This window comes from Mytilus trossulus, unplaced genomic scaffold, assembly GCF_036588685.1.
Source record: "Mytilus trossulus isolate FHL-02 unplaced genomic scaffold, PNRI_Mtr1.1.1.hap1 h1tg000460l__unscaffolded, whole genome shotgun sequence".
Lineage (NCBI taxonomy): Eukaryota > Metazoa > Mollusca > Bivalvia > Mytilida > Mytilidae > Mytilus > Mytilus trossulus.
The window spans coordinates 76,501-220,679 of NW_026963371.1; the positions used below are offsets into that span (position 1 = coordinate 76,501).

At 33.4% G+C, this 144,179-nt stretch overlaps 1 protein-coding gene across 1 annotated transcript; it reads right to left on the reverse strand.

The window, feature by feature from the left end:
• Nucleotides 1–43,552: 43,552 nt before the first annotated feature.
• On the reverse strand, nt 43,553–114,285 carry LOC134702429 (uncharacterized). The gene is made up of 14 exons (XM_063563334.1): nt 114,166–114,285; nt 113,730–113,828; nt 112,749–112,856; nt 109,646–109,714; nt 79,495–79,516; nt 74,310–74,519; nt 67,923–68,465; nt 67,213–67,319; nt 63,743–64,196; nt 61,843–62,618; nt 58,589–58,625; nt 57,481–57,749; nt 50,303–50,330; nt 43,553–47,660 (listed from the first exon to the last, which is right to left on the reverse strand). Exons 1-14 carry the CDS (start codon nt 114,283–114,285, stop codon nt 47,272–47,274), a joined length of 3,231 nt encoding a protein of 1,076 aa, XP_063419404.1. The 3' UTR covers nt 43,553–47,271.
• Between the last annotated feature and the right edge of the window lie 29,894 nt (nt 114,286–144,179).

Here is a 144,179-nt window from a genome sequence, read left to right on the forward strand (position 1 = left end):
TGATAGTAAACATGCATATTTAAAGTAAAAATATGGAATGCTAGTATATATATGGTACAAATAAGTGATATATATAAAACATTCTGAGATTTATGATAATAAAGGGGGAGGGACTATGGGGGGCTCATTACAGGATCCTGTCCTCAAGCACCTATGCTTTGAACATGTATTTCACATGCATGGCAAAAATGGATTGCAATTGCAAAAAAAAGTGATTACGTAATCGGGAAATTTATTAAAGCTTTCGTACATCTATCCTATCAAAACATGCTCTTTTCATAAGGTTTTTATAGGCAGGCTACAGTTTGTCTTCTTTCCTAGTTGTTGTTCCCCTTTGGAAAATATCTTAAATAGGAAACAATTTAGAGTGGGCAAATGAAAACAAAATGAATCATTCTCGTAAAAATAAATGTCTTGGTCACATGGTTTAATACACGTAGAACTTCCTTCACATTTTATTATATGGACTTTGCAATTTACATATCTTGTAGTCTGATATGACCAAATTAACTAGTTTTTTCCGTTTCAAGCTAAACAGTAACTATTCATAAGTAAGTCGAGGAAATGATGATATATTTATTATATCCTAGTTTCATTGTTATTTGGAATATAATCACAATACACATGAATATAGGTGAACTCATATCGTTAATATGTTTCTTAGATAAAGGCAACAGTAGTATACCGCTGATCAAAACTCGTAAATCGATGGACAAAAAAACAAAATCGGGGTAACAAACTAAAACTGAGGGAAACGCATTAAATATAAGAGGAGAACAACGACACAACATTAAAATGTAACACACACAGAAACTGATTAAGCATTATACAAAATCCGATGAACAAAATATAACATCAAAACCAAATACATCTTAATCGTGTTAATACGTAACGGAGAACGCATCAAATACCAACGATTTTTATTATTATCTAATATTTTGTGCGCTTGCAGACAAACTAAATTGATATTATTATCCAATTTATTTATAAATTGTTACAAGTGTTATCGAATACTGTATAGTACCATTTAGAAGAGATATATTTTTGTTGCAACGTAATCTTTCAGGTGGATTTTTTTTTATATTTTAACATTGTTTGCATGACCTTCTCACGATATTTTGCGCCTTGTGTTTGAAGATAAATTATCATTGATAACTTTTAGCAGCTCTTAATTATGATTTAAGAAATTTAAGTAAAATGTCAAATTTAAATTTGTAGGATAAACAAGAAAATCTACTTACTTCAAGGCACCTAGAATATGCGTCTTCAAATATTGGTGGGTAAGTAACAAATGAGGAAAATTTTCAATAACGCCTCAAGTTTAAAAGTCCAAATTACACTTAAATAAGTCCTGTTACTTAATTGTTGATGCATGAGATGGGCTTTTGAAATTAAATTATGTGTGCTAAAGTAGATATAAAGGCAATCAGTTATCCAGAAGTATCTAAAATATTTGTATCATGCATTGTCAATAGGACAAATGGAAGGTAATGATATATGACTGCTGCAATCCTACACATGAAACCATTGCGGAAAAAACTTAGGTAATTTACAAAAATGAAACAAACAAAAACAGAAAACTCCAATGTCGGTCTTGAAGGATCTGTTTCGAAAATGCAAAAAGAAACAGCAACAAGAAATAAAACCAAGATAATGTAACTTTAGGGGTTAAGTAAAAATGTGTAGTAATAATGCAATAACCTTGCTATTCTACAGCAAAGCTTGACAACCTGTTTAAATTTATTTTTGTCACCGATGACGTCCATAATTTAACGATATATTTGCACAAGTGCAATATCATATAAAGTTGCATGCTAACTCTTCGCTACGTTTAATATTTAAATATTACGATATACAATAATCAACTTAACTTCCTACAATATTTCGGTTTTGGTTATGTAGGTCGTTTATATACTTTTGCATTTAAAGATAAATACATGTACTAAAAATTTGCCAAATTCTGTAAAAATTGCAGTCTTATGCTATCTCCTGGCGTTTATAACTCAGTCAACTGTTTAGAATAAGTCAATCTCAAAATGGTCAATGAAGCATTGAAACTGCATTTATTTCAATCGTTCATCATCATTTGTGTTTGTTTGTTGAAACCTTTCAAATTTTTCCTCAACACCGTGTTGTTTTTACAAATGGACATAATACCACAACTAACCTCCTTTTAAAATGAGCCCCGCCTTCTAACCCAATATGATATATACACGGTCACCACGCGGTAGCTTTTAACAAATGATATTCCTAGAAATGTATAGGAGGTACATGTAAGATAAAGTTACATATGACTTTTTTTCTAACACTTATCAGATTAAGAGACGAAAATGACGGAAAAAATCTTTTAGCGGCAGTTTGACTGAAAGGAGTAGCTAACTAAATAACACATATATAACATGGTATAAATTGAAATAAAAACCAATTTGCATAAAAAGGTCTAATCAGAAGTATTCTCCTTCAGTCGAGTGTTTGATATCACTTTAAAGCATGTAATAAACTTCCGAAGTCAAGCAAACCACGATGTGTTTCAATATCGATTAGCTATATATTTATATACAACTTGTGACCACTGAACCATAACAATTGCATGAGAGATCAGTAGGTCGTCGGATTGTAAAATCAATGCATCATTCAACTTATGAACACTGGATTGTAAAATGAGAAGCGACATCAAGAGTTCTTCCCATGCATGATTAAAACTGGACCATAACAAATTATGTAACGTTCATAGTAAATGTTGGATTTTAGTTAAAACTGAACACTTTCATAGTAAATGCACTCTGCTTCTTATGTTCAAAAACCTAGCAATATGCCTAATTAAAATAAAAAATAAGAAACCTTTTGTTTAAAACACAACAGGAGATATGCAAATGAGACATCAACCGTACAACACAAAAAATGCGGTTATCATGCATATGTCACCGGGGAAAATGGGTGACTTGTAGGATTTGTGTAACAAGAGTCTGACTGCATGAATGGCCTCTTGTTAATGAAACTGTGCGATGCTCCTGATCACACAACGAACGAATACCAGTACTCCGAATGACAATAACAGGCTGGGTGACTGACTGAGTTGGTTTTCTGGAACTCTGAAAATGAAAAAATCGTATGAAAAATAACTACTGAAACTCTGGAATACGTGATGCATAATTAATAATTCAGCATGGAATACTTTTATTTCAGGTGGACAAGTGTTCAGTGTAAAGTCTTGAGTCCAAATCTTGTTCATAAAAATTATCAACAAGTATTTATACAAAATTAAATAAACAAAAATAAACATAACACACTTCTCTCAATTTGAGTGATATTGTTCACTGTCAAGGATTACACTATTTTTAGTACTTGAAAAATAAAGTTGAATTTCTAATCTGATTATGATATTTAAAACATACAATTATGAAAAAGGTAAATTATCACTTATTAGTTAACAGAGCAAAACATGTCACTGAATGACCAGACTGATAATTAAATTGCAGATCTGATTGAAGTCCCGAATATGAAAGGCAAAGAGAAACGAAAATATAAAATAAAATAAATTACAAAACACAGAAACATAAAGTCTAAAATATCTAAATTGAGAATTTGACATTAAAGTCCTAAATAATAAATGATTTCCCTGGTCACACAACTGTTTAGCACTTACCAACATCACTGCAGTTATTAGGCACATTGGTAAGACTTGACTGTTTCAGTATTATTTGAACTGCATCGTGGTCTATCTTAATTCAAGTGTCCAAAAGGTCGTATCAAAAGTACTTTGCAAATGTTTTGTCAGCTCCTGCGACTCATTTTTCAATAAATTTTAAGAGAAAAAATTCATGAACAATTATGGACATTGCATTAAGCAATAGGTGGTTATGATGTAAAAATATTCGAAAATAGCATAATTTATGTTTCATTAAGATTAAAAGACATAAACCACTTTAATATCATTTTCTTAGCTCATTCAAGTCATGATTTGTAGCAAATACTATTAGTATGGAACGACACATCTGCCTTATAATGACGATTATCATAATGTTGGCGATGTTGGCGATGCCAACAATAGACAATGACTAGGATCTAGTTAATTGACTGAGAATACTCGCTTTAATTCCACTTGTAGAATAAGACACAAGTCCTTTGCAGTAGTTAACAACTTAATGATTCAGGATGGAATACATGTAGTTTACAAAATGATACAAATTGAGCGGATGTTGCCAGTACGATTGCCTGGCTGTCACTGAAGAAAGAACTTCAGAAAGCATATTTAAATCAAGAATGGTGACAATATCATAATAGAAACGAGATTGCAGAATGACAATGAAATAATTCAATTAGCACTTAACGAAATAATACAAGTTTGAGAAATAAAACAAAAGTCTTCGAGTTTTAGGCTAAATAGCGCTAATTGAAATGACTAAAGAATTAATCATTCTTAACATAAGAAAACTTTAAAAGAACTATGTAAAGCTGTCACTTTATCTTGTATTTACATAAAGAATTCTCTTGAATCAAATGTCCGACTTTGAGAAATATACTGACATATTAATTATAACACAAAAAGCTCTATAAAGAAAAATAGTTACATCATAATGGAATTACTTTGACTGACAAATGTTGCAAATAAAATGATTTCAATAAAATAATGAATAGTTAAACAATATAATGACAATTTATGACCGAACAGTTTGTCAGTGAAAGTTCAAAAGTATCAGATTTATGAAGAATACACTTTTCATATAGTTCCAAATGAAGATGCATAATTTTCACAAAGTATCGCTATCACAATATTATTAAGGGTTGATATATAACATGAAGCAAATTTTCTATACTATTACGCCATTTGACTATACTATTCTGCCAATTTGCTATATCACAAATGTTATGATATTGTAATTATTATGTTTATTTATGTTGGCCTAATTTGTGTTGTATGGCCTGATAGTTGTTTACCAAATAATCTTATAACTGTGCAGTTTAGAAATCACTGGAACAATCACAGATACTTATGGAATGATTGGAACTTTCTATTTGACGATTCTAGAATGATCCTTATAAAAGATGCGTAATTTAAACTTCTACGTTATTCCAGAAACTTCCGTTGTAACTTTCCAGGATTTTCCACAATGTTCCGTTCTAGCGTGTTCTAGAATAATCCGTCACAACTATATATATACAAACACTAAAGTTAAACTCTCATATTTAAACTTGGACATAGACATTGATAGACATTAGTATTCACAGCATTTGGATTGACACTTTTATTCTACAAACAACATCATACTAGATTGTGACCTTAATAGTGAACATTATATTCAGATTGGATTCCGAAAGATTTCCGGATACAGATAAAAGAGTGGACTCATATTTTGACAGTTAAGTTAACATTTATATTTGTAAAATACTTCTTGTAAACTTTTGTATAATAAATATTGTTAAATTTTACTATTGATTTGTGTCTTTTGTTGGCTACAATTTAAAGGCGATTTCTGGCCGTAACAGAAATTGGGGGCTCGTCCGGGATCTTAAAAATATTTTATTCAAAATTTGTTTAGTATTTTTATTATAACTAGCCAACAAAATTCTACAAAATGACATTTGATGCTGGTAATTTTTTGAAAACGCCAGACCTGGAGAGTTTTGATAATTCAAAGAAAGAGGAACTAGTGTTGCTTGCTAAACAACTGAAATTAGTTTTTAAAGTATCTATGAGAAAACAAATTATAAAAAATTTGGTTATAGACAAATTAGTTGACGAAGAAATTTTAGGTGAAGAGGCTCTTGATCTTAAGGTTGAAAATGTTGACGCCTTTAAGTTAAAACAGCTTGAATTAGAACATGAACTTAAATTAAAAGAAATGGAAATGAAGGAGATGGAGAAAAGAAAAGAAGATGAATTTAAATTAAAACAGGCAGAACTGGAAATGAAGGAAAGGTTAGAAATGGAGAAAAAAGAAAAAGAAGATGAATTTAAATTAAAAGATAAATATATACTATAAAGACGTTTTGATATAACATTGAGCTACATTTTCATACTATTTTGTTATTTTACTATACAATAATCTGATATTGCTTTAAGCCCAAGTCCATCTAGACCACGCTCACCGCGATCTAAAAATAAATTCAGATCATGATGAGGTCGCGGTATGAGCGGAATGAAAATGTAAATTTTCGTTGCTTTCACGATGCTAGTACTACGTCCTCTTTACGCTTCTACAACGATCCCGCTACGATTATACCACGTTCTCACCACGCCTTTTCTACGATTATCATGATCGTACTACGCACATCACGTTCACTCTACGACCATACCACGAGTTATCCGATTGCAAAACGATCTTACCACAGTTCTTCTGCGATTATAGCACTTTCTTACCTACATTATACTACGTTCATACCGCGATCTTACTACGTTCTCAGCAATAACGTCAACACCGTGCTCCATATAAATACTGTCCTATTCCTGATTGATACGTAGATTTATCGGAAACAACACAGTCATGCCACCAAAATATACAAGAACACGTGGGCGTGGTGGTAGTAGTAGACGCAGAGGCAAAGGGAGCTCTAATAGTAACGAATCCTGATCTAGCAGAGATTTCGGACCGACCAATGCAACCTGAATCACAACTAATTGCTGGTCAATCAATCTCAAATGACGATGTTTTAGTAAACGATAGCAGGGATGATACAGATGTCTCAAGCATGATTGCGCCGTTGGATAAAAGGACAAGAGTTACAAAAATTCATACCGACATACAAAATATGTAGAGCTTTTATATATTTCATGTGAAAATGACAATGAGCATGCTGGTCGTAGTATGAATGTAGTCAGGTCGTAAGGATAGCGTGATGAGGACGGCATGGGGGTGCTAGAATCGTACAACGGTCTTGAACAGCGTTGACGTTACGCATGATAATGGTGTCACTTTTGGTAACGTCGTATGTTAACGTCAAAGTCGTGACTTTATTGACGTGATGTTTTATTGCATTCTAGTAAAGTCTTTATATTTAAACACATTGGAGGTTTTTGTGAATAAAAGGAGATAAGGGTTAACACCATGTTCTCTGTAGGACAAAAGAAAGTATAAGGTATACGTAGTGTGTTCTATGAACGAAAATATGTTGGATATTCAGTAAATGGACATAAGGATTTGTCGCCTACGATTTGTTGTTATATATTTTATGTAAATCTATGTTTTTTTCTTAAAAAATATTCAGGGACTATTTCGTATTGGGGGTTAAAATCAAAATTGGTACCAATAGATGCAGAACTCTCATAGGCTTGTTTAGGTTTTTTTTTTGGTAATTTATTTGTTGTGAAGCGTTAATTTCAATTTCTGATGATACACACAAAATTGATTTTCATCCTAAAATTTGCTTTATATTCCAACTAAGTTAATTTAAAAATAAAACGTGGTATAGTCGTAATGGAAGCGTAGATGGGTCGCAGTGAGAACATGGTGGCCGTAGTGTGGTCGTGGTAACGTCATTGTGAGATCGTAGCGCAGTCTCTCTGAATAGAATCACGCTTTTGCTACGCGCTCGCTATGATGGTACAGCGACCTTTGCGATTTTACCAAGACCTTACTGCGCTCTTACTACGCTTCTATTACGACATGATTTCGCCACGACTGCACCACGATTGTTTTGAACATGTTCAAAGTATGCAAAGCTCATCACGATCTTGAAGACCTCACCACGACCGTATTACGACCTTACTGCGATCTACACGATTGGCCAAGTGGAACTGCGGTTTTATAAAAAAATATATATTTTATAGTATGAAAACATCTTTATATAACATAGAGCAAGTTTTTCATACTATTGTGTCACCTCACTATACTAGTGTGTCATGTTACTATCTTTTTACGATAACTTTGGAGCATTGTTTTTCATATTACTATCTTATGAAGACATATTATAATATCAAGCTCTAATTTCTTACACCTCGAGGTGTCATTTATATACCAGTCGACTTTTTGATTACAATACAAGACCATTTCGTCATACTTTCAGAAGACAATTCTATAAATAACTTTTTTTTCATTTTTTTTCTTAATCTGTATTTTCAGTTAATTCTAGTATGGCCACATTAAGCTAATTTTAGATGATAATCCACCTGTTTTAATCAAGTTGGGCGGGTTGTAAAATTCTATATATGCCTAGCGACAATTTTGCGCCTGTCCCTAGTCAGGAGCCTCTGGCCTTTGTTAGTCTTGTATGATTTTCAATTTTAGTTTCTTGTGTATAATTCGGAGTTTAGTATGACGTCCATTATCACTGTACTAGTATACATATAAAAAAGAAGATGTGGTATGATTGCCAATGAGACATTCCACAATAGACACAGAAATTAACAACTATAGGTCACCGTACGACTTCAACAATGGACAAAGCCTATACCGCATAGTCAGCTATAAAAGGCCCCGAAATGACAATGTAAACAATTCAAACGAGAAACCTAACGGCCATGTTTATGTACAAAAAATGAAAAAAACATATTTGTTTAGGGGCCAGCTGAAGGACGCCTCCGGGTGCGGGAGTTTCTCGCTACATTGAAGACCCATTGGTGGCCTTCGGCTGCTGTCTGCTCTATGGTCGGGTTGTTGTCGCTTTGACACATTCCCCATTTCCTTTCTCAATTTTATTTTAATTATATATGGTTTATTTAAAAGCACTCCGTCACATTCACATGTGTAACAAGAAGTAAATACAAACAAAATAATAAAGAATAAGGCAGCTGTGGCGTTCCATATAATTGTATTGTATCACGATCCACAGGGCTGAAGACATGTCATCTGCAAAAAGCCTGCAATGACAATTGAGTTTTTTCCGCAATATCATTTATGCATATATTATAAAAAAAGCAAGGATCCGAGAACAGAACCTTTACGAACCTCAGCTGACACATTGCAAAGTTTTAAAGAAGACTGTTATGTAAACACTTTTTTCTATTATTAAGATATATCTAAAACTATGTCAAAATATCACTATTTATACTATAAGCCTTCATTGTATGCCAAACTTTATGAAAGGCTTTTGGAAAATCGCTAGAAACAAAACAACTCATTTCCTTCTTTTCCAGGGAGTTATATATTTCTGCTAATTAATGAACAATTGAACATGTTAGTATTATATTTATTAACAAAAGCACAAAATCTAACAAATCATTAATACATATTATTCTACCAAAGACGGCTAACAGTTATTTAAAGCGAGGTGAACGTAAGGAGCATGCTGGTATGTAATTATGGCTTAATCGGTGGCTATACTTTACAGTAGAATTTATCATTGTTAATAAATCTACGTCATAAATAGTGTGAATAGCCACGATGACCTTATATCTATACACGATTAACAAACCTGTATATAATTCTCATGCAGAACAAAATGGAGCTTTTTACTTTTTCAAGTATACATTCGCCTTTTCTTTTCCTTAGCTAAAAAGCGTTTTGCCAAAATCAAAATATTTTTGCATCAGTAGTTCAACCAATAGTGCCATACTATTTTTATTTGTTTTCTTTGTTTGTTTGTTTTTGAATTGATTTAATTTTGACTGCTGTACATCTAATCTTACCGCGCTATAGTACGTCAGTAGCAATGTCGGTTCAGTTTTGCCCCCCCCCCCCCCCCCCCAACAAAAAGACAGGGCACTAGGGCGCACACATATATGAGCATGCACCGCCCTTAATTTTATGTATGCCCTAATGACGAACCGGTAGTAAGGAAGGTGAATCACAACGAATGCATGTTGACCGTATTTGGATATGAATATAACAGTATCATGAGTATGACAGAGAACCATTCCTATAATGCCGACACGTCCTGATGTTTCGGGAGTGCATTCAGGTTGACTAATAGAATTTGCATATGGTTCTACGTCATACTGTTATATTCATATCCAAATATGGTCAACATGCATCCGTCGTGATTCATTTTCCTTACTTTCGGTGACGTCATTAGGGCCATATATAATATTGGGGCGGGGCATGCGGGGCATGTCCATATATGTATATGTAAATGTGTGCGCTCTGGCGCCCTGGGTTTTTTTTCGGGGGGGGGGGGGGGCAAACTGAACCGACACTACTTCTGACGTCCATTATTCATTATTCATTTTTCATGACTCAAAATCCAATAAGGCAGCAACCATTTGATTTTCTGTAGGGGGGGGGGGGGGGGGGGGGGCTATTTTTTTTCTCCAAAAACTGGAAACAAACTTTTCCAAAAAAAAACATAGCCATTTTTTCATGTATGGATGACCTGAATAACAAAAACATATATACATTCATTACAAAAGTCAAAAAGTCTGAAAAGACCAGTTTTTGTCTTGATTTGCATGAACTTTTACTTGACATTCTCCAAAAGTATGACTCGTGTCTTAATTTTTCTTGACAAATTCTCATTTATATCAAATTTGTATGAAATTTACTCGACATTTTCTTGACATTCTGAATATGGTCTTAAAATTTCTTGACAAATTCTTGACATTTGAATACTGTCTTGAAATTTCTCGACATATTCTCGACATTCTTATTCTTTCTCAGTTTGGCTTGACATAGTCTGAACATTTTGAATTGTGTCTTAAATTTACTTGACAGTTCTGAGTTTTACAAATCATGACCAATATTCATAATATAACCTTAATCTTTATTTCTTTTTACATAATATACTGTTGTTTTTAAGTTACATTCCTTACAACAAATATGAAGTTTGGCATGTAAAACAATTGAAAATTTGGGTATTTAAATAGTTTCACAAATGTAAATATGGCTACGAAATCTATTGTATAAAATAATTTAAATGAGGGTGTGTTGATATTTAACAATTTAAATGTGTTTTTTTGTAAAAAATACAAATTTTTATTCCTAAATTTTAATTATTAATTACATTATTAAAACCAATCATATGGTAGACATATTTCACTCTACATTCATAATATCCAATGTTAATATGGTAAATAATTATTGTACAAAAATGTGGTTTATAGAAATAGCAAATTATGATGATATAAAATCATTCATTTAACAGAAGAAAAATTTGTGTAATGCCATCTGTTGGAATATATATTAAGTATTATACATGGACAGGATGTTCCCCATGAAATTAAGTTATAACACACCCCAGAATACACGCAACTGTCAAATAGAAATTACTGATTTACCTGTAATCAGCCATACAACTTATCAGTTGACCTGCCATAAACATTCCAAAGATTAAAAGAAAATTATTATCTACTCCAGGAATAATAATAAAAAAAAGTATTCATAATGGGTCCCATCAATGATTTCTATTTACAATTCAAATTTGAGTGTTGAATTTTATAATTTTTAATCAATAATTTCATTGGTCTCAAACAAACATACATAATATAGATCTAAACATTTTTTTTCAGGAAGGAGCCTGTTATCACAATTTTTTGTTGACAAAAAATTATAAAACTCAACACCCAAATATAAAACAAAAATGTTTTGGGGTTGTTCTAAAAATATAGAGTTTGAATCAAGACGAGAACAAATTCTTGGACCAACACGAAAGCCCCCCTCCTCTTTTTTTAGCCACACAAACCCAAAAGATTTCATAAACCGTTCAGGCGAAATTTATACTGTTGAGATAGTGTCAAGACATATTTAATACTGTCAAGAATGTGTCAAGACATATTCAGACATTATTAAGAATGTCAAGAAAATGTCAAGACAATTTCAGACATTCTTAAGAATGTCAAGAATATGTCAAGACAGATCGAGACAAATTTAAGACAGTCAAGAATTGGTCGAGACTAATCCAGACTCTTATCAGATGATACAGGAAGTGTCGAGAAATTTTAAGACAATGTTAATACTGTCAAGACACTTGTCAAGAAAAATCAAGAACCTTTTTAGACAAACTAATACTATGTCAAGAATTTTCAAAAATTATGCAGACAAATTAAGAATGTCAAGTAAAAATTCATGCAAATTCAGACAAAAAATGGTCTTTTCAGACTTTTTGACTTTTGTAGTGATTGTAAGAATAACAAACCTAAACATTCGATTTTTTAAAAATTTTATACATTATTTGTAATCCTTCGTACCCTGTTATAGATATAACATGTCAATTGTGTGGCAATGGCGATTAGAGGAGATATCGAGAACCTTAATGCCAAAATTCGCGAGAACATTAAGAGATAGCCAATTTTGAATAATGGAATGGACTGCTGCAACCCGTCAGCCCAATTACAGAAATGCCTTATACGTCATTCGAAAGCTTATCGATAGTGGAAAAAAATTTACATATATAATCAATGTGTGCCACAATGCTGATTAGAGGGGTTAAGAAGGTCCTAAATACATTATATTATGAAGTAGCCTTTTTTGAAGAATGGAATTGCTATTTTGAATAATGGAACGGACTGCTGCGAGCCTTCAACCCCTTATTACAGAAATACCTTACACACCATTCGCAATCTTATCGATTAAGAAACAAAATGTGTAAAATTAATATGTGCCGCGATGGTCATTAGAGGGGTTACGAAGGACCTAAATGCCAAAATACGCCTGCACATTATATAAGTAACACATAACTGAGAGAGAGTGATAGAGCAGATTGTTACCCCGAAAAGAACATTGTCAACAGAGACAATGAAAGTAATGCATAGTGAGTTCTTAAACCTGGTCGTGTCTTTATTCATGAATACGGAGTGAGTTCTCAGATCTGCTCGTGTTTTCATTCAGGAATTCGTTCGAAGTGTGTTCTGAGACATGGTCGTGTTTTCATTCAGTAATGCGGAGTGAGTTCACAGACCTGGCCTCACGGTCATAAAACTTTCGAGCATGATTTTTGTACTCAGACTCGAAAATCAACCAATCAAATTGCTGGATTTCATGTTTCGAGCATGATTTTTGTTCTCCGAGCACTGAGCAAAGTTTTATGCCTTCAAGGCCTGGTCTTGTTTGCATTCAGTAATATACAGTGTGTCCACTTATATATAAAGGGTCGAATTAAAACAAATTTCAAGTAAAATCGATATTCAAGCGTTTCTTGTCTAATTGCTAGAATAGGAATTCATGCGTACAAGGGCAAGGTTTCCAAACAGAATATTTTATGTGAGCCCTTTAGAAGTTTTACGGACAAAACCATAAGTTGTTTAATCGTTGTACAACTAATTGACCATTGAAATGTTCACTTATCATAGAAACAATGTCACCCTCTTTTTAGCAATTGTGACAAACCTCTTGCCCCAGGTAAGGGTGGGGTTAAGTGCTCATTAATATATTTAACCCCGCCAAATGCTTCATGTGCCTGTCGTCAGGTCCGGATCCTGTAGTTCAGTGGTAATCGTTGGGTCATGTCTGTCATATGTGTTATTCGTATAATTTTTACTTTTTTCAATTTAATTGTTTCATATTTTTCATGTCGGGACCTTTTATAGACGTGAAATTTAGTGGATAGTTATCTCATTGACAACCATGCCATATTTCCTTATTTTCATATAGGTAGATGTTCACCTTAACTTGTGGGTAACATCATTTGGTCTATGGTAGGTTCAAACAAAACTTGAAAAATTAGTTATTATAATCGATTGTCACCGAAAGCAAATAATCACTAAGATTTTACTTACAATGAACGACACGACGGGTGTCACTAGTGGAAAAATAATTTATTATATTTCCGTAGGTCAATCTTCAGCTTTCTGTCCTGTGCATTGAGCATCGTTGTTTGTCTGCTCGTTAAACTGTTGTATTTTTTTTGCATTGTCTTTCTTTGACTTATGCAACTTGGTTGACATCTCTTAATTCCTTCTGAAGAACCAGTCTATTGTTCTCGCAATGGATATGCTTGAAATATTTCCTACTGAACGTGTAAAGAACAATCATTTAATCAACATTTCTTTTGTATTTTTTTTTCGCTTTTTCAGCTCACGAATCCATGTCAGCTCCATCTGCATTAGGAACATATCTTGTTACTGTGTGGTTTATTTGTCTTTTCCATAACTGCTGCATATGTATAAGGAACACAGCGTGTTACTGTATGGATTGTTTGTCTCATATGTGACAACTAAAACTGCATTAGGAACACATAGTGATACTCAAGTGGTTGTTTGTCTCATATGTGACAACTAAAACTGTATTAGGAACACATAGTGGTACTCAAGTGGTTGTATGTCTCATTCATGACAGCTGAATGTTCATTAGGTAAACATCGTTTTACTGTATGGATTGTTTTCTCACGAATCCATGACAGCCCCATTTGCATTAGGAACAACACTGTGCGAGTTGTTTGTATCACAAACCTACGATTGATAAAGATAAAGATAAAGATATTTTATTTCCTAATCATAGGGCTCATAACAAGCATGTAATCATATAAAGTAAAAATAAAAAGCCTTTCTCTCCCGCTCGCATACACTCACACATACAACTATCGTTCTGATTAAGGATGATTGATTTAACAGTGCAACATGTAAATGAAAAATGAAATACAGTAAAAATACAGATACAAATGGTTTTTTTTTTAATTTTATGAGGAGAGTCAGTTGCCTACATTGTATATATGGGACGAAGGATAAACTCTTACTGTTCTGAAAAGAAAAGAACACAATTCAAATAATGTGACAATGAACTGGTGAAGACTATAAATAAGTTTTATAAGTTTCAGTTAAGCAAAGATTTAGTTTCTCAATGTGTAAAATGAGGATAGTAATTCACATAATTTAGAGTTAAAATTAAGGCTATCGTTTGACATGAACCAAATAAGCAGATTTCTATCGGATATTTGGGATAAATATGGGTATTTGTAAAGAGTTCATCCAGAAAGGTTTTTCTTTCCTTATTATAAAGGGTACATTTTAATAAAAAAAAATCTTCGTTTTCAACCGAGTTCATTGTAATACAGCTCCATCTACATAAGCAAATCATCGTGTTCATGCATAGGCTGTATAGTCTCACGAATCAATGACAGCTTCATCTGCATAAAAAAATGCATCGTACTACTCTCGTACTACTGCATGGGTTGTTTGTCTCATCAATGAGAGCACCCCTCGGTATAAGGAACACATCGTACTACTGCATGGGTTGTTTGTCTCATCAATGAGAGCACCCCTCTGTATAAGGAACACATCGTACTACTGCATGGGTTGTTTGTCTCATCAATGAGAGCACCCCTCTGTATAAGGAACACATCGTACTACTGCATGGGTTGTTTGTCTCATCAATGAGAGCACCCCTCTGTATAAGGAACACATCGTACTACTGCATGGGTTGTTTGTCTCATCAATGAGAGCACCCCTCGGTATAAGGAACACATCGTACTACTGCATGGGTTGTTTGTCTCATCAATGAGAGCACCCCTCTGTATAAGGAACACATCGTACTACTGCATGGGTTGTTTGTCTCATCAATGAGAGCACCCCTCTGTATAAGGAACACATCGTACTACTGCATGGGTTGTTTGTCTCATCAATGAGAGCACCCCTCTGTATAAGGAACACATCGTACTACTGCATGGGTTGTTTGTCTCATCAATGAGAGCACCCCGTGTATAAGGAACACATCGTACTACTGCATGGGTTGTTTGTCTCATCAATGAGAGCACCCCTCTGTATAAGGAACACATCGTACTACTGCATGGGTTGTTTGTCTCATCAATGAGAGCACCCCTCTGTATAAGGAACACATCGTACTACTGCATGGGTTGTTTGTCTCATCAATGAGAGCACCCCTCTGTATAAGGAACACATCGTACTACTGCATGGGTTGTTTGTCTCATCAATGAGAGCACCCCTCGGTATAAGGAACACATCGTACTACTGCATGGGTTGTTTGTCTCATCAATGAGAGCACCCCTCTGTATAAGGAACACATTGTGTTACTACATGGGTTGTTTGTCTCATCAATGAGAGCACCCCTCTGTATAAGGAACACATCGTACTACTGCATGGATCGTTTGTCTAATCAATGAGAGCACCCCTCGGTATAAGGAACACATCGTTCTACTGCATGGGTTGTTTGTCTCATCAATGAGAGCACCCCTCTGTATAAGGAACACATCGTGTTACTACATGGTTTGTTTGTCTCATCAATGATAGCACCCCGTGTATAAGGAACACATCGTGTAACTACATGGGTTGTTTCTCTCATCAATGAGAGCACCCCTCTGTATAAGGAACACATCGTACTACTACAGGGGTTGTTTGTCTCATCAATGAGAGCACCCCTCGGTATAAGGAACACATCGTACTACTACAGGGGTTGTTTGTCTCATCAATGAGAGCACCCCTCTGTATTAGGAACACATCGTACTACTGCATGGGTTGTTTGTCTCACCAATGAGAGCACCCCTCTGTATAAGGAACACATCGTGTAACTACATGGGTTGTTTGTCTCATCAATGAGAGCACCCCTCGGTATAAGGAACACATCGTGTTACTACATGGGTTGTTTGTCTCATCAATGAGAGCACCCCTCTGTATAAGGAACACATCGTACTACTGCATGGGTTGTTTGTCTCATCAATGAGAGCACCCCTCTGTATAAGGAACACATCGTACTACTACAGGGGTTGTTTGTCTTATCAATGAGAGCACCCCTCTGTATAAGGAACACATCGTGTAACTACATGGGTTGTTTGTCTCATCAATGAGAGCACCCCTCTGTATAAGGAACACATCGTACTACTACAGGGGTTGTTTGTCTCATCAATGAGAGCACCCCTCTGTATAAGGAACACATCGTACTACTGCATGGGTTGTTTGTCTCATCAATGAGAGCACCCCTCGGTATAAGGAACACATCGTACTACTGCATGGGTTGTTTGTCTCATCAATGAGAGCACCCCTCTGTATAAGGAACACATTGTGTTACTACATGGGTTGTTTGTCTCATCAATGAGAGCACCCCTCTGTATAAGGAACACATCGTACTACTGCATGGATCGTTTGTCTAATCAATGAGAGCACCCCTCGGTATAAGGAACACATCGTTCTACTGCATGGGTTGTTTGTCTCATCAATGAGAGCACCCCTCTGTATAAGGAACACATCGTGTTACTACATGGTTTGTTTGTCTCATCAATGAGAGCACCCCGTGTATAAGGAACACATCGTGTAACTACATGGGTTGTTTCTCTCATCAATGAGAGCACCCCCCTGTATAAGGAACACATCGTACTACTGCATGGGTTGTTTGTCTCATCAATGAGAGCACCCCGTGTATAAGGAACACATCGTACTACTGCATGGGTTGTTTGTCTCATCAATGAGAGCACCCCTCTGTATAAGGAACACATCGTACTACTGCATGGGTTGTTTGTCTCATCAATGAGAGCACCCCTCTGTATAAGGAACACATCGTACTACTGCATGGGTTGTTTGTCTCATCAATGAGAGCACCCCTCTGTATAAGGAACACATCGTATTACTGCATGGGTTGTTTGTCTCATCCACGACAGCTCCACATGCATTAGGAACACGTCGTGCTACTGAATTAGTTGTATGCTTCACGAATCCATGACAGCTCCATCACGAAAAGGAACACATTATTTTGTTATTGGTTATTTGGGTAATACATGACAGCTCAATCTTCATATGGAACACGTCATGTACTTATTTATTATTGTTGACATAGGAACTCCTTTGTTGTCCCTCCATTGATAAATTTGACTTGGTATTTGACCATGGCATGAGTCAGTGGTGCAATTCAAACCCACTTGTTTGAGGGTCTGTTTGGGTTTATAGAATAGAGAATAATGAACAAAAAGGACAGAATACATGGCAAATAGTATTTAGAAAAAAAGACAAAATAGACCAAATAATAAAGAATAGAGAATAATAGGCAAATAGGTTGTATCTCACATGATTCCGTGACAGCTCCACATTTATTTGGAACACATTTGTGGTTGATCTCGTCCATGACACTTTTATGTGTAAGGAACACATCGTGTTACCGCATGAGTTGTTAGTCTCATCTATGACAGCTTCGTCTCTTTTGAGAACACAATGGAGATGTCATGGATGAGAGAAATAACCCATGCAATAACACGTGTGTTCTTTTTGCAGATATCGATGTCATATAGACAGAACGGAGTGCAGTTGTAAGGTTTTGTATTAATAAGACAACATCATGATACTGCATGAGCAGTTCGTCTCATCCATGACAGATCCATTGTGTTCTCATCATTTAACTGCATAGTTGTCTGTTTCAGGAACCAATGACGCTCCTTCTGTATCAGGAACACCATTGAGCTATCATGGATGAGACAAACAACTCGAGTAGTAACACGATGTGTTCTTAATGCAGATGGCGATGTCATGAATTCGAACGCAGTTGTAAGGTTTTTCCCGTACAGTATCATGATGTGTTCCTAATTCAGAGGGCGTTGTCGTGGATACTAACGCAATGCAGTTGTTATGTTCTTCCCATGCAGTAATGCAATGTGTTCCGAAAACAGAGTTATCAATCATGGACGAGACAAACAACCCGTGCAGTAACACGATGTGTTACGGTCCAAATGCAGCTGAAGCTGTCATGGATTCCTGAGATAAACAACCGATAAAGTCTAAACTGAGAAATGTTAACTTGAAAGTGAGCAATGACAACTTCTAACTGACAATGTCCAGGTGAAAGTAAGAAATATCACAACGTAAAAGAGAAATGTAAAAAAAGATTGTTCTAACAAGTATTTCGTAAAATTTAAAAAAAAATCTTGTGCATACATATACCTGTGTGTACTTCAAATCTAGAAAGAAACACATTTTCGCATTTTACCCTTTTAAACAACAGTCAATGACTGATTGAAAGTTAATCTCGCTAAATGTAAGAATCAATGATTTTAGAATTAAAATACGATGTTGACCGTTACATATTATACATACAAGTAAGAGTTTGGTGAAAGTTAATAAGACAGCAACCACGCGACCAAACAAACTCAGACATCTAGAGGTCAACGTACGATCTTCATCACTGGTCCTGAAACTAACGAACATCTGCCGAATATGAAATATGTTTATCACTTCTATTATAATGTTCATATAGTTTGCCATGATTTATTACTGATGTTTATTATCCATAAGCTTATGTTACAAAGGATCAGTTCAATTTTTAAGTTTTAGACCACTACTAATCTTAGTTTACAAAGAATTGTCCAACATTCAAGAAGACATCCTCCCAGAAATCTAGTTTGTCCTTGGATAAGAAAAATATCTAAACTTCATTTAAGTTACCTTTTTTAACAGTGGACTCGGACTTCTTTAAAACTGAGTTATACTGTGCGTATTGCTGTGCGTTTGTTGATTCCACATTGGATAGAAGTATAGAGAAGGGTAAAGATCTCACACAGCATGTTTAAAACCGCCACACTTTGGCGCCTGTCCCAAGTCAGAAACCTGTAGACTTTGTAAGTCTTGTGGGTTTTTTGTTTGTTTGTTTTTTTGTATGTTTCGGAGTTTAGTGTAGCGTACTGAACTAGTATACATTATTATTTAGGGGCCAGCTGAAGCCCAATCTAATTAAAACCCGATCTCTCATCGCTCCCTTTTTCTGATATGTCGCGTGGGAGATCTAACGAAACCCGCTTTGAGGTCACATGTGAGTGAACTAGAAGTTATGAATTTATAATGATATGCAAATGAGTTGACGACCTATTGATAAGCCAATCAAAAATAGTTTTTGAATTATTTTGACAGACGATATCGTCGTATATAAAATGAGTTACATCCCTTTACCTTACGATAATTTTTCAAGATCCTGGAAGACTCAATGTCATTGATCGAAAAAGACACACCTACGAGGTCACTCACATGTGACCTCAAAGCGGGTTTCGTTAGATCTCCCACGCGAAATATCAGAAAACGGGAGCGATGAGAGATCTGTTTTTAATTAGATTGGCTCAAGCCCGCCTCAGGGTGCAAGATTTTCTCGCTGTGTCGAAGAATCATTGTTGGCCTTGGGCTAATTTTTGCTCTTTGTTTTTTTGTCTTTTTGACATATCCCCCGTTTCAGTTCTCAATTCTACACATGGCTCACACATGATAATCTAGAGATCAAAATACGGACTTAAAACATTAGACACAACTACATAGAAATTAAACCAATCTATAGATCAAAATACGGACTTAATCGCAGATCAAATTTATTCGTTCATTGTGTAATCATACGTTTTTTGATTGAGTTAAGTCTGCCAATTGATATTTTATCGTGTGTTTTTCTATGTTGTGATGTTATGCTATTGTTTCAGAAAAAGGGAGAAGGTTTGGATCCATTAAAACGTTTAATCCCGCTGCAAATGTTTGCACCTGTCCTAAGTCAGGAATCTGATGTACAGTAGTTGTCGTTTGTTTATGTAATATATACGTGTTTCTCGTTTCTCGTTTTGTTTATATAGATTAGACCGTTGGTTTTTCCGTTTGAATGGTTTTACACTAGTAATTTTGGGGCCCTTTATAGCTTGTTGTTCGGTGTGAGCCAAGGCCCCGTGTTGAAGGCCGTACTTTAACCTATAATGGTTTACTTTTTAAATTGTTATTTGGATGGAGAGTTGTCTCATTGGCAATCACACCACATCTTCCTATATCTATTAAAACATTAGACACAACTGCAAAAATTTTAGACATATCTAGAGATCAAAATATGAACATAAAACATTAGACACAGCTACAAAGAAATAAGACCAATCTTGAGATCAAAATAAGGACCTAAAACATAAGACACAACTACAAAGAAATAAGACCTTTTTAGAGATCAAAATATGGACTTAAAACATTAGACACAACTACAAAGAAATTAATTTCATCTAAAGAGATCAAAATGTGAACTTAAAACATTAGACACAACTACACAGAAATTAGACCAATCTTGAAATCAAAATACGGACCTAAAACATTAGAAAAAACTATATAGAAATTAGACCAATCTTGAGGTAAAAATACGGACTAAATACATAAGACACAACTACAAAGAAATTAGATCAATCTTGAGATGAAAATACGGACTAAAACATAAGACAAAACTATATAGAAATTAAACCAATCTTGAGGTAAAAATACGGACTTAATACATAAGACACAACTACAAAGAAATTAGATCAATCTTGAGATCAAAATACGGACTTAAAACATTAGACACAACTACAAAGAAATTAGACCAATCTTGAGATCAAAATACAGATTTAACACATTAGACACAACTACACAGAAATTACACCAATCGTAAGAAATCAAAATATGATCATAAAATATTAGACACAACTACACAGAAATTACACCAATCGTAAGAAATCAAAATATGATCATAAAATATTAGACACAACTACACAGAAATAAGAGCTTTCTAGAGATCAACATATGGACTTGAAACATTTGACACATGCAACTACACAGGAACTTAACCATTCTAAAGATAAAAAAAATGAACATAAAACATTAAACACAGCTACAAAGAATTAGACCATTCTAGAGATCAAAATATGGACCTAAAACATTAGACAGAACTATAAAGAAATAAGACCAAATTTGAGGTCAAAATACGGACTTAAAACATTAATCACAACTACAAAGAAATTAGACCAATCTTGAGATCAAAATACGGACTTAAAACATTAGACACAACTACACAGAAATAAGAGCTTTCTAGAGATCAACATATGGACTTAAAACATTTGACACATGCAACTACACAGGAACTTAACCATTCTAGAGATAAAAAAAAAATGGACATAAAATATTAAACACAGCGACAAAGAAATTAGACCATTCTAGAGATCAAAATATGGACCTAAAAAATTAGACACAACTACAAAGAAATTAGACCAATCTTGAGATCAAAATACGGACTTAAAACATTAGACACAACTACAAAGAAATTAGACCAATCTTGAGGTCAAAATACGGACTAAAAACATAAGACACAACTACAAAGAAATTATACCAATCTTGAGATCAAAATACCGACTTAAAACCTTGGACACAACTACACAGAAATTAGACCAATCTTGAGATAAAAATACGGACCTAATACACAAGACACAACTACAAAGAAATTATACCAATCTTGAGATCAAAATACCGACTTAAAACATTAGACACAACTACACAGAAATTATACCAATCTTGAGATCAAAATACCGACTTAAAACATTTGACACAACTACAAAAAATAAGTTTAATCTAAAGACATGAAAATCTGAACTTAACTCATTTGACACAACTACACAGAAATTAGACCAATCTCGAAATCAAAATACGGACTAAATAATTCAACACTACTACACAGAAATTGGACCAATCTATAGAGAATAAAATATGAAATTAAATCATCAGACACCACTACACAGAAATTAGACCAATTTCGATATCAAGATATGGACTTGAAACATTTGACACAACTACACAGAAATTAGACCAATCATTAGATAAAAATAAGGACTTTAAACATTAGACTCAACTACACAAAAAAATAAACCAATCAAGAGATCAAAATACAGACTTAAAACATTAGACACTACTACACAGAAATTAGACCAATATATAGAGATCAAAATAAGGACTAAAACGCAAGACATTAGACATAAACCAAATCAATATAAAAATATAAAAAAAACGGACGTAAAACTTTTGGCAGAGTTCTCTTCAATATGTGGAGTATTTCATTGCCTCGAGTCTTGAATTAACTAAAAATCATTTGATAATGCGCCAAAAAGATGACTTACAATAGTAATAACAGTGTATAGTGTTACATCACCATATGTGTACTTGTGGTTCACACTGTAGTGTCCCACATATAAGTTTCTAGTTGACATACTGATGATACGAGGTATTAAGGATTGATGAAGTTGACCTTCATTTAGTAAGCTGATATCACCAAACGTTCCATGAAATAATTACGTTGTTATATTGTAAGAAATACAACAAAATGTATAAAACATTTGACTAAAAGGAGATCTAGGGTATACGTCACTGATTGTTTGATTGTTTTGTGTTTGCTTAATGTCCAGTGGCATCCAGGATGAAGGACAAGACATACTAATATTATAGGTAGGTGCTGCAAGGTACATGTAGGTAGACTAAGATAAAGAGCGGGAAATTTAGACTGCCACTGAAAAATGACGGGAATGTTTGAAACAGACAAAAATGCTGCTTTGTAACAGGTCATTGTAGACCTGTCAGACAGTTTATTATACCTGAAGGAGACAGCAACTCAACAATACAAACAATGAACAGACAGATAGTATGTCTTAGAAAAACGACGTTGATCTTTGGCGTATATCTGTATTAAGGTAAGTTTCTATTAAAAAAAAAATCAACTGAATATTAAAATTATGAAGTAAATTATCATATAAAGAGTCAACTGATGATTTGTTCCATGTGATTTTTTGTAGATTTTTCCTGCTTAATTTAGTTTTTTACACTTTTCTCTACATCTACAATAGTTTTCCTAAAAATGGTAAATGATTATCAATTATGTGCAATCATTGACTTCCAGGAGATGCCGGACTATTTCAACCTTGTTGACACATAAATAGGTCTTTACTTTCTTTTTATAATCATCATACCGACCATACCGACCGTGCAAGGACTGAAAAGCCAGTCAAGGTCGTTAAACACTTCCATATATATTTATAGTCATCTGCAAACAAAATCCCAAAACTACTGGAAAAAAATATCATTCAAGGATAAAAGTCCAAACCTATGAGCTGAATGAATATTAAAGCTACGTTGACTTATTTGTACATCTAGTTTTGCCGATTATTTTTACTTTTTTCAGTTTCTAGCCAAAATAAAATCATCTTTTAAAAGCCATCTCTCTTATAATGATGACTGAAGTTTCGCGTTAACCAACGAATAGATCTTCTCCTGATGATAATATTTTTACAGTTTTGCTCTATCTGATAGTTACATGTACCACGAAAATACGAAAAATAGATAAAAATTGTCATTCAGGGGCAAAATGAAGTCGACAACCGATTTTAGTCTTTTGACTTTTTGATAGATGTTGTCCTGTTGCTCATTCTTGTTTCTTGCACTTGTTCTAATACAGTTTTCAAAAGTACACGTGTGCATGCAAATCTGTCAAAAATGGTAAAAAGGTATTAAAGGAAAATAAGTGGTCTGACAGCTTTTGTCTGAGATTTTCTTATCATCTCTGCAGTTTGCTAGGTAATAGACAACACTCCTGTTAACACATATCTTCTATTGTTAACCTTGTCATTGAATATAGGACAACTTGGACAAAGAATCTACTAATAAGACCATTCAGACAGCCAACTCGGACAAAGTATCTACTAATAAGACCATTCAGACAGCCAACTCGGACAAAGTATCTACTAATAAGACCATTCAGACAGCCAACTCGGACAAAGTATCTACTAATAAGACCATTTAGACAGTCAACTAGGACCTTCTATAAAGAGACGGGTTAAGGGGGAGCAGGCTCCCTTATAGAGCTACATATATGGCTAACGCATAGACGTTTTGCATGTCCCATCAATACGTTGGCCCCTTTCAAAATCGTGCATCAGCATCTGAATATAATCCTGATCTTCTGGTGCCATGAACTCCTTTAAACAAGTGGTGGAACTAGCTGCTCCACAAGTTACATGAACTAGTTTTAACCTGTGGAGGAAATACTGATCCACAAGTGACACGAACTGGATAAATCCAGTATAGGAACGAGCTGCTCTACAAGGAACATGGACGCCATTAAACTAAACCTGTGGAGAAACTAACTGCTTTGCTTGAAACACGAACTCCCTTAAACCCGTAGACGGACATGCTGCTTCAATCGGGATATGCACTCTATTAAACCTGTGTAGGAACTCTCTGTTTCAAAAGTGACATGAACTCCCTGAAATAAGAGGATCAACTAGCCATTCCACTAATGACATGAACTCCTCAAAGAGGAACTAGCTGTCTCACAAGTGACATGAACTCCCTAAAACCAATTGACGAACTAACTGTTCCACTAGTGACATGTTTTCTCTGAAATAAAATCATTATTAATAAAATGCTTCGCCGAGCGCAGCCTGATACGACAGGAGAGGTCGAACCCTGAACAGTTAGGGCAAATTTGGACACAATATGCAAGCTTTAGGGGCCAGCTGTAGGACGCCTCCGGGTGCGGGAGTTTCTCGCTATATTGAAGACCCATTGGTGGCCTTCGGCTTTTGTCTGCTCTATGGTCGGATTGTTGTCGCTTTGACACATTCCCAATTTCCTTTCTCAATTTTATTGATACTGTCTGAAATTGGATTGTGATCAAATTTTTGACATAATATAGGTTTCTGAAACAAAATAAATGTGGTCAAAGATCTTACAAATCCATTGCGCAATACTGTGCAATTGAAGGTTTCTTTTTTTCTTTTTGAAACTTTTTAAACATTGGAAATTTGAAAAATAAAAAAAAATATGAACCCCTTAAAAAAATTGGAACCCTCCAAACTTATTGTATCCCTCCTTGGCACAATAACCCCCAAATTCAATCCCAGTCTTTCCTTTATAGTATGGAACCTTGTAGTACAATTTCAGAGAGATCCATTCACTTAATTATCTACAGGAAACTAGAAAAAATGCGTTTTTGGCCCTTTTTGGCTCCTTATTCCTGAATGTTTTGGGTAATTACACCAAACTCAATCCCAGACTTCCCTTTGTGATATAGAGCCTTATGGTACAATGTCAAAGAGATCCATACACTCAAACACAAGTAAGTGTCCGGAAACTACAAAAATGCTTGTATTTGGCCCCTTCTTTGGCCCTTTTAATTCCTAAGGTAGCAATAAACAGTTAGGAAAAAATACTAAAATTTGCCATTATGAATTTTATCATTCCCTTTTCATTGCTTTCTTGCAATATAAAGCTTACTGTTTGTGTCATATATGGGCATATGTATGTAATCAGAATCTTCCATAGATTTTATTTCCAGTTTATAAAATGGTAAAATATAATTTCTTTTTGGTGTATCCATGGCAACAATCTGCATTTATTGGTTATAAAATATTGCAAAAAGGGGGGGAAAGATGTCACATATTTTCCCCAAAATTTGACTAAAAGTAGAATTTCAATTACTTGAAGTAATACCTTTTCTGAAACTGTGTACATATATAATTCAGCAAATCCAATGAAAATCATATGTCTTTCATCTCATTTTTTTGTAAAATTGCGTCAAAAACTTCGTGTAGAAAAAGAGTGTTTGTAAACAGTACATTAATTTCTGGACCGATGGCCGGTCTAGCTATGAAAATACGGACTGTCAAACAGAAAACAGCCCATAAAACATGTAAAAAATAATCTTGATGCTCTTATAAACCACCTTTGAAGGCTAAATTAGCACTCATCTGTCTAAAAATGAATTTTATTTCACAATAACTTTCCTATTTGAAAAATCCACAAGGGCCATAATGCGAAACTAAACTCCTAACTGTGTATTGCTACCTTAATAGTAATTTTTTTTTTCAAATTCTCCCTTTTAACTTATTTTCTGAGTTCTGCTAGCTAAAACGAGTAAATTGACCTTTTATTTTTGAAAATTGGTTGAGTAATGAATATTTTATGAAGGTTAGCAGTTGACACTGAAACGCGACAAAAACTGATTTTAAGAAAGGTGCCAAGTCAAAGTGTAAAATCTTGTCTCTACCTCAATTTTTAGCCAAATCTTAAAAATTGTACCTCTTTTGTCAGTTTTTCAATGTTGAATATCATAATAAGATCTCTGATGATGCACCATTGTACAATATTGAGCAATTTTAAGCATAAAAATGTTAATCTTTATGCTTATTGAATACCAAAGACTTGATTAAAAAACTTGATGGTAGCGAATCAATTTCTTACATCTGATATAACTATACATATAATATATGCCAAAATGTAACATGAAATCTTGATAAAAACAATAATATGATATATTCGCAAGAAAAAAACCAACGCGTACAATACTTGGGCTACTACATGCAGCCCAATCAATCAGAAGCAAGCGTTAAGCCGATAGAGAACAAATAAAAGCTTAGTGTCAAAATGTCTAATTTTGGTTGCTAAGGACTGTAAACAATAAAATTGACACATATTGTCATTGTTAAACACTTAATTTACTCAGAAGTTGATTTTGAATCTAAATATCAATAGATTTGTGGCATGAAAAGTCTTAAATTATACAATTCTGAGCTTGGTAAGTATGCTATAAGGTAGCAATAAACAGTTAGGAAAAAGTACTAAAATTTGCCCTTATGAATTTTACCATTCCCGAATATCAAATATGTTTATCACTTCTATTATAATTTTCATATAGTTTGCCATGATTTATTATATGGTTTCTGCACTTTGAAACATAAATATTTTAACTAGTACAATTTTGCATAGAATTTTCACAAAATCCAAGATGGTTAACCATCTGCAACCCATATGATGAAGACTTAATCTGTCGATTCGTTTTCTTAACGTCTGAAGATGGCATGTCAGTAACTGCCATTAGTCTTTTGTTAATTCATGTTTATCATTATAATTTTGCTTAGTTTCTTCAGTTACTTTTGTTAACATCGGACTCGGACTTCTTTAAAACTGAGCATTGCTGTGCATTGGTTTATTCCACATTGAATAAAAGTATAGAGAAGGGTTAAGATCTCGGCACAAAACATGTTTAAAACCGACGAATTTGTGCCTGTCCCAAGTCAGGAACCTGTATAGACTTTGTTAGTCTTGTGTTTTTATTTGTTTTTTTTTTGTTTATTTGTATGTTTCGGAATTTAGTGTAGTGTCCATTTTGCTGAACTAGTATACATTATTATTTAGGGGTCAGCTGAAGCCCGCCTCTGGGTGCAAGATTTTCTCTCTGTATTAAACACCATTGTTGGCCTTTGGCTATTTTTTGCTCTTTGGTCTGGTTGTTATCTTTTAGACATATTCCCCGTTTCAATTCTCAATTCTACACCTAGCTCACATATGATAATCTAGAGATCAAAATACAGACTTAAAACATTAGACACAACTTCACATAAATTAAACCAATCTCGAGATCAAAATACGGACTTAAAACATTAAACACAACTACACAGAAATAAAACCAATCTAAAGAAATCAAAATATGGACTTAAAACATTAGACACAACTACAAAAAATTTAGACATATCTAGAAATCAAAATATGGACCTGAAACATTAGACAAAACTATACAGAAATTAGACCAATCTTGAGATCAAAATACGGACATAAAACATTAGACACAACTACACAGAAACCAAACCAATCTCGAGATCAAAATACAGACTTAAACCATCAGACACAAATATATAGAAATTAAACCAATCTTGAGATCAAATAACCGAGTTGAAATATTAGACACAACTACACAGAAATTAGAGCAATCTTGAGATAAAATTACGGCCTTAAAACATTAGGCACAACTACAAATACATTAGTTGAATATAAAGAGATCAAAATACGGACTTAAAACATAAGACACAACTACACAGAAATAAGACCATTCTTGAGACCAAAATATGAACTTAAAACATTAGACACAACTACACAGAAATAAGACCATTCTTGAGATCAAAATTTGAACTTAAAACATTAGACACAACTACACAGAAATTATTCCATTCTTGAGATCAAAATATGAACTTAAAAAATTAGACACAACTTCACAGAAATTAGACCATTCTAGAGATCAAATATGGACTTAAAACATTAGACACAACTACTTAGAAATTAGACCATTCTAGAGATCAAAATATGAACTTAAAACATTAGACACAACTACACAGAAATTAGACCATTCTAGAGATTAAAATATGAACTTAAAACATTAGACACAACTACACAAGAATTAGACCATTCTAGAGATCAAAATATGGACTTAAAACAATAGACAAAACTACACAGAAATGAGACTAATCTTGAGATCAAAATATGAACTTAAAACATTAGACACAACTATAGAGAAATGAGACCATTCTAGAGATCAAAATATGGACTTAAAACATTTAAGACAAAACTACAAAGAAATTATACCATTCTTGAGATCAAAATATGGACTTAAAACATCAGACACAACTACACTGAAACCAAACCAATCTAGAAATCAAAATACGGACTGAAAATTAAACACTACTACACAGAAATTATACCAATTTTGATATCAAAATATGGACCTGAAACATTAGACACAACTACACAGAAAATAAACCAATCTAGAAATCAGGTACGTACTAAAACATTAGACACTACTACACAGAAATTAGACCAATCTATAGAGATCAAAATAAGGACTAAAACGCTAGACACTAGACATAAACCAAACTAATAAAAAAAAAAAAAACGGACGTAAATTTTTTGGCAGAGTTCTCTTCAACATGTGGAGTATTTCATTGCCTCGAGTCTTGAATTAGTTATACATCATTTGATTATGTGTCAAAAAGAGGACTTTCAATAGTAATAACAGTTTGTAGTGTTACATCATCATGTGTGTACTTTCAGGTTGACACCATAGTGTCCCACGTGACATATAAGTTTCTAGTTGACATACTGATGATACGAGGTTACATCATCATGTGTGTACTTTCAGGTTCCTACCATAGTGTCCCACGTGACATATAAGTTTCTAGTTGACATACTGATGATACGAGGTATTAAGGATTGATGAAGTTAACCTTCATTTAGTAAGCTGATATCATCAAAACGTTCCATGAAATAAGTACGTTGTTATATATGTATAAAACATTTGACTGAAAAGAGATCTAGGGTATACGTCACTGATCGTTTGATTGTTTTGTGTTTGCTTAATGTCCAGTGGCAAATAGTTCATCCAGGATGAAGGGCAAGACATACTAATACTATAGGTAGGTGCTGCGAGGTACATGTAGGTCGACTAAGATAAAGAGCGGGAAATTTAGACTGCCACTGAAAAATGACGGGAATGTTTGAAACAGACAAAATGTTTCATTGTAACAGGTCATAATAGACCCGTCAGACAGTTTATTATACTTGAATGAGACAGCAACTCAACAAAACAGAGAATTAACAGAGAGATATTCTGTTTTACAAAAACGGTGTTGATCTTTGGCGTATATCTGTATTAAGGTAAGTTACTATTTAAAAAAAACTAAACTGAATATTAAATTATGAAGTCAATTATCATATAAAGAGTCAACTGATGATTTGTTCCATGTGATTTTTTGTAGATTTTTCCTGCTTATTTTTGTTTTTTTACACTTTTATCTACATCTACAATAGTTTTCCTAAAAATGGTAAATGATCATCAGTTATGTGCAATCATTGACTTCCGTGAGGAGATGCCGGACTATTTCAACCTTGTTGACACATAAATAGGTCTTTACTTTCTTTTTATAGTCATCATCATACCGACCATACTGACAGTACGAGGGCTGAAAAGCCAGTCAAGGTCGTTAAACACTTCCATATATATTTATAGTCATCTGCAAACAAAATCCGAAAACTACTGGAAAAAAATATCATTCAAGGGATAAAGTCCAAACCTATGAGCTGAATGAATATTAAAGCTACGTTGATTTATTTGTACATCTAGTCTTGCCGATTATTTTTACTTTTTTCAGATTCTAGCCAAAATAAAATCATCCTTTAAAAGCAATCTCTCTTATAATTATGACTGAAGTTTCGCGTTAACCAACGAATAGATCTTCTCCTGCTGATAATATTTTTACAGTTTTGCTCTATCTGATAGTTACCACAAAAATACGAAAAATAGATAAAAATTGTCATTCAGGGGCAAAATGAAGTCGACAACCGATTTAAGTCTTTTGACTTTTTGATAGATGTTGTCCTGTTGCGCATTCTTGTTTCTTGCACTTTTTCTAATACAGTTTTCAAAAGTACACGTGTGCATGCAAATCTGTCAAAAATGGTAAAAAGGTATTAAAGGAAAATAAGTGGTCTGACAGCTTTCGTCTGAAATTTTCATACCATCTCTGCAGTTTGCTAGGTAATAGACAACACTCCTGTTAACCCATATCTTCTATTGTTAACCTTGTCATTGAATATAGGACAACTTGGACAAAGAATCTACTAATAAGACCATTTAGACAGTCAACTCGGACCTTCCATAAAGAGACGGGTTAAGGGGGGAGCAGGCTCCCTTATAGAGCTACATATATGGCTAACGCATAGACGTTTTGCATGTCCCATCAATACGTTGGCCCCTTTCAAAATCGTGCATCAGCATCTAAATGTAATACTGATCTTCTGGTGCCATGAACTCCTTTAAACAAGTGGTGGAACTAGCTGCTCCACAAGTGACATGAACTAGTTTTAACCTGTGGAGGAAATACTGATCCACAAGTGACACGAACTGGATAAATCCAGTATAGGAACGAGCTGCTCTACAAGGAACATGGACGCCATTAAACTAAACCTGTGGAGAAACTAACTGCTTTGCTTGAAACACGAACTCCCTTAAACCCGTAGACGGACATGCTGCTTCAATTGGGATATGCACTCTATTAAACCTGTGTAGGAACTCGCTGTTTCAAAAGTGACATGAACTCCCTGAAATAAGAGGATCAACTAGCCATTCCACTAATGACATGAACTCCTCAAAGAGGAACTAGCTGTCTCACAAGTGACATGAACTCCCTAAAACCAATGGACGAACTAACTGTTCCACTAGTGACATGTTTTCTCTGAAATAAAATCATTATTAATAAAATGCTTCGCCGAGCGCAGCCTGATACGACAGGAGAGGTCGAACCGTTAGGGCAAATTTGGACACAATATGCAAGCTTTAGGGGCCAGCTGTAGGACGCCTCCGGGTGCGGGAGTTTCTCGCTACATTGAAGACCCATTGGTGGCCTTCGGCTTTTGTCTTCTCTATGGTCGGATTGTTGTCGCTTTGACACATTCCCCATTTCCTTTCTCAATTTTATTGATACTGTCTGAATTTGGATTGTGATCAAATTTTTGACATAATATAGGTTTCTGAAACAAAATAAATGTGGTCAAAGATCTTACAAATCTATTGCGCAATACTGTGCAATTGAAGGTTTCTTTTTTCTTTTTGAAACTTTTTAAACATTGGAAATTTAAAAAATTATATAAAAAAAATATGAACCCCTAAAAAAATTGGAACCCTCCAAACTTTTTGTATCCCTCCTTGGCACAATAACCCCCAAACTCAATCCCAGTCTTTCCTTTATAGTATGGAACCTTGTAGTACAATTTCAGAGAGATCCATTCACTTAAACACAAGTTATCTACAGGAAACTAGAAAAAATGCTTGTTTTTGGCCCTTTTTGGCTCCTTATTCCTGCATGTTTTGAGCAATTACCCCAAACTCAATCCCATACTTCCCTTTGTGATATGGAGCCTTATGGTACAATGTCAAAGAGATCCATACACTCAAACACAAGTAAGTGTCCGGAAACTACAAAAATGCTTGTATTTGGCCCCTTCTTTGGCCCTTTTAATTCCTAAACTGTTGGCACATAACCCCAAAAATAAATCCCAACCTTCTACTTGTGGTTTTAAACTTTGTGGTACAATTTCAGAGCGTTCAAAAAACTTATACACAATTTATTACCCTGAAACTAGAATTTTTTTTGTTTTGGACCTCTTTTAGGCCCTTAATTCCTAACGGTTGGGACTACTAAATTAATGTGTCTTTGGACGACGACGCCGCCGACGACATCATACCATTATACGATCCCAATTTTTTTTTGGGGTCGTATAAAAAGCAATCTCTTTGTTAATCTTTTCGGTCGTATAAAAAGCAATCTCTTTGTTAATCTTTTCGGTCGTATAAAAAGCAATCTCTTTGTTAATCTTTTCGGTCGTATAAAAAGCAATCTCTTTGTTAATCTTTTCGGTCGTATAAAAAGCAATCTCTTTGTTAATCTTTTCGGTCGTATAAAAAGCAATCTCTTTGTTAATCTTTTCGGTCGTATAAAAAGCAATCTCTTTGTTAATGATAGTTGCAGTTTCATTCTAACTAAGCTAGTAGATCTTCTCCTGCTGAAATGTTTTTTTTACAGTTTTTCTCCATTCTCTTATGCTACATCTATCATTCTATGGTTAAAACATAGATGTTTTATACTTCCCACTACAAATATTGCCTAGTTTGGGGACCCAGACCATTTGAAAATCCTCGATCCGCATCTTGAAAGTTAACTTTTCTGTAATATCAACTCAGACAAAGTATATCAAGTTGGTTCCGACAATTTAAATGATAGTTACTTTTTTTTTCATTTTATAAAAAAGTATCCTTTATAGTTACTTAATTCATAAAACGAAAAGTTAAGGCTGAATTTTTTTTTAAATACTAATTTTTTGAAGCGTAATTCATTACCTTTTATGCATTTAAAAAAAAAATCTCATTGCAAACTTATTTTGTATTTTACCAACAGTCATAACCATTCTTTTCATTGGGTTCGTGTTGCTAAATCTTCAGTTTGCTGTGTTGTATTTGAAGACTGTGGTTTTCGTTTTGTTTGTTTTACTTTTGTATTGTTTTGTTGACTCGAATTTTTCAGCTGGACTAAGTACTATGTAAACCAACAACAGAAGAACATGTTTTTATTTTAATGACACAATTAGTCACACGAGATAATTATAAATATGTGAGCAATCTACAACAATGATGGAATTAACAAATAAAATGAAATCAGAGGAGAAACAAGAGATTGGAAACATGTTGCTCCATCATGACTTGAACACCCTGAAATAAGAGGGGGAATTAGCTGCTCCACCAGGACATGAACTCTCTAAAATCAGAGGAGTAACTAGCTGCTCCACAAGTGATATGATCTCCCTAAATCAGAGATGTAACTTTCTATTCCACAAGTGACATGGATTCTCAAAAACTCAGAGGAGTAACTAGCTGCTTCAACAGAACATGAACTCCCTAAAATCAGAGGAGTAACTAGCTGCTCCACAAGTGATACTATTTCTCTAAATTCAGAGGAGAAATTAGCTGCTCTACCAGGATATGATCTTCTAAAAATCAGACATGTAATATATTCTCAGCAATTGATATCAACTCCCTTAAATCAGAGGAGTAACTAGCTGCTCCACTAGTGCTATGATCTTCCTAAAGTCAGAGCAGGAACGGTATCAAGTCCGTTCGCGCCTAATATACTTTCGAACCCTACACGTTTACACCTCGCACGTTCGCACCCAAGGTCCGTCCGCACTCTACACGTTCGCGCCCAATTCTAATTCAAATTCCAGTTGAATAATTGGAAAATCATAATTGTTGTTTTTAATTGCTTTGATGTAAATACTGAATGTATTTATAGCTTTTAGTCCAGTCAATCTAAGTGAAATTTGGCCCAACCTTAAACAAATTGCAACAGAAACAAATTTGGTATCATTTGAAAGCTATACATGTCCTTTATCAAATATCAAAAGTCCTAAGAAATCGTAGTTGCCGAAAACCCCTTTTTTGGGGGGAAAAACTCAATTTTAATGAAAAATCGCTGAAAACTGGATTTGTTGTATTTAATGAAATTATGAAAAAAATCTTCAACTGACATGATTTCAAATAGTTTTAACTTCTTAAATCATGCACTATCAGCGAATTGAAAGGCATTAGACCTAGTCAAGCCAGTTTTGGGGTAAAAATTGATGATTTTGTCCAAAAATCGCTGAAAACTGGATTTGTTGTATATAATGAAACAATGAAATAAATCTTTAACTGACATGATTTCAAATAGTTTTAAATACTTAAATCATGCAATATCAGCATATTAGAAGACAATAAACCAAGTCAAGCCAATTTTGGGGTAAAAATTGATGATTTTGTCCAAAAATCGCTGAAAACTGAATTTGTTGTATATAATGAAATTACGAACAAAATAATTAAATGATATGATTTCAAATAGTTTTAACGTCTTAAATTATGCCATATCAACTATTTAAAAGGTATTATACCCAAGTCAAGACATGTTGGGGTAAACATTGGTTATATTGTCAAAAAAGCATTGAAAATGGATATTTTCTAGTTAAAATGAAATTTTGAAGCAAATTTTTACAGCATATCATTTTATTATGTACACACATAGTTTCTCAAAGTCAAAAGGCTGTTCAATTGTCTTTGTATAAATAATGTTTTTCAAATAAAGATATATCATTTTATTTGAACTGTTAGTATTTCAATATTTACGTTGAAGTTAAGTCACACTGTGTAAGATTTGGTGAATTTGTACAGTTTATACCTCGACATTCACCACAGCCTATTGAACAGTCAATTCCATGTTTCCTGCAAGTACATCGCTTGCTATCACAATTCTGCTTACAATTACAACGAATAATTTTCAATAGTTTGTCTGGTGCAGGTGGTAATGTTGACCGAATTGGAAGCAGTTTATTTCCTGATGTATACCAACCCCATTCGATTGGATGAATTTCTACATCATCTTGAATCCAGATTTTACTTTGGTAGAACGTTCTTAGAGAATGAAATTTAGCTGCATTGGATGTAGGCGGCAGAGAGTGTACTTGTACGTAAATGTTCCCGACTAGAACCTTGGAGGCAAATTTCCTATATCTGAGCAGATCCAAACTTTCTAACTCTAATCCTCCATACAGATGAAGGAATATTTCCTCTCCCGCTTTTGCTATTTCGTTATGACTTGAGTCGTTCAAAAATGTCATAGCTTTCTCTTGCAGGTACTGAGATGACATGAACTTTTTCAAAACTGCACCCTTTCCGTGTCCAAATATATGTGACACGGTGTCACAGCCAGTGAATGCATGAATTACAGGCAAAATGTTGCATATAGTCTTCCCTAATGTTTCCTTTGTTTTCTTTATGTCCCATATTGAATTTCGTATTCTGAGGGTGTTTTGTTTAGGCTCAGATTTGAAGTAAATGTTATGATGATCGGATTGTGACCTGGAACAGAGTATCACTAGCAAATCGGTGTCTTCTCCAATCACTATTACCTGGCTATGTTGTGAATGTTGTACAGCTGTCTGAACGATGGTTACATCAGCATCATCTGGCGCATGTACTACTTTATAATTGCTATCTTCTAATTTCAAGCTAAGCATTTTAATAAATCTCTGTTTGTTATATGAATTTGACAAGAAAACCTCCTTTTTCGACCTACATGGCATATCATCAGTGAATTCCACCTTTGGAGCCAAGATTCCCTTTGTACGGCGCACATGTGTTACATCTTTTAATGTTGGTGTATCGGGGTAACCATCAAAAACGATGGTTGCATCTGCATAATATTTGATGACATATTGAACATAGGACTCACAAATGCTACTGAAAGTCTGTCCCTTTACCCATGGTATGCGGTGTATTAGCGATCCACCATCTAAAACATACTTAACATGTTCTGTGTTTATTTCTGTAGTTTCACCTTTTACCAAATTCCAAATTGAGTCAGAAAGAACAGATTTATGTGCTTCTCTTGGGAGTCCGTTGCTATCGAAAAGGGAAGAAGGAACGCTACAAAGCTCATATTGGAAGATGACAGATATGTCGTCGAAAAGCGTATTTGCAACTGCCGTGCATCGTTGAAACAATAATTGTGGGTCCACCTCTACAAGATCACCATCTATTTTGACGCTTGTTTTGTTGCCAAGTGTAATAATCTGTTGTTTTTTACGGAAGGTATAGTCCATTATGTTTTTCCCTACTAAAGACTGTATAATTCCTTTCCCAACTTCTTCTGCTCTATCTGCATTTACAGAACTGTCTGCTGTAATACCATTTTCAATGTTCCGTAGGGAATCATCCCCTTTAAATGGGTCCCGATCTTTTATGAAAGAAAGAACAGTTAGTATGTCATCCTTATCTCGTTTTTGTCTAGCCTGAGATTCTTCTTTGTGTTGCTCACTTGTGTGATATCCTATATCTGTTAGATCTTGCACAGCTTGGTTCATTTCTCCACATGCTGGCATCGACAACAACCATTGTGACCTCTGAACATCACCCATACCACGACCTCTTGTTAGACCTCCTGCAGTTTTTACACTTCGCATAAGTACTTGCTCGATCATTAAATCGGAGGACAGTCCAGCCCAATACCTTTCGCTTCTACGCATGACGTGATGCCCTTTTTGAAATGCTGCAAATACTTCTGGATGATCTTTTGGTAGTTGTTGCATTTTCATCAAATATACATAAGCAGATTTTGTGTACAAATTGTGACCTGAAGCTGCTAGATAAGGTAACATTGCACTTATAGCGTCCAAATGCAAGTTCCAATCACCTGTCCTTTCAGCTTTAATGAATTTTCTCAGAATTTGTACCATTGTTATGTACTGGATCCAAAGCTTTGATGTTCTATTTTTCTTCTTTGACTCAAGTTGTGTAACCATAGTATTCTCTATTGTTTCCAAAATTGTACTGTTACATGCCTCAGATGTTGTAATGTCTCCTTCCAATAACTCTGTATGTAAATCAGCTGCTTTATGTAGTATTTCACTTCTGTTTTCGTTAACTTGATCTAATTCATCATCCTCTTGGCCAGGGATCTGAATGCCAAAAATATCGGATGTCAAAATGCAGTGTAAAGCTGTGTCAATAAGCATGTGTGCTCTTAATGCACGTGCTACAGCTTTGCCGTTGAGTATGTGTGAGACAGCATTTGGAGCGTAGATCAGTTCAAGAATTTCTTGAATCCCAGAGTTATTCATAATATGACCGATACTTCCAAGAAAACTCATTTCTGTATGAAAACCGCCTAACCTCAAGACTAGTGACTTCAGTTGACTGTTTGGTTGCTCATTTTGCACAATGGTCAGTGCTTTCCAATATAGTGGTTGGTCGAATGTTAGTACAGGTGATATATCATATCGAGTTGCTAGATTGCAAACGAATGTCAATGTTGAGTAGATACAGGACATATCTGTTGCGCTCATGTCTATCATTGGGAGAAAGGATACCGTAGATTTTCCTGGATATTCTCCTTTATGTACCATTTGCATCGTTCCGGACCATCCTGGAGTAGGATTTTTCAAAGGCCACACTACAAGTGATAATAAATCTAGACGAGCTGTTTTATCTATAGTTTTGATTTTTTCTAGCTCAGAATATGACATTTTTGCCATAAAGTCATTTTGGGGTTTGTAATATTGGATGTTGATTCTCGCTGCTGCCTTGATATCTTCTGCAGAAACATCCCTTCTAAGAATAGCATCAGTTTTCATAGTTCCAGGTGTAATTCCTGCAATAATCCCCATACCATGAAAAGTATCATTACCGACCAATGTTCTAATATTGTGATCAACATTGTCTGCAACAAACTGAATAAAACTATTGCTTACATCTCCTGGCAGGTCAATTCCCTGAGAAATAGCGGCAGATGATTCAAATCTTTGAATCTCGGAGTATGATGTACAAAACCCAAGACTGTGTATGGTCGACACAAGAAAGCGGGAGGCAAAATTATGGTGAAGCTGTATGCCAAGCCCGAGCTGTAAAGGTGTAAGAAGAATGCGAGGTCTAGACGCTTGCATAACTGCCTGTCCAATTGATGCAATCTTCAGTTTTGAGTCTTTTTCAACAAAAATTGTTTTCATAAGGAGTCTTAAACTATCTGGGACATATTGCAAGTTCTGATCTATCGATGCTATGTCTGAGGGAAATGGATAATACTCCTTTGAAGTTTCTACTGATCGAATGTCACTTTTGATAAGCTTTGCAGCTGCTAAAATAATAGCTTGTTTCTCATCTTCAGAATTTTGATGCTTTGGTCGATGGTAAAAGTTTTGTAGAATGGTTGTTGCATTATCTCTAAGTGTAACAATACTACTTTTCCCGGATATATCTGTGATAAGAATATCATCTTTAAAATGGTTCTTAAGTTTTCTCTTCAAATAAACAGAACTGTAGGCTTGCTCTCCACATGAATCATTCATCTTATCAACGAGTTCCTTAATTGTGATTTGTTCATCATCATGATTTTTTAGGTATTCGACAATGTTTAAGAAATAATCCTCATAAGCTGCTGGCCTACCCCTACTGCTGTTCTCTTTTTTCTTGGGTGCAGGTGAAAAGGCTAAAGGGATCTTTTTGTTTGTCCTGAAATTCACGCTGCATGCTTGATGGTACAGTGCATCTGCAGCATGTAGATCACTAATTGATTGAAGTCTTCCTTGGATTTCTGATGCCCATTCATCGTCACGTTCATTGCATACTTGAATGATTCTAGTCTGAAAGTCATCTGTTCGTACAGGAAAAACTTCACTACCTTTCTTTTTATTTTTTGTTGCTTCTCTGCCACAGAGAAAGCAGTGATCTTGGAAATTGAATTGCGACTTGGAACGTAAACAAGGAGTATTGACTTTAATTTCCTTCAGAATGTTTTTTTGTCTATTATATCTAAGAATTTCTGTCGGATTTGTATATGTTCTTCTGCAGGATTGGTAAACAAACTGACCTGACTCTACATTTAAATCATCCCCTCTCTCGCTGCTTGCTTTAGCAATACCTTGACTCCCCTTTTCTCGCAACTTGACCAGTGATTCTCTGTTATCATCTTTAAAACAAATTCCACAATTTTCCATACTCAAAGCAGTTATCACCTGAAAAAGAAAAATGCCGTTCTTAATAACGGAACATTTCAAGGGCTTAGTATAAAATCAAAGTTAGAATTGCTTAGTTTAATAGTTCTTTTAAGGGCCAGATATCAAAGCAGACATCATACAATGACATGTTTTATTAAATTGCATTTTCAGTGGGTTTTAATCTACCCTTCTTCTTAGGACTAATTGTACATGTTGTGAACAGTATTCTATTTCGATTCAGATCTGTTTGTTTTATTTTCTTTTGTTTCTTAACACTCATCAGATGATATGTATCGTACGTCGGGTTATTTTTTACGGGTTGTAATTTTCTATTATTTTAACGGTCATTTTGAAAAGACCACACTATATTCCCATAAATTGATTATTTTAAAAATTATGAATAAAAAGTTACCTAAACAATCATCATCAGCATTTTATGGTGATTTAAATCAATATAATTCTCCAGAGTACACTTTGAAAAATACAGTCTTCAAGTTGCACATTCTGAAAAAAGAAAAAAAAATATACTTTTTTTATTTGTTTTATTTAATAACTATAGGATTTATCTTATTTTCTTCAAATTCACTTAAGTTTATTCTTATATTTCATGTCAATAGTAATAGCACCATACTTCTATTCTTTTTGTTGAGAGCAATACTCCTTTAAATGTTGCCGTTCTGTTTTTTTTATCGATAAATGTTAAATGCTTGGATTAATGTCCCGATTGGCTTTCCATAGATTTATTTTGTTGTTATAAGACGTTTTACAGAAATGCGTTTCATTTAACCATGGGCGGTCATTGACGGAGAATTTGTTCAGCCTAATATTATTTACGATGTATCAATACAATTAATCATTTTTTTAACTGTTAACAATACATTAAATCGTAGGTAAGCGTTTCAAACGTGAATTTGATGACGTCATTTATCTTTTCTTGTTTTTGTCAATATGCGCCAAATTCACTACTCATACGGGTTTTTTGTACCAATTCTCGTATTATATAGTAACTTACCTTTAAATAAATATTCTTTGTCATTCTGTATTCACTAAATTCGTCAAAACATCGCTCAGAATCAACCAAAACAAAATGTTCATCTATTACGATTATTCCCCTTTGTATGTATGGCGGCCTTTGTTAAACATATTTTAGACGTTTTAAGACCATGATATAAAATCGCAAAAAAATGACTTTAGACCATTCCGATTTCTTAGGACTTTTAGTATGTTTGATATAATGACTTTATTGACGGGTCTGAGCAGAAAAACATTCTGTTGCAATTTGTTTAAGGTTTATCCTAGATTGACTGGACTATTTGTATGAGTAAAAGATTGAATATTTTAAATGAAAAACACCAAAGATAATTGTTTTTAACAGCTTGGTCACTTTGATCTGAAACAATGAAATCATAAAATATAGCAATACACTATTCATGCTATTTTATAAACCAAAACATGATAAAATTTATACAACGCAAAAAAAAACGTAGTCAGAATCTCACTTCATTTTGAAACAAGTCAATGAAACAAAGTTATAGGCAATACACCTCAGCAATACACTAAACCAGAGACATATATACACATGTGTATATATATCTCTGACTAAACAAAAAACATGATTAAGTGTTATTCAACATAAAATAAAACGTTGACAGAATTCCACTTTTATTAGAAAGGAATATTATTATTTTTAACAATACACTCTCAAAAACATGATTAAGATTTATTTAACACATAAAAATGCTGTCTCGCTTTATTTTGAGACAATGAAATCAATTATACTTTTAAAAATACGACTTGCCAAAACTTGATAACAAAGTTATTAAACACAAAACCAATTAAAGAGGGGGGGGCAAGGGGGGTCCCCATAACAGCAAAACAGTGAATTGATTTGGTGAAAAACAGATAACAAGGAATTGAAAAGGGACAATAACAGATAACAGTAAATGAAATATGAAAATAAATCTTTCCAGTAGAAGACTCGTAGATCTTAGTATATAACTTGTGGTATGGACCTAGAAAATTGTAATTTGTGTAAACAAGACGTTTTGGCCGTTGAGGCAGTTCTGCCTTGGTTGCTTTTTTTCCGTAATTTGTACAATAAGTTATAGTATGGATGTTGAATTTTTCTGAACGAAATTACTAGTTTCTGTTTTTGATATACGTATATTTTAATCTAGGACATTTGAGGGATCAATTTTTAATGATTTAGGTTTTTTTATTTAATTTTTGAAAGTAGTGCAGCCAGTGACACTTTATTATCAATTTGATTGTTAGATTTTTTATTTCTGAAAAGCAATATATATACTTTACAAGTAATCAAAAAACATTGATGCACAATATATTTTTTTTTATTTAATGACCTCATGATAAAACTTACTTATAAAATACAAAAATACCCAGATCAGTGGAGAAAGGACATGTAACTGACACACACATGCCAGTTATGGTTATTCTGATAATAGAAATTGACTCAACTAAGTGAGGAATCTGATGTACAGTAGTTGTCGTTTGTTTATGTAATATATACGTGTTTCTTGTTTCTCGTTTTGTTTATATAGATTAGACCGTTGGTTTTCCCGTTTGAATGGTTTTACACTAGTAATTTTGGGGCCCTTTATAGCTTGTTGTTCGGTGTGAGCCAAGGCTCCGTGTTGAAGGCCGTACTTTAACCTATAATGGTTTAATTTTTAAATTGTTATTTGGATGGAGAGTTGTCTCATTGGCACTCACACCACATCTTCCTATATCTATCAAGTGACAATTCTGATAGTATAGCAGAAATTGGACTTAGTGAAAATTTGGATGACACCAAGTGAAACACCAATCATGCATCTTATGTGAAATTGTAGAATATGGAAAATTTGGGTACAGCATTGGAGAAGCTGTGGGATTTTTAAAGGGTATTTGTCGAAAAATTAAACTGAAGACACATCTTTATTTGCATCAATGGTTTCTGAGCTTCAATTTTCGCCATATGAAGCAGTTAAAAAGCTTTTAAAATTATGGTGGTCAGGGTTCTATTTCATGTAAATGAAAATAGAGGTAGTAGAACTTATAATATAAATGCTAAAAGAAAAAGATGTTGTATAATTCCCAAAGCCATAATTCAAACTCATACCACTTAGTAATGTAAACAATTCAAAGGAGAAAACTAACAGAAAACTAACTGCCTAATTTATCCACAAAATAGTGAAGGAGAAACTTAGTAACACAGTAACAAACTACAACCACTGAATCCAGGCTCCTGACTTGGAAGTAGGCCGCACATACAGAAAGTGACTGCGTCAACTTTAGCATGCTAGTTGGTGTCTAATCCTCCCCTAATCAGGGACAGTGGTGTAATAGTACACTGACATAAACATGATAAAGATTATTATGTGGTCATTGAATACAAAAAATCCATAGGATGTACCAATGCTTGTTTTTATAACAAAATCCATACTATAAGTTATCGTACAAGTAATAAGTGAATTATAATTTGTACAAAATGCTACATGTTCACAGTCACAACGGAATTTATTACAAAGGATAATAATTATATATACTGGAATGGTCCTGGGTCCAATATGTTTATGTGATGTATGTTACTGAATTTCTTCTGCAAATACATTTCCACCCGATATAACCAGTAGAAAGACCCCAATAGAAGACCGAATAATCTGTCTCTAGTGTGGGTACATTTGTCATTCCATATTTTCTTTTCATCATTTGGCTATTTATTTTTTTGTGTGGACAAGATGAAAAGAAAATATTGAATGACAAATGTACCCACACTAGAGACAGATTATTCGGTCTACCAATAGATATACATTGTAAGAAGATGTGGTAAGCGTGCCAATGAGACTATTATCCATTGAAATCACAATTTTCAATCTTCAATTTCTACGGAAGATTGGGCAATGGCTGTCAAAATGCTAACATTCCACTTTTCAATAACAGTTAACAGCAAATAGATTCTCACAATAACAGATAACAAAATAGAAAATAGTCCTATAACAGCTAACAAAGAATAAGGCAATAACAGCTAACAGTAAATATATTTTCAGAATAACAGATAACAAAGAATTAAAAAGCCCCATAACAGCATAACAGTTAAACCCCTTGCCCCCCCTCATTAAAAATTAAATTGGGCGCGAACATGTACGGTGCGAACGGACTTTGGGTGCGAACATGTGGGGTGCGAAAATGAAAAGGGACGAACATGAGTGGGTGCGAACGTGAATGGGCGCGAACGGACCCGGATTCAGCAGGAACTAGCTTCTCCACAAGTGACATGATCTCCCTTAAATCAGAGGAGTAACTAGCTTCTCCACAAGTAAAATGAACTCCCTAAAATCAGAAAGTAACTTACTGCTCCACAAGTGATATGAACTCCCTAAAATCAGAAGAGTAACTAGATGCACGACAAGAGACATAGATTCCCAAATAATCAGAGGAGTAAATAGCTGCTCCACCAGGACATGATCTCCCTAAAATCAGAGGAGTAACTAGCTGCTCCAAAAGTGATATGATCTTTCTAAAATCAGAGGAGTAACTAGCTGCTACACAAGTGATATTATCTCTCTAAATTCAGAGGAGAAACTAGCTGCTCTACCAGGATATGATCTCCTTAAAATCAGATATGTAATTATATTCTCCGCAATTGATATCAACTCCCTTTAATTAGAGGAGTAACTAGCTGCTTCACAAGTGACATGATCTCCCTTAAACCAGAGGTGGAACTAGCTGCTCCACAAGTAAAATGAACTCTCTAAAATCAGAGAAGTAGATTGCTGCTCCACAAGAGATATGAACTCCCTAAAATTAGAAGAGTAACTAGTTGCTTGACAAGTGACATGGATTCACAAAAAATCAGAGGAGTAACTAGCTGCTCCACAAGTGATATGATCTCCTTAAAATCAGAGGAGTAACTAGCTTCTCCACAAGTAAAATGAACTCCCTAAAATCAGAAAGTAACTTACTGCTCCACAAGTGATATGAACTCCCTAAAATCAGAAGAGTAACTAGATGCACGACAAGAGACATAGATTCCCAAATAATCAGAGGAGTAAATAGCTGCTCCACCAGGACATGATCTCCCTAAAATCAGAGGAGTAACTAGCTGCTCCAAAAGTGATATGATCTTTCTAAAATCAGAGGAGTAACTAGCTGCTACACAAGTGATATTATCTCTCTAAATTCAGAGGAGAAACTAGCTGCTCTACCAGGATATGATCTCCTTAAAATCAGATATGTAATTATATTCTCCGCAATTGATATCAACTCCCTTTAATTAGAGGAGTAACTAGCTGCTTCACAAGTGACATGATCTCCCTTAAACCAGAGGTGGAACTAGCTGCTCCACAAGTAAAATGAACTCTCTAAAATCAGAGAAGTAGATTGCTGCTCCACAAGAGATATGAACTCCCTAAAATTAGAAGAGTAACTAGTTGCTTGACAAGTGACATGGATTCACAAAAAATCAGAGGAGTAACTAGCTGCTCCACAAGTGATATGATCTCCTTAAAATCAGAGGAGTATTTAGTTATTCCACAAGTGACATGGATTCTCTAAAATCAGAGAAGTAACTAGCTGCTCCACAAGTGACATGGACTCCCAAAAATCAGAGGAGTAACTAGCTGCTCAACAAGTGATATGAACTCCCTAAAATTAGAAGAGTAACTAGTTGCTTGACAAGTGACATGGATTCACAAAAAAATCAGAGGAGTAACTAGCTGCTCCACAAGTGATATGGATTCTCTAAAATCAGAGAAGTAACTAGCTGCTCCACAAGTGACATGGACTCCCAAAAATCAGAGGAGTAACTAGCTGCTCCAAAAGTGACATGATCTCCCTTAAACCAGAGGTGGAACTAGCTGCTCCACAAGTAAAATGAACTCCCTAAAATCAGAGAAGTAGATTGCTGCTCCACAAGTGATATGAACTCCCTAAAATTAGAAGAGTAACTAGTTGCTTGACAAGTGACATGGATTCACAAAAAATCAGAGGAGTAACTAGCTGCACCACAAGTGATATGATCTCCTTAAAATCAGAGGAGTATTTAGTTATTCCACAAGTGACATGGATTCTCTAAAACCAGAGAAGTAACTAGCTGCTCCACAAGTGACATGGACTCCCTAAAATCAGAGGAGTAACTAGCTGCTCCACAAGTGAGATCATCTCACTGAAATCAGAGGAGTAACTAGCTGCTCTACAAGTGATATGAACTCCCTAAATTACGAGAAATAACTAGCTCTTCCACAAGTGACATGGACTCCCTAAGTGCATAGGAGATACCAGTTGCCACACTCTTAACATGTACTCCCTCAAAACAGCAGATGAACAAGCTGTCCCACTTTTGACATAAACACAACTAAACTTGTGGAGAAACTAGCTGCTTCTCTATGGGCAAGAACTTTTTAAATCAAATGAGAAACTTGCTCCTCCTCTAGTGACATAAACTCCCTAAAACAAGTTGAGGAACTAGCTGCACCACTAGCAGTATGCACTCCCTTAAACCTGTGGATGAACTAGCCGATCGCATATTGACATGTACTCCCTTAAACCAGTTGAAGAACTAGCTGCTCCACAAGTGACATGACCTCCATTAAATCAAAGGAGTAACTAGCTGCTCAACTTGTGACAGAAAATCTGTTAACCCTGTGGAGGAACAAGCTGCTGCACTAAGGACATGCACAGTTTTAAATCAAGAGGAAGTAGCTGCTGCACTTGTAACATGAATTCTCTTAAACCAGTGGACAAACTATCTGCTCTACTTGTGACAGGAAATCCGTTAAACATGTGGAGGAACTAGCTGCTTCACTAGTGACATTAACTACCCAAAACCTTTGGAGGAATTAGCTGCTTCACTAGTGCATGAACTTCCTAAAACCATTGGCGGAACCAGCTGCCCCATAAGTGACGTGAACTGAATAATAAAATTGGACCGAAAAAGTTCATACGCGTTATGATCATTTTCAAATTCAGAGGTTCACAGCTATGGAACTCCCTAAAACCAGTAGAGAAACTAGATGCTCCATTTGGAACAGGAACTTCATTAAACCTGTGAAGGAACCAGCTGCTCCACTAGTGATATGAACTCCCTAAATCTGTGGAGGAACTATCTGCTTAGCTTTTGACATAAAATCCATTAAACCTGCAGAGAAACTAACTGCTAAACTTGTGACATGAACTCCCTAAGATCCGAGGAGAAACCAGTTATTCCACTAATGAAATGAATTCCCTTAAATTAGAAGATGAACTAGCTGTTCAACTGTTGACATGAATTTCTTTAAACCTCTGGAGGAACTAACTGCTCAACACGCATGTGACATGAACTCCATAAAACTGAAGCTGTTCCATAAGTTATATGAACTCCCTTTTTCCTGTGTCAGAACTAACTGTTCCACAAGTAATATGAACTCCATCAAGCCTGTGGATGAACAGCTCTATAGGTGACATGAACTCATATAAACCTGTGGAGAAACTTGGGCTCACCTGGATTTACATGCTACACTATTGTTATATGAATTCTCTATGTACAGTCTTGTTAACAATGTTATATTTCTTTTATTATTTTTGATATTTATATGAACTAGGGGAGCTAATGAGCCTGTGTCGCTATCCTGAATTTATAATGCTACACAACTGTAATATGTAAATTTGCTATGTACTTTCTTAACATGCTTAATAACCATGTTTTGTTTCTTGATTTTGTGCTGATGAATGTTAACATTATTTACATTAAGACCCCACCAAAAACGATAACAATTGTTCCCTGAAACAACACACATGAACATGCAACGGTATGACATACATCAATATTAAATCATATTGACTGAATAGTTTTAGTACTATTTCTTCTTCTGAAAAGGATTCATTTTTTTCATTAGTGTCTTTAACTTTCCTTGTTTCTCCTCTTCAACCTTTTCTTGTGGAATATATTTCTTCACTCCTTTACTTTTGATGATCTCCTCCAAACACTTAGTACCTCTCCCAACATTTACCAAAGCTTTGACGAGAACACCTATGGTTGACCTGACTCCCTGCTCTCTCCATTCATATAAAATGTCTTTACATTGTGCCACTAAATTCCGATCATTGTTATACTGTATAATATCTAATGATGTTATTGGCAATTCTAATTCTATACCCAGTTGGAAGGATACAACTCCTATTACTTGTGCCAGTTCATCTAGTATTTCATCGGTTGGAATTAAATCCATGTATTCCTCGCTGATATCTGTAAATAAATAACAATAAAAAGACATAAATCTTTAGTTATGATGACATCTGAGTCTTCAAAATCATCTAGAAAAACCCCATCATAAACCACATAAAATGAAATAAAAATTAATAATTGACAAGGTTTAATGTTCTCAATGAGCAATTATGTTTAGTTTTTAAAAGGAACATGACAATATTAGATAGGTCATCAACATGACTAAAATGGATACATAATGTTATTCTTTACCATACAGCTCAGTTTGTAAAGGGTTCTGCGGAACCCCTTATGTCGCCTTCGATTAACTGCTGCTTTCAGTGTAATGGTATCTGTAAGAATTGAATCAATTAATCAGTAAACAACAGAATTTAAAAAATGCAAAGTTTCCGTTGATGCTATTTTTTTATCTTGAAGATTATCCTTTGTCCAAGTTCGTAACAATGCATGAAGGTGTACAAATATATTGTGTATATTATGCCAAAAAAGTAATTTAGAATTTAAATGTTAACCTAAAATCCTAAGTCATCTTTCAGTAAAAAATGGTAAAAATATATTTTCAAAATTTTGCTGTATACATCATCTCTTAAATTAAAAGTCATTCCACCGAAATTCAAACTTGGTCTGTGTTTTATGGTAATAAATACTGTATTCTAATGCAATTTGGATGTAACAATTTTTTTCATTGGCTAAAAGTTGCCGTCAAATCCACAGTTGACTAGGCGTAACTAAGGAGGGACCAGCCATTTTGAATTGGTGAATCAACAAATGTTCGATTACTACTATATAATCGAAAATAAAACAACACCTACCTCGAATTCGCCGTTTTAATGTAATTTTATCCGAATTTGAAGCGTACAGGTAACGTAATAACGTCCAGTTTGCAAGTTTTCATTTGTATGACGTCACGTTTAGCCATGACGTCTTTGTGCCAAAATCATTCAAGAAGTTTCGCGGATTTTTTTTAATTGACATATTTAGACATTTTTTCAAGTTTTATCGGTTTTTTTCTTTTTGTAATGCATTAGAATCGGAATAACAGTACTGTAGTTGAAGAGTTGCCACCGTCAATTTTGATTTGACGGTCGCAAATCTCCGTTTTACTGTCTCCGCTACGCGTCGCCAGTAAAACTGCATTTGCGACCGTCAAATCTACAATTGACGGTGGCAACTCTTCAACTACAGTACTGTTATTCCTTAATTCAAGTTTCATACTTTCTGGATGAGGCAAACTTAGTTAAGGAACAGGCAGGGGGTTAAAGATCAGCAATGTCTCCATTTTTAAAAGATTACACCTCTATAACGTCAAATTAGAGCGTGGAAATAAATTTCTGGACGCACTGACACACTAACAATAGAGGCCCCTTTCAAATGTATACTGAACTGTTGTGATTGATGACAATGATGTACAGGGGTTACCATTAGTATGTATTCCGGTTTTTGTAAGGTTCGTGTTGATCAGTGTAATGTTTATTTCAGTTTTGGTTATCGACTTTTAAACATTCCTTTGGTGTCTGTCAATTCTTGATTGAAGACTATAAGGAATTAATGATTACAGAATAAAGAAAATTAATTGATACCATCCAGTATATATATTAGCCAACCAATTTGTTTTTGTAAAGATTTACAAATATAAGTCACTGGGTATATATCAGGCCGACCTCACTACGTGTTGCTTGTCACGATTTTTGTATCTCTGGATGTACATGTACGTACTACCATGCCTCATGTGAAGGATGTATTGAAATAAAAAAAAGTGTGAAAGCACCTGATACATGCTAGACTCTATCTCACAGCCCCTGTGTTGACTAGTTAGGGGTACAGTAGTTTAATATCTTGGAGCACTGTCACTGGTTTTAAATCAAGCAATGCATATACAAATCTGCAAACTGTCACTATTTGCGGGTGATTTCCCCCATGGAGGCTCCCAAATTGAAATTTTGAAAGCGCAATTTTGTCCACAATTTTAAACAAAACAATTAATTTTACTATGACTTAAGGCTAATAAAAGTATGGAGAAGCCAAAAAACACCATTAAAATGTATTTTCAGGCCCCCTTGAAGTTTTTTTTAGGACTATGACAGCCATCTTGCACGCAAAACCCCCATGGGCATTTTGAAAAGTTGGCAGGTATGCATATATTTAATGAACAAAGGAAATAAAGGGATGTGTTTTTGTTTAAAATGATTAATATAATTGAGAATAGAGAACTCTTCCAAGCAGCAACAAAATCCCACACCTAGCATGCACTGTACCCTATAAAATCAGAAATCAACTCCACACTGTACTCAAAAAAAATATAAATGAACCAAAATTTAAAACAAATCACACATGACTAACACTGACAAGAGGTTCCTGCCTTTGGACAGGCGCATGATTGCGGAATAGTTAAACATGTTCTGTGAGATCACAACCCCTTGTTTTCCTATAGCAGATATGGTAAAAAACATACATGCAAGAAGCACTTAAACAGTGATTTTATTCTGATGCAAAATGATGCAAAATGATGCAAATGTTAAAACATCACTGCAAGTGCAAATATGTATCAAACAATATTCGTTGGTAGATAAGTTTTTTACGATCACTTATCAATATATAATCTTTAAATTATCCTTTTAAAGGCAATCATGCGCAGATTCATCAGATATGATAAAAATACATACCATACTCTCCTTTTCTTATTCTTTTAACCTACAAAATATCATATAATATGATAAATACGAAAAGATTTATATACTTGTCGAATAAAAATTTTTTTGGTATTGTTGGGTTATACTTTGAATCTTATTTCAATAATACTTTATAATCTCCAATATAGTGGATCAGTATTAACAGTATTTACACGGATATAAATTAATATTTGTTGCATAATATTACTGTTGGCATTTGTTAAGCAAGCGGAGACACAATATTGTTCTTATTATTTTGATGGACATAATTCTTTATAGCAATTTCTGACTTAAAAATGAAAGTCATCTGGTTCCATAAACTTACGGCCTAGTCAAATTCCACATACAATACTGTGCATGCAAACAATTTGACAAAGAATAGGGTTATTTTGGCTGTTTTTACAGAAACAAAATAGTTCAATATTGTGTTTTAATTAGCATAATTAAGATCAAATCAATGTTTTGACAGTCAAGGTCCCATAAACTCCGGAATGACACATATCAGATATTTTGCTTTAAACTATACAGTATTTTATGTTTATCAGTTTGATCATCTACGTAAAGTTATACAGTTAATAAAAATAAAATCTAACTCAAGTTATGGTACAACATGCGACAAATTTACTTTAATCTTACAATTAAGTCCCGTAATTCTGAACTACAAACGGTAAAAAAGCAAGAGGCTCTACAACATTATAGACAAGAATATAATTCATGCTCTTTTATTGCTCCTCATTCATCTTCTTTAGTTTTTGCTGATTACACACAAGAGAGTAAAACTATCCTCATTTAAGGACAATTACTCAAATAAACTATATCGGCAAAATGTTATTGTTGGTAGATCTTGTTTTGCTGATTATTTCTAGTGATTAGTCGCTATATGTCTGCTATAAGTTTATCATATAAGGCAAATGCAAAAAAAAGTACACATCGTCATTTAAGGGCAATAACTTTAATGAGAGGTCGTCTGGCGATATCCATCATTTTTCTTAAATGTAGATCTTGTCTTGTTGATAATTTTTCCCTATCTATCCATTATTTTTTTAAGATATAAGGCAGAAATGCAAAATATTGGTATCAAAAGAGGGACGAAAGATACTAAAGGGACAGTCAAACTCATAAATCTAAAATAAACTGACAACGTCATGGCTAAAAATGAAAAAAGACAAATAATAGTACACATGACACAACATAGAAAACTAAAGAATAAACAACACGAACCACACCAAAAAATAGGGATGATCTCAGGTGCTCCGGAAGGGTAAGCAGATCCTGCTCCACATGTGGCACCTGTCATGTTGCTCATGTGATAACAAATCCGGTAAATAGTATAAAGTGCAATAACTCTTATAAGTAGTCAACTAACGATTTTGTCTATGTTGACTCATTTGTAAAACTTGCTGATCCTTTTAATTTAAAAGTTTCTGTCTATCTACATTAGTTTTTGAAAATTATAGTAAAAAACAATAATTGATAGATTTTGTCATTTAAGGGCAATAACTCTTGTCAGTAGTAATCTGACAGGTTTGGCGTAGTTAGAGAATTGGTTGATCTCAACATTCGGAACATTTTTGCTGGTTGTAGATTGTCTTTATTTATATCAGTTTCAAAATAGAAATCAAAACTTGCATTTACCTAGCTATATATATAGTCTATGTTCGTTTTCAGCCATGCTTGCAATTTTTGATGGTAGGCAGCAGGTATGCAGGGTCATTGGACTTGAAACTTGATACCCTGTTCAGAATTGTGGCCATGATTATTTAAATTAGACCAGTAGTTTCAGAGAAAAAGATTCTTGAAAAATTAAAAAGAAAACGGACGACAGACTCTAAGTAATGAGAAAAGCTCACTTGGCCTACAGGGACAGATGAGCTTACAAAACAAAATTAACGGTAGCTTTCATTTATCAATCCTATCAAGAACGTAAAGTTTTAAGGAATATCAATCCAGGCATATTGGCGTTAGTGTGGGGTATGTGAAAAGTGCCTGAAATCGAACCATAAGTCATTGAAATCTTGGAAAATAAATCTAAATATTTTCATAAACCAAGTGGAGATTTCTTTAAAAAAATAATTACATGTAGTGTATGAACTGTGACATGTTGACGCATGGATTGATAGACAGACATAGCTATACCATGATACGTCCAGTGTTCATCTATTATATAAAAAAAATCACATGAATGAACATATTTCAGTCAGTTGGTAATCGATGAAAATGGGCATATTCTTGGTAAAATGATATTCATAATCAAATGATATTCTGATTAATATTGTTGAATTGTACATGAATTAACACAAACTGCTCATGATCCGTTCATACTTGTTGTTCATAAATATTTACTCATGAAAGTTCATTATTCTGTTTCATGAACCTTATGAAAAATTTCAGAAAAAATACATGGTCCATAAAGGTACTTAAACAGGTCATAACAGGTTTAACAAGAATTTTAAGAATTTCTAACGAAGTTGATGAATAATTTGAATTCATTACAGGTTCTTTACAATTTCTCAAAACTAGAGGCTCTAAAGAGCCTGTGTCGCTCACCTTGGTCTATGTGCATATTAAACAAAGGACACAAATGGATTCATGACAAAATTGTATTTTGGTGATGGTGATGTGTTTGAAGTTCTTACTTTACTGAACGATTTTGCTTCTTACAATTATATCTATCATGAACTTTGCCCATTAGTAACAGAGAACTATATTTGGTAAAAATTTACATAAATTTACCAAATTAATGAAAATTGTTAAAAATTGACTATAAAGGGCAATAACTCCTTAAGGGGTCAATTGACCATTTAGGTCATGTTGACTTATTTGTAGATCTTACTTTGCTGAACATTATTGCTGTTTACAGTTTATCGCTATCTATAATAGTATTCAAGATAACCAAAAACGGCAAAATTTCTTTAAAAATTACCAATTGGAGGGCAGCAACCCAACAACCAGTTGTCCAATTCATCTGAAAAATTCAGGGCAGATAGATATTGACTTGATTAACAAATTTAACTTTTTGTCAGATTTGCTCTAGATGCTTTGGTTTCATAGTTATAAGCAAAAAACTGCATTTTACCCCCATGTTCTATTTTTAGCCGTGGCGGCCATCTTGGTTGAATGGCCAGGTCATCGGACACATTTTTCAAACTAGATACCCCAAAGATGATTGTGGCCTAGTAGTTTCAGTGGAGATTTTGTAAAAGATTACTTAGATTTATGAAAAATGGTAAAAGATTGACTATAAAGGGCAATAACTCCTAAAGGGGTCAACTGACCATTTTGGTCATGTTGACTTATTTGTAGATCTTACTTTGCTGAACATTATTGCTGTTTACAATTTATCTCTATCTATAATAATATTCAAGATAATAACCAAAAACAGCAAAATTTCCTCAAAATTACCAATTCAGGGGCAGCAACCCAACAACCGATTGACCGATTCATCTGAAAATTTCAGGGCAGATAGTTCTTGACCTGATAAACATTTTTATCCCATGTCAGATTTCCTCAAAATGCTTTGGTTTTTGAGTTATAAGCCAAAAACTGCATTTTACCCCTATGTTCTATTTTTAGCGGTGGCGGCCATCTTGGTTGGTTGACCAGGTCTAGCCACACATTTTTTAAACTAGATACCCCAAAGATGATTGTGGCCAAGTTTGGATTAATTTGGCCAAGTAATTTCAGAGGAGAAGATTTTTGTAAAAGATAACTTTAATTTACGAAAAATGGTTAAAAATTGACTATAAAGGGCAATAACTCCTAAACGGGTCAACTGACCATTTTGGTCATGTTGACTTATTTGTAGATCTTACTTTGCTGAACATTATTGCTGTTTACAGTTTATCTCTAACTATAATAATATTCAAGATAATAACCAAAAACAGCAAAATTTCTTCAAAATTACCAATTTAGGGGCAGCAACCCAACAACCGATTGACCGATTCATCTGAAAATTTCAGGGCAGATAGATCTTGACCTGATAAACATTTTTACCCCATGTCAGATTTGCTCTAAATGCTTTGGTTTTTGAGTTATAAGCCAAAAACTGCATTTTTCCCCTATGTTCTATTTTTAGCCGTGGCGGACATCTTGGTTGGTTGACCGGGTCACGCAACACATTTTTTAAACTAGATACCCCAATGATGATTGTGGCCAAGTTTGGTTTGATTTGGCCCAGTAATTTCAGAGGAGAAGATTTTTGTAAAAGTTAACGACGACGGACGACGACGGACGACGGACGCCAAGTGATGAGAAAAGCTCACTTGGCCCTTCGGGCCAGGTGAGCTAAAAAAGGGGAATATTAAATATTTTCATTCAAGATGTTCAAGAATATTTTGAAGTATTAATTCAAGATAAACAACTTTATTTTTTTCATGAACTACATTGAAAAAAACACCAAAGAAATCTATGCAGGAACATTGTCAAAGAGATACTTTTTAAAAGAAGTGTCTATTTATCTTTTACAGTTTTTAAGACAGTAGTCCAAACACGGGTCAGTCATTGTTTAGTCTCCTTCCGACATACTTGTATCGATTCCCAAAGCCATACTCCCATAAGCTTTCAAGGACTAGCCGAAATTCAAACCCTGAAGTGTTCTAACCAGAAAGGGGATTGAATCAGATATTGTGTTGATAATTCTTGAAGAATTTTAGTGAACCAAAAGAGTTGAAAATTCATCCAATATTTTTTAAAACTTTATATGACCTTTATTGGAAGTGTAAATAGTATCTCATCATAACACACGTCCCTAAAAATTGATCAGAAAATTAAGTTTGTTAGTTTGGATATCACGAAATGAAAGACTTTGAATGTTTTAACTACATTAGATGATTAGGTGATCATTTATTGACTTATTGTTATATCTCTTTTAATTATAAGTCATCCATCAACCATGCAACATCCCTCTTATTTCTGTCTTCTAAGGAAATGTTGTCTTCCATATAAAAACTTCCACACATTGTTGTTTGAATCCTAATATTCCTGTTTAATGAAGAGTATTCACAACTTGGACAGACAAGATTAAGAAATGTTGATAATAACAATGACAACGCTCCTACAGAAAGCAGGAACATACAGAAAATTATTCATGTGTTGCAGGAATTGTCTGTGAGAATTAAAGTATGCATGGGTTGTTAAAACACATCAGAAATGTTAAATAAACATAATTTGTACTACTGTGGAATCATATATTTGCATGGTTATCCAATTTCATGGATTTTGGAAAACTTGGATGTCGATATATATTTACTTTCATGGTTTTACCAGAGAGTCTGTGTTAAATCCAATGGAAAATATGTCTCCAACATGTTTAATTAAACATTTTATTTCTTGGTTAACTTATACCCGAGAAATCTAAAATAAAGGGCTGCGCTTTAGCGCATGATAAGCCCGTTGCTCTAAATGCTTTAAATGTATTGTCCCAAAATTGGAAAATCCCCCCTTTTTTAAGCATAAAAATTCATAACACAGAAATGTAAAATCTGAAATTTATAAAAATTGAAAGGGAGCTTACATCAATAGATATAAACAATTCACCAAAGTTTCATTGACATTGGTGAAAGCCTTTTTGGGTTATTGACCGAAGTGTTAAAAATCCCCCTTTTTTTATGAATAAAGCCCCATAAATCCAAAACCATACCTGCCAACTGTCACTTTTTGCGAGGGATTTCCCCCATGGAGGCTCCATATTGAAATTTTTAAAGAGCCATTTTATCCACAATTTAATCAAAACAATTAATTTAACAATGACTTTAAGCTTATAAAAGTAAGAAGAAGCCAAAAAACAACATTAAAATGTATTTGCAAGCCCCCTTGAAGGTTTTTTAAGACTATGACAGCCATCTTGTCCGCAAAACCCCCATGGGCATTTTGAAAAGTTGGCAGGTATGCAAAACTGAAAATCTGAAATTTAAAAAAATTGAAAGGGAGCTTACATCAATAGATATAAACAATTCACTAAAGTTTCATGGATATTGGTGAAAGCCTTTTTGAGTTATTTTCCAAAGTGTTAAAAATCCCTCTTTTTTATGAATAAAGCCCCATAAATCCAAAACTGATAATCTGAAATTTATAAAAATTGAAAGGGAGCTTACATCAATAGATATAAACAATTCACCAAAGTTTCATGGATATTGGTGAAAGCCTTTTTGAGTTATTTTCCATAGTGTTAAAAATCCCTCTTTTTTATGAATAAAGCCCCATAAATCCAAAACTGATAATCTGAAATTTATAATAAAAATTGAAAGGGAGCTTACATCAATAGATATAAACAATTCACCAAAGTTTCATGGACATTGGTGAAAGCCTTTTTCAGTAATTGTCCGAAGTGTTAAAAATCCCCCTTTTTTTATGAATAAAGCCCCATGAATCCAAAACTGAAAATCTGAAATTTATCAAAATTGAAAGGGAGCTTACATCAATAGTTATAAACAATTCACCAAAGTTTCATGGACGTTGGTGAAAGCCTTTTTGAGTTATTGTCCGAAGTGTTGAAAATCCCCCTTTTTTTTATGAATAAAGCCCCATAAATTCAAAACTTAAAATCTGAAATTAAAAAAAAACAGAAGGAGGTTACGTCAATAGATATAAACAATTCACCAAAGTTTCATGGAAATTGGTGAAAGCCTTTTTCAGTTATTGTCCGAAGTGTTAAAAATCTCCCTTTTTTTATGAATAAAACGGTTGGACGGACAACGGTATACCATTATACGTCCCGTCAATGACGGGCGTATAAAAAAAAAGTATCGACGAATAATAATGCATCAGCAGTATGTCTACAGATTGATTACATGTTGCAATAGCTATCACACATTTATCATTCATATTCATTATAGGTAAAATTAGATAATATAACAAAAAAAAACTATCTAGACCCAGCTTTCACAATGCTACAATATATATAATTGTTTTCACTCTTTATGAACATAATCTATTTCTATGATTTGGTTAGACAATTATGTGAACCCAAAATTCATAAAAGTGTAGTTTACAGCTGAGGTCTTAAAAAAACGGTCAACATATTGTTTGATCTAAAACAGTCAGTCAGGATGAAATTATTAAAAGCAAAATGTTTCATGTGTTATGCTAGACAGCAACCATTTGACTTCCCAGGGGGGGGGGGGGGGGGAGAGGCTATGTTTTTTTTGTTCCCTAAGTGTATCTAAATAGTTTACCTGACAAAGGGTATGAGTCGATACATCCATATCTGTTAAAGCTTTTGCTAGGTTGCGGAATCTTCCTGAGTTTTTTTCCCGCCAGTTGACCAGTATTCTATACTTAACAATATCAATCCAACGATAATCAGTTACGAGTTTCTCCCATTCTTTCAAAGTCATACCAAGATGTATGGCCAATGTTTGTATTGTGGATTCGTCACAACCTAATGAGAATCGTTGAAGCTCAACATCACTTGGAATTTGATTCAAAGCATCATCTCGTAAACCTATAATTATACAAACTTTCATAGTATAGTGAATTGAGTCCTTTAAAGTATATGCGTTTGGTTCACAACAGATGAAAATGCATTTACTTCATATTGTAGCGTTTGGTAAAAAAATTAAAACGGAGGCATACGAAATCAATAGGACATTAAATCTGCATTATAAGTGGAGGAGAAACTGCCATAAAAATGGCAAAACTTAGAAGAATACAAAGACAAAAAACACCCTTCAAAACATTATGCAAACAAAATGGAGATTGGTCCATGGAACACAGATGATGCCCCAGATGCATATACATTAATAAAGCAGCATAACTTAAAAATGGTAAAAGTGACACCAACCAAAGTAGAAAGTGGTCTGTGATGATTGGAAATACACATAGTGTATCAGTTTTATAACATTTAGTTGAGGCAACCAACGTTAGCGAGGGAAACCAAACCAATTGTGGACATATATACAGAGGAACATAACTATGTTAAACAGAGACAAAGATATTCAACAAATACCAATCCAACTATTTTGAAACTGACACAGATGTTTATATTGGATGAAACTTTGAAATTAAAATTTCCATTATAATTGCAAAGACATATAATTTAAAAAGTATGTACAGGAATACAACATATGACAAAGGATGAAAAGAGCTAACATGGTCTTAAAACTTTATTACACAGTTACCTTTACACAATGCCTTTGTCAAACAATTAACACATTATCGCCTTTAGGTTTGGATTAACAAACACATCATGCAAATTATCTACCTGTTACAGATTCAATGTAGTTCATGAAAAAAATAAAGTTGTTTATCTTGAATTAATACTTCACCAAATAAAAATATTACCTTGACAGTTCTGTTCACACTGTTTTTGTTCTTTTTCCTGTGAAAAGAATTATATACAAATGAATAATAAAAATCAAACAGAACCAAAACAGAATAGCCAATAACCATATACTATGAACGCATGTGCTTCTATATTACACAGAAATTTGATGATGCACCGATTTTTGGTTTCTCTTTGATGTAATAATTATAACATTAACTTGAGTGTAATACTACTCGGTGATTTGACGGGAAATGCAGATTTAATAATATTTTTTTTTTATTTAGGTAATGATTCTGCTAACTTTATAAGAAACTGGTTTAAAAACAAAGGACTAGGGGCTAGAAGGGCCATTTTTGGCCCCACCCCGAAATTTCATTTAATTTGTCATGTTGTAAGTCTATACCATAGACCTTCTGAAAATAATTAAATTTTGGGTCTAGCTCGTTTTTTCTGTTGCCTAGCAACCACTATAATGGCGGAATTAAACTCATCAAATATGATTATTATACAGCTTTAATATATCTATATTTGAAATTGAACCTGTTTAGCATGTAGAAAACTTTATACTTGTACACTATTTGAATATTACATAATTAATTGCACATTTTTGCCAAATTCACTGTTGTTTCTCCCTAGCAACACATCTGTGCCCATGGCAACCGCAATTTGTTTTCTATTTTACAAGATTTAATTTTAAATATATTGCAACAGGAAGGCAATTTAAGATGCAAATTGTAAAAAGAAACAAACTCCAAGGTAAATATTAAGGGGGAAAGCAATATTGAAACATCAACAAACAAAACAAAACACCGGGTATTGCTGATATCTACAGATTGTGCATCTGATGCCGGGTGGAGTCTCACTTATCAGCGACTTGAGGAATAATATAAAGACAAGACACATTTAGCGCTAAGAAATTTTTATTAATTATCTGAAATAAATAGATACAAACACATGCATTAAAGGGTGTTTTCAAAAGTCAGTGTATTTCCATTACAGTATTACTCAATTTATTTCACTTGACTGGGTTGGAGTTTAACCGGTTCGCTCATAATAAACCAGTCCATCTATAGATAGGTGTATTAGGATAAACTCATCAATGAAGTGTACAGTAATTCTTTTGTAAATTCTCTTCATGACACTGATAGGTGATTAGAAATCAGTAATAATTATTAATAATTATTACTGATTTCTAATCACCTAACGGGAATCATCCTTATGACACACATCTTCAAATAGACTGTCCTTATGCAAATTAAAACCTAGCTCCGCCCGATCAGTTGAAATTACATTGGTAATAGTTATGTTTCAGGAAGGGGTTAGGGATAAAGAGGGCACTTCTATTTACACCTTTTAAGCTTGAATAAGTGAAAAGTTAACAAAACTATCAGATATATATGATAAGGACAATAAAGATCCCATAACTTCTTTGACTGTCAACTTGTTTGGTGTTCCCGCTGTGTCTTTATCAACCATGTTTTTCTCTTTGGACACTTAAGTATTACTCGTTTAAATAAAACCACATGAAACCAAATCAATATGGGAAAAGGTTACTTTTTTTCCTACGCAATTTATGAAAAGGTATATATTTTTAAAATGTAAAACTGGGTGAGGTGACAAAACAGCGGCACCCCTATTAATTAAGTATTGAAGTACACCCCACTCCAACCCCTCTAGACATATGTAAAGGATCGTTTGGGTTGATTTTTTCGATATTCAATTTATTTTCATTATCTATTTGAGACGTCCAGAATTACAACTGTATCATTCTATAGCATTACAAAACTGGAATATGCTACTATATCAAATAAATCTGTATTCTTAAATTTTACAGACTAACATACGCACGGACGAATAGACGTCTGACAAGTAGACCAGAAAATATAATGCCCACAAATGGAGCTTAACAACAAAACTGGGTCACATTTTAAAATTTACACTTCATTTTTCCGCATGATTATAAAACTATTCAAAACATAACCTTTAAAAAGGTAACAGACATGTAGTATGCTTACAGACTTCAGGCTCTTGTTTCTATGCATGGAAAGGTCAATTATCCATATATATATATATATATATACATTCGCGAAAGCAAATTTACAGATCCTACATTGTTGGGTTGATGTTTAGACGAGTTGTATATACATAATGTACACAGCCATGTATTACCATCACTGCTGGTGATCCAGTGGATAAATCTGTTGTAGAGTTGTCACTGGCTCAGACGTACTTATTTATATAAACAGGTATATACGGATATATGGATAGTCTACCTTATGCCGTTTCCGTTTTCTTACCATAAAATTTAATAGAACTTGTTCTCTATACAAATTACCCACAAAGACACATCCAATTGGAATATAGGTAGTTTCATTTTCAAAATAAATCTCGTGATTCTCGCCGATTATGGAAATTTAAGTAAAAAAATTCCCCACCCCCTTTTTCGTAACATTAATCATGGATCTGACCCTAATACCAGAGTGAGAAGATTGTCCTATTCAAACAACAGATTTTTAATTGATAATTAGCAAAAACATCAGAAATGTACAGATTTTGTTACATTGAAGTTCTATCTAAAATTTCATTATTAAAAAAAAATGTCCTCATTTTTTATTGACTCCCTTACACATGAAGTTCATTGTTTTTCGGATTTTTTAAAGAAATTTAACTAGATAAAGTTACGGAAATATCATTAGGAATACACTTTACATTCATAAACAAAAAAATAAGTTTCTATAGGCATAAGAATGTATAAACTAAACTTTGTCAGATGAAAAGGTCCAATTTGGACTGCAAATTTCAGCTTTTTATTGCTCCGCTTGGCTATGAAAAATATAAAATAAACTATCGCACCAACCTTGCACCAAAAAGATTTTTTATCCGAAGTTTGATATGTATAAACTTGTCAAAATGTTAAAATTTCTAATTGGTGCAAGCATGGTGCGGTGGTCAAAATTTAGAAAAACCATCAAATTTTCTGTATTTTTGCTTATTTTCCCAATTATGACGTCATTTGCACCTACCATTGTGACGTCATTGAACCCTTTTTAGTTAAATAAAAACATATTTTTAAATCATTAACTCATATTCTAATAATTTATGGAGAAAAATCTGCTCTGTTAGAATTTTTATTATCTTGAAAATCTGGGGCCATTTTGGGCCATTAAAGCCCCTACTCCAAATTTCTAAGTTTTCTATCTTGTTATTTTCCTTATCATTTATTTACTTATAATATTACCATATCATACACCTTATACCAATGAATGTTTACCTTATCTTGATTCCAAACAGCGAAGTGTCCTGCTCTGTGTGTTTGTTTATGTTCATCACAAACCCATTCGTTGGTCTGCAAAGCTTCTTCTTCACTGATGAGGCATTTCAGATTTGAACATGAATATTCAATATGGAAAGGTGATTGTTGGCTGCGTTTCACATTGATTGTGGACTGATAAAAATCTGATATTCTCTCCATTGTTGTAACCAAACATTCCTTAACTCCAGTAGCTATATCTGGTACTATCAGTCCAGCGGCTGTTTTATGGACTATGTACAGAAGAATTTTGTTGCCTTCAACACATACTAAAATATCATGTGCCTTGTCAAATGAGACTAAAATGAATCCTGAAAAGAGGAGTTTTCTCCCTTCATACTGCTTCAAAGTCCACATGCTCAGACATGCACTGATCAGACGATTGGGCAAAGCTGGTGGTATGACAGTTCCTTTAAAAACAAAGGCCAAACATATAGCTTTCTCTGGTGTACATTCTGTGTTCATGAAGCTGGTGGTATTTCTTTGTGTGACCATACAGGGAACAAAGAAGTTCTCTACTGGTAACCGACTTCCAGTTGCTGTGTCATATCTCCGTTGCTCTGCCAGAATATCCAAATGAATGAGGATATTGAATATAAACTCTTTGTATCGTAAAATTGGACGGAAGTCCTTTTGTTCCCAAATCTGATAAAGGTCTTCTCTGCGTATGATACCAGTTTCTGACATTCTACTGAAAATTACTTGCATTCTTCTTTTCTTTGGCCAAAACCCTATGTCTGAAAATAAACATACAGAGATAGACCACCCACTAAGGATTTTTTTTCTTTTTCATATTGACTATGGATTGTTTTAAGATGTACACAATTCTCCTGAACATGTTACAAAAGTAGTTTATTAAACTCTAGAATATTTAATTATTAACAACATTAATTTTAGATTAAGAAGTGATTAACAATATCTTTATGCAGATTTTCCTGAAATCGCAATCATCGTTCCCCCATCTGTGTTCATTTTTGTTAAATAGCAATTAGAAAGGGAGGCAATATTTATGAACTTAAAGTAAATAGATAAAGGAATAATATTGTTGATTCACCATGTATTGTATCCATTTGTTTTACACATTTCAATCCAATACTCATCCTTGTTTTATTGTGCCTTTTGGTGTATGGTTTTAGATTTGTTTGTCAATTGAAAATCAGGTGACTTAAACAAACAAATGATTCTTCAATTTGATACCAATTATACCATTTTGGTCAATTTATAAATTGGGGCATGAACTATATTGATATTTAACACTAAGATAATGAATATTGACACAAGAAATTAATTTGGAATTGTATATTAATAAAGCGTTAAAAAAAACCAGATCCCCATTGCAAATGAACCAAAACATATTGATTATTGACCAGAAAAATATGATGACTTCAAATTTTTATCTGAATTTTCCCCAAAATGATAAACACATCTAGATGTAAAGATTGTTTCAAAACAAGACCCATTAATAATCTTTAAACACACAAATCTTTCAGTTGAAAAAAAAACAAACAGTAAAATTAAACTGTAAAGTTGACAAATCATTGTTTGACTGGCTATTTGTGTTTGTTCATAAACATGCGAGTTTCAATTCTCTGTTGTCAAGTAAACATCTGAATTACAAACAAACAAACTTACAATGAAATTCATATAGAAAAGTCAGAGGAAATATCAGTACGAAAACACATGAAAAAGGTTAAAATATATTTTGATTTGTTAGTGTTCTTTCTGACCAAAGCATTGCCTATTTTAATACCAATTATAGTTGTTAACATCTTCTCTCTTTGTATATTGTTTGATGTCAGAGATGACACCAATGACATCTTCACCATGTTCGACTTTTACATAATTAACAATTTATAACTACCTGTCACAAATGATCTCATAACCTCCACCATGAAAAGTGGGTTAATTATTACATAATTCCTGAGCTGAAGGGTATCAAAGTAGATAATCTTGCCAAGGGAATGTTGGAAGTGTAAGAAGTCATGAAGTTGTTCTAAATCCAGGACGGACACCTTGCTGATTGAATTCAATTCTTCAAGTTCTACCAATGACAAGATTTGCTTTCCTGCAGCTACCATTTCAGCAATCTCAAGTTCAAGGGGAATACAAGCGTTAGGCATTTTCTCTCCCCAACAAGGATGATCGAAAGTAAGCTCTGTGATGGCTCTCTTCAGTGATTCAATTTCTTGATCATTTTTATCAGTTGCATTGACAAATATCTGTTTGTCAAGGACAAGATGATTTCGTCCCTCGTGGTCCTTAAATAATTCCTGTACTTCGCTGTGCAATAGTGCACGTCTGGTTTCCACATCCTCCTGGCAAAAAAAATATCCTTGAATACAGATGTAATGGCTGAATATGATGTAAAAAAGATATAGTAGACGTCATACTCAATTTCTTTTTTGTTTTTCTATTTAAAAGAATGTGATAGTACTTATAAAAAACTGTTGATACATTGTATAATCAACGTTTTTTTGTTTTAGTGTTTACAGACAGTAACCCAACAACACTTTTAACCTCTTCTTTTTTTGAACTTTGTTTCTACATGCATGTACATGCAATACTAAGTATATAGTATAGTTGTCATGTATTGTTTGTGCTCATAGTCTCTCCTCTGGTACCTATGAAAACATGAGGAGTGCAGTGGTGGATTTACTGTAAGGGGTGGGGGCACAGGAGGCACGGTGCCCCCCCCCCCCCCAGTTCAGGTCACCAAAAAAAATTCTAACATAATTTTATTGCTATTGAATCTTAATTGGAAATTAATCCCAGCTTGATTTGACTTCTTAAACGAGTCCTTAAACTGGCTGTTATGTAATTAATACCAGTGTTCACATGTGTGATTTATGACAACTTATCGGTGGGTGTGTAAATATTGACACCTGTGTGTAATGTCTGTTTGCAAAAGCTTTTATTTAAAATACATTTACATGTTGATTCGAATAGTACGATTTTTTAATGGTTTATAATTACGATTACCAGGTAAAACATCTGATGTGTTTTTTTTTTAACTAGGTACAAATATATGTTTGAATTCGATAAGGATGGCATACATTTATATTTGGGTATCTCTTCATTCCAAAACACAGTACTTACAAATAAAATTTCTTCTTCTCCAATTTCAAAACTCGTTTTGAGAATTTATTCAGCAAACAAATTAAACTATTCTTTTTTTAAATACTATGCAAGATTTCTTTTTTTTTAAACGGCATGTCATATTTCTTTCCCCTCTTATTTTCAAGGGAAATTAACAATTTGTTTTACCACTCCCCTTTTCATCAGGTCCATTTTCTAATAAATAATCATTTATAAATGCTATTTTATTTCCATAAGATCTACTTTAAAACACAATCTGGGACTTGTACAGTCCAAGCATACAGTTATATTTGTTTATTTTTCTTGTTTCAATTACCATATGTACGTACATGTACAAGGAAATAAATAGGTCACCATATATAAGGATATGAAGGTGTTTTACAGAGATAATAATTCTGTGCAAAAAAGTAAGCCTGGAAGGGAGGCCAAAAAGTATAGATAGAAGAAGGTAGAGATGATGAAATATAATGACAATATTGATTGATTGTTGGTTGTTTAAAGTCCAGTGGCAAATATTTGATGCATGTTTAGGACGAATATAAAAAAGATCAATTGACAGGAAAATAAAGTATAAAGTGAAATAGTTATAAAAAAATAGAAAACGATGATGTGACCCCCCTAAAAAAACATACAACAAAACAAACCCACCCACACTCGCATATACATGTATACATCTCTAAAAAAATATATGGATTTTGGTTTCATGGTGCCCGCCTAGGTATCCAGGTTATGGATCCGCTCCTGGGAGTGTGGCAGTTTTTTCAACCCGAAAATAGGGATGACTTTTTTCATTTTTGAAATGATCCAAAAATAAATGGGGAATGTGTACATGAGACATAGATGATGCCAGCGCTAACATAACATATACAATTTTAAAGGGACATAACTGATGAATTATAAAAGTGATATTACCCAAATTTGTACTTGATCTGATATTTGTGGTAATGAGTTTTGTTTATAAGTTTAATTAAATTTGTTTGAGGCAATCTCAAGTTAGAGAACAGAAATGTAAAAATCAGCTAGTTTTCCATTTGTAAAGGGGCATAACTCTAGAACAATAAAAGTGACACCCCCAAAATTTAGAATTGATTTGTATTTTGTAGTAAGAAGCATTGTGTATAAGTGTCATAGCATTTGGTTGAGGCAAATCAAAATTAGAGAGCAGAAATGAAAAATTCAGCATTTTTTTTCATTTGTAAAGGGTCATAACTCTAGAACATTTAAAGTGGCACTACCCAAATTTAAACTTAATATGTGTTTTATGGTAATAAGTATTGTGTATAAGTATCATAACATTTGTTTGAGGTAAGCTTAGGTTAGAGAACGGAGATCAATTTTGGAACGTACGTACAAGAGGGATGTACAAACGGACAAGGGTAAAATTGAATGCTCCCTCTGCTATAGCGGGGATATATATATACAAATCATAACACACTTTATGAAATGTTCATGTCATCAAATTTATCAAAGATCATAACACAAACACACCAGTGTGGTATACATTTTCTTAATGTTGATATCATACCAAAATATTTCTTTACCAAATCACATTTGTACTCCTTATCGTTCACATTTCTTTTGGACTTTTGGAATAGAGTTATTTTTAATCACAAACTTTGCAATGTCATTTTTTATAGACCATCTTTCTTTTAGTTTGTTATTTTCTGGAATTAAAATTGTTTTTAAAGAAGCATGCTTTTTACAAAATATACGACCTTGTGTTTTTAAAAGCCATTATGTTTGGACATATGCAGTATCTGTTTAACAGGCAATGGCTGAGATATGAACCTGATTATGCATGCCCGAATGAATTATGGTTAGTTCTAACCCTGAGGAAACTTTAATGTATCTCTCCTTTATATCCTTTTGAAATCATGATTTGAATGGAAACAGATTTAAACTAGTATACTACCCTTCAAATGTGAGGTATAAAACAATTCCATTATAAACTATTAATTATTTTCTAGATCACCAAATAAGGTATATTGGTATATTAGCTATATAGGTAACAATCAACAAGATCAAATGAATGCTGTATAAAAGACCTATTTGTATCTCTTTCACTTGCCACTGGTACTTTGTGGTTAGCTACAAACAAGATCTAATTATTTCCTGTATAAAAGATTTTTTGATAGATACTTTTCACTTACCACTGGTGTTTTTTTTTATGGGAAGCAACGAACAAGATCTTAGGGATGTCTTTAAATGAGGCGTAATTTTATCTTTGCTACTTACCACTGGTACCTTGTCCTTATGGGTGGCAACAAACAATATCTTAGGGATACCAGGATACACCACCTTACAATAGGTCAGGATTGAGTTTACCCAGTGCAGTAAAAAGACTGAAAGAAGTATAGAGTATAATATGTGTTTTAATTAATTTGTTCTCTCAATTTACAGGGGTATGATGATATTCATTTTGAAAACTTTACCCTTGGCAAGTAAAACTAAATTCTTGTTGTCCAGAACAAAAATTACTTGCTCTGAATTTCTCGATAAATGTTGAAGTATTTTACTGTATGATTCTAAAAACTGGTTTGTGTTACATTTTCTCATGGTTGTGTCCAATAAATGTTATATATGTCTTGCTAGCATATACATTTTTCGTATCATACTGTACAGAGTGTGATACAAAAAAGGGAAATGAAAATCTGTGTTAATTCGTGACGATATTACAGCATTTAAATTTATTATTATTTGTTTTTTTTTAGTTCAATTTGTCATTTTTAGTTCAATTTGTCATTTTTAGTTCAATTTGTCATTTTTAGTTCAATGATGACTTTTAAAGGTTAACACGACGTACAAATAAGTTAGACTTTTGATCATCAAGATAAAATGTTTCTCCGGACTATTAGTTTCTAATTGTCATTATGCATACTATGTTCATTTTTGAATGAAGTATGTTCAGTAATATAAATGTTCCAATTGTAATTGATATAAGTTACCTGCTGGGGTTGGGTTCATGTGCTGTCCTGGAAAACACAGTACATCAGGGATTACTTCATTCAATCTTTTGCTTCCATCAAATACTACTAGAAACAAAGCTCTGTAAGTCATGAATGTCTGGTGTGTTGTATAATAGACATACTGTCCACCAAAGTCCCAGAAGATGAGTCTGCCAACTTTCATCTTATATTTACCAGTTTTTAGGACTTTCTCCATTCTTTTTCTTATTTCCTTTTTGGTCATTTTTGTTTTTATTTTCTTCTTCATTTGCTGTGTTTTAGACTCACTAGATGATGTTTGTGGGGACACAGATTGAGCTGCTTGTGGCTGTGAAGAAGGTCCATCTGATAGGTTAACAGGAAAAGATGGTGACTCGGAAGCATCTGACTTCTGATAATTAGTATCTTCTTTATTTTGACTATCAGCAGGTTTTGCAACTGATTCCTGTTTTTCTGGTGTTTTTGTTTGACGTTGACTCTCATCTTCTTCTATCGAGGTCATTAACACTTTATTGTACACCACATCCAAGGCATTATAGGTTGCTGTATAAAGAGATAACAAAATACTGATGCTATCTACTTAAGAATGTACTTAGGTGAGGTTAGGTGAAAATAAATAAATTAAGAAGTTAAAAACTTTAAGCTGGTAGAGCATCAATTAAGTATGAAAATAAGCAAAAAATATTGATAGGTCATGGACATCCTTTTCGAGATATTTGAGATTAAAAATATGGAAAGAAAAGACTGACTAGGACTTTTATCTATATTTGCATTGGTATTATTGGGTCTCAAAACAAAAGAAATAAAATAAAGAGTCTTCTAAAAGTTTGGTAAATGACCTTTAATGAGGTATATATATTTAATCTTTTATGAAAAAAATAAATGAGTGATATAAGGCGAATAATTTCACATTGTGTTGTATTGAAAAACACCAAGGAGTTCGAACATTTGACAGAAATTCCAAAACCTTACCTAAGTTCATCCTTAATATACAGAATAAATAAACTTTGAAATGAACTTTACTCTGTCTATTTTAAAATGACATACTGGTAGTCATCAAAATGACATACTGGTAGTTATCAAAATAACATACTGGTAGTCATCAATAACATACTTGTAGTCCTCAAAATGGCATACTGGTAGTCATCAAAATGACATACTGGTAGTCATCAAAATGACATACTGGTAGTCATCAAAATGACATTGTGGCAGTCATCAAAATGAGATACTTGTAGTGATCAAAATGACATACTGGTAGTCATCAAAATGACATACTGGTAGTCCTCAAAATGACATACTGGTAGTCATCAAAATGAAATACTGGTAGTCATCAAAATGACATACTGGTAGTCATCAAAATGACATACTGGTAGTCCTCAAAATGACATACTGGTAGTCCTCAAAATGACATTCTGGTAGTCCTCAAAAAGACATACTGGTAGTTGTCAAAATGACATTGTGGTAGTCGTCAAAATGACATTGTGGTAGTCATCAAAGTGACATACTGGTAGTCATCAAAATGACATTCTTGTAGTCATCAAAATGACATACTGGTAGTCCTCAAAATGACATTCTGGTAGTCCTCAAAATGACATTTTAGTAGTCATCAAAATGACATACTGGTAGTCATCAAAATGACATACTGGTAGTCATCAAAATGACATTCTTGTAGTCATCAAAATGACATACTGGTAGTCATCAAAGTGACATACTGGTAGTCATCAAAATGACATTCTTGTAGTCATCAAAATGACATACTGGTAGTCCTCAAAATGACATTCTGGTAGTCCTCAAAATGACATTTTAGTAGTCATCAAAATGACATACTGGTAGTCCTCAAAATGACATTTTAGTAGTCATCAAAATGACATACTGGTAGTCATCAAAATGACATTCTTGTAGTCATCAAAATGACATACTGGTAGTCACCAAATGACATACTGGTATTCATCAAAATGACATACTGGTAGTCACCTAAATGACATTCTTGTAGTCATCAAAACGACATACTGGTAGTCATTAAAATGACGCACTGGTAGTCACCTAAATGACATTCTGGTAGTCTTCAAAATGACATTCTGGTAGTCTTCAAAATGACAATGTGGCAGTCATCAAAATGACATTCTGGTAGTCTTCAAAATGACATACTGGAAGTAATCAAAATGACATTCTGGTAGTCTTCAAAATGACATTGTGGCAGTCATCAAAATGACATTCTGGTAGTCTTCAAAATGACATTGTGGCAGTCATCAAAATGACATTCTGGTAGTCTTCAAAATGACATTGTGGCAGTCATCAAAATGACATTATGGCAGTCATCAAAATCACATTGTGGCAGTCATCAAAATGAGATACTTGTAGTGATCAAAATGACATACTGGTAGTCATCAAAATGACATACTGGTAGTCCTCAAAATGACATACTGGTAGTCATCAAAATGAAATACTGGTAGTCATCAAAAGAACATACTGGTAGTCATCAAAATGACATACTGGTAGTCATCAAAATGACATACTGGTAGTCCTCAAAATGACATACTGGTAGTCCTCAGAATGACATTCTGGTAGTCCTCAAAATGACATACTGGTAGTTGTCAAAATGACATTGTGGTAGTCGTCAAAATGACATTGTGGTAGTCATCAAAGTGACATACTTGTAGTCATCAAAATGACATACTGGTAGTCATCAAAATGACATTCTGGAAGTCCCCAAAATGACATACTGGTAGTCCCCAAAATGACATGCTGGTAGTCATCAAAATAACATACTGGTAGTCATCAAAATAACGCTTTTGTAGTCATAAAATTACGTTCTGGTAGTCACCAAAATGACATACTGGGAGTCCTAAAAATGACATACTGGTAGTCCCCAAAATAACATACTGGTAGTCCTCCAAATAACATACTGGTAGTCATCAAAATAACACTTTTGTAGTCATCAAAATGACATTCTGATAGTCATCAAAGTGACATACTGGTAGTCATCAAAATGACATACTGGTAGTCATCAAAATGACATTGTGATAGTCATCAAAATGACATTGTGATAGTCATCAATATGACATACTTGTAGTGATCAAAATGACATACTGGAAGTCATCAAAATGACATACTGGTAGTCATCAAAATGACATACTGGTAGTCCTCAAAATGACATACTGGTAGTCCTGAAAATGACATTCTGGTACTCCTCAAAATGACATACTGGTAGTCATCAAAATGACATTCTGGTAGTGTAGTCATCAAAATGACATACTTGTAGTCCTCAAACTGACATACTTGTAGTCCTCAAACTGACAAACTGGTAGTCGTCAAAATGACATACTGGTAGTCCTCAAAATGACACACTGGTATTCATCAAAATGACATACTGGTAGTCCTCAAAATGACATACTGGTAGTCATCAAAATGACATTCTGGTAGTCATCAAGATGACATACTGGTTGTCCTCAAAATGACATACTGGTAGTCCACAAAATGACATACTGGAAGTCCTCAAAATGACATACTGGTAGTCCTCAAATGACATTATGGTAGTCCTCAAAATGACATACTGGTAGTGTAGTCATCAAAATGACATACTTGTAGTCCTCAAACTGACATACTTGTAGTCATCAAACTGACAAACTGGTAGTCGTCAAAATTACATACTGGTAGTCTTAAAAAAGACATACTGGTAGTCCTCAAAATGACATACTGGCATCATCAAAATGACATACTGGTAGTCCTCAAAATGACATACTGGTAGTCATCAAAATGACATTCTGGTAGTCATCAAAATGACATACTGTTTGTCCTCAAAATGACATACTGGTAGTCCACAAAATGACATACTGGAAGTCCTCAAAATGACATACTGGTAGTCCTCAAAAAAAAATACTGGTAGTCATCAAAATAACACTTTTGTAGTCATCAAAATGACATACTGGTAGTCATCAAAATAACACTTTTGTAGTCATCAAAATGACATACTGGTAGTCATCAAAATACAAAATTACATACTGGTAGTCATCAAAATGACATACTGGTAGTCATCAAAATGACATACTGGTTGTCATCAAAATGACATACTGGTAGTCATTAAAAGTGACCCAAATTGAGCAGTAAAAGTAAGAGTTGATTATTGAACCATGAAAAATAAAGTTAATGGATTAAAAACCTGTCAAAGATGAGAATGACATAACCAGGAAACATTGTGAAATAAAACGTTGCATGATTGTAGATAAAGACAACTTTTCAACAAAGTCCCATCGACATGGTTGAAAACAATTACATGTAAGTGTACGGCCTTCGACATTGACCATACCCTTATATATGGACGGACGAATACATACACATACCGAAAAGCATAATGCCGCTAGGTTAGGCATTAACAAGCATCAATCAAATTAGTTACAACACAATAAATGTTGAACAGAAAAAACAACAAATAGCAACCAGCAACAACCACTGAATTGCAGACAGACACACACAGAATCTAGAGTCAAGGTTGACCTAATATGTTCATTTCTTTACCCACTAAATACTGCCTACCTCAACTTCTAAAACCAGATGCTCCGCAGGGCGAAGCTTTATACGACCGCAGAGGTTGAACCCTGAACGGTTGGGGCAAGTATGGACACAACATTTAAGCTGGATTCAGCTCTAAATTTGGATTGTGATTAAATAGTTGACACAGCATAGGTTTCTGACACAGAATGAATGTGTTCTAATGAACTTAATTTTTTTGTTTTCTCTTAGAGCAGTTCACTATGCTCTTGAATATTAATCCTATCAAAAAAATGTTTGAAGAAATTTCAAATGAGAAAAATTGAACCCAATTTTTTAATCACATTCCCCTTTCCCTTATTCCAAAACTAATCTAAATTAAAATATTCTAATGGAGTTTGCAACAATAACTGCTCATTTAAATACATCATAATATATTAAGATGTAAAAAAACTGCTTGTTATCACTGAATTGTAAAGATTATTTAAATTTATCAGTTGGTAGTAAAAAGTGAATATACATTGTATATTGTATATAACAAAGATTTAAGTTGATTCTGGACAAAGAAAGATAACTCCAATTAAAAACAATTCTTGCAAGATATTTCTTGCTTACTATTCTGGACAAAGAAATATAACTCTAATTAAAATTTTTTTGCTATTTCACAATATTGTGAAATTAGATATTTCTTGCCATTGCACAATACTGTGCAATTGAAAAGACTTGCTATTGCAAAATACTTAATATAATAATTTTAGATCCTGATTTGGACCAACTTGAAAACTGGGCCCATAATAAAAAATCTAAGTACATGTTTAGATTCAGCATATCAAAGAGGCCCAAGAATTTAATTTTTGTTAAAATCAAACTTAGTTTAATTTTGGACCCTTTGGACCTTAATGTAGGCCAATTTGAAAACGGGACCAAAAATGAAGAATCTACATACACAGTTAGATTTGGCATATCAAAAAACCCCATTTATTCAATTTTTGATGAAATCAAATAAAGTTTAATTTTGGACCCAGATTTGGACCAACTTGAAAACTGGGCCAATAATCAAGAATCTAAGTACATTTTTAGATTCAACATATCAAAGAACCCAACCAATTCATTTTTTGTCAAAATCAAACTAAGTTTAATTTTGGACCCTTTGGACCTTAATGAAGACCAATTTGAAAACATGACCAAAAGTTAAGAATCTACATACACAGTTAGATTCGGCATATCAAGGAACCCCAATTATTCAATTTTGATGAAATCAAACAAAGTTTAATTTTGGACCCTTTGGGCCCCTATTTCCTAAACTGTTGGGACCAAAACTCCCAAAATCAATACCAACCTTCCTTTTATGGTCATAAACCTTGTGTTTAAATTTCATAGATTTCTATTTACTTATACTAACGTTATGGTGCGAAAACCAAGAAAAATGCTTATTTGGGTCCCTTTTTGGCCCCTAATTCCTAAACTGTTGGGACCTAAACTCCCAAAATCAATACCAATCTTCCTTTTGTGGTCATAAACATTGTGTTTAAATTTCATTGATTTCTATCTACTTAAACTAAAGTTATTGTACGAAAACCAAGAAAAATGCTTATTTGAACCCCCTTTTGGCCCCTAATTCCTAAAATGTTGGGACCAAAACTCCCAAAATCAATACCAACCTTCCTTTTATGGTCATAAACCTTGTGTTAAAATTTCATAGATTTCTATTCACTTTTGCTTAAGTTAGAGTGCGAAAACTAAAAGTATTCGGACGCCGACGACGACGACGCAGACGACGACGCCAACGTGATAGCAATATACGAGGAAAATTTTTTCAAAATTTGCGGTCGTATAAAAACAGTAGAAAAATAATAAGGTTGAATTCATATATATATATATATTGATGTTTATTCTTACCTGGATCTATCATAATCCAACTTCTGGTCTCAATATCGAGTCCACAGCGACCTTCAACGAGGGAAATGCCATCAGTCGCATATCGCCCTTCTGGAACATTATCTCCAACTAAAAGCTTGACTAGGCTTGATTTCCCAGTAGCGAACTGGCCGGTTACCATGCAGCGCATGTCAAATGATTCGTAGCTTCCTCTGCCAAACATAGAAGACTCTGAAAATATAAATGTCGAAACTGTCTATTATCAATGTATGGCTAATGATATTTACAAAATATGTGCTACACCTTAGGAATAGTGACTATAAATTAGGGATGGCAACGAGTAGTCGAGTACTCGGGTACTCGATCGGAAGGCCCAGTACTCGAGTACAGTTTTAGTACTCGGATACTCGTTTGACTGTTATACATCTTGAGATATTTCTCTAAACATTCCCACTCACTTTAGTTCATTTGAAACACCCCATTCTTTATACTAAATAAAATCAATTAACAACATAAGATGTTTATCTTGAGGCTACGTTTTGTTATAGCAATACCAGCAACGACCTTTCCTTCCGAGCTAATTTTTTCATATGCATTAATTGTAACAAAAAATAGAAAGTCAAACAGTCTTTCGTCTGAAATTGTTGACCCGATCATGTTTCTAAACAAGAACAAAATCAATGTTACCTGCGGTGAACCCCACGGAACTGATTAGAGATATTTGTAACAGTGTTTGTAAACGGATCAACACTTTCATGGATTAATAATTTTAAAACTCATCACATGCCGTAAACACTTATCTTTGTTTGTTAATCATAAACGTAATTGGTATGAGATGTACATTTAAATTAATTTAATTACTCTGTATTTGAAACTGAACTATAATTGGTTAATTTACAATTTAAAGATATAGACAAGAGCAACATTCAAACCAGTAGGTCGAAAATAAATTGACAACGGCATGGCTAAAAAAAAGAAGTTCAGATAAACGATAGTGCAAAAAAAAACACAGAAAAAGTAAGACTGAGCAACACGAATAAGCACAAGTACCTGAAGTCCAATATTGTTGTTGCCAATAAATGGACAAGTCGTATAATAAAAAAATACGAACTCCTAAGGAACAGATGATACATACATGTATATTGTCTACCTTTTTGGACTTTATATGCAATATTTTTGATTTTTTTAAATTAGGTTCATGAACACGTACACCGGCAAACGATTATAGGTTATTTATAGAAACGGCGGTCGGTAATTAATTGTTTTTAGATACACAAAAAAACAGAGCATCAAGCTATGTTTGTAGTACGTTTGTCTTTCGTTAACATGTTTATGATAGGTATTAACAAAAATACTGCATCCTACCTAAAATCTAAACTTTTCAATAAACGTTTAAGATTTATCCGAGTACTCGCGAGTACTCGAGTATCATGAACGAGTATCCGAGTATTAAATTTCAGATCTTTTGACATCCCTACTATAAATAGTAAAATTTATGACAAGCTATTTTACTTTTTAATAACACTTCAAAATTTGATATCAAAAATATACCAACAAAGTTCATAAAATATCTAAGATATCTTTAAGATATCTTATCAATCACATACGGTAACTTATAATGTATATGATAAATCATAAAATCATATAAGATATCTTATGAATTATATAATATATCTTATAAATTATATAATATATCTTGTGAATTATATAATATATCTAATAAATTATATAAGATATATTATAAATTATATAAGATATCTTATAAATTATATAAGATATCTTATAAATTATATAAGATATCTTATAAATTATATAAGATAACTTATAAATTATATAAGATATCTTATAAATTATATAAGATATGATATAAATTATATGAGATATCTAATAAATTACATAAGATATGTTATAAATCATATAAGATGTAATATGTCATGTGTATGTTTTATATTAAGCTACTATGTTTTTACAACAATGAACTTCTGACGAGGACAATACGTTATATATATTGACCTTTTATGAGTGTATTCACAGAGGACGAAGTCCGAAGGTAAATGCATTCTGATAGATCAATATATATATACTTTTTAAATGATATGAGCAAATTAGTCATAATACAAATACATCATCATGTAAGATACGGAAAAGCCAAAAGGTTCCACTATCAATATAAATCAAGAGTTCATATTGCTTTTCTAACAAGACCAATACGTACAAAAACATGGCAAATACGGGACATTCACTTCCGGTTTAAATTTTCTTACACCATTACTTAACTTAAGGAGTATGGTTATGCATAAAAATATGTGTATTACATTTTTTTTTAAACTTCAAATCATAATATAAAAAGGTTAAATGATGTTCAATGTTTTGTAACCGTTTGAAGTCTTGAAACGGGAATAATTCACAGCCTTTTTGAGAACGACTTCTGATTATCGACACTATTGCATTTCTGTTAATTATTCATCCGAAGCAGACGATCCAAGGGTAAGAATAGTTAAACTGTCTGATTTATTCTTCCCAGCAACTTTATATTTGATAAGAACAAAAATCATGGACGTAAAAGCGTAAAAACAAGTTCAGATATGCAAATAAGGTAAGTTTCTTATTTTATTCGAATTCTTATTAAAAGAATATAAAATAGTTATTAAAAGTGTTATGAACTTGCTGTTTCTTAATTGTCCCTGTTATAGATTCTCAGTCAAGTTTCGGGTCAAATACAGCAGACCTCGAATCTACAGGGCCAATAAAGAAACATCAATTTAATAACAACTTAGTATTAGAAGAATGAAAGTTCTTGATTTGTACATTACATATGTATATAATGTATATGAAAAAATGGACTTCAAATTTCTTAGAAGTTTTAGAAAATCTTACTTTGCTGAATATTTACCAATTTAGTGACAGCAACCAAACAATGTAATGTTCGGTTCATCTGAATATACATGTATTTAAGGACTGATGCAACTTGACCTATTTAACAATATAACCCCATGTCAGATTTACTCTATATGCATAAGTTTTTGAGATATAGGCCAAAAACTGCACTTGACCACCATGATCTATTTTTGGCCATAGCGGCCTTGTCTGTTGATTGATCTAAACACAGATACAATCTATAAACTAGATACCTTTAGGAACATCCAGTTAAAGTTTAGAAGTATTATGCCCAGTAGTTTCAGAGAAGAATATTTTTAAATGTTAGCAAACATGATGAGCAAATTGAGCAAAATTGTCTTTAAAGGCAATAACTCCTTAAGGTGTCAATTGAGAATTTTGGTTATAGTAACTTTTTTGTATATCTTACTTTGCTGAACATTTTCGCTACAGTTTATCTCTATCTAGAATTATATTCAAGATAAACAAAAAATCCAATGTTTTTTTCAGTTCGACTGCAAATTTCAGTGCTGATAGATTTTGACTTATTGAACATGTTCACCCCATGTCAGATTTGCTATAAATGTTTTTATTCTTGAAAAAAATATAAGTTAAAAACTGCATTTGATACCTATGTTCTATTTTTATTCATATCAGCCATGTTTGCAGATGGATCATCAAAACTTTGGATACGATTTATATATAGTTAGACCCGTAACAAAAATTCAGTTAACGTTTGAAGGCATTCGGTTTAGTAGTGTCAAAGAAGAAGATTATTGAAATAGTTAACGAGGACGATGACGTCAATGACAGATGCCAAGTGATCTTGCATGGGTACTTTAGCACCGGTGATCTAAAAAAAATAAGGATTGTCTGCGTATCCTTTAATACACAGGTGAGCCATAAGCCCCTGATACACACAAGACACACCCGTCGTCTTGTGTGTAAGTTTTATGCAATAATCATAAATAGTTTCTGAAATACAGCGCAACATGTAAAAACCAACTGTTTTTAATAACAAAAAAATAAATGACTCTAAAATGAAATTTTGAATCAAACCAAAACATATACAGATTTGTGATTAAATAACTAATAAGTGTGTAAAGTTTTAAGCAATAATCATGAATCGGTGTGAGATAGGGCGCGACATGTTATTACCCCTCCCCCTGTTCCAAAATAATCATAAATCATTTTTAAGATACGGCGCGACATGTAAAATCCCCTCCCCCTTTTCTTTTTAACAAAATCCTCAATATCTCAAAAAAACTTTGAATCATCACCAAAATGTATACAGATCTTTAGATCAATATAACTAAGAACTGTGTAAAGTTTTAAGCAATAATCATAAATTATTTTGAGATACATTGCGACATAATAAAATACACGCCTATTATAGTTACAAAGTCCTGTCACTCAAAAAGTTTTAACTAATAATTTTTACCAAAAATTATACAGATCTTTCGACCAACAATATAAAGTTTCATGAAATTTGGATAAGTAGTTCTCAAGTTTTGAGAAAGACATACGGACGGACGAACGAACAGAGGGACGGTCCGAAGAACAACTATATACCATTATACGTTACGTCTTAGACAGGTGTATAAAAACTGCAACAAATCTTTCTCGAGACAAAAATACACCAGCTTGTAAATTCAGATTCAGCAAATTTTAAATTTCTAAAAAGATATCAACTCGAAAACGGTGATCCAATATTGGCACATGGTCTGTGTTTTTTTTAGTAACACATATTGTGTATAAAGTTCATATTATATGGTTGAGGAACACTTTATTGAAGAAAATACAATAATTTCGGGACATAGGGACATATGTAGACAATACAGGTAAACGTTTATCCTTCAAATGATCAGAACTGATTTCGAATCTTGTTCGATTCATTGTTGATATAAAGGAATTTCATAGATAAATTATTAGAATTGCACACATGAGAGTGCACATGCTAACATAGTAATTTCTATAAAATACATATTTCCAAGGGGCGTTACTTTTGAAAATAGTTGATATGCATAGATTTTCTGTTGCAGAAACACAGATACAGCCAAAAATGTGGAAATAATTGTACACATGGAAGTGCTTACAAGCCCGAACAGTTTTAACTGACCCCTGGTATTCTACATAACTAAACAAAATCAATAACCCAAATTTCTGAACATATTCCAGTCTATTTATAATAACTTTATGACAATGTCCTCTGACCTAGTGACATTAAATTGAATAGGGATCTACCTCGCATTATATTTACAGATATTGTGTTCATAAGTAACACTAAATATGTAATGTGTTAAATTTTATAATGAAATAAAGAAAATACCTTGCGTCCTTAGAACAGCAGTCTGAAATAAAGAGGAACATGTATTGAGTGTATATCACCAAACTTGTAAGAGTAATAAAGTTTAAAACATAAACACCCACAACCTAGTCTGTAATGGAAAACAAATAGATGTTGATTGATTTATATTTGGTGTCAAATGCCACTTTCTGCTATTGGCTTGTTCTTATCTGTCATTTTTTATTAGTGAAGGAAGCCAGAGTGCCTAGAAAGATCAACCAAATATGGGCAGAAAAATTAGAAGTTTGAAACCCACAAGACCATGACCATTGCTACGACAACTACTGTATACCAAATGGCATTGGTTTACCACTTTGCCCACTTGACTTTATTCAAACCATGCAAAACCAAAGGTTAACAAAACAAATCTTATTGCACCTGAAATGGCTATTGTCTCTGTATTTAATGTCTCCTATTCTAAACCAGAGGATGTTAAAAGAGCCAGTGTCACTCATCAAAGAATATGTGCATCTTCAACAATGAACACTTTCCAACATCGTAAACTTGAATAGAAATTGAGATAAAAGTCTTTTGGCTGTTGATTTTGCATTGCCTCTCACATTTTCCATGTTTACTGTTTATAGTTTCTGTCTATGATCTTTAGTTTCTGCTTAAAGCACTTTAAAGGGTAAACAATTGTCATTTTAGAGTAATCACACATAGTATACTTATGATTTCAGAAAGATTTGACTTATTTGTAGGTATTGTCTTGCTGATATTTTTTGTCTATCTTTTATACTTTTCAAGATGATTAGCAAAACCCACAAAGTATTAAAAACGTCATTAAAAAGCAAGAAGTCCATCATGGAGTGGACTGACAATTTACACCATTTGACTTATTTGTAGATCTTTCTGTCTATATATTTACATGTATAAATTTATGTTTTAAGATAATTTGCAATAACCATTAAAATTGTTAAAAAAAATAATTAAAAGCAATCACTGTATTAAAAGTAGTCTGACACGGGTTTGGTTCTTCTCACATATTTCATGATGGTATAATACTAAACCCAGAATAGAAAGGATTGTGCCTGATATACATATGATGAACACAAAATATTCCAATCAGTTAAATTACGGTCTGGAGACTTGAGCTGGCATGTCAGTAACTGATAAACACATGTTTAACCTCGACGCAATTTTGCGCCTGTCCCAAGTCAGGAGCCTCAGGCCTTTGTTAGTCCTGTATGATTTTTAATTTAAGTTTCTTGTGTATATTTCGAAGTTTTGTATGACGTCCATTATCACTGCACTAGTAAACATTTTTTGTTTAGGGCCAGTTGAAGGACAACGCTAGGTGCAGGAGCTTCTCTCTACATTGAAGACTCATTGGTGGTTGTTGTCTGCTTTATGGTCGGATCATTTTGGTATTTAGCAATTTCTCTCTGTTTATCATAGTTTTCAAAATTATGGACAGAAATAAAACAAAATGAACAAAATTTCTATAGAAATAGTCTAATAGTTTTGGCGCTAATGGGTAGCAAATTATTTGAAATAGATCTCAACATTCTGTACAATTCTAGTTTTTAAAACATAAATCAGTTGGCACTGATTTTGGCCAAGGTTGGTTCCAATTGAACCAGTAGTTTCAGAGGAGAACATGTTTTGTAAATAAGAACAGGTCAACAGAAAAAAGGTAGACGATGACAGAAAACAGACGCTAAGTGGGGAAATAGCTTACCTTGAACTTTACATTTATACAATCAGTATACTATATACCGCAGTTGCTTATCAGATATTCGTAAAAGTTTACAATGGGATTTTTACAAAAGAGGGACGAAAGATACCAGAGGAACAGTCAAACTCATACATTTTTATTTGTTTTGTAGATTGAACTAGAGGCTCTAAAGAGCCTGTGTCGCTCACCTTGGTCTATGTGAATATTAAATAAAGGAAGCAGATGGATTCATGACAAAATTGTGTTTTGGTGATGGTGATGTGTTTGTACATCTTACTTTACTAAACAGTCTTGCTGCTGACAATTATCTCTATCTATAATGAACTTGGCCCAGAAGTTTTTGTGGAAAATGTTAATAAAAATTTACAAATTTTATGAAAATTGTTAAAAATTGACTATAAAGGACCATTACTCCTTAGGGGGTCAATCGACCATTTCGGTCATGTTGACTTATTTGTAAATCTTACTTTGCTGAACATTATTGCTGTTTACAGTTTATCTCTATCTATGATAATATTCAAGACAATAACCAAAAACAGCAAAATTTCCTTAAAACTACTGATTCAGGGGCAGCAACCCAACAACTGGTTGTCCGGTTCATCTGAAAATTTCAGGGCAGATAGATCTTGACCTGATAAACAAGTTTACCTATTGTCAGATTTGCTCTAAATTTTTTGGTTTTTGAGTTATAAGCCAAAAATTGCATTTTACCCCTATGTTCTATTTCTAGCCATGGCGGCCATCTTGATTTGATGGCCGGGTCACCGGACACATTTTTAAACTAGATACCCCAAAGATGATTGTGGCCAAGTTTGGATTAATTTGTCCCAGTAGTTTCAGGGGAGAAGGTTTTTGTAAAAGATAACTAAGATTTACCAAAAATGTTTAAAAGTGACTATAAAGGGCAATAACTCCTAAAGGGGTCAACTGACCATTTCGGTCACGTTGACTTATTTGTAAATCTTACTTTGCTGAAAATTATTGCTGTTTACAGTTTATCTCTATCTATAATAATATTTAAGATAATCACTGATAATATTCAAAAACAGCAAAATTTCCTTAAAATTACCAATTCAGGGGCAGTAACCCAACAACGGGTTGTCCAATTCATCTGAAAATTTCAGGGCAGATAGATCTTGACCTGATAAACAATTTTACCACATTTCAGATTTGCTCTAAATGCTTTGTTTTTGAGTTATAAGCCAAAAACTGCATTTTACCCCTATGTTCTATTTTTAGTCATGGCGGCTATCTTGGTTGGTTTGCCGGGTCACCGGACACATTTTTAAAACTTAATACTTCAATGATGATTGTGGCGAAGTTTAGTTTAATTTGGCCCAGTAGTTTCAGAGGAGAAGATTTTTGTAAAAGTTAACGATGGCGGACGACGCCGGACGCCGGACGCCGGACGCCAAGTGATGGGAAAAGCTAAAAATAAACTGACAACGATATGGCTTAAAAAGAAAAAAGACAAACAGACAAATATAAGTACATAACATACAACATAGAAAACTATATCATCTTTGAAACAGTAAAACCAACTCGTGATTGCGTCCGTAAAATGTACAACATCATATAATATATTCAATTTTTAAGTATAGACAGAAATGGACTGTCTCTACTTGGTGTTTTATCAACACAAAAAAAATATTCATAACCACATAATAATGAGACTTGAAGATGAATAACTTAAATAAAAGTACTGTTCCTTCTCATATGTTTTTTTTGTCTGTAACATCAGGGACTGAAAATATCTACAGCCAAGGTCAGGTACTTGAATATAAAGGATTGTGAGTCAGCCTTCATTTGAGCCAAATAACCTTTGGATTTGCTCTTCACAAAACAAGCTCGAGGTTCCAAAGAGCCTGTGTTGCTCAGCTTGGTACATGTGTATGTGCATATTTAAAAAGGACACCCTCCATTATTTTATACAATGATCGAAATCAAGAAACACAATCTCTGTTTTGTTGATCTGGCATTGCTGATTTTGTAGTTTGTTTAGTTTATCGCTATTTTCTTTAATTTTTGCTCGAAACATAAAAAGGGTAAACAAAAAATCTTCATTTAAGGGCAATTGATGTGTACACAATATCTGACTCGTTAGTAGATCTTGCCTTGCTGATCATTTCTGTGATTTGAAGTGTCTTTTTGTTTATAATGATTTTTATCAAATTAGGATAAACTGAAAAAAAAACATACCCCCAAATCATCATTTTAAGGGAAAATAACTATAATATGGAAACGTCGCAAAATTTCCTTCATATTGTCTTAATTGTAGATCTTGTCTTGGCAATTATCGTAGAAAGGAGTTAATAGAAGGTTTCGCCATGATGACTTATTTGTAGAACTTGTCTTAGCAATTATCGTAGAAAGGAGTCAATAGAAGGTTTCGCCATGATGACTTATTTGTAGAACTTGTCTTAGCAATTACCGTACAAAGAAGTCAAACGAAGGTTTCGCCATGATGACTTATTTGTAGAACTTGTCTTGGCAATTATCGTAGAAAGAAGTCAAACGAAGGTTTCGCCATGATGACTTATTTGTAGAATTTGTCTTGGCAATTATCGTAGAAAGGGGTCAATAGAAGGTTTCCCCATGATGACTTATTTGTAGAACTTGTCTTGGCAATTATCGTAGAAAGAAGTCAAACGAAGGTTTCCCCATGATGACTTATTTGTAGAACTTGTCTTGGCAATTATCGTAGAAAGGAGTCAAACGAAGGTTTCGCCATGATGACTTATTTGTAGAATTTGTCTTGGCAATTATCGTAGAAAGGGGTCAATAGAAGGTTTCGCCATGATGACTTATTTGTAGAACTTGTCTTGGCAATTATCGTAGAAAGAAGTCAAATGAAGGTTTCCCCATGATGACTTATTTGTAGAACTTGTCTTGGCAATTATCGTAGAAAGGAGTCAAACGAAGGTTTCGCCATGATGACTTATTTGTAGAATTTGTCTTGGCAATTATCGTAGAAAGGGGTCAATAGAAGGTTTCGCCATGATGACTTATTTGTAGAACTTGTCTTGCTTATCATACTGCATTTTAAAGTTAATCTGTTTCTGTTATAGTTGTTAAGATAATAGTCAAAAATGCTAGAAAATTGTTAAATTCATCATTTAAGGACAAAAAAGATGGACGAAAGATGCCAGAGGGAAAGTCAAACTCATTAATCGAAAATAAACTGATAACACCTTGGCTAAAAATGAAAAACTAGAGGCTCTAAAGAGCCTGTGTCGCTCACCTTGGTCTATGTGCATATTAAACAAAGGACACAAATGGATTCATGACAAAATTGTATTTTGGTGATGGTGATGTGTTTTAAGTTCTTACTTTACTGAACGATTTTGCTTCTTACAATTATATCTATCATGAACTTTGCCCATTAGTAACAGAGAACTATATTTGGTAAAAATTTACATAAATTTACCAAATTAATGAAAATTGTTAAAAATTGACTATAAAGGGCAATAACTCCTTAAGGGGTCAATTGACCATTTAGGTCATGTTGACTTATTTGTAGATCTTACTTTGCTGAACATTATTGCTGTTTACAGTTTATCGCTATCTATAATAGTATTCAAGATAACCAAAAACGGCAAAATTTCTTTAAAAATTACCAATTGGAGGGCAGCAACCCAACAACCAGTTGTCAAATTCATCTGAAAAATTCAGGGCAGATAGATATTGACTTGATTAACAATTTAACTTCTTGTCAGATTTGCTCTAGATGCTTTGGTTTCATAGTTATAAGCAAAAAACTGCATTTTACACCTATGTTCTATTTTTAGCCGTGGCGGCCATCTTGGTTGAATGGCCAGGTCATCGGACACATTTTTCAAACTAGATACCCCAAAGATGATTGTGGCCTAGTAGTTTCAGTGGAGATTTTGTAAAAGATTACTTAGATTTATGAAAAATGGTTAAAGATTGACTATAAAGGGCAATAACTCCTAAAGGGGTCAACTGACCATTTTGGTCATGTTGACTTATTTGTAGATCTTACTTTGCTGAACACAATTTATCTCTATCTATAATAATATTCAAGATAATAACCAAAAACAGCAAAATTTCCTCAAAATTACCAATTCAGGGGCAGCAACCCAACAACCGATTGACCGATTCAGCTGAAAATTTCAGGGCAGATAGATCTTGACCTGATAAACATTTTTATCCCGTCAGATTTCCTCAAAATGCTTTGGTTTTTGAGTTATAAGTCAAAAAATGTATTTTACCCCTATGTTCTATTTTTAGCGGTGGTGGCCATCTTGGTTGGTTGACCAGGTCACATCACACATTTTTTAAACTAGATACCCCAAAGATGATTGTGGCCAAGTTTGGATTAATTTGGCCCAGTAGTTTCAGAGGAGAAGATTTTTGTAAAAGATTACTTTAATTTACGAAAAATGGTTAAAAATTGACTATAAAGGGCAATAACTCCTAAACGGGTCAACTGACCATTTTGGTCATGTTGACTTATTTGTAGATCTTACTTTGCTGAACATTATTGCTGTTTACAGTTTATCTCTATCTATAATAATATTCAAGATAATAACCAAAAACAGCAAAATTTCCTCAAAATTACCAATTCAGGGGCAGCAACCCAACATCCGATTGACCGATTCATCTGAAAATTTCAGGGCAGATAGATTTTGACCTGATAAACATTTTTATCCCCATGTCAGATTTCCTCAAATTTATTTGGTTTTTGAGTTATAAGCCAAAAACTGCATTTTACCCCTTTGTTCTATTTTTAGCCGTGGCAGCCATCTTGGTTGGTTGACCAGGTCACGCCACACATTTTTTAAACTAGATACCCCAAAGATGATTGTGGCCAAGTTTGGATTAATTTTGCCAAGTAGTTTCAGAGGAGAAGATTTTTGTAAAAGATTACTTTAATTAACGAAAAATGGTTAAAAATTGACTATAAAGGGCAATTACTCCTAAACGGGTCAACTGACCATTTTGGTCATGTTGACTTATTTGTAGATCTTACTTTGCTGAACATTATTGCTGTTTACAGTTTATCTCTAACTATAATAATATTCAAGATAATAACCAAAAACAGCAAAGTTTCTTCAAATTTACCAATTCAGGGGCAGCAACCCAACAACCGATTGACCGATTCATCTGAAAATTTCAGGGCAGATAGATCTTGACCTGATAAACATTTTTACCCCATGTCAGATTTGCTCTAAATGCTTTGGTTTTTGAGTTAGGGGTAAAAATGTTCTATTTTTAGCCGTGGCGGCCATCTTGGTTGGTTGACCGGTTCACGCCACACATTTTTTAAACTAGATACCCTAATGATGATTGTGGCCAAGTGTGGTTTGATTTCGCCCAGTAGTTTCAGAGGAGAAGATTTTTGTAAAAGTTAACGACGACGGACGACGAGGGACGACGACAGACGATGGACGACGGACGCAAAGTGATGGGAAAAGCTCACTTGGCCCTTCGGGCCAGGTGAGCTAAAAAGACAAACAGATGAGCAATAGTACACATGACACAACATATAAAACTAGAGAAGAAGCAACACTAACCCCTCCAAAAACGGGGGGTGATCCCAGGTGCCCAGGAAGGGTAAGCAGATCCTGCTCCACATGTGACACCCGTCGTGTTGCTCATGTTATAACAAATACAGTAAACATTATAATTCGGTAGATCTTATTCATGAAAGGGAAGGGGGTTGTAGGTACGACGTCAGGAACATATCCGATAGCATCTGTGAAACGGTTATTTCATGACGGTCAACCAACTCGTGATGGCGTCCGTTAAATTTACGAAGGGATGATTTAAACTTCACCATTGGAACTCTTGGTTTGATAGCTTCCTTGTGAGCAGCAAGCCTATATCAAGAAAATCATGATAGGAAATACAGGCACGGGAATATCGTATCAATTGGGAGATATATACCCGTATGCAGGTGCTGCTGGAATGTAGCTACTAAGAAATGGAAAGTTCAAAATTGGAAAGCTGAAATCATCACTTTTTTCGTAAAGTTTTGTTTTCAACCGACCCTCATTTCAGATGTACGTCAATATATGACGCCTAAACTCCTATAAGTCGTCGTACCGATGTAAAGTATATGGGCGTTTTTCAATAAAAACGTATTTTCTTGTCCCAGCCACTTAAAAAAAAAATGTGTTTGATCTTTGCAAGTATTTTTTGTGTGCAGTCAGTACATTGAATTAAATTTAACATTTTTATGCAAAGAAACAGTTTATTTTTAGAGGGATTGAAAAGATATTGACTCCTGAATGGTCCAAAACAACCAAAATGACATGTCCCTAGACCGCCTGTTCAACATTCAAACTCTAAAATATTGTAAAAAAAAGAAGAAATAAATGGTTTTTTTACCTTACATAAGTTCTTTAAATATTCAAAAGTATGTTCAGAGCCAACATATTTTAATAAACAGCTTTCATTTTTGTTTTTTTTAATTTCAGAAGGTGTGTCCCTCACAAAATGTCCACTACGAAACGAAGTCATTAAAATTTGCCAATAAACAGTTCTATAAAATCAATGTAATTTTTGTTTGCAAGAGATATAAACATTAGGGTCTTACAAAAGAAGTGATGCTTTTATAACGGCAATTAAATTGTTGGTAAGAATAATTGAGCACATCAAATGGACCAGAGTGATACCGTATTTTTGATAATGTCCACTACGAAACGGGTCAAATCTCCTTCAGTATCTGGTTTTAAAATTATGAAAAAAATATCAGTGTACAGCTTGATAAATGCTTTGATGAATACAATCAGTCTTGTTACTATTGCAATATAGGGATTGTGGGAAAAAAATCAAACATGCGAATAGGTCCCTTACGAAACGGTCCCCTACGAAACAAGTATGGAAGAAAAACGTTTCGTAGTGGACACTACCACTACCATGTAGTCTTTTTTTAATCTTTTTTCAATTATATTCGTGCAAAACAAATAACAAGGGTTAGTTTCATGTAATTTTTATTATGTTTTTATTAACATATGATAGGGTTGATGTCAACTACGAAACTTTTTGTCCACTACGAAACAGTTTTGTCCACTACGAAACGCATCAAAATGTCCACTGCGTAACATAAGTTGAACCTTCATATGTGAAGTACTGTCTAATCTTTATCGATAAAAATGGTTTTTCAATTCAGAAAAAAATGATATTTTTCTAGTATTTGAAGTAAACAAACTGGAATGTCTATAGGAAACATTTAAAATTGCAAAAAAAATGTGTGTTTAGAAGACGTTTCGTAGGGGACAAAAGTCCCCTACGAAACAGTACACAAATTATGAAAATAATATCATTTTAAAGAATATTTAAGATTGCACTTTTTGTTTACAAACAGGTCTGTTATAGAGGTATTCAAAATAACTCTTGGAATTAAATTTTAGACAAGTTGATTTTCCATTTTTTTTAGGTCTGAAAATAACGCTTTTATTGAAAAACGCCCATATAGACAATAATAAGTAGAAGTCAAAATTTTTTTTTTTTTTGTTTTTGTCAGATTTTTCTCTATTTTAACTATATCGGTTTTTAAAATAATAGCTGCAACACTTGTATTTAACCCCAATGATCTATGTTTAGTCATGTTGGCTTATCTTCAACATTGTAGAAGAGAATATAATTATTGAAAAAAATCTCTGTTTTATATTACCGCTTATTCAGTCTGTTTAGTTTTTCTCTATAAACAGTATATAATACCAATGATCATAAAGGTATCCAAATGTATCATCTACCCAGGAGAGTGTTTAGCACCACGGCTGGTAACATTATCTAAGTGTATCATATACCAAGTGGAGTGTCAAGTCCCACAACTTGTAAGGGTATCCAAGTGTATCTTTATATTAAGTAGAGTGTTTAGCACCACTGCTGGTAAGGGTACCAAAGTGTATCATCTACCAAGTAGAGTGTTAAGCCCCACAAGTTATAAAGTTATCCAAGTGTATCATCTACCAAGTAGAGTGTGAAGCCACACAATTTGTAAGGATATCCAAGTGTAACATATACCCAGTAGAGTGTTGAACATTACTGCTGGTAAGGGTAACTTATTGTGTCATCTGCCCAGTAGAGTGTTTAGCATCACTGCTGGTAAGGGTACCTAATTGTGTCATCTACCCAGTAAGTGTATAGCACCACTGCTCGTAAGGGTATCCAATTGTATCATCTACCCAGTATAGTAGAGTGTTTAGCACCACTTCTGGTAAGGGTACCAAAGTGTGTCAATTACGAAGTAGAGTGTTTATCACCACTCATTTAAAGGATATCTAAGTGTAACCTATATATATATTTATATATGCATCTATTAAACAGACAGTAATTAGCACCACTGCTGAAAAGGAATTCATGTGTATCATCTGCAAAGTTTGTTGTACCACGGCTTGTTAGTGCACATGATCTTTACAGAATACCATCTACCTAGTAGACAGTGTTTCGTACCAAGGTAAGTTTTCCATTTGCAAAGAAGACAGTGTTTAGTAGCATGGCATACCCAAGTAATCCCATTGGTGGAGAGTGTATTCAAGTGTATGATTTAAATTGCACATGGTGTTAAGTTACACTGCTGGTAAGAGTACCGAAGCGAAACATCTATGGATCAACAGTACTCTTGTTGAGGGTTGAAGGTTAAACGTATCTCTTATTCTAGTACCAAGTAGACAGTCCTTAGCACAAATACAGTCATGCAAATCAAGTATATAATCTATAGACAGTGTATAAAACCACTGTTTGTTAGGGTGTCTAAGTTTACAATCTACCCAGTAGAAGTGTTTAGAAGCACTGCATGGAACTTTCTTCAAGTGTATCATATAAACAATTGAAGTGTTAAGTGCCATCACCAGTTAAGGTAAAAACGTGTTGTATCAAGTAGACAGTGTTTGTAACTATTGTGAGGTAAGGGTGTCAAAGTGTTTCAATTATCAATCCCTGTGTACCATCCACCAATTATACAATGTTATGTGCCTCCGCTGGTAAAAGTATCATTTACCTAACAGACAGTGTGTCGTACTACTCCTGGTAATGCGACCATATATAACCTATTTAACAACCAGTACTGCTGCTGGTAATAGTATCATCTACCTAACATACAGTGTGTCGTACTACTCCTGGTAATGGGACCATATATAACCTACTTAACAACCAGTACTGCTGCTGGTAATAGTATCATCTACCAAACATACAGTGTGTCGTACTACTCCTGGTAATGCGACCATATATAACCTACTTAACAACCAGTACTGCTGGTAATAGTATCATCTACCTAAGGTACCATACTGTGTTTAATACCACTGCTGGTATGTGTATCATTTACCTAACAGACTGTTCTCAGTACCAAAAGGGGATCATATTCCTAACAGATTATGTTTAGTACCACTGCTGGTTAGAGTATCATCTACCTATCAGACTGTGTGAAGTACCACTGCTGGTAATTGTATCATCTACCTATCAGACTGTGTGAAGTACCACTGCTGGTAATTGTATCATCTACCTATCAGACTGTGTTAAGTACCACTGCTGGTAATTGTATCATCTACCTATCAGACTGTGTTAAGTACCACTGCTGGTAATTGTATCATCTACCTATCAGACTGTGTTAAGTACCACTGCTGGTAATTGTATCATCTACCTATCAGACTGTGTTAAGTACCACTGCTAGTAATGGTATCATCAACTTAACTAACATTGTGTAGTGCCTTAGCTGGTAAAGTTATCATTTACCAAACAGAATGTGTTTAGTACCACTACTGGTAATGATATCATCTAACTGTGTTTAATACCACTGCTGGTAGGTGTATCATCTAACTAACAGACTGTTCTCAGTACCACTGCTGAAAAGGATATCATATTCCTAACAGATTATGTTTAGTTCCACTGCTGGTTAGGGTATCATCTACCTAACATTCAGTGTGTAGTACCACTGCTGGTAATTGTATCATCTACCCAACAGACTTTGTTAAGTACCAATGCTGGTAAGACTATCATCTACCTAACAGACTGTATAACACCACTGCTGGAAAGAATATCATATACCTAACAGACTGTGTTTAGTACCACTACTGGTAATGGGTATAATCTACTAGCAAAGTGTTCAGTAATACTGCAGATAAAGGTATCATCTACCTAACAGATTGTGTTTAGTATCACTGCTGCGAAAGGTATCATCTACTTAACAGACTGTGTTTAGTACCACTGCTGGTAATGGTATCATCATCTGAACAGACAGTGTTTAGTACCACTGCTGGTAATGGTATCATCTACCTTACATATTGTGTTTAGTATCACTGCTGAAAGAATAGTATATACTTAACATAGTGTTTAGTACCACAGCTCAAGGTAAAGTTATTATTTACCAGACAGACTGTGTTTAGTACCACTACTGGTAATGGTATCATCTACCTGGTAGACTGAGTTTAGTACCACTGCTAGTAAGGGTATCATCTACCTAACAGAGTGTTTAGTACCACTGCTGATAATGTGTAATATCTACATAGCAGACAGTGTTTAGTACCACTACTGGTAAAGTTATCATCAACCTAGCCAACAGTGTTTCGAACAATTGCTGTAAAGGGTATTCAAGTGTACAAATAACTCAGTAGTTTTATACCACTACTGGCAAGTGTTTAATACTAATTCTGGTAAGTGTATAATCCATTCAGTAGATAGTGTTAAATAACACTGCTGGTAAGTGTACCAACTTATAGACAGTGTTAGACACCATTGCTGGTAAGTATACAATCTACCAAGTATAAGCTGGTAAGTTCCACTGCTGGTTAGTGTATTACCGTATAGCGGGTTATTTTCACAGGGTGTAAATTTTCGCTTATTTTCGCGGATAGAACAAAATCGCCAAAGTAAATTCCGCCAATTTAAAAGTGTACATGCAAAGGTAATGTTAAAAATGATAAATCCGCCAAAATAATAACCGCCAAAATTTTTCGTATACCTTATCCAATGAAAATCGTGAAATTTTACACCCGCGAAAATAACCCGCTATACGGTATCTACCCAGTTAGTGATGTCAAGTACCACTCCTTGTAAAGATATCCAACTTTAGAAGTGTTATGCACCACTGCTGGTAAGTGTATCATCTACCCAGTTTGTGATATCAAGTACCACTCCTTGTAAGGATATCCAAACTTGGGAGTGTTATGCACCACTGCTGGTAAGGGTATCCAAGTATAGCATATACTCAGTAGTCAGAGTACTTAACCTGGTCCACTTGGAAGAGTGGTACTAATACAAGCAGTGGCAATTAAAGAACCTTAGTGAGTGCGCTCACAAATCCAACGTCCCCATATTGTCATTGGAGAAATAAAATATGCCTAAGAAAACAAATTGTATAAGAAAAAAAAATGGAATCATAATTTTCTGTCGATATGCACATCTAGATAGTTTGTCCTTATTATCTACAAAGTTTCATGAAATTGTGTTGTGTGGTGTTGCGGGTAGTATAATTAGCAGAAGTACATTGAAGCAAATAAGTTCAAAGGGGCGCAAATCCTAGAAAAAAAATGAATCATAATTTCCTGTCGATATGCACATCAACATAGTATGTCCTTATCATCTAAAAAGGTTTCATATAATTCTGTTGTGTGGTATCAGAGGAGTTGCTATGACAAACTGTTGCAGTAGTATATTGGGGCAAATAAGTTCAAAGGGGCGTAACTCCTAGAAAAAAAATTGAATCGTAATTTCCTGTAGATATGCACAACTACATAGTATGTCCTTATTATTTAACAAGGTTTCATGAAATTCTGTTGTGTGGTTTCAGAGGAGTTGCGATGACAAGAGCAGGACTGATGGTCGGGTCAAAAACATCATACCCGCCGCAACTTTGTTGCGTGGGTTATAAAAATACGATTAACGTATGTCATTGTATTGTTTATAGCATTTTGATACTTTCTAATAACTTTGTTATCATTGTCACGACAACGGATTGGTGTATTTGTCTTTCGACAGTTTGTTTGGTTTTAATGACAGCAAGTGCCATATTGCCCATTCTCATTTTGCATCAATTTTTATTTTTTATATCAAAAACTATTTTATTCATTTACTTTTACCTAATTAACATTGTTTTTCCCCTAAAACTGAGATATTCATATAATTTGACTAACAAATTATGGAATAATAAAATTATCCCCTTTTAGTATAACTAATCACCCAAGATAAGGTATGATAACCAATGAGACAACTCTTCACAAGAGACCAAATAACACAGAAATCAACAATTATAGGTTATTAAAGTTTAGCTCTATCTATAATAATATTCAAGATAATAACCTGCAAAACCGCAAAATTTCCTTAAAATAACCAGTTCAGGGGCAGCAACCCAACAACCGGTTGTCTGATTCATCTGAAAATTTCAGAGCAGATATATTTTTACTTAACAAACAATTTTACTTCATGTCAAATTTGCTCTAAATGCTTTGGTTTTTGAGTTATAAGCCAAAAACTGCATTTTACCCCTATGTTCTATTTTTATTTGTGGCGGCCATCTTGGGTGGTTGACCGGGTCACGCCACACATTTTTTAAACTAGATACCCCAATGATAGTTGTGGCCAAGTTTGGTTTAATTTGGCCAAGTTGTTTCAGAGGAGAAGATTTTTTTAAAAGATTACCAAGATCTACAAAAAATGGTTAAACATTTACTATAAAGGGCAATAACTCCTAAAGGGGTCATTTGACCATTTCGGTCATGTTAACTTATTTGTAGATCTTACTTTGCTGAACATAATTGCTGTTTACAGTTTAGCTCTATCTATAATAATATTCAAGATAACCAAAAACAGCAAAATTTCCTTAAAATTACCAATTTAGGGGCAGCAACCCAACAACGGGTTGTCTGATTCATCTGAAAATTTTAGAGCAGATAGATCTTGACATGATGAACATTTTTACTCCTGTTAGATTTGGTCTAAATGCTCTGGTTTTTGAGTTATAAGCCAAAAACTGCATTTTACCCCTATGTTCTATTTTTAGCCGTGGCGGCAATCTTGGTTGGTTGGCAGGGTCACGCCACACAATTTTTAAACTAGATACCCCAATGATGATTATGGCCAAGTTTAGATTAATTTGGCCTAGCAGTTTCAGAGGAGAAGATTTTTGTAAACGTTAATGATGACGGACGCCGGACGCTGGACAACGGATGCCAAGTGATGAGAAAAGCTCACTTGGCCCTTCGGGCCAGGTGAGCTAAAAATCAATTGAAAAAGGCTAAACTCATCAGATGGATACAATTAGAAATACATTTAACAGAAACAAAGAGTGGACGTGGGCGGATACTTGTAAATCCAAACAAAAAAAAAAGACACAAAGTACAGATCTTAGAGTACTCGCAGTTGATAATATGTGTATCTCTCTATTTATTATAGCTAAAAACAAAAAACAAAAAAAAGACTCAACATAATTTAATTTATTTAAACTTTTTTGTAGATCTTCTTTTCTCATCAATTAAGTAATGTCAGGACTGTAGCTGTTGAGTTGACGCAAATGCAAATAATCTATCACTTTTAAACAAAACAATTTTTTTCTCCAAAAATAAAAGGTCAAATGTCTTCAACAAGCGTGTACACGCTGAAATGTCTCCTGTACTGACCATTGATTTCTTGAAAGTCTTACAGATAAAGGTTTAGCTATAAGTATTACACAAATTAAACATTAAAGATCTGACATTGAGGTCAAGGTCAGATAAACTCTAACAGACAGACATATACACCTTACATTTTTTTATACACCAAATATAGTTGACTTTCACTACACGAAAAGGCAGATTTACAACAATTTGGACAGTCATGTAAATGTTTGACAAATGTAACTACTTTTCTGCAAGAAATATTTGCGGACCTACTAATGTATATGTAAATGTATTATTCCTTTGACATTATTTAGGAGGTTGTCAAAGATATGCTAAAGATAATTATTTTATTTCCATAGCTTTAGTCATACTCCAAAGATATGTAAAGGTTGGCCATAGATTTACACGCACATTCCAAGATAAGAGATATATGCAAAGTTTATAATATGCATAACTGATTTACAGTGGTGTGGGCAGTTTTGGGAGACCGCGGTTTATAAAACATTTACAACCAATGTAAATGCTGACAAACGTTTGTGTTATATTTGCAAACGTTTGTCGATATCGTTCATGTATGTAAAGAAATGTATTTTATTTACTAATACTTTCCAGTATTATAGTTATTTTGATAAATATTGATATTTGTAACACATCTTTACAGACGTATGCAAAGCTTTGAGAGACCGCGGTTTATAAAACATTTACAACCAATGTAAATGCTGTCAAATGTTTGTGTAATATTTGCAAACGCTTGTCGATATCGTGCATGTATGTAAAGAAATGAATTTTATTTACTAATACTTTCCATTATTATAGTTATTTTGATAAATATTGATATTTGCAACACATCTTTACAGACGTATGCAAAGTTTTGAGAGACCGCGGTTTATAAAACATTTACAACCAATGAAAATGCTGACAAATGTTTGTGTAATATTTGCAAACGTTTGTCGATATCGTGCATGTATGTAAAGAAATGAATTTTATTTACTAATACTTTCCATTATTATAGTTATTTTGATAAATATTGATATTTGCAACACATCTTTACAGACGTATGCAAAGTTTTGAGAGACCGCGGTTTATAAAACATTTACAACCAATGAAAATGCTGACAAATATTTATGTTATATTTGCAGACGTTTGTCGATATCTTTCATGAATGTAAAGAAATGAATTTTATTTACTAATACTTTCCAGTATTATAGTTATTTTGATAAATATTGATATTTGTAACACATCTTTAAAGACGTATGCAAAGTTTTGAGAGACCGCGGTTTATAAAACATTTACAACCACTGTAAATGCTGTCAAATGTTTGTGTAATATTTGCAAACGTTTGTCGATATCGTTCATGTATGTAAAGAAATGTATTTTATCAACTCCCAAAAAAATAGAAAGGGTTTTATATTGTAAGACTTTTTGGAGCAAATTTTACGTATTTATGGTTTCAGAGACCGTGAAAATATTTGAATTGATTAAGCAGATATTGTTCTTCCCGAATTCAATCCAGAACTTTTTGAAGTTATGATATTATTACAAGTGGCAGGGTGCTTTTTCAATGTCGGACCGATGATATTTTTTTCTATTTGAATGGTTAAGAATATCTTCAAAGCTATTCTCCAGAACCAAGGAAACTATTTCTAACTTTAATGAGGATTTTGTAAGATCTTGCTGGTATAAAAAAAAACACAAATGCTTAATAATAAAAAAGTATTTATCTTTTCTTACAGCAGGGTTTTCAATTTGATATGCTTGTTTGTATCAGAACGGAAACTTTAACTTATGCGACGTTTGTAACAGTAAATTGATACTATTTTTTATTTGTGTAAACGTGCAGCTGCAAATGCTACCCAAATCTCAGTTGTAGGGGAAAATGCACTAATATAATAACACTGTACTAAATTGTAAGCAGCATTACTTTATGTACTTCAAAATACGAAAAAAAAACCGATGTAATTCAATGACATCATAATTATTAGAATGAACTCTAAACCAGAATGAACAATCTAATGATCATATCGATCAAATCGGTACGTTTTCTCAACCCAAGCTAAAGTACTTATATTGGTGTGGACTTGGAAAAAGTTAGTTTAGTTTCTGCTTATTTGTGATCTTTTTTTCATTTAAATCAAGATAATAATTGAATAATTATTTTATTTAATATAACTTAAACCAAGGCGTGTGTTTTCAATGTAAAAAATAAATGCATGATCGTATGATTTGAAAATACAAGAGTATGCACGTACATGTACATGTATTTTATCAGAATGGTTATGATAACAATTGAAAATGCATAATAATACAATAAAGAAATAGTATCAAGTATCCCTCAATAGGTGGTAGATATGTCACTTGTGTGTAAATGAATGGATTTTCCCGACTGTGAAATGGTCCATCTTTTAGCACTACAGGGTTCCTTAAAAGGAAAACCGTATGTGTTAATTACCAAAATTGATCTTATAACGCTAATTGGGTATAATAAAATCCAGACGTTCTAAAGAGATTACTAATATAAACATGTACAAATCATGCCAATTATACGCAAGCCAAGCATATGGCAGATAAAGACATCGGGGTTATTTCTATAATTTAACATGCAGTTTGTATTCATGGAAATGAGTTAAATACTTCGAAAAAGGCAAATAATTTAAAAGTTTACATGCTAGAAAATTAAAGAAGAAACTAGAACAGTAGCATTCAATTTGTATCTTAATTCTGTTGAGGATAAACACCATTTCATATTAAAAAGTAGAATTTACACGTTTACAAGCTTATTAACTAGAAATATGTTGAAATTATATACAGTAAAAGTATTTTAAAACAATTATATTTTGTATATAAAAACATGCATTCTCGTTCCCCGCTTCTGATGTATAGAAGATTTCATAAATTTGATGCAAAGCAAATGAATTTAACCTTTAAATTGGATATAATCTCTGTTTTTCGTGTTTCAACAAGAATAAAAATGACCAACATGAATGGAAAAAAAATTTCCATAATCTTCCTTCTACTATATTAATCTGATTATACATGTATACTAGTTAATATATGAAAATATTTATTCAATTCAGAATAGTAATAGAAAATCGTTGTCCTTTTTGTTTTCCAATCTTGACTTTATCCTATTTAAAGATATAATGATCTCAAGAAATATTCCCCTGCAGTACATGTATTTGTTCCAATCGAAGGCTTCAAATTTTTAATACATTTTCTTATCAAGATTAAAAACATTTAATTATTTCAAATTAAAAAAATGTTGTTGCAGAATGGTGTAAATGTTAATCGCCGATATCGAAATCTAACTCCATTTTGTCATAAGTAACAACATATTAAAATTTGAAAACCTTTGGATGAAAGGTTCGAAGATTATCGAACGGAAAAGATTAGAACAGCCCGCCCGCTCGTCTGCAGTACAACAATAAACCAATAACGGAACTGGAAATCCGTTAAAAAAAACCAGCAAGTCATAAATAAATGTAAAATACAACCGGTTTACTGTCATCCTCATATATATGTCGTATACTTGTTTTAAAACTAGTGTTTGTCTTTGAGTCTCTTTTTGTTTTTACTCATCAGAAGTGTATCGGCACTGATAAGAAGATCGGACGGAAGGACGGACACCCTGTATTTCTATGTTCCCATCGACGCGTCGCGTGGGAGACAAAATACAACGACATCTTTAAATCATTTTCAATTTAGATTCATATTAATTTGCACTTTGGTCTTCGGGGATGTGTGTGTTTTTGGTGTTTTGAGATAGACATGATGAACAGGCCTGGAACAGCTGGTTAAAAACGCACCTTTTCACAAAGTGGGGAGACAAAACGACCCACAAACGATTAGCAAAGTTTCCGTTTTGTAGGAAGCATCTTTAATTTGTCACAAAGGCGTCAGAAAAAGTCCGAGAGTATTCACAATCTCTTATAAGGAGTTTTCTTAAAAGTATACAAGTGATGTAAATCAAAAGGGTTGCTATTGCTTTATTTACATAAATAGAAATGTGGAATATACACAGCCGTACATTTGAATTTAGTATTGCAAGTATGAAATCTGCCAAATTATAAAATCCCATGTTCACAACAATAGTCAGATTTAAGCTTTAACAGCAACAAAGTTCAATCTCCTAGAACGTATTTGTTTGTCTTGATTAAAATCAAACCATTATGACATAAGGAGATGTGATATGATTGCTAATTACACAACTTTCCATCAAAGACTAAATGACGTACACATATATCTAAGATCTCCCAATTAACATCTCACTAATACTATGAACTGCTTATACAAAAAGATATTTTGTCACCAAATTTTTTATTATAATTCATAAAATAGAACATCATTATGTATGTTAAATAAATTGTGTACCCTTGGCTAAATACTGGGATCATATTGTTTTACCAGTGTCCTTTCGACAGTTCGTCCCGCACTTAATATACTAGTATACTATTAGGTTTATTCGGATGATTTCGTAGGATTATGTACAGTTTTTAAGCTTTAACTTTTAAACAATGTACTTAAGATTCGCATCTTGTCATTTTTTTCTCTTTTCGACAGATTGCTAAAGTTTGGCCTTTTGAAATATATTGCGCCGGTTTATTTTTTAACCTAAATTGAGGGTGCATATACATATAATAGTATATTCTCAGGTTCATTTTTCTTTAATGACTTTTCACAGACGACAGAATGTTGAACTTGGTGTATTTGAGTAAAATTTTGCATTCAGTTTGCAAGGTTTGTCCGACTAACTACGCACACAACCCACACGTTTACATCATACAGAGTATCCTGTATCTTGTATTGTATCAGGATGTTGATTTTCTTTTTAATTTTCACAACTACCAGAGTGTTTAACCTTTCTTGACTGCTGCACTAAATGTGTGTGTCAGACACAACAATTCAAATTGCACTGTATCGTCCAGTAAATGCATGAAATATTTGCCACCGGACTTTGAGCAACCATCTATCAATCAATTCAAATTGTACCTCAATATCAATGTTTACCAAATTACGTTATTCCAAAACGTCACAAGTTTTCTGCCAAATTCTAAGCGTATCGGTCAACTTTGAAGCAATGTATATAAAAAAAAAAACCAAGGACGATGACATATGTGTTACTATATATATATATATATATATATAAATAAGGGAATGTGGTTTGATCGCCTTCTCCGTACAAGAGACCAAGTGACAATGAAAGGCCTGAGTTGGTCCGGTAAGGACCGATTTTGGCCTCAAATTTCAGGTTCATCGAACGAAAGATCAGGTTGACCACGTTTTAAACACTTAAGTGTCTATTTTATTTAAATCAATTAGTTTAAGTGACCAGTTTAACATGGGACAGGGGTGTAATTTTAACAACATAAGAATAAACAAGTTAAAAAGGCTTAACTCATCATCATACAAATAGAATACATCTAACAAAAACAGAGTGGACATGGAAAGGAACTTATACATGGACATCCGAACAACCATAATACTTTAAGTACAGATCTTAGACTACTCGCAGTTACTGACAATTGGTTGAAAGCTCATAACAACTAATACAAAAAGCATGCATCTAAGATGCATGGATTCAGTATACAATCCTGGATATTACGTTAGTTTTTAGTCTTTATATTCTCCCTCACTACGTTCGTCCGAATATAAAGTAATTAATATTATATGGCCTACAAAGAACAAACGACATAAAGTAGCTGTGCTACTCGCTATAACCTTTAATTCAATATATTACAACAAAGTATGTATCACATACAAACATAATAACAATAATATTATAATTCCAATTACAAATTCACATTAAATCAACCGTGAATACACGTGTCTACGAGAGTCGATGGTCAGAAAGGTGTCCGCACGGGTTTTAAGTGCGGACAAATGGTCACATGTCGTGATTATTCATGAACTTCTTACGTACGACGAACTAAATTGTATTTCTCTTCCGTATATAAGAACAAAGCCATCTATTGAAAAATTAAAAAAAAAACCCTCTTGGTATGGATCAATAGTATTTTAAGGGAAAACATATCAGGCATGGAAAAGCATATTCCTGAAAATATTCAACATTTAAACTACACTGTGGTCTAATTATTAAGGGATAATATACTGCATTGTGGAAACAACAGCTAGATATACACTACGATGGTAAACTACGACCTTATGTAACATTCTAGTGCAACTTCGGTTTTGAAAATTATTTGTCAATATTGCGACATTTTGGGCAAAGGAACTTGTATTACTAGATTAAGAATATCTGCTCACAAATTGCAAATTGAATCTGGTAGATACCAGGGTACTCTTCGACAAAACCGAATTTGTCTCGGGTGCTCCTCAGGTGAGGTTGAGGATGAAGTTCATTTTTTTTTATTAAAATGTGACACGCATTTAATAAAAAGAGAGAAATTGATGCAAAATATATTTAAATCATGTCCAAACTTTCAAAATTTAAATATTAATAACAAATTAATTTGGATAATGAATAATAAGGATCCCAATGTACTATTTACATTTCATAAATATAAAGAAGATACTAAGAATTGATGGACAACATAATCTGCAATAACTAATCTCAATATAACTCTTTAATATGAATTTGGATACCCTGTTAAGCCTGGACAGATCATAAGAAGAATTTCAAATTCTCTGGCACTGTCCCTTGATAATCCTTGCAGACTGGACCCAGAATCTATAACACTAAAAATATGTATTTAAAATATATTTTAGATATTTTAGGACTTTGACTCATCTGCATTTAGTACAAGTAGGGACTTCCCTTTAAGCACCGACGCTTTGAGTTTTCCGCAGATAAGTCATATTAAATATCCTTGTGAGATAATATACTTTTTATTTGCAGTATACCTCATAGTTAAATGCGCAAGTGCTTAAATTGTTTTGTTTTTTTTGCATTTTCTTTATATTTTCTCCCCACAAACTACTCATGCCTCTTGTATGTCTTTTCAAAGTGAAAATACACTTACCGGGTGCACTTGAGTCACTGATGTCAACAATAATAATAATAATACATTGTTGCTTTTATTCTATTATTTTTATAACACTTGTTACACATCTTTTATTGTCAGTGTTTTGCATATGTTATTGTTTATAATATTATTGTCGGTATGCTATATGCCCTCCTGGGGTCCTAATTTGGTAAATAAAAATATTCAATTCTATTCTATTCTATATTATAAGTATATACAACAAATGTAATTGACCAATGTGGACCTTATTTTCGCAATTCCATATATTGCTTTATATACATGTAGTTTACAACAATAGACTGTGTTAGTCTTGTATTATTTTAATTTTAGTTTCTTGTGTACAATTTGGAAATTAGTATGGCGTTCATTATCACTGAACTAGTATATACATTGTACATGTATTTGTTTAGGGGCCAACTGAAGGACGCCTCCGGGTGCGGAAATTTCTCGCAACATTGAAGACCTGTTGGTGACCTTCTGCTGTTGGTTTTTCTGTGGTCAGGTTGTTGTCTCTTTGACACATTTCCCATTTCCATTCTCAATTTTGAATATCTTTTTCATTCTGATGTAACTCGATTAAAAGTAAAAGTGTGTTAAAAAATTTAGAAATCGGGAGAAATGCCATTCGGTATCGTGTTTCTTGATATTAGTACACAGTTTTGCAAAGCTCTGATTCCTTTCAAGGATTCTGCTATACTTTTTGGACCTTTTGGATTATAGCTCTTCATCTTTAACATAAGCTTTGGATTTCAAATATTTTGACCACGAGCATCACTGAAAAGACATGTATTGTCGAAATGCGCATCTGGTGCAAGAAAATTGGTACCGTTAATTTTATTTGGATTACGAAGAAAAATTGCCCACTTGCAGGAGAACACGAAACTGCATTGAAAATGAAAAAAAAAATATGGAATAGAAAGAAAAAAAGATAGACTAACAGTTTAAGAATAAAGAATAGTGGGCCTCTAGAATATAAAGAATAGAGAATAACATGCAAAATTTGTATAGAATACAGAAAACTATGGCGTAAATAATATTAAGAATTAAAGAACACCCACCTCCCTCCTTTTCTAGACCCTCTTTTATCATATATATATTACTTTTGATCCTTCTCGGAACGCTCGGTTATTTTTTTGATTTGATCTATTTGAATCGTCTTTGAATTCTCATAGCATATGATGTGTGTCAACATTTTTTTTACTGAAAAATTGTAATAGTGGTCAGGGGCATCCCAATATTTATCTTAGTTGTTGAAAATAGCAACTGCAGTTTTTCGAGCGCATAACTTGTCACAACAAACTAGACCCTAATAAGTTGATGCATCACAGGAAAGCAGTATTTTACAGCCCCCCCCCCCCCTAAAAAAAAACGAACAAAGAAAAACATCATCCACACACACAAAATTACAATAAAAAAACCGCTATTGCTAGTACAAATGTATCTGGACAATGACATGCGATCCCCAATGCTAGTTAATACGGGTCCAGTACTAGTCCATAACTTGTGTGCATTGTTAAATAAGACCGTTAGTTTTCTCTTTTGAATTGTTTTACATTGTCTTATTGGGGCCTTTCATAGCTGACTATGCAGTATGGGCTTTGCTCATTGTTGAAGGTCGTACGGTGACCTACAGTTGTTAGTGTTTGTGTCATTTTCGTCTTTTGTGGATAGTGTTGTCTCATTTGCAATCATACCACATCTTTTTTATATTTAAATTGAAGTCCAACCTAAATAGGTATTACAACATGGCTAACGGAGAAGTTGTATGTAAAAAAAGATGTTGTATGATAGCCAATGAGACGAATACTTTTTTATCCACCAGGTACCAAAGCATGATGCGAGTTAAAGATTGTAATATCAGAAATGTGCCTTGATATATTCATAGACACAGAGGCTTGTCACTTTTTTGTTTATCTTTTTATTGAAAATATTCTTTCATATTTCGACTTATTTACAGTTTTAAACATTTATCAATGCGATTTGAATATAACGATAGTTCATGTATTTTGCCCCTCTTTCCTTTTTCCCGCCTGGTTGGAAAGCAAGTACATGTTTTTCAAACATGTTTCTGACTCCACTGATAAAGTACAAATGATACATGTAGTTATTTTACGACTTTGCGTAAAATATTTTTAAGAAAGAAGTGCAAGATATTCCATTGTTCAAACACGAATCATATAACTGTCATTTCCTCTAAAACTATAAGTCTAGACTTCGTCTTGTTGTACAGGGTACAATTGCCTTTTATCTTTTAAAGAAATGTTTTCCATGGGTTTTTTTTATAAGATAGGTTTTTGTACCCTCTGTTTGAGTAAGTTACATGTACTTGTATTGTGACTGTCATTTGTTTTTTGTGTTGTGTGTATAGTTTATGTTGTGTAGACCCGTAAGTTTTTGAGATGCTGATCCAAGACAAAAAAATGTTTTTATAACTTTTCTTTTGTTTGAAATTTGCCAGAGAGAGTCAAAAGATTGAAGAGTAATTGTATAATATGTATTTGTCGTTTACAAATCTTCTTGAATTATGTTAAAACAAAATGACTTTGTCACATCAATTCTTGTTATTTCAATAAAAAAAGTGTGCAAAGTATATGTTAAATGTAATTATTGCCAAAATAATAAAAAAAATAAAAAAATAAAAACTTATTTGATCATGAGAGACAAAATACAATTCCTGTCAAAGTACATATGAAAGCTGTAAAATTTTAGGATAGAATAGGCGATAAATGATATATCGAATGACTGATAGTTCGATAACTTATTTTAGTTTTGCGTATTTAAAAACAACACAATCAAATTACAACGGGAGCATTGTTTTCGGACAATGTATAATGTTATAAATCATACAGATATGATAATTGTTTGTGCCTTATATTGATGGATATTGATACTAGCGGTGATCTTCTATTGATCTTTTCGGACCAGATCTTTCTGTAAAAGGTGATAATTGTCACATTTCACTGCTGATAAACCCCGTTGATCGGAGGAAGGGCGACATCTCGTCGATGGAATGATATTATCTATCGACTTTGTTTGATTTCATTGGTAAATTGTGTGTCAATTATGACACGTGACTCGCTGGTTCTTTGTTTGTAGTGTTTAACGTTCATCCTCACACACAATACTGTTTTTGCAGAGAGAGCTTCATGTAGCACACGGAGTTCAACATCTCGTGACTGGACTTAACGGATAAGGAAAACAAATACTACAAAAGTGAAATATTCGTAAATAGATTTAACGTTTGAGTAGTTGTGCAAACTAGCCGATTCTTAAAAAACATTCTCTCAATGTGTTTTGTGTCAAATATTATGAAGGAATATTTCTATTTCAGAAACTTGGACTTTTTTATAAAAACTTGATAAATCGATCGATAACCTTCCGAATGGTACCGATTTAAAAATTTGACTAAGGCCGCATATCTAGTATTGTTAAGGCTTAATATGTATATAGTATATATACTCTGCAGTAACATATGTATACATATTGTAGTATCATATGTCTCTTTAAAAAAATATATAAGTTTTATAAGCAGAGTGACTTATGACTCGTGCAATTCCAGAAGTTTCAAAGCGATACTCGTAGGAAACGATCGTTTTATGCGAATGAACCATCCTAACTTACCGAGTTACAAGATTTTGATGGTTAAGAAATTTACGCAGTACATCAAACAGAGCTCGAGAAGAGATCAAGAACCGATCATGTAGATCCGACTTTTTTTTATTATTATTAAAACGAAATGATTAAAATACATGTATAATAAATGATATTACCAATATGCCAAAACCAATCCCAAATCAGCTATATTTGTCATATCATATCTTGACCAGTAAAGCTATGGCAATATTTGTCAATATAATCTGCATCTTTCAAATATATCAGCAAATTAAAAGCAAATATATCTATTTACCATACATTTCTAGCTGTCTGAAATATCTTTCTTTATCATTTCTTTGCATATGTATTCAAAGTTACATGTGCCCAATATATTTACACATACATTTCTAGCTGTCTGAAATATCTTTCTTCATCATTTATTTGCATATGTATTCAAAGTTTCATATGCCCAATATATTTACAAATGTCATTGATATTATCATTTGGCCACATTTCTCAGTTCAACAAATTGTCTGCAAATCTATGTATTTACCATACATTTCGGAATATGTTCAAAGGCGTTTGATATGTTATGATTTGACATATATTTCAGTTGACAATAAAGACTAACAAAATTATTTCTTTACAATACATTTGACAGGTCTCTGCAGATTAAAGGAATTGATGCTTTACACCCTCTATAAAGTTCTCGTTTTGAATTGGTTTACATACAAGGAAAATGTAAATGCACCTTACACTTTATAACCCCATTAAAATCATTTGAATGATGATACTTTGCTACCTGGACAAAGAAACACATTTGCGGATAAATTTACATCATAGAAAAATACATGACAAAGATTTCCATTTGCAGAGGTATACAAATACATAGGTTTGAAAAAGTTTTGCGACGGTCATAAATATATATAAATTCTAAACTTCAAAATGGTTTGATTAGGTGTTTATATATTTTATAAACCGCGGTCTCTCATAACCGCCCATAGGATGGTATAGTACAAGAAATAATGATATTTACTGCATGTAAAGACAAGATAAACTAAATGCAGCGGTTTGTAAATATATGTAAATGTCGGTCTCTGAAAACATTTACATAACATTTGCGTACCTCTTCAAATCCGGGATTTCGTCTAGTGTTTTGGCTTATGGTAATTGAAAAACAGACCAAAACAAAAACTTAACATTAACCAATAAACCATGCATGAAAATTAGGTCAAGGTCAGATTATACCTGCGAAACAGACATGCACACCTTACAATTATTCAATACACAAAATATAGCTGACATATTGCTCATATTGTTATAAGTATTTGAAAAACAGACCAAAACATAACAAGAGTGCACACGTATTGCCTCCTTTACTGACCATTGATTAAATGAAAGTCTTAAAGATAAAATTTAACTAAAAATATTACACACACTTAACATTTTAAAAGATCTATGAAATTGAGGTCAAGGTCAGATAAATCCTATCAGACAGACATTTAAACCTTATAATTTTTGGTAATTGAAAAACAGACCAAAACAGAAAAACTTAACATTGCTTATGTTGCTATAATTATTTGAAAAAACAGACCAAAACGTAACAAGAGGGCACACGCTGAAATGTCTCACCTCCTTTACTGGCTACTGATTTTATGTTATTATTCCTAAATATAAAGCTTTACTTCAAGTATCACATAAACTTTATATGATCCAAGAAAATTTGGTCAAGATCAGATAAACCAAACCAGAAATACATGTACAAATCACCATCGTTTCAGGCACAAAATATAGTTGACCTATTGCTTATAGTTTCTAAGAAACATATCAACCAGGAAAACTGACAATGACCAATGAACAATGAAAAGAAGACCAAGCTCAGATAAACTATACAAGACATGCACACCTTACAATAGATATATGCATTAAATATAGTTGACCTATTACTTTTGATATCTAAGAAAGAACCTTACCATTTACTAATTAACCATAAAAATGAGGTCAAGGTCAGATCATACCTGCCAGACAGACATATACAACTTACAATCATTCCATACACCAAATATAGTTGGCCTATTGCCTATAGAATCCAAGAAAGAAACCTAACCATGAAAACTTAATATTGAACAATCAACCATGAACATGAGGTCAAGGTCAGGTGATACCTACAAAACAGACATATACAACGTACAATCATTCGATACATCAAATATAGTTGACCTATTAGTTATAGTTCAAGAGAAATAGACCAAAACACAAAAACTTAACAATGAGCAATGAACCATGAAAATGAGGTCAAGGTCAAATACACTTGCAAGACTGACATGTACATCGTAATTTACTTCCATACACCAAATATAGTTGACCTATTGCATATAATATTAGAAAAAAAGAAGAACACAAAAAATCAAATTACTCCACTGAACCATGAAAATGAGGTGAAGGTCAGATGACACCTGTCAGTTGGACATGTACACCTTACAATCATTTCATACACCAATTAGAGTATAATTTTTGATTATTGTATCTGATATATGGACTTGACTATGAAAACTTAACCTTGATCACTGAACAATGAAATAAGATTGAGGTCAAATGAAAACGGTCTGACAGACATGGGGACCTTACAAGGTACATGTATGCACATACTAAATAAAGTCATCCTATTTATTAAAAAATTGTAAGGATTCCACGGAAACCTTTGTCTCGCCTACTTTTGCTGTTAATCACACTCAACAAAATGATGAAAGAAATCAATAAAAATGTTCCTCTCCATACTATCTTTTGAATGTCAGAAGCTTCTGTCCAAGTTTGGTAAAAATCCAGGATAGTTTAAGGATCTTAAAAATGTTTTAAAAAATTTAACTGCAGACTTTATGTAATGTTAACTGGAAGAAAAACTAAGTCCCTTTATAAGTGAAATACGGGAAAAATGGGATTTTTTTTTTACAAAATTTACTTTTGGATACTATCTTATGATTAGAAACATGCTTCTGTCCTAGTTTGGTACAAAAAAACAGGATAGTTTAAGAAAGTTATCAAAATTTTTAAAACTTTAGCCACAAAGTGAATGTAATGTTTCCTGGCAGAAAAAACTAAGTCCATTTATAAGTAAAATACAGAAAAATTGGAATTTTATTTTTACAAAATTTACTTCTGGATACTATCTTATGATCATAAACAAGCTTCTCAATGCTCTTCAACTTCGTACTTATTTGGCTTTATAAATATTTTGATATGAGCGTCACTGATGAGTCTTATGTAGACGAAACGCGCGTCTGGCGTACTTAATTATAATCCTGGTACCTTTGATAACTATTCTGTCCAGGTTTGGTACAAATCCAGGATAGTTTAAGAAAGTTATTAAAATTTTAAAAACTTTAACCACAGAGTGAATGCAATGTTTCCTGGCAGGAAAACTAAGTCCATTTATAAGTAAAATACAGAAAAAATGGAATTTTATTTTTACAAAATTTACTTCTGGATACTATCTTATGAACATAAACAGGCTTCTGTCCAAGTTTGGCAAAAATCCAGGATATTTCAAGAAAGTTATTAAAAATTTCAAAAACTTTAACCACAGAGTGAATATTTGTGGACGCCCCTGACGCCGACGGAATGTAGGATCGCTGTGTCTCGCTTTTTCGACTTAAGTCGAAGGCTCGACCAAAATGAATAACACAAGGTTTATCCAAGACATGAAATATTTTATTTTTTCATATTGAAAATAAAGGCAATTTTTTTAATTTTACATCAATTTAATCAGAATTTAATACTGTAAAAAAAAAATCAGGATTAAAAGATGTTTTGAAAAGAAATTGATTAAATTAGATTACTTGTAATTTTTGGTTGATTAATGATTACATTGATTACTTAAAAAATTGAAATCAATTATAGCTGACTAATGATTACAATTACAATTACCCCAAACCTGATCTGAGATGAGACTAGTTAACCATGAACAAGAGGTTTTAGACACTGTCGGTGTAAGAATCTCAAATAGAATTTTGCAAAGCTTGTTTTCGCATTAACGCTCTTGAATGAAATAAAAGACATCTACTAATTTTGTTTAATATTGAAGAAAATACAAACCAATAATTTCCTGAATTCAAAATGGTAGCTTAGCTTTGTGAACGGCTGGTAAAGAGTTGAATTTAGCGTCTCAAATATATGAATTTGGTCAATCAAAATCGTAATAACAAATAAATTGCATTAGAATTTGAAATTTTTATTTCAAGACATAAAGAATGTCCCCTAGAGTATCCTGGTTTTGTACCTGATTTATTCTAAGTCTAAGCATTTGTAATTAAAAGTATGTGTACCTGTAAGTATTCCATCACTTCTTTATTTGGCCAGAATTCTGCTGCTGCGAGATCATACGGAGTCTCACCCTGAAATACAAATCTTTATATTGCCTTTATCTGATTATTACAAAGAAGACTTTTGTTACACATATCATACAATAAACAAGACCAGTAGCAGCTGAGCGGTGTCTTATTTTGTTTTTACAGGTGCTAACCATATTATTTTCAATTATAAAATATAACTCATGAACAACATTCTGAATATTTTTATAACTTTTTCTGTATTCTTTAAGAAGGCTTTTAACTTTTTTTTTAAAGCATATGAAATAATCTCAATCTGTAAGCATTTAGTCTTTGTATTTTTTTAATGCGTTTTTTTTTTAAATCTGTTAATGCATCCTTATGTCTAGATGGGGTTTGTAGGATTTGGGGGTCTTTTTAACTTTTTATTTTTATATTTTAGCACCCCATTTTTCTTTATTCTTTATATTTTTGCACTCCATTATTTTCTATTCGTCATCTTTTTGCCCAATTTTCTCTATTCTCGAAGTTTTTTTCTATCATTCATGATTTTCTACTCTGTATACCCTATCCATATCCTCCTATAACTATATATTGTTATTTTACAGATTTCATAGTTTTTAGTTTTATCACTGACATCGTATAAATAAGGAAATACATAAATTATAGCACAGTTGAGAGTTTTTTCTGCAACTATTCCAACTATATAGCTTTTAAAAACAAGAATTTGAAGAAATTTGCAGTCTTAAGGAAGGCTGCGGTGTCTTCCTCCATATTGGATTTTGCAAAAAAAACGGACAACAAACAGTTGAGATCTTTAATAAAATGTGCAAATTTCGAAAGTTGTATGTAATTTATGTGTAAGACTTTTCATGTTAATATAGAAAATAATGTGATTTATCATATTTACTGCTATATTTTACAAAAAAACAGATTTATTATTTTTTTTAAACTTTGCCATATAAGGGGAGATAACTTCGATATAATGAGAGATAACTTAGATAAAGTAACTTTTACAATAGAATATTTTTTTAACTATTTAATTTTAAATATATATTATGAACTTGTACGTCTGACGTATTAAATTTTTAACCTGGTACCTTTTGTTGGCTATTATTTATTTGTTTCTCTCTCCTATATTTTCTCCAATGTTTTTGTATTGTAGTCCTGTCAAGTAATGTTGTCAGTTCAATGTTATAATTAACATCGCCATTAAAGTGGGAGGTTTTGCATGCCACAAAACCAGGTTCAACCCACCATTTTTATTATAAAATGCCCTGTAACAAGTCAGGGAAATTGCCATTGTTATATTATAGTTCGTTTCTGTGTGTGTTACATTTTAAGGTTGTGTTTCTGTTTTGTCATTGTTCTCCTCTTATATTTGATGCGTTTCCTCCAGTTTTAGTTTGTAACCCGGATTTGTTTTTTTCTCTATCGATTTATGAATTTCAAACAGCGGTATACTACTGTTGCCTTTATTTAATGTATTGCTTAAGGATGTCTGCTTGTCATGTTTTGGAATTTTGTAAAATTTTCAGAATCCTCTGGTTTAAAGCATTTGAATGCCTTAAAATATTTGGCCCATGAACCCCATTTTTCTTTTTATAAATCCTTTACGTGTATAATTATAAGTCATTTGTAAAAGTCTTATAAAATATTATTTATTTTTTAATAGTATTTGAGATCTTTAACTGGTCAATGATAAAGCTATGAAAAATCAAGAGAAAACATTTTCCCGCTAAAATTACAATGGGTAATATCTCGAAAACAAGCACATTGACCCCTAAAAAAATTTTCTGTTTGGATTCCTCAATTTATTCCCTATCAATACATACTAGTTTTATGAAAAGTTATTTATTTTGAAACTGAGCAGCGAACATCCTTAAGGGCATACAATACAGTTTTGATCCTGTATTTACAAGTTCGTGAAAATTTGCATATAGGCTATTTTTTACCTGATTAAATCAAATATGTAATAAAAAATATACCTTCATGTGCTACTTTTTGAGTAAAATGAGGTCGAAATTTTGTATATTTGCTCAAAATTCAGATTTGTGGCCGTAATTTCTTTTTTCGAAAGAAAGCCATAACTTTTTTGTTATAAAAGATATACACAAATTTGTTTTTGTTAAATAATCGGTAATTTCTGTATTTTATAAGTATCCTAAAAACGTATGCATTTTTTATTCAGAAATAACTTATATTTATCAAATGTTCATGAATAGAGGAAAATACGTCATTTTTTGCTGCGTGTTTATCAAAATAAAAAAAATTCCTCTATTTACAGTTTTATAAAATTTAGGTCACATAATCTCCCTGCAAAATGAAACAAATTGCTGTTTTGAAAAATAGGTGTCCATGAACTCATTTCCAAATGAAATCAGTTTGAATGATAAAAATCAGTCGAAAAATGCATCTTTTCCCGATATGTCACAGTTTGACGTCGCGAAAATAACATTTTACGTTAGCAATGTCATTACCTCCCCTGTAACTGTATCGTATGCCCTTAAGACTATTTTGATACGATCTAATAATTTTGTTATCATTGTCACGACAACAGATTGGTGTATGGGTCTTTTGAAAGATTGTTTGTTTACAGTTTGTTTAATAACAACAAGTGCCATATTCAGGATATTGCCAGGTCTAATTTTGAATCAATACAAATTATTATTTTTGATATCAAAAATTATTTTATCCATTTACTTATAGGTTATTACTATTGCTTATTTTCCCTAAAACTGAGATATTCATATAATTTGGCTAACAAATTATGGAATTATGGAATAATAAAATTGTCCCCTTTTAGTATAACTAATCACCCAAAATGTGTTAGTTGTCTATAAACACAGTCATTTTATTTTAGAAGATTTTGAAAAAAAAATGATTTCTTTTATATGATTGTCTATGTGCATGTGTTTTATAATAACATTTAGCCATCTAAGTCTATAAATCACTTTCATATTTTTAGTTCAATTTTAAGGATCATATGACATTCTTTAACCTTGAGAAAAAAGTCCATTTGAGCAAAAATATCTTAAACATCATTTTAGTGATGCATTATTTACTAGTTGAATACTGAGCATATACTGTAAAATATTACCTGATGTGTTTTGACCAAGGGACTGATACTAGCTTGTTCTACGAGATATCTTGTGGTCTGTAGACGTCCCCACTTAGCAGCCAGATGTAAAGCGGTTTGTCCATCTCTCTATAATAATACCAAATAACAAGTAAATATTATGGACAATATTTTCTCAATGTCAATAATATACAACATATCCTACAACTGATATAAAACTTGTCTGATAAACTGGATAATGTTGTGTAACAAATAGAAACAAAATGTATATCACATGAATCAGTGGTCAAAACTGAATAAAATGACCAGTCACACTTGTATTTATATTGTACATAAACAACATGTTTTTTAGTGGGATGTCAGAACTTCCATCAGAAAAATTTATGTTAACAAAAACAAAATTTTTTTTTCTCAAGAAATGCATAAAATATCTATATCAATTGATTCAGTGAAATGCACAGAGATAAATGAGATCTCACTTTATATAATTCTGGCGAGTATTTGTTGATATAATAATAAAATCTGCCTGATTATTATGGTTCAGAATAATGATCAATTTAAAAAAAAAACTTTTTCAAAGATATATGAAAAATAGTTACATTACATTTCCTGATTAAGTACGAGGAGACAAGAAAAATGAGACCCCTTTTTATGTAATTATTACAAACAATAGTTGTCCATTAAACCTGTCTTATCAACAACTTTATGTTGGTTAACAGTAATGTGATCAGACTTAGTAGATAACATACATTAAAACTGTCTAATTAACAACAGGATTTAGTGTAGATCCAGTAGTAGAATCATAAATTTTAAGAAAAATATTTTTTTTAAAGAAAAATGAAAAAAAGTTGTATTTTCTGATTCAGAACAATACTATGAGTAAAATGAGACCCCACTTTATATAATTATTATAAACATTAGTTGTCCATTAAACCTGTCTAATTAACAACATGATTTTGTGTTGATTAAAAGTAATGTGATCAGATTTAGTAGATAACATACATCTGTGATATCTGTTTTACATCTGTTCTCCAGGAGAAGTCGACAAACTTCCACATGTCCTTCACTGGCAGCACACATTAATGCTGTCTGTCCATCTCTCTGGAATAATACAACTGACATCAAAACTTGTCTGATAAACTGGACAATGTTGTGTAATAAATATAAACAAAAATAAACAGTCAGATTAATTAAAACTGTCTGATTAACAACAGGAATTAGTGTAGATTCAGTAAAATCATTAATTTTTATAAAAGTAAATTTTTCAAAGAAAAATGAAAAAAGTTATATTTTCTGATTCAGAACAATAATATGAGTAAAATGAGACCCCACTTCATATAATTATTACAAACATTAGTTGTCCATTAAACCTGTCTAATTAACAACATGATTTTGTTTTGATTAAAAGTAATGTGATCAGATTTAGTAGATAACATACATCTCTGATATCTTTTTTACATCTGTTCTCCAGGAGAAGTCGACACACTTCCACATGTCCAAACCTGGCAGCCCACATTAATGCTGTCAATCCATTAACCTGGAATAATACAACTGACATCAAAACTTGTCTGATAAACTGAACAGTGTTGTGTAATAAATATAAACAAAAATAAACAGTCACATTAATTAAAACTGTCTGATTAACAACAGGATTTAGTGTAGATTCAGTATAATCATTAATTTTATAAAAGTAATTTTTTCAAATAAAAATGAAAAAAGATATATTTTCTGATTCAGAACAATACTATGAGTAAAATGAGACCCCACTTTATATGATTCTAACAAATATTTGTTCATTAAAACTGTATAATTAACAACATGATTTTGTGTGTAAAAAGGATTTAGTGTAGATTCCATTTAATCATTAATGTTAATAAAATAAATTATTCAAAAAAGCATGAAACAAGTTTTATTTCCTGATTTAGTACAACATAAAGAAAATGAGACCCTCTTTAAATAAAGATTATTATTATTATTATTATTATTATTCATACAAGCATTTGTTGTTCATTAAATATGCCTAATTAACAACAGAATTTAGTGCAGGTTCAGAATAATCATTAATCTAAAAAAAAATAAAAGAGTAGTATTTTCAGATTCAGAACAATTGTATGAGTAAAACGGAATTACATTTTATATGAATCTAACGACTATTTGTCCTTTTTACAAGATGTTTCTACATTAGATCTTTATACATATCACTATCTGATCAAAGTTGTTAACACAACACCAAGTAAAACATTAGTGTAAACAATTGTTTCTTGTCAAGAAGCAAAATAAGAACTTCACCATCCATAACTTAAACACAAACAAAAATATTTTAAAATCAAACCCTGCATACATTTTTTCCATTAAAACTGAGAATTTTGATTTAATGTTGATTCAGTATAATGACTAAGTATCAGTTTCCATACAGACCAAGGGTAATTGAACAGTGCAGGGTTTATTATTCTGTGTTTTATTTTTAATACCAATGGTCTAGATAGGCCAAGGGGGAATTGTACTAAAGCAAATATGGTTTAATCTCTCCAAATTTTGTGCCTGTACCAAATCAGACAACCCGGACCATGTATTGTTTGTTGTTATATTTGTCTATTTACTCTGAGTAGTCAGGTCCAGACCTTGGTTGTGTGTTGTTATATTTGTTTATTTACTCTCAGTAGCTGTATATATAGTCAGGACCAGACCATGTGTTGTGTGTTGTAATATTTGTCTATTACTCTGAGTAGTCAGGTCCAGACCATGTGTTGTGTTGTTATATTTGTTTGTCTATTTACTCTAAGTAGTCAGGTCCAGACCATGTGTTGTTTGTTGTTATATTTGTTTGTCTATTACTCTTAGTAGTCAGGGTCAGACCATGTGTTGTTTGTTGATATATTTGTTTGTCTATTACTATGAGTAGTCAGGTCCAGACCATGTGTTGTTTGTTGATATATTTGTTTGTCTATTACTATGAGTAGTCAGGTCAAGTCCAGACCATGTGTTGTGTTATTTGTTTGTCTATTTACACTGAGTAGTCAGGTCAGGTCCAGACCATAAGCTGTGTGTTGTTATATTTGTTTGTCTATTTACTCTGAGTAGTCAGGTCAGGTCCAGACCATAAGCTGTGTGTTGTTATATTTGTTTGTCTATTTACTCTGAGTAGTCAGGTCAGGTCCAGACCATGTGTTGTTATATTTGTTTGTCTATTTACTCTGAGTAGTCAGGTCAGGTCCAGACCATAAGCTGTGTGTTGTTATATTTGTTTGTCTATTTACTCTGAGTAGTCAGGTCAGGTCCAGACCATGTGTTGTTATATTTGTTTGTCTATTTACTCTGAGTAGTCAGGTCCAGACCATGTGTTGTTTGTTGATATATTTGTATGTTTATTTACTCTGAGTAGTCAGGTCAGGTCCGGACCATGTGTTGTGTGTTGTTATATTTGTTTGTCTATTTACTCTGAGTAGTCAGGTCCAGACCATGTGTTGTGTGTTGTAATATTTGTCTATTTACTCTCAGTAGTCAGGTCCAGACCATGTGATGTTTGTTGTTATATTTGTTTGTCTATTACTACGAGTAGTCAGGTCCAGACCATGTGTTGTTTGTTGATATATTTGTATGCTTATTTACTCTGAGTAGTCAGGTCAGGTCCAGACCATGTGTTGTTTGTTGTTATAATTGTTTGTCTATTTACTCTGAGTAGTCAGGTCAGGTCTGGACCATGTGTTGTGTGTTGTTATATTTGTTTATCTATTTACTCTGAGTAGTCAGGTCAGGTCCAGACCATGTGTTGTTTGTTGATATATTTGTATGTTTATTTACTCTGAGTAGTCAGGTCAGGTCCGGACCATGTGTTGTTTGTTGTTATATTTGTTTGTCTATTTACTCTGAGTAGTCAGGTCCGGACCATGTGTTGTGTGTTGTAATATTTGTCTATTTACTCTCAGTAGTCAGGTCCAGACCATGTGATGTTTGTTGTTATATTTGTTTGTCTATTACTACGAGTAGTCAGGTCCAGACCATGTGTTGTTTGTTGATATATTTGTATGCTTATTTACTCTGAGTAGTCAGGTCAGGTCCAGACCATGTGTTGTTTGTTGTTATAATTGTTTGTCTATTTACTCTGAGTAGTCAGGTCAGGTCTGGACCATGTGTTGTGTGTTGTTATATTTGTTTATCTATTTACTCTGAGTAGTCAGGTCAGGTCCAGACCATGTGTTGTTTGTTGATATATTTGTATGTTTATTTACTCTGAGTAGTCAGGTCAGGTCCGGACCATGTGTTGTTTGTTGTTATATTTGTTTGTCTATTTACTCTGAGTAGTCAGGTCCGGACCATGTGTTGTGTGTTGTTATATTTGTTTGTCTATTTACTCTGAGTAGTCAGGTCAGGTCCAGGCCATGTGTTGTGTGATGTTATATTTGTTTGTCTATTTACTCTGAGTAGTCAGGTCCAGACCATGTGTTGTTTGTTATATTTGTTTGTCTATTTACTCTGAGTAGTCAGGTCCAGGACATGCGATATGTTTGTTGTTATACTTGTTTGTCTATTTACTCTGAGTAGTCAGGTCCAGACCATGTGTTGTGTGCTGTAATATTTGTTTGTTTATTTACTCTGAGTAGTCAGGTCAGGTCCAGACCATGTGTTGTTTGTTGTTATATGTGTTTGTCTATTTACTCTGAGTAGTCAGGTCCAGACCATGTGATGTTTGTTGTTATACTTGTTTGTCTATTTACTCTGAGTAGTCAGGTCAGGTCCAGACCATGTGATGTTTGTTGTTATACTTGTTTGTCTATTTACTCTGAGTAGTCAGGTCCAGACCATGTGATGTTTGTTGTTATATGTGTTTGTCTATTTACTCTGAGTAGTCAGGTCAGGTCCGGACCATGTGTTGTGTGTTATTATATTTGTTTGTCTATTTACTCTGAGTAGTCAGGTCCAGACCATGTGATGTTTGTTGTTATATTTGTGTGTCTATTTACTCTGAGTAGTCAGGTCCAGACCATGTGATGTTTGTTGTTATACTTGTTTGTCTATTTACTCTGAGTAGTCAGGTCCAGACCATGTGTTGTTTGTTGTTATATGTGTTTGTCTATTTACTCTGAGTAGTCAGGTCAGGTCCAGACCATGTGTTGTTTGTTGTTATATGTGTTTGTCTATTTACTCTGAGTAGTCAGGTCCAGACCATGTTTTGTAAGTTGTATTTGTTTGTTTATTTACTCTGAGTAGTCAGGTCAAGACCATGTGTTGTGTGTTGTTATATTTGTTTGTCTATTTACTCTGAGCAGTCAGGTCAAGACCATGTGTTGTTTGTTGTATTTGTTTGTCTATTTACTCTGAGTAGTCAGGTCCAGACCATGTGTTGTGTGTTGTTAGGGGGCAGCTTTATACGACCGTAGAGGTCGAACCTTGAACAGTGGGGGCAAGTATTGACACAACATTTAAGCTTGATACAGCTCTGAATTTGGATTGTGATTAAATAGATGACACAACATAGGTTTCTGACACAGAATGAATGTGGTCTAAGAACTTAAACTTAAAAAATTATAAAAATTATAATTGGACATTTTCATATTATGGTCCAATATTTAAAATGGTTAGATTCAGCATATCATAGCACCCCAAGAATTCAATTTTTGGTGAAATCAAATAATTTTCAATTTTAGACCCTTTAGACCTCAATGTGGACAAATTTGATAACCAGGCCCAAATATTAAAAATCTAAATACATGGTAAGATTCAACGTATTGAAGAACCCCATATATTGAATTTTTGGACCCCGATTTGGACCAACTTGAAAACTGGGCCCATAATCAAAATCTAAGTACATGTTTAGATCAAGAACCCCAAGAATTCAATGTTTGTTAAAATTAAACTCAGTTTAATTTTAGACCCTTTGGACCTTAATGTAGACCAATTTGAGAACAGGACCAAAAATTAAGAATCTATATACACGGTTATATTTGGCATATAAAAAAAACCCAATAATTAATTTTTTGATGAAATCAAACAAAGTTTAATTTTGGACCCTTTTGGCCCCTCATTCCAGAACTGTTAGGGCCAAAACTCCCAAAATCAATCCCAACCTTCCTTTTGTGATCATAAACCTTGTGATAAAATTTCATAGATTTCTATTCACTTATACTAAAGTTATTGTGCAAAAACCAAGAAAAATGCTTATTTGGGACCTTTTGTGGCCCCTAATTCCTAAACTGTTGGAACCAAAACTCCCAAAATGAATCCCAACCATCCTTTGATGGTCATAAACCTTGTATTCAAATTTCATAGATTTCTTTTGACTTATACTAAAGTTATAGTGCTAAAACCAAATGTATTCAGATGACGACAACGACGCCAACGTCATACCAATATACGACAATTTTTTTAAAAATTTTGGCAGTCATATAAAAATGGTATGTTTCACATTTAGTGCAGTACTCTGATTACTTGTATGTTTTCAGTGTTGTGTCATGATGTGTCTCATTTTCTGTGTGGAACATCAGTGGTGTGTCATGATGTGTCATGTTCTGTGTTGAACATCAATGTTGTGTCCTAATATGTGTCATGTTCTGTGTTGAACATGAATGTTGTGTCATGTGTCTCATGTTCCGTGTTGAACATCAGTGTTGTTTCATGTTGTCTCTCATGTTCTGTGTTGAACTTCAGTGTTGTGTCATGATTCATATTCGTATTGAGTTAAACACCATGGTTGTGTCATGATGTGTCCCATGTTCTGTGTTGAACATCAGTGTTGAACATCAGTGTTGAACATCAGTGTTGTGTCATGATATGTCTCATGTTTTGTGATTAACATCAGTGTTGTGTCATGGTGTGTCCCATGTTCTGTGTTGAACATCAGTGTTGTGTCATGATGTCATATTGTGTGTCAAACACCAGTGGTGTGTCAAGATGTGGCTTATGTATTGTGTTGAACATCATTGTTGTGTCATGATGTGACTCATGTTTTGTGTTGAACATAACTGTAGTGTCCTGATGTGTTACATGTTCTGTGTTTTACACCAGTGTTGTGTCATGATGTGTCTCATGTTCTGTATTGAAAATCAGTGTTAAGTCATAATGTATCATGTTTTGTGTTGAACACCATTATTGTGTCATGATAAGTTTACCTACTATGTTACAAGTTTACCTACTTGATATTCAATGTTACAAGTTTACCTACTTGATATTCAATGTTACAAGTTTACATATTTGATAGTCAATGTTACAAGTTTACCTTTCGATAATCAATGTTAGCTCCGTTTGCTAGGCAAAGCTTCAATTCTTCTACTCTTCCTTTTGTAGCAGCTTCAAGGAGTTTCTGTAAGTAAGAAATGGAGTTTACATTTAACAGAATGTAAAGAAAGTAGTAACTGAAATGTTTTTCTAGATAATGCCAGAAAATAACTATACCTTAGAATGACTGATTTTGATTGCTTAATACAAGGGAGACATATGTGACAAACAATAGTTGGGGTGGGGGGGATTGAAAGTGGCGAAAAATATAGTTTTGTCAAAAGAGGTAGTGAAAAAGAAAATAGACCCAGGGGAAACCCTGCTTATGATTACATTGTATACTGTTCCTAAGTTTTGAAGAAGAAAAAGAATTTTTTTAAAACATTTCATTCTCACATAAAAAAGCTTATCTGAGTGAAAATTGTGTTTCAATATTTTCAATATAAACATGCAATATTTTACAACTTGGAAAGGAGCAGTGTAATATTTGTATGTTTGATGATATAATTTGTTTGACAGATTTACTTTGAATGTCTCTGAGCTTTCTGTTAAAGAAATAACAGTGTTGTTTTTAATATTCCCAAAAACATATTTTCAATCAAGAAAAAGAAATTAATAAAGAGTGACTATTTAATGATTAAGTAGCCTTTTTGTCAGTGGGGACATATTTGACACTTATGTGTTTTTACAGGTGTTAATCACTACTTCCAAGTTTTATGATAAACAATAGGTAAGCTCGGGTAATTAAAATGAATAGACCTCTTTTGAGTTCGTTGCATTTCCGTCAAAATCTTTTGTTTTAGTGAATATCATTCGTATGTTTAGGGGTCTTCGTCACTACTTTCCCATGTTGAGCGAGTAGTTGAAAAACATAATGCTGTATTGGACGAGTTATAATGGTTACAGTATTTTGTCCATAAAAAAGCTTCTGTCCAAGTTTCTTAAAATTCCATGAAGGTTTGACAAAAAAAATTGATGTCTAAAAAAAAAATTTAACAACAGAATGAACCTTAATGTTGACGCCATCGAGGGAATCTAGGATCACATTGTCTCGCTTTCGCGACATAAAAGTTGCAGGCTAAAAAAAATCACTCGACTGTTTGACTTTAAAGAAGAAAACATCTTACCTCATTCCAATCTTCCATATTTCCTAAAATAGAAAAATAAATGTTTAAATCTTTTGAGTAATAATTGACGGGCTGATTGTTTCTGCTAATTGAAAATTATCAACAACCACAACTCTGAAACGGTAAATACTGAAATGAGTGATACTGAGTCTCGCCTGTGTTCAGTGCTCAATTACATACCTTTAACATTTCATATTATTATACTTCACGTTAAAATGCCATATTTTGATTGGCTAATACGAGGATGTCATTTTACTCTATCACATAACTGAGAGGGTGACAATTTTTTTGAATGTTACCCTCTCCTCTAAACCAATCAAAAATCGACAATTTAAAGGACAATGGATTGAATTTACATCAAGTAGATGAATACAATGCTTAAGTTTAACGTTTTGGATCAAATTTTATTATTTAACTGTCAAAATAAAAAAAAAAACGTCTTGTTGTTTATTTCTAATACTCGTAACGTTGTTATGTACGTGACGTCATAGAAAATCCTTTTGATATAAAATTAAACTGTAAAAGACAAAAATGGTAGGACATTCAGTATAATAAATTTCATAATGTATATACCATTTCAGTTGTTTTTTCTTTATCATCCAGATACAAACAAATCTTTTAATTCTCCCCAATGATCAAGGACCATAATTCTAGAAAGGAACAAATCAAAATGACCGAAATAAAATTTCATCATTGCTTAAAGGTACAAAAAAACTCACTGAAAAATTCCATGAAGTGGTTCTCTTTTTACCATCTGGAAACTCAATTCTGGTAAAAGAAAGAAAGACTGCCTACCTTCCCAACATGTACTAGTGTAGTTGTCAGACTATTTAAGAGCGTATGGTACAGCTTTCAACAATGAGAAGTGAACACCTTAGTTACCTTTACCTTTTTATCTTTACAATGATAATTCAAAATATTTGACGTCCCAATTTAAAAGTAATTGTTACTTGACGTCAAAAGGTGATTCGGAGTCGATCTAAGGTCATTTGGAGGCAAGATACAGCTAAATACCAAAAGTGTAAATACGTTTATTGACTTCTGTAAAAAAATAAAAAGTATCATTATTTTCTCATGTTTTGGAAAAGAGGTGTTGGTACAAGTTTACCTTTATGTTTTTAAATAATATTGTTCCTGTGATTCTGTAATTTCAATGAATATACAATAACTTCTTCCAAAACGGACAATATTAAAGATTGGCTTGTTCATGTTCATGTTTTTTTAACATTAAATTTGGGTCTTCGTCGATACCATACTCATTCTAGACATTCCGTATTAGAGGACATTTCAGGAACGTCCTCTGCACTTATTGTGTTATTATTAATACTTCATCAAGATGACAAGAATAACAGTAGACAAATGGTAGAGAGTACCATTAATTGATAGAACAAAACAATAATTCGCTGAAGTCATGTTTACAAAATGTCAAAACGAGCCAAAGACCAAAAAATGACAAGGACAGTTAAGCGCATTTTATGGAGACAAAAACTGTATTCATAAAAAGGCTTCAGGGGTTTTCAATCGAAATAATAGTAAGCTAAACTAAATTAAAAGATTATTATTAGAGTTAAATCTCGTCTGTAATAGCCAAATTCACAAATGTAAAGTTGTTTATAAAAAATTATATCATGAATGATGGTTAATTGCGTTTTTTGGATTATCAGTTAAACCGCATGGTTCTATTATTCTATAGGAAAACACCCGAGACGTTAAACCGCATGGTTCTATTACCATAGGAAAACACCCGAGACATCCTAAAAATATATAGGTGCTCCTATGATTGGAGGAACATTATACAGTTGTGTACACACACATGGCGGCACGGAACACGATCGGAAAACTATTTGACGATATCTAAACGTTTCGAAACGATGTGAAAAATATCGTGCGCCACGTGGGCCATTTCTGGTGAATATGCGCTATAGGCGCAGGGCGCACGTCCTTCCCGATCACTTGGGAAAAGTTTATGACTTTGTTTACGACCCCAAGCTAATCAATGGTTACAACTGGTGTCATAATCTGTTGTTATAGGTAATCAGTTTATTGGATGGGTCATTAATGCATCAACATTAATTCATTCAAATAGAATCGGTCAGTCAGCAATTATCTTTGATGAAATGTGCACACAACAACTTGGGCACAACTGCGATGTTTACTGTAGTTTCAGGGAGGAAACGTAATGACAGAAAGTTGGAAAACCATAATAAACTTGTTGAAGACATTGTTTTACTTGTTTTCCGTAAAATAAACAGAAAATTCAGACGTATTTGTCATTGACTGCCTTCATTTTTGATAAGAAAATAACAAAATCGGCCGCCATATTGTGATCATATTTACATCATATTTACGTACTGTTTATAATCCTCCAAAGAAGGAGCACACCCGAATAAAGAAAGATAACTCAATCTGATTTTTGGAAAGTTTGCTATAGCTTGCTATAGCAATAAACTTTCTTAAGGCATCGGCCTAACCGGAAAAGAGACAGCCTAACTTACTTTAGGAAGTGTGTCCTACTTCTAGATAATGTAGTACTGGTGTTTGAAAACTAATAATAGAAAGATGCTTTTGAAATTTTGAGCTCTTCTATTTTTTCCCTAGCATTGAGTAACCCATTTACATATTCTAAAATATGTCTCCATACTTCTTGCTTAAGAATATATATGTTTAGGTATTTATTTTGAGTTATGGGAAAAGTGAGAGGGTCTTAGTAGCAGTGTTGGTAGGGTGCCTTGGTCATCTTTTTCTGTATTCTTTATTTTTGATACAATTTTTCACTGTTGCTTTATATCCTAAAATTGTGACTTTACTGAGCACAGCTGTTTTGTGCTGTATTGCCATTAAGCACTGTTTGGTGTGTATCTCCTGCCATATCATTATAAAAACCAAAAAAATATGAAGAAACCCCCCCCCCCCATTTTTTTTTCTTTTAACCCCCCTTGGAGTAATTACCCCCAAAATCAATTCCTGCCTGTTATGGTACCTTAGCTTGCAGTACAATTTCAGAGAGAGCGACACATTTAAACACAAGTCACCTTAACTTTATACGACCGCATTACTGGTTGAGCAAAACAATTGACTTTTTTAACTACAAGCTATTAGTTTGTAGTTAATGTACTCAACACATTTAATATGATTTTTGTCTATTGCCTGATAAACTACATTTAGTAATTCATCAATTCAGTTTCTCTACTATGAGTTTACAGCTACAGTGTATGAATATTTCAACAACATGGATATGAAATAGTGTATTGCTTTATGTTCGACACAAAACTTAATTATAGCTAATAGATTTATCATTAAAAATGTTTTGTATGGTCAAAGGCTGAAATAGTTTTTATATATATGCCACTTAGATCACTTTTCTCTGATCTGTAGTATATTAAATCATTAATGGCTTAAGTCATTATAAATAAATACTGTTTATATAAAGGTTCATAATACTCTGAATTAACAGCACAATTTACCTGAATCACTTTCCTCCTTTCTATATAACAGATCTATGTAGGCCACATGTATATATCTAACAGGACATTATTGTTTTTATATTTCTGTACTCTTTTCTTCAGCGTTCACTTCGTTTTAGACCTAAAAAAAAGAGTATATAAATAACATTTTGTTTGTGCTGAAAAATAACATATCTAGTCCCAGTTTCAATATAAAATAAAATAGTTCCCCCTTTATAAACACATTGGACATGTGTCTGTCTCAAGTCAAGAAGATTAACGCAAGTTGCGAGGCCAAATATTCTCCATGAAAATGAGACATGCTAATACTTATATATATGCATACCAATAAACATTGGCCTACCACTTATGGTTCAGCTTGAACTGACCAAATCACAAACAAATACATGTAAACGAAGCAAAAGTTTTAACGTCAATAGACCATTACTGAGGGGGCAGGGCCAAACAATCTCCATGGAATCTGTGATTTGTAGTAATAAGTCATGTAAGTATTGTGTATACATTGTAAGTTTCATAACATTTGGTTGAGGCAAACTTAAGTAAGAGAACGGAAACGAAAAATTCAGCAATTTTTCCTTTTGTAAAGGGGCATAACTCTAGAACAGTAAAAAGTGACACCACCAAAAAATCAATCTTGATCTGTATTTTGTGGTTATAAGCATATTGTATAAGTTTCATAACATTTGGTTGAGGCAAACTTAAGTTAGAGAACTGAAACAAAAAATTCAGCTTTTGTAAAGGGGCATAACTCTAGAACAGTTAAAATGGTTAAAGTGACACCACCAAAATTGAAATAGAGCTGCATTTTGTGGTAATAAGCATTCAGTATAAGTTTCATAACATTTGGTTGAGGCAAACTTAAGTTAGAGAATGGAAACCAACATTGGGACGTACATGTACATACGTATGAACGGACAAGGGTAAAGCTTAATGCCCCCTCTGCTACGGCAGGGGCATAAAAACGCAGAGGGAAAAAGACAGAGAATATGAAAAAATGAAAACGAGAATTTGATTGATTGCTTGATTGTTGGTTGCCTAATGTCTAGGCAAATATTTCATGCATATTCAGGACGAACGAGAACTTGAAAAGTCATGCTTAACAGATTTCCCCTGCCCTTGGTTCTCCAGTAAACATGGTGAAGAAACTTCTGAAATAAATTTAATTTTTGCACAATTTGTAGAAAACACCCACATCTTACTAATTAAAAGTATATACAAATTATTACAATGTATTAATTTGTTGGCAATTTAATAGATAAAAGGAACACTTAATGATTTATTATAAATACATGTATTAATTAGTCATTCCTTGGCTCGTTTCAAAATTTATAAAATATCATGGATGTATCTATACCATGTATACTGGCTTTCATTAAAAAAAGTTAACCATATACATCCTTTTATTCATACACATGTGATACAGTTAAAAATTAAGAATCATACAAGCTTACAATAAATTACTTCAATATTTATTGGGAAATTCAGGGCAAGTAACTTTTTTCTCGACAAGTAAAATTTAGTTTTACTAGGGGCAAGTTCTCACAACAAATATTTCCACAACCCTGTTCATTTCTTCTGTCAATCATATTTGTTTTTCATAAATTGTTTTGTTAATATAATTCAGGCTGTTTGTTTTCTCCTTTGAATTGTTCCACATTTTTCATGTCGAGGCCTTTATAAGCCAACTATATGGTATGGATATTTTTTATGTCGGGGCCTTTATAAGCCAACTATACGGTATGGATTTTTCTCATTGCTGAATCCTTACCGTTGCCTATGTTTGCTGACATCCCCTTCATATGAGTTGTTTCATTGGCATTCAAACTACATCTTATTTTCATATTATGACATTATCCTTTTATAAAAATCAAAGCACCAAATTAAAGGGTGCTATAGGCAGTTAATCAAAAACCCAAAGGCAAACTTGACCACGTTCAGATGAATTATAAGTGTAAAAAATTAGTCAAAATTTTTATCTGAGGCATTATTCTCAGCTATTTCTAAAGTATCAAATAATGCTTGTACAGTAATGTTTATGTTATGCAATCCTTCCACTTTCAAAAGTTATTTCCAATTTATATTTATAAAGATTCAATGTCTTAGATTATACACATACGCTGTCCTATGTTAGGGGAGAGTTTTGTGCCAGTTAAGATGTTTAAGCCGCCACATTCTGTATGTACCTGTCCATAGTGAGGACCCACTAATGTGGTGATTGTAGCTGTATATCATATTTATTTTTCATAATTGTTTTGTACATTTTTTTAAATTTTATTAATTTCTTGTGTATACATGTACTTCTGATTTTAGTATGATGTCCAAGTTATTGCAAGTGCTCTTTTGTTGCAACGTTGGAAATTTCTAGGCGTAAAGTTCTCCGGAACTTATTAACTACATTGTAGTTACTTTGTTCTTCCTCTGGTTTAAAAGTTCCACTGGAACAAGTGACCAGTTGAAATAGTTTACATTTTTGTTATTATGTTAAGGGGCCAGAAAAAGCAATCCTTTGGGTGAAGGAGTTTCTCTCTGTATTAAAGATCCATTGGAAACCTTCCACTGTTGTCTGCTCCAAGATCTGAATATTGTCTCTATGACACATAACCCATTTTCACAATGTTCACTCTCAATTTTTTTACGTCTCAATTAATAACTGAATTAAAATATCTTGATTACGGTTTAAGTTAACTATCTTCCATTACTAATATCATAATAAAAAAAAAAAAACATTTATTTAAACTTTCAATAACTGTTATAGTAGGAATTAAGAAAAACTTGTTTGTAACTTAAACTTGTTGAAAACATATTAAACGTTTCTCGAGCCTCGACAGTGCCTCGTTAGTCGTTACCTTTTTATTGTATCATGAGATTTTTTTCATATTATTTTCATGGGGAAATCGTTTGCCAGCATAAAGTTGCTGAAGGAATCGCATAGAATTGATTCAATAACACTTAACGAGTGTTTAAATGTGAAAAATTATAAAAGAAACATATAAAAAAGTCGTATTTTTCTGTTCCGGAAATCAAAAAGTGCTTGTAAATCAAAAACAATTACGGTGTGATATGCGTCACAGATTTGTTATTAATATTTCTACAACAAAATATGCGACTTTGAAGTTAAATAATGCCGTTCTTTAGAAAACAGTTGTTAAAGTTTTAATCACAATATTTATTGAATAACATTGAGCTTAATCAAAGCACATGTGGCATTATGTTACATTGTATACAAAAACAAACCTTTTAAAATGACCTTGACATCAACCAATCAGAAAACTACAATAACAACAACTTAATTTGACAAGCATGAAGGTTATTTGCGAGAATTCGGAATTATTTAACAAAAAAACAAATGAGCATACATTTAAGATTACTGAATAAAGATGATTTAAATAATCTCAATAATTTCAGACAAAAACCGATTAAAATGATTAATAATAAAGTACCAATGTATCATCAGAATTCTCTCAATTTAAAAGGTACGTAAATTTCGTCTTTTATGTAATTTGAAATTGCCGCCAACTTATATCAGCTGATTAAAAGACTACTGACGTATGTAATACGTATCGATGACCAACAATATTCCTACGACTTTTGCCATATGGGAAATGTAAACGACTAATCTTTATAGATTTTCGGCGATCAAATATTTCATACAGTTGATCTTTGACATCTTAGCCAACAGCACAGGGGATAATAAACTATAGAAGGACTTCTATCGAGCACTACTTCCTATGTGCAACTTCAAAACTTTTGGGAAAATCGACAACCAGTTAACATTTTTATGGTAATATTTTTTATATTCCAGAATAAAAAGTATGAAAAAGTGTCCCATTAGTTATAAATAACATGATAGCCAGCCAGATAATAAAAGTGGCACATATTTCAGCATTTATTGGGTAGACCATAAATCTAGGGTGCTCGCATAAAGCAGCTTAACTGCTTAAAAACCTCAACATTCCCTATTATGATATTGCATAACTCAATCAGTAAGTCTACGTTTAAATCTCAAGTTAAGGGAACGACCATTTAACTTCAAGGGGGGGGGGGGGGGGGGGGGGGGGAGGCGCTTATGGTTTTTTCCTAGATCCCCAATTGGATGAAAAAAAATATTCTGTTCAAGCAGATGACAAACAAAATATTCTGAATCCAGATTTTCCCCATACCTTATAGTGTCAAATTGAAAAAGATAATTTGCATGATTGATAGCCTTGAAAAACATGAAAAACTAAATAAAATTGTTCAGGCTTTGCTCGAAAGGACTCAGACAAAAACCCATACCCCCCCCCCTTTTTTTTTTAAGTTGAATGGTTGCTCCCATACATTTTTAAAAAAAACACCACTTTAAAGAATGACTTTAATAGATATAGGAAGATGTGGTGTGAGTGCCAATGAGACAACTCTCCATCCAAATAACAATTTAAAAAGTAAACCATTATAGGTTTAAGTACGGCCTTCAACACGGAGCCTTGGCTCACACCGAACAACAAGCCATAAAGGGCCCCAAAATTATTAGTGTAAAACCATTCAAACGGGAAAACCAACGGTCTAATCTATATAAACAAAACGAGAAACACGTATATATTACATAAACAAACGACAACTACTGTACATCAGATTCCTGAATTAGGACAGGTGCATGTTTCTTGATAATTTATTTACCCTCAATTTGTTTTCTTCTTGTCATGCTTGTTTCTCGGTGCTACAGTCCAACAGTTTAAGTTAAGGTGGCTCACCCCAATAGTGACCCCCGGTAGATTTTTTTTATTTTCACATATTCTGTAGATTTTTTTATGCTGAATCCAAAAATGCAAAGAAAAAAGGGGGTTACCAGGCTCGTTTCCCCCTCAAATTGAAGCGAAATGTGCGATTTTGACCCTATTTCAAAACATGTCCACCCTATCAACAACAACGGTTACATCAAATTCAAAGACTTTTAAAACCAAGTCCGTATGATTTTTATGTGAAAAAACATTAGAATTTGAAATGTAAACCTTTCCCTTTGTTGTTTTTGACTTAAAAATCCTTTTATTTTCAGATTTATGTCTAATTTATGCATTTTCTAATTTTAGTTTAAGGCAAAAAATATTGATTTAATCGATTTTTCGTAAAATTTTCCCGGTAGATTTTTTTTAAAAACAGATATGTCAAAGCTATGAACTTTTTGAGCATTTTAAGGTAAAAAAAAATGGGGGTCACCAGGCTTTTAAAAAAGTTGCAAGCTTTTGTTTAACCCCTCAACCCCATAAGGTCTGATTTCAATGCACTCCATTAATTACTTAATTATGAATTCTTTATTGATGACTTTAATAAAATATTGTTTGAAATTATATCAATAAACGATGGCTGAATATAAATGTGGTTATCGTATGACTGTTTGTTATCAAAAAGCGAAATTTTGATTCAGTCTGCGCCAAAAACTTTTTCATCTACTAGTCTGGAAACTAAATATCAAAACTTGTCCCTATATGACTATATAAAATTAAGAAATTTTTCGCTAGTCCGAATCAATATTTACTAGTCTGGGGCATTGGACTAATGGCTAACAGTGCAGACTGTTGATTATTTTGGTGAAATACGGTAATTTTGTCTGGCGCGAGTTGCTTCCCTGTAATTTATGCGAAAAATGAAGAAAGCACTCTGAATTTCTGACCGTTCGTATTTTCTGTTTTGAACACTTGTTTACATCGTCAAGGGTGCTTTCATACACGCCCGCGTTCCAAGGTCGTCAAAGCTATTTTTGAGAAGACCCCTGAAAGCGACCGTTTCCAAGGTACTCGTCGTAAGAAACATGCATTAAAATATGCGCATTGTTAAAGGGCCGAGCCACCTTAAGTGGAGACAACTCGTATCCAAAAGTTTAATTATTGATATGAAAACTTCTATGCGATCACAATTTTAAGAAAAATAAACAAAAGTAGTTTATTTCTTTTCATAACCATAGTAAATAGGTCGTTATATACTGTACTGGTAACGATATTTTTTTATAAATTCATATTTTTGTACATGTCGACTGTCGTTCTAGAAGAACCAACTTTTTTTCGATTGAAGTCTGTTTTATTTTCACTTACTTTTCTGTGTTCTCACAATATCTTGGTATATCTTAGAGTGTATATTTTAACAAAGTCGTCTGTTTTTCCATTTCTTTCACAGGAAACAGACTTTTGACAGGGGGCGCGAAATAAATCTGGTGCGCATATATTGTACAACTCGTTTCAGGACTTATTTCTCCGGAAAATCTCATGATAAATATATCAGACAAGGTTGCAGTCGCAGTGGCGGATCCAGGTTGACGTAAAGGTCGTTCACTCTCCCCTTTGAACGAAAAAAAAAGAGTTCTCATGTTACTCACGATTTATATGTTTTTTACAATAAGTTGTCCAAAAAAAAAATCGGCTCGCTCCGCTCGACGGTATATAAATTCCGTTTTTGGAAATATCCCTCTCAGTTTCAAAAATCCTGGATTCACCCCTGAGTCTAGTATACTAACTGCTTCATAGTATTAAATATTGAACAGCTGATCTTTTAAAAAAAAGCCCCAATAAAATGCATCATGGACAGGAGGCGGCTGAGAAGTTGGATGAGCCGCGGTCCTTCATTACTATAGTCTATAATTTTTCTTACTTTTTGTCCATGTTTTGCTATTCTTTATATTTTGACACCTCATTATTCTATGTCCTTTTTTTGTCTATTTGCAGTGGCGGATTCAGAGGGGGGCGTAGAGGGCGTACGCCCCCCCTTTTGCTCGGACTTTTTTTTTTTTTTTTTTATAAAATGATTTATCAGACTAGAATTCATGAACTTTGCCATTTCCCGAGTATTTAATTTGTATACGACAATTCTTTTCTTATAAAGATATTTTTCTCTGGTATTTACTGACTGTCAAAGTCATGTGATTTGCTATGGTGGAGTTGATCAGTGCGTTGAAAAAACGTCACTCGGTCATTTTGAAATTCAAATTACAGTAATACACATTGCTTAGGCTGAGGATGTCATGACAATCAAGAAACCTTCAAAGCGACACAGGATTGAGCAAGAACGTATTGACTTCTGTTTCACTATTCCACCAAAAAGAAAGTAATAGTAATACTCTATTATATAGACTATTATACTCTCATGAAAAAAAGTTCCACAATATTATTTACCTACGAAAACATGTTTAACCCCAAACACCCTAGCCTTTTTTAAAATAACATAGCTGAATAATGATCCCCAGTCAGTATTAGCTCTAGAAAGATTTCAAGTCTCAGGTACGAAGCATTTGATTTGAGGAGGCAGACTGAGATATTTGAGAGAGAAAAAATTGACTCTGATTCTTGCCTTAAACAAAAACTCTGGCCGTATCTGGATTGAAAACAAGTCTTGTCCATTTTTTGCTACTAAAAACAAAAATTTCCAACAAAATTATTTAGCATTAAATGAACATGATGAATGAAAACGGGCGTAATTTTTTGTTGCCGGGGTTTGCATGTCTGACCGGAATGTCTGTTTCGCCGGACTTATATATATTGAATACTTTTTTTCAAGACCAGACTGTAACCTGCCTGGCGGGTGTGACCTTTATGTCTGCATTTGTCGATCGTCATTCATAACTTTGTTGTCATTTCAGACACTTTCGTAGTCTTTGGTGGATTTTGAACCCCTCACTTCGGTTCCCTTAGTTATGTTGGGTGAAACATAATTAATCAAACATTTTGATAAAAACTGCTTGTTTGTCTATTTTAACACGTGTCGGTCGTATTGTAAATTTCATCGAATTTCCATGTCTATTTTTTACTGACAAGTCCTACATCAAATATATCAGTACATAGCTTTAGATCAATACTATCATTTTATGATAGACAATTTTAAAATAAGGAGAATACAGCATAAAAAATATCCAACCCTTACACTTGACAGCAACTATAAAAAAAAAAATACATGCCCCACGCCAGGAACCGTTTAAATAGTGCATATTACACTTATTTTGATGGTTTTTTTAGCCCAAAAAAGGTCTCAACAAATTTTTCGCCTCGCTCCGCTCGGCGAAATTTCAAAACTTCGTCCCCCCCCTTTCCAAAATCCTGGATCCGCCCCTGATTTGTGTCTATTCTTTATATTTAAGCACCTCATTATTCTATATCCTTTTTGTCCATTTTTCTCTATTCTGTTAACCCCATCCACGTGACCCTCCTATAGATGGGCGTTTTTTTTTTGTTCTTCGGTAGTGAGCCAGATGAGGTAAATTTCTGTTTGTATTTCTTTGCATTGGGAATATCTTCTGTCTCTCCTCTCCCTCTTCTATTTAGATATGTAGTTTAGACGACAGAGGCACATAACAAGTGTAAATGGCATTAATAAATTTATGAATGCAGATATAATAGAATGTGAGCTGAGTGATAAATGTTTTCATGGTAAGGCAAGCCTTAGTACAACATCCCTGTAGGGACGATAAGCTGTATGAATATAAAAACTACACGGACAATAACAGTAAGAAGATGACTATTTGATATTCTGGGGAGAGGAGGGGCAGGATGATTTTTTACTGATTTATTATTCCGATTTCAATTGATCTGTCGCTTAGCTTCCCATTTTTGTCAGCTCTTACCAGACCATCATATTCATATTCAAAACCATCGGACTTAGATTCAGATGCTCCATACCAAGAATCACACAAAAAAAGACACCAGTCAACCATGACTACATCTTTCATGGTCACATTCTTCAAACTGAAACAGCTTCAAAATATTTATGCATAACCATCCAATCAGATGTCAAATGGAATAAACATGTAAATAATAGAACAGCAAATGAAAATCGACAGCTAAATTTTATAAAACGTAACCTAAAAGAATCACCTAAACAAATAAAAGAAAGGGCATACATTTCGTTAGTTAGACCTAAGCTTTAGTACAGCTCTTGTGTCTGGGACCCTCACAACAAAAATCGAAACAATCAAATTGAGATGGTCCAGCGAAGAGCTGCCAGCTATACATGTAATAGATACCACAATACCAGCTCTGTCTCAAATATCCTCGAACACCTACAGTGGCCTACATTACAATTGAGACGAGTACAGACAAGACTAGTAAAATTACACACCAACATTTAGCAACCTACCCTAAAGATCTCATTAAATCAGACAACAGAACAAGACATAAGCATACCAATCACTATATAAACAAATTCAAACCAGTAAAGATTCTTACAAATTCTTATTTTATGCGCATACAATAGTACAATGGAACCTACTTCCAACCTCAGCAATCCTTTGTACAACAGTTGACGGCTTCAACAAAATGTTCAAAGAGCAGATTTCTATATCTGCTGTTTCGCAAATGTTCTAAACACTGCATACCATGTACACAGTTTTACCAAAAAATATACATAGGCAAACAATCCGTTAGTTTTCTCGTTTGAATTGATTTACATTGTCTTATCGGGGCCTATTTTAGTTGACTATGCGATATGGGCTTTGCTCATTGTTGAAGGCCGTACGGTGACCTATAGTTGTTAATGTCTGTGTCATTTTGGTCTCTTTTGGATAGTTATCTCATTGGCAATCATACCACATCTTATTTTTCAAATTATTTAAATCACTGTTATATCGTTTATTTTTTTGTTCACCAATGTAACGTAATATAGAAAAGGGGAGGTCTGGTATGGTTACAATCCATCAGAGTTCAAATGTAGTGGATTTTAGCAATTAAATCCACCCGTTCGGCCTTCAAGAATGACAAAAACTCATACCGTATAGTCGGCTATGAAAGACCCCGACATAAAAAATGTGAAACAATCCAAACGAAAACTATAACGGCCTTATTATATATAACAAAACAATTTACAAAAATCAAATATGAGTCAAAAGACATGAACCAACGACAAACACTTAACTACATGCTCCGGATTAAACACAGGCACATATTAAAAGAATATGGCAGGGTAAAACATGTTTGTGAACGCACAATCCTTCCATAAACTGGGACAGTGGCGTAATAGTACAACATAAGAACAAACTTTAAAAATCATGCAGTTGCAATAGGATAATCTTACAAGATCGGTACGAGACACAAAAACAACTAACTTTAAGACAAAAGACACAAAACACCGAAATAAGAGTATATTAAGCTACTGATTTTTTTTTCAACGCACCCCCCCCCCCCTTTCCACCCCAAAAAAAAACCAACATAAAAAAAAACAAAAAAAAAACAAAAAACAAAAAAAAAACAAATAAATATTGTTCTCACACTCTCAGACTTAAGTATCAATCAGTGCAGAACCAACGAATTTAGTCATAACAGTCTGACAAACGCGATGACCTTGCAAACCTTGTATACAGACTAGTTGTCTCTGACGGAGAGTTGTCTCTGATGTAGAGTTGTCTGTGATGTAGAGTTGTCTCTGATTAGATTTGTCTCAGTGAATAGTTGTCTCTGTGGAGAGTTGTTTCTGATGGAGAGTTGTCTCTGATTGAGAGTTGTCTCTAATGGAGAGTTGTCTCTGATGTAGAGGTGTCTCTGCTGAAGCGTTGTCTCTGATAGAGAGTTGTCTCTGATAGAGAGTTGTCTCTGTGGAGAGTTGTCTCTGATGTAGAGGTGTCTCTGCTGAAGCGTTGTCTCTGCTGGAGAGTTGTCTCTGTGGAGAGTTGTCTCTGGTGGAGAGTTGTCTCTACTGGAGAGTTATCTCTAATTGAGAGTTATCTGTAATAGAGAGTTGTCTGTGATGGAGATTTGTCTCTGATGGAGAGTTATCTCTGTTGGAAAGTTGTCTCTGATGGAGAGTTGTCTGTGATGGAAAGCTGTCTCTGATGGAGAGTTGTCTGTGATGGAAAGTTGTCTCAGATTGAAAGTTTATCTGTTGGGAAGTTGTCTCTGATGGAGAGTTGTTTCTGTGGAGAGTTGTCACCGATGGAGAGTTGTCTCTGATAGACGGTTGTCTCTGTTAGACAGTTGCCTTTAGTGGAGAGTTGTCTCTGATAGACGGTTGTCTCTGATGGAGACTTGTCTCTGATGGATAGTAATTTCTGATGGAAATTTGTCTCTGATGGAGAGTTGTCGCTACGGTAAGTTGTCTCTGTTGGAGAGTTTTCTAATAGAGAGTTGTCTGTGTTGGAGAGTTGTCTCTAATGGAGAGTTGTATGTAATAGAGAGTTGTCTGTGATGTTTATTTGTCTCTGTTGTAGAGTTGTTTCTGGTGGAGAATTGTCTCTGTTGTAGAGTTGTCTCTGATGGAGAATTGTCTCTAATGAAGAGTTGTATGTAATAGAGAGTTGTATGTGATAGAGAGTTGTCTCTGATAAAAAGATGTGTCTAATGCAGGGTTGTCTCTGATGGAGAGTTATCGCTGATGGAAAATTTTCTTTAAAGGAAAATTGTATCTGTGGAGAGGTGTCTCTGATTAATTGAGAGTTGTCTCTGGTTGAGAGTTGTCTCTTACGGAAAGTTGTCACTGACTGAGAATTGTCTCTGACGGAGAGTTGTCTCTGTTGGAAAGTTTTCTCTGATAGAAAGTTGTCTCTGACGGAGAGTTGTCTCTGTGGAGAGTTGTCACTGATTGAGAGTTGTCTCTGACGGAGAGTTTCCTCTGATAGAAAGTTGTATCTGGTGGAGATTTGTCTCTGATAGAGAGTTGTATCTGATGGGGAGTTATCTCTGATGGAAAGATGTGTCTGATTCAGGGTTGTCTCTGGTTGAGAGTTGTCTCTGGTGGAGAGTTGTTTCTGATGGAGAGTTCTCTCTCATGGAGCGTTGTCTCTGTTGTAGAGTTGTCTCTGACGGAGAGTTGTCAATGATGGAGAGTTGTCTCTGTGGAGAGTTGTCACTGATTGAGAGTTGTATCTGTGGAGAGTTGTCTCTGGTTGAGAGTTGTCACTGATGGAGAGTTGTCACTGATGGAGAGTTGTTTCTGATGGAGAGTTGTCTCTGATTGATAGTTGTCTTTGATGAAGAGTTGTCTCTGATTGATAGTTGTAACTGATGGAGAGTTGTCACTGATGAAGAGATGTCACTGGTGAAGAGTTGTCTCTGATTGAGAGTTGTCTCTGATGGGGAGATATCTCTTTGGCAATGACGTACAATTTTGTATCGAGAAACGGTATGCATCATTAATAAAAATGTTTAGCTTCATAAATCCGTTTTATGATCCTTCGTATGTTTTGTTTACTGAAAAATGAAAATTTTTGCATAACCGTTACCTAAATATTATTGGCCTTGCAGATTTGAGATCACATAGAAAAGTTTAAGAAAAGCCTGACATTTGGTTAGATAATTGCATGCGATACTTATATAAGTACTGAGAAGATACGATATGATTGCCAAAGAGATAACTCTCCACAAGAGACCAAATGACGAAGGAATTAGCAATTATAGGTCACTATAACAGATCTTCAGCAATGAGTAAAACCTTTCACCACATATTAAGCTTTAAAGGGTCTTACAGTTACAAATGTTTCAGACTGATCGAGTATTAGTTCAGACTTTTAAGTATTGTCTAGATTGTGGTCGAGTACAAATCAATACATACAAGTATGGTTAAGATTGGTCAAGTAAATGTCCAGTAAAATTTAGACTCAATCAGAATGATCGAGTAATAATCAGTACAGTAGAGTACAATTACTGGTAATTTTAGACTTTCTGGTTTGTAAAAAAGAAAGTTTTTTGAAAAATTTTGCATATGAACAAAATGTAAAAAAAAATTTACATATTTAGTGAGAGGTAATTCAGTTTATTGACATTCCGGAAGTCGCCTACTGCTAACAATCTTTACTAAATGTAGGCAAACTTAGTAGCATATTTACCCTAAAGTTGTAATTCAAATTTACGAAAAAGTTGATTTGGCCTCACAATTTCTCCATCAGTGAGGTTTCATTTATGTCCATCTTATTGCTTGTTTTAGTTAACACCAACGACCAAAGCACTATGTTTTGTCAGCGTAGGTTTTACATGTTCTAAATGCTGATTGGATGAATTGGTGGTGTGACACCATTCTGAGGAACCGTTTTACTCAAGTCCAAAATCGACCACATGAATTATCCATTACGAAATTATTTTCGTTGCAATTTAAGAAATTACTTTGAACAAGACCTATATAATACAATTCAATTACCAATATGTAACACTCTGTCGATATGCAAGTTTCAGAAACCGAGTAAAATCCAATAAGGTCAAGGCAAAGTCAATTAGTTATATTTTGGTAAAAATTGTGCATGCAACTTTGGCTTGGTTAACTAAAATGTAAAAAACGGAATGTTTTTATTAATTTCATTTTCCTAAATATTTCAAAAGTTATCCTTTTCAAAAGAAGTACATATCAACCACACGAAGGAGGGACGAAAGATACCAGATGAATAGTCAAACTAATTGATTGAAAATAAACTGACAACGCCTGGGTATTAAAATAATAAGACAAACAGACATTTCTTAAAACAGGCGAACAATTCAAAATAATCATATCGCCAATCACCAATGCATAGATTTTTCCTTCAAAATTGATTTATTGTTGACAAATATTTTTCCGTTTTGATAATGTGAAATAATGACATAGTTCAAAGTTTAAATTTTATTTTCAAATTGCCGTCTTCCTACATTTTACTACGTGTAGGATGAGAGGTTTCCGCTTCTCCGGGAATTAGATCTTTAACCATATATGTCGTGAAGTGAAGTAAAACACATGATGATGAATAAAAAACTCTTTTGACAATCATGTTACTATACAGTATATGACAGGGTCTTTGAACAATCATGTTACGATACAGTTTTTGACAGGGTCTAGACATTTTTCAGAAATGTGAACTTGAATCTTCAGTTCTGACGTTACCGATTGGACAGGCTTCAGCAAAATCATTCTTTTCCTTGTCGTCATTGAATTCTTCCGGATTTTCATTGTGATTGTGTTCTTGTAAAAGCATTATATTATTTATTTCATTGATATAAGCTTTACAGTTTCGAGTAACGAACTTACTATGTTTGATCTTTCTATAAAATTATTTGAAATTTTTTTTTTTTTAAATTCCAATTTTCGCACGGTTTAAAAAGACATTGAATCACATTTCTTAAAAGATAGAAAAAAATATCCTAGCATAATGAAGGAAAACTATTATGCTGTCATAAAACTTATCATATTTACCTTTCTGAGCAGTACGTTAGACAAATCGCCTTGCTGCCTTTAAGGCCACATCTCGATTAGTAATGCAAACAGGAAGAGGAAATATTTAGTGAAAACGAGACGACAATAAAAGTACTGACGTACTGTTAACTCTGTGTTTATTTCTTGGCCTATTTACACCCATTCCGCTTGGCACGCTTTAAGTACAAACAATTTTATTTGAATTTATATAAAGAAGGAAAATTCAAGGGAGAGAAAGGTTCGATACATGGTAATGGTATATGATTTTTGTAATTCTTATAAATATTGTGGAACTAATGAGATCTAGAAAAATAGTCTTGTTTATCAGCGTAAACAGCTATTATAAACATAAATTCTAATGAGCATTTGTTTTTATTTTAAACTTTTAAATTCGGTCAAGTCTTCGTGTTGGAGAATTAACATATCCCTAATTGTTCTGTATTTGGTGACGTCTTAGGGATAAGTGACATGTATCGAGTCCCTATTGTTAGACGCCTAATCAATAAAACTGACTGATGAATGTATATTAAGAGTGACACGACGGGATTCCAATGTGGAGATGGAACTGTTGTTTTACCATTCAGGAGCTCTCGGCCCCCGATTATTTTATTTGTCTGTTTTATTTTCTGAGTTATAACTAATTCAGGAGTATTTTTTTTTTGACCAAAAATCCACAACTGTATTACAAGCATTTAAATTGGCTTGAACCTTCATATTATTGTCATCAAATAATCAAATGTTCAATTACCTGCATAGATCTTTCTTTAAAATTGATATGATGTTGAGCTTGAATAATACATTTCCGTTTTTATGATGTAGAATGATAAAACAGTTCAAAGTTTAAGTTTTAATTTTGACATCCGCTTTGTATATGTATATGAGTAGAGGTTTCCGCTAGTCCATGAATTATTCTTTTGTTTTTGTTCAACACATTTTGTTAACTAAAAAGTTATCTTATCAAGCATGTATACCTTACCAGTTTATGACAGGGTTAAGCATTTTGTCCAAACTAAAATCATACAGCTAAAAATCTTAATTCCCCCACTCCCCAACAGGAGAGGCTTCTACACAAGCATTGATTCTTTATCTGTGTGTTTATTTAAATTGATGTACAATTTTTTGGATATATACTATATACTTATAAGCAACAAACGATACTTTCCTTTTCAATTTACAAAACAAAGTTTTTACCTGGTCTCTTAGTGTTTTTGGAAATTTCTTTCAAAAATTGAAATTTCTTACACATTTTTCAATTAAATCTCCCGGTCGACCTTTGTTTGTGATTGTTTATCTTAGAAATCATTTCAATACATTTTTTTGCCATTGATACATGTATCAATAGTTATTCGTTTTATGACATATTTGAACATATTGTTTTTAAAATAATTGCCCAATGATTCGTACGAGACCATCTATCATTTCTGTTTAATGTTTGATACAAACTAAGCATTGTGAAAGAAAAAAAAACATCATACCGCTATATTACTTATCATATGTACCTTTCTTAGAAATATGTTAGAAAAATCGCCTTGTTGCCTTTAAAAGCCTCATCTCGATTAATTGCAATACTCATAGAAGACGACTCTATATTAATACTGAACGAATAACAATGATGTGAAGAATAATAGAGTTACAAAATTAATACTGAGTTGTCTCTCTTTGTCTGTTGTTAATTGTAATTCACAAATACCAAAATTAAAATACTACAGACTTTCTGTATATAATACTCATTTGTGTAGATGTTCCATTTTTACAACCTATACATAAACAATCCTCTGAATTAAACACCCATTGTATACACCAACTTGTATTTACATTTTCATGACCAGAATATACATTTTTACTGTGTGGCATTACTTTGGCTACAGAGTATTGTATACTATTTTGTGGAGGCGCCAGGGTGACTACAGATTACCTATACACAATGGCTATCAGCTGACCTATGTTGACATAGTGTAATAAAACCCCTGGTAGCTAAACACGATTACACCACCACCTACCATTGGGAGTGACGGGGAAAAGACTCGTATTACCAATTCTCCAGTTATTAGTGCCCCACCAGTTGGCAGGTGTAGGCCTTCCCACTATAAGATGAGGTGGAGGAGGTCCCAGAGTTACCCATCTGTATACCGCACCGTTACCACTCAACACATTTTCCAAACCTGCAAATTGCAGAACTTGTCAGGCCCAAAGGAAGGGCCTAGTGAAATAATCACCCAATCACTACCAGTCTCCATGGACCTCCACATGAGAGCCCAAGTCAGCTACCAAATCTGGCTTGGGTTCTCACCTCCACAAAATGTTCATTATTGAATCATTGGAAATATTGATTTTGTTGTGCTTAGGAAAGACTCGATCTCTAAGAAAAATCGCCCTGCCGCCTTTAAAGGCCTCATCCCGATTAATGATGAACACAGGAAGAAAAACATAGGTAGTGAAAACAAAATAATAAAAGTACTGTCGTCCTCCTGTTATCTCGTAAGACCCAATATATCTTGGGTTTTTTCCTGGTCTGTCTACATGCATAGCACTTGGCAATCTTCAAGCACAAAGAATTGTTCTTGACTTAATGTTGAAGACAAAAAGGTAGAGGATTTGTTGTTTTCATACATGATTTTTGTAATTTTGAAAAAAAAAAAGGAACTATTTCTGTATTAAAAATCTCTAATATTGGAAATTTACTGTTGATGTTTCGTACTATTTCTTTATCTTAAAATTATTGTAATATTTAGGTACCTATATTATACAGTACTTGATTTGTACAAAAAAAATGGTACAGAAATAATAGCAACAGTTATCACAATATTTCATGTTTGAAAATCTCAAAAGATTAAAAATACACAAACCTTCAAAATGCGGAAAAGTTGTAACATAAAATATGTACTACTAAAATTTCAAGTACTGTAAAATACAGGTACCTAAATATAACAATGATTTTAATGTAACAAAATAGTACCGAATATAAAAAGTAGATTCCCAGTAATACAGATTTTTGGAACATAAACAGTACCTATGCAAAAGTAGCTGGGTAGTGAGATATTATAAAAAAAATATTTATTTTATTTCCCTCTTAGTGTACGTACAATGTATATATATATATATACAACTATCATACACATCATTTCAGATTTGAACGCTTTACATATATTACTAAAGCACCATTTATACCTTTCTTGGCACCTCGATTTTGGTTCATACTGTGTTTGCTATAGTGTTCAGTGTTATTTCGTGATACATGAATATAAATTCTCTATTTCTGGGTTAAGTAACGGTAAACAAAATATGGTTTCTAACTTGTTCCTTAAAATTTTTTTTGGGTCAAATTTCCATATTCGTTCAAATTGTTGGGTTTGACAATTTTAAAACATATACCGGTGGTTAATGTTATTTTGTCAAGTATTATGGTTTATACAGGATCATCAAATCAATATTGTAAGAAATACAAATGTCTGGTCAATGTATTTAAAGAGTAACACAAGAAGATTCCAATGTGGTGCAGAATCCCTTTACTGTTCTAGTGCACTCCCGACTTTTTTGTTGGACTCACAAACTTGTTTAAAATTAAGTTTATGTGTATTTTACCAATATATTGCTATAGTTTTTCGTTAACTGGTGCTAAAATAATTGTTTACATTTACATTGAGAACTATCAATATTTCACAACAAATGTAGGAAGTACTTGAACTTTGAATTTTTTTTGGTTCAAATATGAATGAAAACCACGTGACAGAAGACAATCGAAACCACGAGATATTTGTAATAGGCAAGGGTCGGTATGGGGATTACAGAATAAAGACTGATTGTTCAAATCTATAGAAAAACATAAAAAGGAAAAATATTGCAAACAAAATAGAGAAAAATAGTGAAAAATTTAAAAAAGGATAACCATGATAGAGGAAATATGCGGCTACAACATTGTTCTCAACATACTTTCCCGAGTTCACAACACTTAAAGACAGTACTTCAACTTTGACAATTGTTTGATTAAAATATGAATGAAAACCACGTGATAGAAAACACGAAAATGATATAAGTATTTGTATCTCCTAATAAATGATTAAAATAGAATTGACAAAATATTACAATACACCAGTCTAGTATAGAGGACAAATGTAGTTTTATAAAGCAGACACAAAAGATGGTATTTGTTATCTGAAACCAAACTTGATATTTCTGAACTAATAAATAGCTTATAAATAAAGGCAACAATAGTATACCTCTGTTCAAAACTCGTAAATCTATTGAAAAACATAAAATTGTGGTAACAAACTTAAACAGAGGAAAACGCATTAAATATGAGAGGAAAACAATGACACAACATTTAAATGTAACACACACAGAAACGTTTTAAGTATTAGACAAAATCCGATGAGGATAACAAATATAACATCAAAACCAAATACATGCATTTCGGATAATTGTTGTGACATGCATTACATTATCTACATTCTTTAAAAAAAAAGGTGCGTCCGTTTGATAATGGCCATGTATTTATAAAATATATTACTATCTATATGGAACAATATGAAACTTATAAAAGGATAATTACAACGGTAAGGAAAGAATTGTTTGCATTTGTTTGCCTACAATGTAATTTCACAACTTCACAATAATTGAAGACAATACTTGAACTTTGCCAATTGTTTGTTTTTATATAAATGAAAACCCCGTGACAGAAGACTACTGAATCATGAGATAGTTTTTAAAGTGTGTGGGGTTCAGAGCATAAAGACTAATGGTTAAACAAATAAAAGAGAAAAATATTGCAAAAAAAAACACAATAAAAATAGAATAAAAAGGCGGCTTGAATACTGTTCTCAAAAATCTTTCCCAGTTTCACAACAATAGAAGAAAGGACTGTACTTGAACTTTGACAATTGTTTGATTAAATATGAATGAAAACCACGTGACTGAAAACCCGGAAATGTTAGTAGTAAACATCGCCTTATGAATGATGAAAATATAATTCAATAATAATACACAAGTTTAGTTTTGAGATCAGATGTATAAACTTTGACTTTTACAAAGCAGAAACAAAACTTGATATTTCAGAAATAATAAAGAGCTTATAATTGGTGTGACATTCATAACAATGACGGCATTCGATAAAAGAGGGCGGTTTTATCTAGTATGTGTGTCCGTTTAAAAGTACGTCTGGTATTAGATTAAGGATGGTGTTCAAGTATTTTGTAAGAAAGATGTGGTCTCATCCGCTTGATTTTTTAAATTTTGATATCATGTTGTTTATATAGCTTTTGATCTTGATTACAGGGTTCACTGATAATAGAAATGTAGTAGGTTGACATGAGTATATTACCAGGTTGTAGATTATCATGAAGTTTTGGTCACACCTAGCTCTACCAGACTTTCATTTGACAATATTTTTCCCGTATTTTAATTCCTGCATTTTTCCCATTAAAGGTAGAGGATTTGCTCGTATTATGTATTTCCCGTCTATTTTTTTACGTATTTGGTTAAGGTTTTGATGTTAGTATTTTTCTCATATTAGATTACAGTATTAAAATAGAGAACAACATTCGATATTAACAAGA

What these genes read in the sequence shown, in the direction of transcription:
- LOC134702429 (XM_063563334.1), bottom strand. Translation starts at nt 114,285, where the DNA reads ATGTCAGTTGTATTATTCCAGGTTAATGGATTGACAGCATTAATGTGG. An exon ending in TGCTGTTCTAAGGACGCAAG is followed by an intron (nt 74,520 to 79,494) that starts GTATTTTCTTTA and finishes TTATATTTTCAG; the next exon opens with AGTCTTCTATGTTTGGCAGA. An exon ending in TTGGATTATGATAGATCCAG is followed by an intron (nt 68,466 to 74,309) that starts GTAAGAATAAAC and finishes CTCTTTATACAG; the next exon opens with CAACCTATAATGCCTTGGAT.